Here is a 144,179-nt window from a genome sequence, read left to right as displayed (position 1 = left end):
ATTCTCCCATGGAGACGATCGTAGAGATGCTGGATGTAGTCCTGTGGAACGGCTTGCCGTGCCATTTCCACCTGGCGCCTCAGTTGGACCAGCGTTCGTGCTGGACGTGCAGACCGCGTGAGACGACGCTTCATCCAGTCTCAAACATGCTCAATGGAGGACAGATCCGGAGATCTTGCTGGCCAGGGTAGTTGACTTACACCTTCTAGAGCACGTTGGGTGGCACGGGATACATGCGGACGTGCATTGTCCTGTTGGAACAGCAAGTTCCCTTGCCGGTCTAGGAATGGTAGAACGATGGGTTCGATGACGGTTTGGATGTACCGTGCACTATTCAGTGTCCCCTCGACGATCACCAGTGGTGTACGGCCAGTGTAGGAGATCGCTCCCCACACCATGATGCCGGGTGTTGGCCCTATGTGCCTCGGTCGTATGCAGTCCTGATTGTGGCGCTCACCTGCACGGCGCCAAACACGCATACGACCATCATTGGCACCAAGGCAGAAGCGACTCTCATCGCTGAAGACGACACGTCTCCATTCGTCCCTCCATTCACGCCTGTCGCGACACCACTGGAGGCGGGCTGCACGATGTTGGGGCGTGAGCGGAAGACGGCCTAACGGTGTGCGGGACCGTAGCCCAGCTTCATGGAGACGGTTGCGAATGGTCCTCGCCGATACCCCAGGAGCAACAGTGTCCCTAATTTGCTGGGAAGTGGCGGTGCGGTCCCCTACGGCACTGCGTAGGATCCTACGGTCTTGGCGTGCATCCGTGCGTCGCTGCGGTCCGGTCCCAGGTCGACGGGCACGTGCACCTTCCGCCGACCACTGGCGACAACATCGATGTACTGTGGAGACCTCACGCCCCACGTGTTGAGCAATTCGGCGGTACGTCCACCCGGCCTCCCGCATGTCCACTGTACGCCCTCGCTCAAAGTCCGTCAACTGCACATACGGTTCACGTCCACGCTGTCGCGGCATGCTACCAGTGTTAAAGACTGCGATGGAGCTCCGTATGCCACGGCAAACTGGCTGACACTGACGGCGGCGGTGCACAAATGCTGCGCAGCTAGCGCCATTCGACGGCCAACACCGCGGTTCCCGGTGTGTCCGCTGTGCCGTGCGTGTGATCATTGCTTGTACAGCCCTCTCGCAGTGTCCGGAGCAAGTATGGTGGGTCTGACACACCGGCGTCAATGTGTTCTTTTTTTCATTTCCAGGAGTGTAGATTCGGAAACGGCAAACATATTTGTCATTATCGCCTTGAATTGTGATTTACCTATTGTTGTTGCGGCCTAACGTGATTACATAAAGTAAAAAGTGCAATTAAACTTTCAGAATACAGTTACATGTTATTGTGGCCTTAGTGATATACCAAGTGAGGAGCGAACACTACGTTCTAACCTATGCGCCTTGCGTTTACTTAACTGTTTGTTTTTTATGTTCGTGTTTGTCATTTAACTTCTCTTCATCAACAAATAAATCTAAATATTACGATCGAAATTTAATAATTATAAGCAATAATGCACAGAAATACATCGACAAGGATGTATCACAAATTCATGATTATTATTTCACGTCGTTCGGTTCATTTTTAAGTATGTTTCGTCTTCATTCCCACAGCTGCTCTTACCCCAATACCACACTTACTCCAAATACTGGAAAACTATAAAAGCGCGAAACTTGCGCACGGGTCCCCTGATGAATTAATAAAAGAGGAAGGTAATTTCGGCATAGTAGTAAATTAAAAACAGTTCGTTCATAGTATACAATAGAAATAGAAAATATATCCTGTCTGTGTATACATAATATGCCTTTATCTAACTGTAGCCCTTGAAAACGGACAAATTAACGCAAAGAAACAGAGTTCTTCGACCTCAGTTTTCATCCTTTATCACAAAATGCAGAAATAGTAGTATGATCCCAGATTACAACATGATTTCAAAACGTTAGAGTCAATATGGGCATACTGGTGATTTTTTGTAGTCTTCAACCACTTATCACTCTGCGAGAAACGAAGCGAACGGTGGAAGGAATAAGTTTTCTTTTATTTGCCTGTTTTATTTAATATTTTGCTTCTATTTGTCTGGAAACTGAGTCAGAATTTTTCGATTTTTGTCAGATTTCTACCTTTATTACCGTAAATAACAGGAATAAAGAGCCTAAAATCAGTTATTTCAGAAACCGGCTATTTTGAGTGATTTCAAGTCAGGTGAAACTGCCGTGGAAATAAACCGATGAAACTGCACCCAGTTGTTTCAGCTATAAACGCCATCCCTACTCAACAGGTTCCTTCTTCTTCATCTAGAAATACTTCCTGACAGTTACCCATCCTACTCGCTATAGCCCTGTCTCCAATAACCATAGAGCGAGGTCATCGGTCTCATTGGATTAGGGAAGGACGAGGAAGGAATTCGGCCATGCCCTTTCAAAGGAACCATCCCAGCATTTGCCTGGAGTGATTTAGGGAAATCACGGGAAACTTAAATCAGGATGGCCGGACGCGGAATTGAACCGTCGTCCTCCCGAATGCGAGTCCAGTGTGCTAGCCACTGCACCACCTCGCTCGGACAACTCCCAGCCTGCTGACCCAATTTTGCTCCTTCCTGCTCTCACCTCCACCTATACATCCCACTTCCCAATCCAACTGTACACTCCTCTCCTCCAACTTCCATAACGCAGCGTCCCATTTATACTTGCTCCTAAGTCTCGCATCCTTTTTCTTTTCACCTGTCCACTCAGCACACAGTGAGATCTATCCTTAAGGAACTTCCCAGGTGCGTCGTCGTCGTCGTCGTCTTCATCATTGTCATCATTATCATCATCATCATCATCATCTTGCTACTAGCAACGCCATCGCTATCTGTATTTTCGTAAATCGTCGAAAGAGATCATTTTACTGTATTTTAATATTATTATTTAATAGTTTTAACTATAGAAAAATTATAGGGCTATTTCAACATCCCTGACAAAAGAGCACCTACATAGATGCTGACAGTAATGAACAATAAAAGGGAAAGGCAACGACAGAATACTGAGCTCACGAGCAAGCACGCTAGCGTGTTTGTGTGTGTGCGTGCGCGCACGTGCTTGCTAATTGTCCAGCTCTCAACAACCGACCGACTTATGAACGTGCTCCGTTTATCTGTGTGATGCGCTAGGGATGGTTTACTTGTTACATTGATACTTGAGTTTGGGCGTGGTAAGATTGCGAATTTATAACTCAATATCTTATAGACAACATATAAATTTTGTTGTCTCCACAACAGAACAAGTGGGACACTTGAACGATTCTCCTCCATTCTCAGAAACAACTGGTGACATGCTTCAGTTTTAGAAACTAGTGAAAGGCCTTCCCTGAAAAATCAACGCTATAATGGGGTAGAAGGTGTCCAACATGCTATGAGTTGGATGGCTGTCCTCCTTGAAATAAGCAACAATTGACGCGAAAGCTTTTGGGAAACATAATTAACGAGAGCAATTGAAAAAGTACGGTAAAAATTTCTCTGCGAGAATAGGTTCATTCAGGGAATGAACGAGATACGCAGAGCTACTGAAGTACTGAATTAATACGTATTACTTTCCCACATAGTAATCATGGTTACCTAAGCATTTGTTCCATTGGTAAACCTATCTCTCGAAAACGGCGTAAAAGAAATCAAGGTCTAAGCCTAGAAGGTACTTAGCAATATCGACCAGAACGTCGGCGTCGTTTCTGAAGTGGCGACCGATGGTGAATGGTCCGAAGAGATGAAAATCACTTAGTGCTGGATCCAGGCTGTGTTGTGGGGGTGTTCCAATATAGTCCATCGGAAAAGCGAGTTAAAATCACGCTAGCCGACGTGGTACACAGTCCGTCGTTCCCTTATAACAAAACGTTACCTTGTGATAGCACTACTGCTCGTTTCCTCTGAATCGCTGTTTGAAATCGTCCCAGTGTGCCGTAGTAACTAACAGCATTCACTATCTCGCCATGGGTTAGGATATCAATCAGCAGCACACCCTGCGTGTCCCAAAATTGAGGCTATAACTTTCTCCCTCCTGTTTGAACTTCTTATGGCGGAAATGGGGAGGGGGTGGCGAACGGAATTTCCATGAGAATGATGACAGCTATGTCTCAGGTGCCGCACGATCCACCCATGATTCGTTCCCTGTAACAATACACGCTGAGATGAGAAAAGTCGTGAATGGGATACCATCTAATATCATGTTGGACCTCGTTTTGCCTGGCGTAGTTCAGCAACTCAACGTGGCATGGACTCAACAAGTCGTTGGAAACCCTCTGCAGAGGTACTGAGCCATGCTGCTTCTATGGCTGTCCGTAATTGCGAAAGCATTGCCAGTGCAGGTTTTTGTGCGCGAACTGACCTCTCAGTTACGTCCCATAAATTTTAGATGGGTGACCATGTCATTCGCTCAAACTGTCCAGAAATTTCTTCAGACCAGTCGCAAACAATTATCGTCTGGTGACATGGCGCATTGTCATCAATAAAAATTCCACCGTTATTTGGAAACGAAGTCCATGAACGGCTAAAAAACAGTTTCCAAGTAGCTGAACATAACCATTTCCAGTCATTGATCGGTTCAATTGGACGAGAGGACCCAGACCATTCCATGTAAGCACAGTCCACACCGTAACTGCACAATGCCTTGCTGAGAGCTTGGGTCCATGGTTTCGTGGGCTCTGGGCCACACTCGAACCCTGCCTCAGCTCTTACCAACTGACATCTGGACTCATCTGACTAGATTACGGTTTGCCGGTTGTCTAGGGTCCAACCGATATGGTCAAGAGCCCAGAAGGGGCTGCAGGCGATGTCATGCTGTCAACAAAGGCACTCGTGTCGGTCGTCTGCTGCCATAGCCCATTAACGCCAGATTTCGCCGCCCTGTCCTAGTGGGAAAGTGCCAGATTGATTTCCGCTGTTATTTCACGCAGTGTTGCTTGTCTGCTAGCACTGACAACCATATACAAACGTCGTTGGTCTCAGACATTAGTGAAGACAATCGGACATTGTGTTGACCATGGTGAGAGTCAATGCCTGAAATTTGTTACTTTCGGCACACTCTTCATACTGTGGATCACGGGATACTGAATCCCCTAACAATTTCCGAAATGGAATGCCCCAGGCGTCTAGCTGCAACTTCCATTCCCCGTTCAAACTCTGTTAATTCCCGTCGTGCGATCATAATCACGTCGGAAATCCTTTCACATGGATCACCTGAGTAAAGATGACAGTTCCGACATTGCACTGCCCTTTAATATTTTGTGTACGAGATACTACCGCTATCTATATATGTGCATATCGCTGTCCCATGACGTCTGGCTCCTCAGTGCAGTGCAGGATTGGAACACCGTCCGGCTTAAGCATTGGAGAGGCAACCCCACCCGCTTGGCTTCGTTCTCGTGTAAGAGTTGTCGTGATACCAAGCGTGCACACGTTTTTCGGGAGGCCATTTTGTTGTATGTGATATCCATCACACTGCCAACAGAGGTGTTAGGTTGGGGTGCAGTCTGCCTCACATGAATGCAGTGATAGGCTTGACTCAGTCTTTCAAGTCTTTCGATATGGCACACGTTGTCATCACAGGTGGACAATATTGGTCACCTTGGCCTTCGCACGTCTCATCAACCTTTATCATATTCCTGGGACTTGAACCACATCTGTTTCCGTTATATTATAATCACTCTTTAACTTTCCACTTGCTGACTATGAAATGCATCTAGAGACATTTTCCTTAAATAATAATCCACACTACATTTCGCACTTCAGTCGCCGACCGTGTATCACTTATTAAACCACTCTCACATTTACAAGTGCAAAAAGGGAAGCAAAAAGCGAAAAACCTTTAAAAAATTGCGAACTAAAACTAGAAATTCGTAGCAACTGATGTCGTTGGTTTTTATATGGGTAACGATAGAAAATCAACACAATTTTTTTAAAATTTAGTTTGTCATCCACATTTTTCAGAGTCCTCAAATTTTAATAACATTTAATTGTAACAGAATGATGAATATCAGAAAGGTTGTGCTACTTTAAAGGGAAATAATTAATAAAATGCGATAATTGTCTTATAAATCTTTGGCCGTTCCGATACTCGAATAGTTAAATGTGATTGCGACTCTTGGTACTCATTCAGTAGAGAACAACGCCAATGGACTTACTCGCTCATTAATGAGTTATCTTTCAGTCATAAGAGATGCACATTATGCTAACACGTGTAAAATAATAGTTTAACTACATTCAATATCTAAATCTCCATCTCTACAAAATGGTTCAAATGGCTCTGAGCACTATGGGACTTAACTTGTGAAGTCATCAGTAGTAGGGGGACAATCTATGTACCAGGACACGTTGCATTTTCCCCTAATTTATTCAAGATGGCGGCGATGACGTCATCCAAGATGGCGGCATGTAGACTTGGCAACATCGCATGACGTCATTCAAGATCGCGGATTTTGGCAGAAAATAGTCCAATTGTGCTACGTCCACTAACCTAACCTTCAGAAAAAATGGCGGGAAGTTTGAATTTAGTCGGTAAAATAGTCCAATTGTCCTACGTCCACTAACCAAACCTTAAGAAACAATGGCGGGAAGTTTGAATTCCGACAGGATAGTGCGTGCAAAGACCGTACTTGTCTTTATTATTATTACTGATTATCATTCATTAACATTCATTATCATTCATTGTCATTCATTATCATTTATTAACATTCATTATCATTCATTATTATAGGCCTACCTCCACTAGAAAATTGCGGCAAATTCAAATTCCAACACGATATGCTCTCGAAAACTGTACTTCTATGTGTTATTATCATTTGTTATTAATTCAAGATGTCCGATTTTCTCGGTGAGAAAGCCATTCTCCTTACATCCATAACAAGAATCTATCACAAGTTCAAATCCCCAACACCATAATTGATCACATGTACGAGCTTTCTCCGTCACTTATCTTTTTTTTTTTCACTGGTAACCTATCATAATCGTGTCAAATAATAAACTGCACTTATAGTAACGTAATTCACGTCCTTTGATTTTGCAGGGGGGGGGGGGGGGGGGAAGGGACTGAAAACTTTATTCCAAGCAGTACGGGCATCACTTGTTCTCCAAGCTACGGTTGCAGGTTCGAATCCTGCCTCGGGCATGGATGTGTGTGATGTCCTTAGGTTAGTTAGGTTTAAGTAGTTCTAGGGGACTTATGACCACAGCAGTTGAGTCCCATAGTGCTCCGAGCCATTTGAACTTGTTCTCCAACACAGTCAGCACACATATCTTTGATATCGCAGTGCAGTCACCACAACGTCCGTGCTCCAACTGAATTAGTTCAAATCCTCGCCCCCCCCCCCCCCCCCCCCCCCCCCCCTGGCCGGCACACGGAGACACTGCCGACGCCTGTTACTTCAGGCGGCCAGCCACTAGCGTGGGGGGCGAGCCCAGCGATTGCTCCCACATCGCAAAAATGTATTCGCTGGACACGTTGGAACTTGTCGAGTTTGACGTCACAGCAGCCCCTTCACCGCTCACCACGTGCATTCGTCGCCTCCACACGCTTCCCGCCAAAATTAACTCCCTCAGAGCTGAATCACACAACGGTCGGCCGTTTCCCTGCAACACTTCCCGCACCACGTTCAAACCTGCAGCCGGCCACAGTGGTCTAGCGGTTCTAGGCGCGCAGTCCGGGACCGCGCGACTGCTACGGTCGCAGGTTCGAATCCTGCCTCGGGCATGGATGTGTGTTATGTCCTTAGGTTAGTTAGGTTTAAGTAGTTCTAGGGGACTGATGACCACGGTAGTTAAGTCCCATAGTGCTCAGAGCCATATGAACCATTGTTTTTCAAACCTGCAGATACCAACCTCACACAGCTGTTCCCCATGTGTCCTTGTGCGATCGAGAACGCAGTGCTACACTATTGGCGGCAAAGTTTCCTCGACAGTGGAATCCGCCATGACTATATAACAGCACCCTTGGACCGCACTTATGCCCGCTAATTGACTCGCTCTCGCACGCGCGTAATAACTGTACAATCGCTGCGCCACCACCCCGCTTACGTCACACACCCTCCATACACGCGACGGACATAGCCTTCTGTAAATACCTGGAAAATGACTCTTTATTTCAGACATTACGGTCATGCATGTGTATTCCAGCTGACTTCTCCATGCTCACACAGCGAAACTCCAGAGCGCAGCTGAAGTACGCGCGGCCGGTTGAGTCTGCTCCCTGGCCGGCTAACGTCAAGCGGTTTACGGTGCCCACCCAGCACCCACGGCCCACGTGACAGGCAGGCCGCTGCGCCTGAGGGCCCCTGCCCGCGAGCACTTAACACCGGACACGATGTATCCTGTCGACCGCGTGCCATGCGCGTTTACTCGTCACGAGAGTGCTTACTAATTCACTCTCACCACCCTGCAATATTAAATAATTCCATTTACAATTTCATATACATATTCAAACGTGTTCAACTCCCCAATATCAAAAACTTTTCGAGGACCAGAACGCCACCTCCGCCTCCTCCTAGGAACCAGCGGCAAGTTTGAAATCTGCCAGTAAAAAAAGCTCACTTGCGCTTCCGCCACCAACATAAGAAAATTGTTTCAAACTAAGCCACCAGCACTCAACCTCTTCCTACACGTTACTGGTAAACGGACTCACCCTGCCCTACATCCACGAATTTACTTTATTTAGGAATGGAGTATATATATCACGCCAACATGTCCCACATCATACAGACCTGCAAAACACTCCTACATAACTCATTTATAATGTTCTAGACACACGTTTGCTAATTGTAAACAGTTAAAAATAACTCATAGCACAGCCTATAGACATGCGAACCGCTCGTAAATAATGCAAAATATTTACCTCCAAATAGCCAAACAACCGCTAATTTTCGCAAATAATTTCAGTGCATAGGCCGATGGAAGGAAGAACGAGTGTACTTTATTTATTTGCTACATATCTTTATCAAACTTTTGCTTCTCATAGGTTTCGATATGTAAGGCTGACATAAAGCAGTTTCTGAACTCCAGTAGTGCACTACACTTGGAAACACAAACACACCCATCAAGATATTCATTACAATCCTGACCTGTAACTCCTCTACAGATAAATTTGTCCAGTTATTTGTCTGCTCACTCACATTCTGATCAGATTGCCGTTATTGCGCAAAAACAACTCAGACTGCGCTGTGCCGCTCGGGGAAGTAAGGAAGCGCTGCACTCTATTTATTTGGAGCCCTTTTATTTAGTCGTGGAGTATATTTGTCACAAAACACCCGCACTGATCCCACTGTGGTCATCTCACACAGGCCACAAACACGTAAACAACTCCTAATTTCACCGCACAATACCAAACAGCTCTTAAATAATGCAGTACACAATACCAGCAGACGAGCTCTGTACTCTTAAACTCCCCAAATAAAGCACCACACAGTGCACAGACATGCTCGCGAAATAGTCCAACAGACGCGCCCAAACACCACCAGCTGCCAAACCGACCATAAAGTCTCCGCTCGACCTCTCCCAAACATGACCCCAACACAGTCGCATTCGAGCCTGTCACCGGAGAAATTGATACCCCCTATGTGCCTTAGATTACGCTCCAAGGCAGGCCGCGCGCGCGTGCGATCGGCTGGAAGGGGATTCCATAGTCTCCAGCCAAGTTCATCTTCCGAGCGCTCGCGACAGCCGACACATGTGAAAGTTGCATTGTTCTGCTCATGTATACCGCCGGCGTCTCAGGCCTGGATCTGCTGCCTTCACGTCTATTCTCAGAATAGCTCATAGCTCGCTGACAAACTCGATTCCCGCGGCCGGGAAAACATTTATTACTCGCATGCAAGCGAGATGGTGACGGAAAAACCAAATCACTCTGATCTGCGCTGCAAGTGCGTGTAGTTATTGAGAACATTATTTATTTTTTTTGAACAATTTATTTAACCATACAGTGTATCTATCATGCTACCACAAAACACCAATCCCAGATGGACCCTGGGCCATGTTATACAGCCCACAGACACGCACCCAATCATAATTTCATTACACACTATAGCAAACTGCTACTAAATAATACGCTCAGTACTCATAAAGTATCCTAATAACGCATAGCAGAGCCTGCAAATCCGCTCGCAAAATAACTCAGCAGACGTGTGCGGGTATCCCCCCACTGCGACAGAGCGAGGTGGCGCAGTGGTTAGCACACTGGACTCGCATTCGGGAGGACGACGCTTCAATCCCGTCTCCGGCCATCCTGATTTAGGTTTTCCGTGATTTCCCTAAATCTCTCAGTCAAATGCAGGGATGGTTCCTTTGAAAGGGCACGGCCGATTTCCTTCTCCGTCCTTCCCTAACCCGAGCTTGCGCTCCGTCTCTAAGGACCGGTGGTAGAGTAGGGTTAACGTTCGAATGTGGATCCGCCGCGAGTTATATGGAGAGCGGTGTTCAGATGCGGATCCACAATACGCCGCGGACGGGGTAGTGTTCTTCTTAACTGTATGCTATTAAATTAAGGCACTTTGAGATCTGTTACTATAGATCGATATGGTGTGCTAAGCTCCAAGACTTGGTTACATTTCGAGAAATGTGGTGCACTTGCATGGATTAGGACTAGGAGAGCTCTATTCAGTCAAGAGAGGTGGAGTGTAGCTGTATTCGTCTGCTCGGTTGAGGAATAATTGGGTAGCGATGTTGCGGGGTAGGTAGGTCAATGCCGAGGTGAGGATGGTCTTTTAACGTAAGAGGACTAGATAGCTCTGTGACCGCCATACGCAGAGAGATTGATCGAGTACTATGCTCGAGGTCTTAGAAATATGTATAGCGTTGTCTGGTATAATTTGATCGTCTTTATGTGTTCGAGAATTAAGTGTGAATGGACGTGTTGAGCAGTCATCTATGAATGGTCGCAATATACTTGCAAAGTAGAGGCTGTATGGTTTAGCTATGATACTGAAATTAAGAAAACAAGCTGTCACATGATTGGACAGTGTTGGACTTACTGTAAAATTTTTCGCGATATCAGCTGTGATGGATAATATTACAGTAGATCGGTGGTGTCTTATCCATCGCATCTGTGCATTGGGTATCACGTAATGATTGACTGACAATGCTTGCTTGAGTTGGGGGACAAATTTTGGTTGATGGACCGCAACTTCCGGGGTAGCTAGCACCGAAAACGGTGATCCCGTACTTGTGTACAAAAAGGACCAATCACTAGAAATGGAACGCAAAGTTATAAACTATTCGGTCACTGCGACATATGAGTTTAAATGTAGAGGTGGTCAATCACTTTCGAGGGAAGTCGCTATAACGCTATGCTATCGACTGTAAGACTATGATTTACAAGGTACAAGGTATAGTTTCCTGTGAGAGGCTGTGCATCAGTCCGTGTTAATGTCTGTTTAGAATCAGCCACTGACTTCGAAGTCGTGGCAGAAAGACGAAATGCTCGGCAGTGTGCAAAAGCGTGTTAGAAAACACTGTTCGAACAAGGGCGAGAGGTAGCTTCTCATTCGCTTAGAGTATGGGTGATCAAACTTTAAAGGGGTCTCTGCAGCGTGTGTATATTTAATATGATCTTGTTCATATAGGCATCTGCAGTTTGAGGTGTCGGACTTGGCGAGCTGTTAGGAATTCCTGGACGGTCGCACTTTGAGTTATTCGGGGGAGTATTGTGAATTCCGTTTGTCCGTGCTGGAGGTGGATCGCATTGGTACCTTCGTGACTTTTTCACTGTTTGATGGTAGAGGATAAAGATGATAGGGTGTTGAGGATCTGTTGTACTTGTACCTAGTTTGAGGCGTACAACATTGCGCGCATTTCCGGCGAATGGTCAAAACAAGGTCCTGTTCTAGTAACTGAGATCGTTCTGTTTATAGACAGGCTGCAGAAGGTAATAGATATGTCTTTCTCCGACTTAAATTGCAGAGATCAGATGAGTGAAGATGAATGCATACTCATCTATGCTTAGAAAGGGAGAATGCTTTTTTATTATTAAGTGAGTTTTGCCAGGAGTGAATATGGTTTTATATATGAGAATGTTTAAGATTTGTGAGTGGATATTGTCAGCGAAAGGTGAATGACGTCGGGTTCGCTGGCTGGGGGAGAGACTGTTTACATGTCTTGTTGGTGATGCAAGGGGGAGGGGGGGGGGAGGGGGATAGAGATCTGCGCTATTCAGGAATCCATTTGTGCACTGTATGTCGTTAGACAATAGCTGGAGAGCAGGTACAGGGAGAGCCCACATCAGCATTCTGGTCCTGGGGCTGAGTGGACGGCTGTTTAGATGGACAGGTATGTGGCTTTGACATGCCGCCGGCGGCGTTCGGACACTCGTTTTGTAAGGCGCTATGGGAATAGTTTGAGCATTTAGTACTTGTTTCGGTGGTTATTGGATTAAGAACTGTAATACTGAAGGTCACGTCCTCAGCGGAACCGCTGTGTAATTGAGTAAGTGTGTTTACGTAATGGAGGTATGTTTAGCGAATGGTGATGCTAAGTTGATGGCGCAATTTAGCTACCACTGTAAAAAAATAGCTGTCTGCTGCTGAAAGAAAGAAAGAAAGGGGTGACCTTGCCCCCAGACCTGATGAATGAGTTATTAGTTAAGAGCAAGTGATAGTTGAATGATGCTATGTGTTCGGATATAGGAGTCTCTAAACGGCGGGGCGAGATTTTTTTTATGTGGAAATTTACGTAATCTATAGATAGTGATATTCGACCGCCAGAGACAACAGTTAAGAGCGGAAAAATAGGTACAAATCGAGCGCTGGCAGAATGTTAAGGCAATGGTACTAATATTTAATTCAAGGTGGAGGTGGTAAATATGAACCAGGCTTTGAATATTGTCGTATGTGCTTGATGCTCTGTATAAAAGGTTGACTCTTTAATTGCGTTAGGTATTTCTGGGTGTGTGTAAAATTAATTTTACTGTTGAAAGTGCGAGAAAGATGAGTTGATTGGTGTTTAGACAGAGGCTACGTTTGTAATTCGAAAAGAGGGGATGAGAATGGTAAATTGATTGATGGACATGGTTTGTGGGGTGATATATGAGTGTCAAGATAGGGTTGAGGACGTTTGCGTATGTTGATTATGGGACAGGTGTGAGGTTAGGTGCGGTGGGAGGTGTAAATTAGATCTTATTTAAAAAAAAAAATGTTGTAAAGTAAGAATAATATTGAGAAGGTTTTAGATGGCTGGTACACGCAACGAGGCGAGAGCAGGGATGTGTAGTTATGTTTAATTAAAGGGCCGTGTAATGTCGTGTGAGGAGCAATGCGCAGTGTGCTACAGGGTCATAGGAGGTAAAGACATGTGCTGCTAAGATGTATCTAGCGTATGGAGGTTGCGCTTTGATAATTATGGTACGTTGATATAAAGTTGACTTTCACCCGCGTTCGGTGGCAGCGGCTCGGGGTTGTGATGGATAGCGGTCCTGGACGGACGTATGTGTGTGCTTTGACCGCTGATGAGCGCGTTGACCGCGCCGACTCACACTTGCGGAAGCCGAGCAGGGGCTGTGCGAGGCCTGAAATCAGACGGATGGGTGGCTTCACGATCCTGTGGGCAGGGTGCGGAGTGGGGGGTACCTGCACGTCTGCTGAGTTATTTTGCGAGCGGATTTGCAGGCTCTGCTATGCGTTATTAGGATACTTTACGAGTACTGAGCGCATTATTTAGTAGCAGTTTGCTATAGTGTGTAATGAAATTATGATTCGGTGCGTGTCTGTGGGCTGTGCAACATGGCCCAGGGTACATCTGGGATTGGTGTTTTGTGGTAGCGTGATAGATACACTGTATGGTTAAATAAATTGTTCGAAAAAAATAAATAATGTTCTCAATAACTACACGCGCCTGCAGCGCAGATCAGAGTGATTTGGTTTTTCCGTCACCATCTCGGTTGCATGCGAGTAGTAAATGTTTTCCCGGCCTCGTGAATCGAGTTTGTCAACGAGCTATGAGCTATTCTGAGAATAGACGTGAAGGCAGATCCAGGCCTGAGACGCCGGCGGTATACATGAGCAGAACAATGCAACTTTCACATGTGTCGGCTGTCGCGAGCGCTCGGAAGATGAACTTGGCTGGAGACTATGGAATCCCCTTCCAGCCGGTCGCACACGCGCGCGGCCTGCCTTGGAGCGTATCTAAGGCACATAGGGGGTACCAATTTCTCCGATGATAGGTGCGAATGCGACTGTGTTGGGGTCATGATTGGGGGAGGTCGAGCAGAGACTTTATGGTCGGTTTGGCAGCTGGTGGTGTTTGGGCTCGTCTGTTGGACTATTTTGCGAGCAGGTCTGTGCACTGTGTGGTGCTTTATTTGGGGAGTTTAAGAGTACAGAGCTTGTCTGCTGGTATTGTGTACTGCATTATTTAAGAGCTGTTTGGTATTGTGCGGTGAAATTAGGAGTTGTTTACGTGTTTGTGGCCTGTGTGAGATGACCACAGTGGGATCAGTGCGGGTGTTTTGTGACAAATATACTCCACGACTAAATAAAAGGGCTCCAAATAAATAGAGTGCAGCGCTTCCTTACTTCCCCGAGCGGCACAGCGCAGTCTGAGTTGTTTTTGCGCAATAACGGCAATCTGGTCAGAATGTGAGTGAGCAGACAAATAACTGGACAAATTTATCTGTAGAGGAGTTACGGGTCCGGATTGTAATGAATATCTTATCTTGATGGGTGTGTTTGTGTTTCCAAGTGTAGTGCACTACTGGAGTTCAGAAGCTGCCTTATGTCAGCCTTACATATCGAAACCTATGAGAAGCAAAAGTTTGATAAAGATATGTAGCAAATAAATAAAGTACACTCGTTCTTCCTTCCATCGGCCTATGCACTGAAATTATTTGCGAAAATTAGCGGTTGTTTGGCTATTTGGAGGTAAATATTTTGCATTATTTACGAGCGGTTCGCATGTCTATAGGCTGTGCTATGAGTTATTTTTAACTGTTTACAATTAGCAAACGTGTGTCTAGAACATTATAAATGAGTTATGTAGGAGTGTTTTGCAGGTCTGTATGATGTGGGACATGTTGGCGTGATATATATACTCCATTCCTAAATAAAGTAAATTCGTGGATGTAGGGCAGGGTGAGTCCGTTTACCAGAAACGTGTAGGAAGAGGTTGAGTGCTGGTGGCTTAGTTTAAAACAATTTTCTTAGGTTGGTGGCGGAAGCGCAAGTGAGTTTTTTTTACTGGCAGATTTCAAACTTGGCGCTGGTTCCTAGGAGGAGGCAGAGGTGGCATTCTGGTCCTCGAAAAGTTTTTGATATTCGGGAGTTGAACACGTTTGAATATGTATATGAAATTGTAAATGGAATTATTTAATATTGCAGGGTGGTGGGAGTGAATTAGCAAGCATTCTCGTGACGAGTAAACGCGCATGGCACGCGGTCGACAGGATACATCGTGTCCGGTGTTAAGTGCTCGCGGGCAGGGGCCCTCAGGCGCAGCGGCCTGCCTGTCACGTGGGCCGTGGGTGCTGGGTGGGCACCGTAAACCGCTTGACGTTAGCCGGCCAGGGAGCAGACTCAACCGGCCGCGCGTACTTCAGCTGCGCTCTGGAGTTTCGCTGTGTGAGCATGGAGAAGTCAGCTGGAATACACATGCATGACCGTAATGTCTGAAATAAAGAGTCATTTTCCAGGTATTTACAGAAGGCTATGTCCGTCGCGTGTATGGAGGGTGTGTGACGTAAGCGGGGTGGTGGCGCAGCGATTGTACAGTTATTACGCGCGTGCGAGAGCGAGTCAATTAGCGGGCATAAGTGCGGTCCAAGGGTGCTGTTATATAGTCATGGCGGATTCCACTGTCGAGGAAATTTTGCCGCCAAAAGTGTAGCACTGCGTTCTCGATCGCACAAGGACACATGGCGAACTGCTGTGTGAGATTGGTATCTGCAGGTTTGAACGTGGTGCGAGAAGTGTTGCAGGGAAACGGCCGACCGTTGTGTGATTCAGCTCCGAGGGAGTCAATTTTGGCAGGAAACGTGTGGAAGCGACGAATGCACGTGGTGAGCAGACAAGGGGCCGCTGTGACGTCAAACTCAACAAGTTCCACTGTGTCCAGCTAAAACATATTTACGAAGTGGGAGCGATCGCTGGGCTCGCCCCCGGCACTAGTGGCTGGCCGCCTCGCGTGACAGGCGTCGGCAGTGTCTCCGTGTGCTGGCCAGGGGGTGGCGAGGATTTGAACTAATTCAGTTGGTGCGCGGACGTCGTGGTGAGTGCACTGCAATATCAAGGATGTGTGCGCTGACTGTGTTGGAGAACAAGTGATGACCGTATTGCTTGAAATAATGTCTTCAGTCCCTTCCCCCGCTGCAAAATCAAAGGACGTGAATTACGTTACTATAAGTGCAGTTTATTATTTGTCGCGATTATGATAGGTTACCAGTGAAAAAAAAGATAAGTGACGGAGAAAGCTCGTACATGTGATCAATTATGGTGTTGGGGATTTGATCTTGTGATAGATTTTTGTTATGGATGTAAGGAGAATGGCTTTCTCACCGAGAAAATCGGACAGCTTGAATTAATAATAAATGATAATAATACATAGAAGTACATTTTTCGAGAGAATATCGTGTTGGAATTTGAATTTGCCGCAATTTTCTAGTGGAGGTAGGCCTATAATAATGAATGATAATGAATGATAATAAATGATAATGAATGACAATTAATGATAATGAATGTTAATGAATGATAATCAATAATAATAATAAAGACAAGTACGGTCTTTGTATGCATTATTCTGTTGGAATTCAAACTTCCCACCATTTTTTCTGAAGGTTAGGTTAGTGGGTGTAGCACAATTGGACTATTTTCCCGCCAAAATCCGCCATCTTGGATGACGTCACGCGATGTTGCCAAGTCTACATGCTGCCATCTGGGATGACGTTACCGCCGCCATCTTGAATAAATTTGGCAACAATGCAACGTGTCCTGGTACATAGGTTGTCCCCCTACTATCAGTCCCCTAGAACTTAGAGCTACTTATACCTAACTAACCTAAGGACATCACACACATCCATGCCAGAGGCAGCATTCGAACGTGCGACCGTAGCGGTAACGCGGTTCCAGACTGAATCCATCTCTACATATGATGTACCTGAAGCGGGATTTGGTTGCTATACATGGTAGAAGACAACGCCAGTGTTTTTACTTACTCGTTGGTAGTATATTCCAAATAACGAGGTGAATACGTGTCATTCATATATATGCTATCGTCGTATCGATTTTTAATGGCCTCCAAAGGTTATAGGTTCTGAAAAAGAAATAACATCAATTGATGCGGTGGCAGACGTTCTGTGGAAGAAGAACATTAGCTTGTAGTGATAGGAAACCTCTAACTAGGCGAGATTCCTTCATGAGAAACATCAATTAAGGAACCATTTTTCACACCTCACGAGGTGCTTTTACAGAAGGTCGCGTTATTACTTCTCCTCCTCCCAAACCAACAGCGTGTGCATCGTTACCATACAGAACATTATTCTGTCGTCTTCTGTCACTTTAAAAATGACCATTGAATATTTTCACAAAGTCAGCTAACACTTGAACACTCTGTTGTGAAATCAAGTGGAACTTAACGGAAATTTTGGCTTCAGTATTCAAAAACCCACCGACATCTCTAAAAAAAAAAACCAGCAAAAAACCACAAAATATGTGTATTTATACTAAGAATTCTTTTTCTGCACAAAACTGTTGGTAACGCTACCCACTTATGGGTGAGAAATACGCGTCTCCAACAGCTGTTCATTCACAAATAAATGACAAAATTTTAATTTAAAGAAAGAAAGGATGTGAAAAAAGTACGTGGTATCACTAAATGTATATGCTGCCACTTATTCTACGTAGCGTTTTAGTACATTCAGTCGTCGCGGAGAAACTACAAGGCGGGTATCTCTTTCACTCCTTTCTCCCAGTCCGTAGACACGTACCAGTTGCCCTCCCCTTCTGTTCCTTTCTCTGTTATCCAATTCCAATCCTCCATGAATATTAAATTTTCGTCTCCGTTAAATATCGCAGGTGCAATAAGCATAAGATACACAAGAATGATACTTAAAAATACTACAGATCTGTTTCATTTTCCTACTGAAAATTTCGTACTCTTAAACGTCTTTTCATAACATCGTCAAGCGCCAACATTGTTTTTCTCTTTTGTTAGATGGACATGTTTCGGTATCCATACTCTTCTTTTCTTTTGTTAATCAAACGTGTTTCGGCACTGCGTGCCATCCTCGGTAGTATTTTTTTTATTTCCATAAAATATGGTACATGTGTCGCTGAAGTTCTACATTATTATTTTAGAGCAAACACATTTTAATATGGTCGTATACATTTAAAGTCATTACTCGTTTTAAGGTACAGCACTTAAGACTTGATTTTAACAGTGGGATCTGCTATGAACATTTGATGCCCTCCCTAACATCATATAATCTACAAAGCTAGAAAGAGATGTTTTCATGTTACTGCAGAGTTTTTTCAATAACAGCAACTGTGGATATGCTGAACTCATGAATCTGGCCATATTGTACTTTTTTGGGGTATAATGTTTGATGCGTTCTTAAACAACGTTTTCACCACATCTTTAACCAATTGCCTTTGTGCTTGTTTACAGTCGTGCAAGTGCAAAATAAATACATGTTACTTTCGTAATAATGAATTTAATTGAAATCGATTATACAGAGCGAATCACCTAAAACTTGCACTACAAATATTGCATAAATGGAAAGTCCTATTGATATATGTTTCTCACAGCATGGATTGGTAATCAGGAGCTCGTATTGTTAGCCAATCAACAGATTTTAGTAATATTTAGAAATTGTACTTTTTGTGCAAACATACGCTTTTATAAATGAAACAATGTCTGTTGACATTAACAAAGTAAAAGTAGTATAAATTAGAATGTCAGTGGTATTTGTTGCAAAATTGTAGTACTAGTCGTTTACGAGATACCGAATATTGAAAAGTTCCCATACCGACACTACTACAATACCTGTGGTAGCGCACACTAAAGAAAAACACAAGTGCATACGCTAGTTATGTGGATTCCGATCAGTAACCCCGAAACAATTAACCACCATAGGTTGTGTTCAAAATGACCTCCAGGAGCGGCAATACACGCCTTTAGTCTGGTATGGAACGACGAAACGACTGCTGCACATTTGCCAGCATTTCAGTGGAGATGTCCGAGCACGCTGCAGTAATACATTGCTGCATATCATCGGGTGTAGTTGGTATGTCCTTGTAGACAGCGTCTTTCAGCTTTCACCACAGAAAAGATTCTACAGGCGTCGAATCCGGGGTATGGGCCGCAGTCCAACGATTTGGAAACAATTCGTGTAGACAAGCTGTAGCACTTCGTGCACAATGGGCTGCACAGCTATCATGTTGGTGCCACAGGTTCCTCCTAGCCCGCACAGGAACGTCTTCTAGCATTCGTGGAAGATGGTCTGTGAGGAAGCTGCGATACTTGTGCGCGTTCAGTGTTCCGTCTATGAGAAACAGGCCTATGAGCTGATTGTTCACTATCCAACACGACATGTTTACACTCCATGAACGCTGACGTTCCACCCGACGAAGCCAATGGGGATTATCAACACACCAATAGTGCAAGTTTCGGCAGTTTACGCACACGTGATTGGTAAATGTGGCTTCATCACTAACCAAGACACATGATAATATGAAGTATCCTGTCTTAATGTCTATGTACAGAAGTTAACACGGTTCTCACAATAGTTTCCATGCAACTCTTGATGGAGGGAAATGTGATAGGAATGAAACCTATGTCGATGGAGAATGCATAGGACACTTGCCTGACTCATGCCCTTTCTCATGCGATTGTGCAGGAACTAACGCTCGAATCAATTGCAACAGCAACAGGAACATTCAGTTTCACCTCTTCTGTTGTCACTTGTTTGCTGTGTTGTGTAGGTGTTACACTACCACTTCCACGTAACTGGTTGAAGAGATTGATTAGCAATTCCCAAGATGGCTGACGCCTATTGGGATATCTTGCCCCCATAAACCGTACAAGAACGAACTGTACCCTTCCTATACTTTCCATACACCATGAGCATATCTGCTCTTTCTGCATTGGTAAATCCCATCTTGCACTCACGACCTATTGCTTGGATTCTCACACACTAACTGACTATCAAGTCTCAATGCACTCAAGGAACACACAATCACACTGTAACAAACATACCGTCATACCTAGCAACTATGCAGGTTGAATGGCACAAACAAAAGTGGGTGTGGAAACGTTTCAAACTTTTTTCTCGTAAACGACTCTCAATAGAATCCTGCAACAAACACCACTGAGATTCTAATTTATCCAATTTTTAATCTGTTAACGTCAATAGGCATTGTTACATTTTAAAACGTTATGTTTGCAAAAAAAAAATACACTTTCTGAGTATTAATACAATCTGTTCATTGCATAACAGTACGAAACGCTGACTACCAATCCACTGTGCGAAAACTGCACATCAATAGCACTTTCAATTCCCGCAATATTTGCGGAGCAATTTCTGGGTGATCCATCCTGTATATCTACTGTTACCAGTGTGCAACTTTCGAAGTTGCGAGTATTGACCAATCAAAATCTTTGCTTCAACGCAAAATTTTTGACCATTAATTGTTCTCACACAACACTCCACTTACGTTTGTAAGTATGTGCCCAAAACTCTTTTTGTAATAAACAACACACGAGAGTTTGTAACACCGTAGCTTAGACACTACATACCTTTCGTTGATTCATTTTGCTTTCTGTTTATATATATATTTTGTTATGGTTTTAGGGCGCAAAACTGCTACGGTCATTAGCGCCCGGTCTGTTTATATCGTTGAGCTTTTGTAATTATTATTATTAATTCAATACTGTATAAAACATGAATAATCTTTTCTCAGTTGAAAACTTTGATGTATTTTAGATTGCAGGAAGTCTAATCTCTGTAACATGTATAATATGAGCAAATGATATGTTTTGTCTTCCTTATACAATCTCTTTGGTTATCTTTAAAATTGAATAATTTTTTAAATAATATTTTTGTAGAAATGTGAATATGTGCAAATGTTCGTTTGATTTAATATTTTTGGTTGCTTTTATGTAATTGCTGATCCTCATTTAGGGTTATTAGTTCTTTATATGTATAAAAGGTGTTGTGGTTCCCCTCGGGAACGGAACAGTGTAGCGCGCGCAAAATGTACTTGGCATGGATAGAAAGGTGGAACAAAGAGTCAGTCAGGAATCAGCTACTGAACCACCAGCAGCTCACGAAAAGGTTGTGTATTATATTGGTGCCGAGAGGGGCTTTTTTGTGCCGTTTTCCAATGTGCCAAAGCCTCGAATGGATGCAGTAACTAGCTGGAATTATGTTGGAATTGATATCTATCATCGCCACCAAGAAATGACTGAGTCCAGTAATTTTACCCGCAAATCCACCTACCAACATTCACTCGCCACCACATTGCGCAGTCACTGTAATGGAACAGAATAACTATAGTAGTGCACAGTGAAGGATCAGCTTATTGGATGTTATAGTGTGCTCAAATATAAGGTAAATTATATCTGAACTCTTGTACCTACCGTGATTTATCCTCAGTCACATATCCACTTAGGGTCCCTTCCATGCTACAGTGCTTACTGAGTGTCCTTTAGTGAAAGCATATTAAAGTTAATGTGTCAAAAGAGTGTGCTAAAACTAATATTGTTTGTAGAAAGGATATTACAAATATCTCAATTTCGTGTTTCACTGCAGTAAAAGTTCGTAACTGCAGCTGTTGAGAGTTACATGTTCATGCTTGCTAAGTGCTTGTTTCACTAGTGTAGTGAAAGTGCGTTTAGTTTGCTCTACTACCCCCTCCCCCCCCCCAATTGAAAGTTTTACAAATGCACAAAGTTACTTAATTATAGGAAGTTTCAATTACTCTTGCTACTCCTGTCAAGTTCTGTACAGTATTGGGTTCCTCTGGTGTATTGAAAGTGTTTATTAATAGTGTAACAGGACCCACAGTTTGTCTGTTGTGTTCAAGCTTAATAACGATTAATAGAAAGACCACTATCTATGAAAACAGTAACTTCTTTTATTCAAAGGTCAGTGAGAAAGTGTTTGTTAGTGAAATACATTTAACTTTCATTCTAAACAGAAAAGTATTTAGCTGAGAGAGACTTAACCTATGCCCAGTTCATAAATTTGCAGTGAACTACATTTACAATTTTTTTGGCAGATAGGAAAAAGTTTGAAAAGTAATACTGAACCTATGTCCAATTTATGATTCTATGGTGAATATTAATTCTAATATTGTGAGACCATCCTGTTTGACTAAGCACTGAAGACAATAGTGTGTGTCAGTATCTGTTGTACTTAGGCAAATAGTTTGTTCTGCTCTGACTATCACCTTAACGTTAACATATACTTGCGCTTGAGTTCATTGCACTCTGGGGTGGCAAAGTATAGGTTGTGTTTATCCATTAAAGTTATTCATGTCCAATTTCTTGAACAGGAATGTTACTCATTCTTATGCCTAATTAGGCTAGCGACCGTTTTTATTATTATTTGGACAGTGTAGATAGGTAAATTATGTTTGTTACTGTTTAAATATTTACGTAATTCTGACTTTCACTTCCGATAAGCCACCTCCGTTAGATATATCACGGTCAACTCAACAAAATTCCTTTCAGAGGGTAACACGGCACTATTACTTTATACCATAACAGGTTTAACAAAAATAATTTCATTATACGAACTACCTCCATCTTAGAGGTAATGGTATATCTGTAGCAGATGGTAGTGTTATAAGTTTCGTTTGGAGATGTGCAGATGCGACAAAACGTCGCCAACTGTAGACATATAGAGGTCTCCTACGCGGCGTCCTCTACAGGTGATGTCCATTTTGCAGCAGTTGACGGCACCAGGTAGTGACCTCATTGACTCAGCGAGACGTCAGAGTACTGTTACGTGAAAATCGTAGGGCAGTGAGGAGCATGACTTCAGTAATGAATACTTCAAGTAAATTTTAGGGATGCCAGCTTCAATAATTCTCTGCTATTTCTGCCACAGCACAGTATGAAAGCAATTACAATCATTGATTTCTTCTTCTGGTTGGTTGGTTAGTTGATTTCTGGGAGGGGATCAAACAGTGAGGTCATTGGTCCCATCGGATTAGTGAAGGATGAAGAAGGTAGGGGCCGTGCCCTTTGAAAGGAACTATCCTGGCGATTGCCTCAAGTGACTTACGAAAATCACGGAACACCTAAATCAGTATGGCCGGATGCAGGTTTGAACCGTCGTTCTCCAGAATGCGAGTCCAGTGTGCTAACCACAGCATCATCATCAAATAACTGCAGATTGCTGCCCATCCTGTCCACCAAATCATTTATGTATTCAGAGAACAACAGCGGTCCTGTCATTCTTCCCTGGTGCACTCCTGATGAGACACTTGTCTCTGATGAACACTCGCCGTCGAGGACAACATACTCGATTCTGTTACTTAAGAAGTCTTTGATCCACTCACATATCTGCGAACTCACTCCATATGCTCGTACCTTCGTTAACAGCCTGAAATAGGGCATCGAGTCAGATGCTTTTTGGAAATCTAGAAATATGGACTCAGGCTGTTGCACTTCATCTATAATTCGAAGTATATCATTCGAGAAAAGGCAAGCCGAGTTTCCGACGAGCGATGTTTTCTAAAACCATACTGATTCGTTGACGTAAAATTCTCAGTATCAAGACGGTTTATTATATTCGAAATGAGAATATGGTTCAAAATGGTTCAAATGGATCTGAGCACTGAGGTCATCAGTCCCCTAGAACTTAGAACTACTTAAACCTAACTAACCTAAGGACATCACACACATCCACGCCCGAGGCAGGATTCGAACCTGCGACCGTAGCGGTCGCGCGGCTCAAGACTGTAGCGCTTAGAACCGCTCGGCCACTCCCGCAGGCGAAATGAGAATATGTTCAAGGATTCTGCAGCAAACTAAAGTTAGGGATATTGGTCTGTAATTTTGTAGGTCCGTTCTTTTACCCTTCTTACAAAGAGGAGTCACCTGCGCTTTTTCCCAGTCGCCTGTAACTTTGTGTTGGGCGACAGATTCACAACTAATGCAAGCTGGGTAAGGGGCCAATGCCGTAGAGTACTCTTTGCAAAACCAAATTGGCATTCCATCCGGACCTGGTAATTTATTTGCTTTCAAATCTTTCTGCCGTTTCTCTGCGCAAGGGATGCTTATTTATATTAGTATGTCGTCCATACGGGACGTTCCGATCTGATGGTCAAATGACGGTATGTTTGTACGATTCTCCTTTGTGCACGATTTCTTGAACGTGAAATTTAAAACTTCAGCATTCGTTTTGGTATCTTCAACTGCCACACCAGGCTGGTTAATAAGGGACTGAATAAAAGCCTTAGACCCGCTTAGCGATGTGACACACGACCAGAATTTTCCCGGATTCTCTGCCAGATCTTTTGCTAAAGTGTGACGGTGGTAATTACATCTTTTAAAGCACATGGGACTGTTTCCCAAAGTGATTTGTGCACCAGGATCAAACCGACAGATGTTAATAACGGTAAGTAATGTCTTCAATTTGACCTTATTGTCTGACTAATCCGTTATACCTCGATACATTCATTGTTTACATATTCTAACAGAAAAAAATCGCAACAGCAAACAATAATTAATGTATATTTATGAAATTTTGGGAATACATGTGTCTTGGTAACATATTTGATTGATTAACATTGCAAGATCACAGTTTAATGTAAGCGTGAGATAAGGCACTGCAAATGTGAAATGCTGTTACATTAATAAACTGTTTAACGATCAGAATATTAAATGAAAGCATGCAAAATTGCATTCATTATGTTGGACACGTGCTGGAAATCAGTGTGTGGGATGGAGTCCCACACCTATATCACTTGGTCGGTCATTACTGGGACGCTTAATGGGGTTTGCGAATGACGTAGGAGTTGTCCAATGATGTGCCACGTGTGCTCGAATGGAGTCAGACCTTGGAATAAAGCAGGCCAAGGCAACATGTAGACACTCTGTAGAGCATGTTGGGTTACAACAGCGGTGTGGAATTTTGGAAATTTGTGGTCATCGGTCCCTAGGCTTACAAACTACTTAAGATAACTTAAGCTAACTTATATAAAGAACAACACATCCATGCCCGAGGGTGGACTCGAAACTCCGACGGGGGGTAGCCGAGCGAAGAGTGGCAAGGGGCCTAAGACCGCACGGCTACCCCGCGCGGCAAACAGCGGTATGTGGGCGAGCGTTACCGTGTTGGAAAATAAACCTGGGAGTGCTATTCATGACTGACAGCCAACAGGTGAAATCACCAGACTGACGTACAAAACTGCACTCAGTTGCGTGGGATAACTACGAGAGCGCTCCTGCTGTCATACGAAATCGCACCCTAGGCCATAACTCCAGGTGTAGGTGCAGTGGGTCTACCATACAGACAGGTTGGTTGCAGGCCCTCAACTGGCCGCCTCCTAACTATCACACGGCAATCACTGGCACAGAGGCAGCGCCTGCTTTCATCAGGAAACACAAAAGACCTCCAACCCATTCCGGAACGACCTTTGGCTTGACACCGCTGAAGTCGCAAATGGCGGTGGTTTGGTGTCACTAGAATGCACACTACAGAGTGTTTGGTTTGGAGCTGTCCAAGAAGTAACCGATTCTTAACCGTTCATTGTTTCATTGTAGTGCTAACTGCTGCTCAAATTGCTGCTGCAGACGCAGTGAAATGCGCCAAGTGGCAGGATCTTCTCGGCAATGTACATTCTCGTGACCATCGCCGTCAACAATCATGTATAGTGGCTACATTTCTGGCATTTATTTATGCTGTACCGCAGAAGGAACATACAGCTTCTCCTAGCCCTATTACATGACCTCGTTTACAGTCAGTGAGTGTTGATAATGTCGTCTTTGTCACCTTTCATTCTTGAACAACATCAACTCACCCACGTTCAATCTCAAACGTAACTCAAGATCAAGACCGCTACATCGTGTATTCAAAGCAAACCTGATTTTCATTCTCACAGAGGCGCTACTAGCTCCACTGTTATGCGACTGGCGCGAAATTTGAATAGGCATCATCTTTCAGATGTAGAAACACACCTACCAACTTTCGTTTGTGTCGCACAACTCCTCCTTGCTTTTGCGTTTTTTTTTCCGTCAGTGTATTTCATTTTTTTCTTCATTGCCACAACATGGCCTAGAAACAACCACTATATACTGTGCATCATTAGATGATGATTCGCTAGCCAATTTGAAATCGGTCATTTTGAAATAAAAATTGAACCATCAGAAAAGTGACAGATTGAAGTTACGCTGCCTAACAAAAACAAGTGAAACACCCTGAAGATATAGTCGGGTATCAGGGTAACACTGTAGATGCACACAGCATCTCTGGGTATGTAAATATTTAGAGCTGCAATTCTCTGTGAGAGGTATAACGGCCACCAGTGTGCACTAATGTTGTCCACGATTTGTGTTGTTACCAGGCGTGGTACAGTATATAAGCATTGTGAACAGCGTCAGACGTTCAGCAATCACTGAGAAGAAGATGGAGATGCAGTGTACTCAGATGATTCAGCGTTATCAGTACCTGACAGAGTGTCAAAGGAGCGTCATTGTGGGTTTCCATTTGGCCAGTCGGTTGACTCATGCAACATCCAAATCTGTGGGGCATTCCAGTATGACAGTAGTCCATTGTTAAACAGCATGGGAACATGAGGGTAGGCATACTCGTCGTCAAGGTTCCAGCCGACCACGCCTGACCACCACAGGGGAGCATCACCGTACTGTGCATAAAGCACAACGTAACCCCTTCACATCTTCATTCACCATCCGAGAACAACAACAAGTAATAGATTCCCTGAAACATTCTGTATAATTTCGCACCATTAACCAGAGACTAGCAGCAGGTGGACTAAGAAATAGCCCGCATCTCGTGGTCGTGCGGTAGCGTTCTCGCTTCCCACGCCCGGGTTCCCGGGTTCGATTCCCGGCGGGGTCAAGGATTTTCTCTGCCTCGTGATGGCTGGGTGTTGTGTGATGTCCTTAGGTTAGTTAGGTTTAAGTAGTTCTAAGTTCTAGGGGACTGATGACCATAGATGTTAAGTCCCATAGTGCTCAGAGCCATTTGAACCATTTGACTAAGAAATTACTTTCCATGTGTTGGTTGCCATTAACATCACAACACAAACGGTTGTGTTTTGAATGGTGCCATGACTGGGAATCATGGACTCCTGCTGAATGGTGTCGCATCGTATTCAGCGATGAATCACGATTTTGCACCACCCCAGATGTCCTCCTTTCGGCAAGTATGGCGGCGCCCTGTTGAGAGCTCTCATTCCTCCATTGCTTTGGAGGGGCACTGCGGTGGTACTCCTGACGTCCTGCTGTGGGAACCATTGGGTATGACTTAAGGTTAGGGTTGGTATGAGAGAACTCTGGTGGCACAGTGGTAAGTCATAAACATTCTGTGTCCTCCTGTGTTACCTCTCGTGCAACAGTACCATGGTGTCACTTTTTAACAGGACAATGCTCATCTGCATATGGCACTAGTTTCTATAAACTTTCTGGGTGATGTTAAGGTACTTGAGTGACCATAAAGATCCCCACATCTGTCTCCAGTAGAACAAGTGTAGAATCGTACTTCAACTCTGTCCCAAAATCAATATCCAGGGTATCAAGGACCAGTTACAAGACTTGTGGGCTATCGCACCTCAGGAGATGATACAAAAGGGTTATGACGCCTTCCGCAGCCATGACAGAGAGGGTTGCAACATGATACTGATAAGTGAGCTTACAGTGCCAAATTCTTTATAAATTTGAATCAATATTGTAATCACAAAAATAACAGCACATACCCTCTCTACCCGTGAAGTTTCATTTCGTTGCCTCCGCTCCACTTGGGTAACTCTACTTTTTTTGTCGGGCAGTGCATTTCTGAAAATGTTTTCTGAGCTATTCTTGTGAGGCAGTCAAGTATGCAACATACTACATGTTTAGAAGTTTACAGAGATGAGTCGGAACAACCTGAACAAATTTTCTGGAGTGCTCCATGCGCCTATTGTGATTAGAGGGTGTAAAATGTAAGTCATTTTTCACTTGGGCCTTGTCTCCAGCAATTCAAAGAAGACCTTTGTCTTGTCTACCGATGCATAACTTGTCATCTGAAAGCGAAGGTCGTGATAAGAACTTTTGTGGATAACTCCGAGTTCTGGCAGTAACTTAATGTAAGGAAACCCAATCGTGGTATTTCCAGGTGCACACAGGCATCCATTCATCTCGCGATCTTAGGGTACAGAAACAGAAGGGAATTTCAAATTTAACAGTGTTAGTGTACTGAGACGTAACCTACGTTCTGAAGCTGCTGAGCACAGTTGTGGAGATAAATGTCGCAGAGTTAGGAAGTATACCACGAATGCAGAAGAGTTCATACAATATGCAATAATGTAAGCACATCACAGATCCATATTTCTAAATAAAGCCTCACATACCATCACTAATTAAACGCTTTTCTGATAAAATTTCGTACACGAAATTTATTTATATCTTTCCGGAAAAAATGTCATTAATTTCTAAAATGCTTAGAAATGTATTCAGTTTCAAGTAATTTTACAAGGAGGTCAAATCTTCAAAAAATTAACAAGAGATTACATTACATCGTAAATTTTTAATTTACTGTGTAAGAAGTGATTCAGCGTTAGCGCGAAAGTCAGTATTCTCATTGAACATCACTAACACTTTTGGGGGCTTTTGAATTGGTTTTTGGCGCCCCTTAAACTGAAAAGCATAAGCAGTCTTTTGCCTATAATTAAGAGGATGCTCTAGCCGTCCATAAAAATATCGCAGAGAACTACCAGGATATTAGTGTAATTCCACTACTACACTTTAATATACTAATTCAGTAAGGTACGCTAGATGATGATGATGAAGTCCCATACTCCTTGACAGAGCGTAGGGAACAATACGGGAGACCTGCATCGCTGTATCAGGCAATGTCCTAGCGGAGGTGATTTGCCGTTGTCTTCCTCCGACCATAATGAGGATGAATGATGATGATGAAGACGACACAAAAACACCCACCTATCTGGAGGCAGGTGAAAATCCCTGACACCGCCGGGAATCGAACCCGGCACCCCGTGCTCGGGAAGCGAGAACGCTACCGTGAGACCATAAGCTGCGGACAGGCTACGTTAACAGACTGCAAAAAACTATAAATATTGAGATTTGAGATCGCCAATAGGTAAGCACTGTTGCAAGTATTTAAAACTCTCTTTCGCCACAGTTCAGTCTTACACCCGACTCAAACAACCAAGCAAGTCAGCTATTGCCGAGCATCGCCTCGAATGGCATGACTAAGGAGTGTATCGTAATGAAGAAGTCAGAAAAACAAATAAACAGCGATGGAGGTTTCAGTTTAAATAACACTTGGTGCCCGGATCTCAGTTTATGAGGGGATGTTGAAAAAGTTTTCGTCTGAGTGCATTGCTGTTGCATATATGCAACGTAGTGCGACTCCGAAGCTGTTATGTGAACACCGACATGTAGGCAAGGGATTTTTGTAGTATTCGTTTCTTTCCAATGTGCGTACATGAATGTGGCAACGTGAAATATGAAGACGTTATTACCAAACGTGTCCAGGCGGTATCAACGTGCTGTTATTCTTTTCTTGGCTACCGAAGGATAAACACCGATAGAGATCCATCGGAGAATGATGAATGTGTGTGGGACTGTACATCTGTCGAAATCCACCACTGTGGAAAACTAAGACAACTTGTGGTGCTGCTTCATGATAACGCACGTCGCCATACCATAAATGTCATAACGCAGAAGTTAATGCCAACTCAAGTGGGAGACACTCGAGCTCTCGCCCTATAGTCCTGATCTCCCCCCCCCCCCCCCCCCCCCCCAAGCGATTATCACGTCTTGCGTCTCTTACAAAAGGCTTTGAAGAGTCGACGACGCCTGTCATACGGGGACGTGCAACAGGTGATTATAGACTTCTCTACACAGCAGCACTTACCAAACGTTTATCTCCAACCTAGTACATCGGTCGTATGATTACCTCAGTGCTAACGGCGATTTTGCCTGATTAGCATACCGATTTTCCTCTGTACGGTTTCGAACGGAAACCTTCTGTTCACCATTTATATTAATATATGAAGATGGTATTGAAAGTATCTAACCAAAATTGTATCTTTTTTAGTTGTGAAAGTATCAATGATAAGATCGTTCTAAATTAATTTTTCAACAAACCTGCATCTGACTGTGTCTGTGAACTTGTTTCTTGCACTCCTCCATTTTGCCAGAAATGCAACATGTATTTCACTCAGCAATCAAGTTTAAGAGAATAATGCTGTTTGTGCAATGGCATTAAGATGATGCTGAAGAATTAACTTTTGGCCCTAATGTTTACGTAATGAAATTATATCTTGACATGAATAACTCCAGTTCTGAGATGGCATTAAATTAGTTATTTGAAATAACTTTGCTCTCGTAACGTTAGTTCGACCAAAATCGATTTCAAACCATGATTTGCACATATATATTGCACATAGGCCTCATTTTCTTTACATTCTTTCATTGGTGGCTAACTTTACTTTACTACTTATTTTCATATTCAATACAAGCAAAGGATGTGGATTATGATTCAGGCTATAAGATTTAAAGACAATGTTGATCTCAGTATATATATATATATATATATATATATATATATATATATATATATATATATATATATATTGTTAAAATTTTAAGTCATACACAAGTAGCACAAATCACTCTTTCAAAAATTTTACAAAACGCTTACTGTGTCGAACCTTGGACATAACCGAGCGAGGTGGCGCAGTGGTTAGCACACTGGACTCGCATTTGGGAGGACGACGGTTCAATCCCGTCTCCGGCCATCCTGATTTAGGTTTTCCGTGATTTCCCTAAATCGCTTCAGGCAAATGCCGGGATGGTTCCTTTGAAAGGGCACGGCCGATTTCCTTCCCCATCCTTCCCTCACCCGAGCTTGCGCTCCGTCTCTAATGACCTCGTTGTCGACGGGACGTTAAACACTAATATCCTCCTCCTCCTCCTTGGACATACGAAACCTAACTCTGAACATTATCTAGCAAAAACCAATTTGAAATCATTATATATCTTCTCTCATGTATGTGCTAAAGTTCTCTTACGGTAACTGCACAGCGAGCGCGACTCCTACCTTAAAGCTCTCTGCACACGTCTGCTTCCTCCGAGCACCTACCTGCGACTCCCCGGTTTTTTACTGCACGCGCCCGGCTCTCTTAACCATCTAAGATTATCCTACTCAAAGATATTATACTCGTCCCACCTTGCGGTTGGCAACTACCGACTTTATTTTCTGAAGCTAGCCTGATCAGTCCTCAGCACATACCTTTCAGTATCTGTTCTTTCGGACATGTCGGAAAGAACAGATACCATCAGTGATCCTGCAGCCAGTTATAACGAAATTACAATGAAATGAATACCCCTCGCTCCATACAGGCGTTCATGTAAGTCACTGTGGGCAGTTGAAAATGTGTGCCCTGACTGGGACTCGAGCCCGGGATCTCCTGCTTACATGGCAGACGCTCTATCGATCTGGGCCACTGAGGACACAGAGGATAGCGTAACTGCAGGGGCATATATATATACCGGCCATTTGACCACCTTCTTCTGTGCGAATGCACAAACAGTGCCCGAACTGTTACGGGAGTTGGAGTAAAGCCGCGAGTAATGAGTATAATGGACAGGGACACTATGAATATAAAGCAGCACAATAAGTTGCGAATGTGGGTCTTACGGGAGACGTGTCAGAGATAAGTCCCTGCAGTCGCGCTCTGCTCATTGTTCTCGGTGCCTCAGATGGATAGAGCGTCTCCCATGTAAGCAAGAAATCCCGATTTCGAGTCCCAGTCGGAGAGCACTTTTTCAACTGTCACCGTTGACTTACATCAACGCCTGTATGCAGCGAGGGGTATTTATTTCATTGTAATTTCCTTACATTAATGCCTCGCTAGCCATCGCGTCTGACAGAGCAGGAAAACGCAGAGAGAAAGTGCGAGCTATGAAAAGCAAAAGAGCATCAAAGAGCACAAGGAACGTTACGAGAACTTGGCTATACAGGGTGAACATTTATAAAATCGACAAACTTCAGGGTACGGGTGCCTAATTGGAAATGAAGCAAAAAAAGGTCCTGTGAAAATGTGTCCAGAAATGCATCGTTGCCACAGTAGATGGCACTGACGAATGAAAGCTCCTGTGAGCAAGTGCAGAGTGTTCCTTGTGTTTTGCACGCTGTGTTATTGACGCAGCGTGTTGAAAGCACCAGAATGGTCCGGTAATCATATCTGGAATAGGCCGAGATGGTGTTTGTGTACTACCAAGCAGTTGGAAACGGTCGAGAGGTGGCACGGCTATATCAAAACAGGTACCCTCACAGACACCAAACACACCACACAACATTTCAAGCGCTATTTGGGCGTTTGTGTGAGCGTCAGTCCTTTCAGATAGACGAATGTGCAGGGAGAAGTCGGACTGTGTGTACTCCAAATTTAGAAGACTGGATTCTACAGGATATTGACACGAACCCTAGTACAAGATCCAGGCAAGTTGCCAGCAAACATGGTGTAAGCCAGAGTATGATTATACGATCATGTGTATTCTGCATGACAACCGCTACTATCCCTATCACCTGAAACGAGATCAAGGATTATCAGCGGCGGATTTCCCTCTGCGGGAACGATTCTGTCGATGGTTTTTGCACCAGACGATCACAATTAAGGGTATTTTGTCGTCAGTCCTCTTTATCGACGAAGCAACCTTTACCAGAACTGGCTTCATCAGTCTGCTTAATTGTCATCTGTAGGCGTCAGACATGCACGGGGCCAGAGGAATTTTCATTCGTCAACACCATCTACTGTGGCAAAGATGCGTTTACGGACACATGTTCACAGGACTTTTTTTCCTTTAGTTTCCAGTCAGGAATCCGTCCCTACAGTTTGTCGGTTTCATTAATGTTCACCCTGTATGTAACTTCGCGAAACTAACAATAGTTCACAGTCTAGTTAGAGCTCAGGAAGGAAGTGCATATAACAGCAAAACTCGCAGCACCCTAGGAAGACAGTCGTCGAAATACTGTGCACAAATTGGAAACCAAAACTCGGCAGAACACCGGGAGGCACAACAATCTGACAAAAAATAGGAGAGGTCCCGCAACTATCTGTATGAAGGTGGCCTTGCAGAGACATTTTGAAAATGTTGACTGGAATACACTCTTTGAAACCTCAAGGTAGCTGAGATAAAATTCAAGGAGTTATCTGATCTCCCGACTGCCAGCCGGCTGCACGTGTTGGAACGCGCGGAACTCTGGAGGTGGTCGACATATCACAATCCAACACATCGCTGCACAACTGGGCGTCTCTTTTGATAGCGCTGGCATACTCGTCCACCAGTTGGGGTACTCATAGGTGTGTGGCCGCTGGGTTCCTCGCCGCCTAACAGAAGAACAAAAAGAGCAATGTCGGACCATCTGTTCGGTATTGCTTGTGCATTACGAATCTGATCGTGACAACTTTTTGTCGAACATCGTCACAGACGGTAAAACATCGGCTCATCACTTCGAATTGGAAATAAACGGCAATCGTTGGAGTGGTGCCACATCCCCTCCCCTCCGAAGAAAAAGTTTAAAGCCGTATCATTAGCCGGTAGTCATTGCGACTTGCTTTTGGGATGTGAAGAGGTTTTCCTGTTTAATGTCCTTCTTCATGGTGCAACGATCAACTCTGAAGTGTATTGTGCTATTCTCAGGAAACAGAAGAAACAACTTCAGCGTCATCGTTGCCACAAAAATGAAAACAAAGTCCATGACGGAGCAAGGTCTCACAAAAGTCAGCGCACCCGTGAGGAGCTCGCAGATCTTCACTGGACTTTTCTTCCTCTTCCGGCTTCCGACTGTTGGGCCCAATGAAGGATGCACTCCGCGGGAAGCAGTACGTGGATAATGCGGAAGTTATTGATGCGGCAAGACGTTTGCTCCGACGTCGACGAGGAGAGTGGTACCATTCTGGTATGCAGGTTCTCCTAGTAAGGCAGTGTGAGGCCGTGCGCATTGAACGGTGTTATGTTGAAGAATAGGGTTTTGTAGCCAAAAGAGTCGAGAATAATATGGTGCATTGGGATCTTGTATAAAACCGCCCTGCTTTCAGAAAAAAGAAAACGTCGGATTACTTGTTGAACGCACCTTGTAAAATATGGGCAAGTAGAGCGAACGAGCTTTCCGTCCTCGCGTCACCAGCGTCGGCGTGCAGAGCAGCAGCGGTATTGGGCTGACCGGGTCTGAGCTCCCCTCCCCTGCCTGCACTTCTGCTGTAGGCAGAGAGGCGGTCTGTCGCTGGATTCGGTGTTGCTCAGTGCCTGCCGGGCCAGCCGCCAGACACGGGAAGACATGCCTCCGCTGCCGCTACCCCTGCTGCTCGCCGCGCTCGCCCTGGCCGCATGGATCTGGGGGCTTCTGAGGCGCCCTCCGGGCTTCCCGCCAGGTGAGACACCACCTGCTAACACTCGTACATGGTCGCCCAAAAGCTACTCCTTAACAGTTGCTGACAAGTCGGCTTGTCGCCGCGTAAGATTTATGATGTGCATATTTATCCAAGAGGCGGAAAAATTCTAAAATATCAAAAAATGGTTAAATGGCTCTGAGCACTATGGGACTTAACTTCTGAGGTCATCAGTCCCCTAGAATTTAGAACTAATTAAATCTAACTAACCTAAGGAGATCACACACACCCATGCCAGAAGCAGGATTCGAACCTTGACCGTAGCGGTCGCGCGGCTCCAGACTGTAGCGCCTAGAACCGCTCGACCGCTTCGACCGGCTAAAATATCATATTTTGATATAACTGAATCGGTGAATGTGGTGTTTCGGCCTGCAAGAACTCAGTTTGACGGGAGGTGCACAAAACTAATAGTATCTCTAAAGACAGTAATCCACTCAATAATTTTTTCCAGGTAGAGCACTTCTATACCTAGAGGGTAACAATATTACATACTTCTAAAACTACTCGTCCGACCTTAGCGCGTAGAATATAAAAGCACAATCATAAAAATATAGCTAAGAAACGAACAATAATTAGTTCCTTACGTCACTTTATGTCTATATTTAGAAATACTATGCTATTTGGTTTCATATGTTGCTTCATTTATGAACAAATCTACGACATTCAAAATCGTTTCCTAATAAATGTCGAATAAGTGTCCGTCTAGTAAACAAGATCCTAGGTATAGTGCTGTACTGGCACACTCCTCTCTCCCTTGCAGTTGTGTTTCATCCACTCTTGTGAATAGTTACTCCTCCGTTTTCAAAGCCGTTGCGCGATATTTAGGTAATACGGGTCGAAAACCACACTGAGTTACAAAAGATGAGAGAGAAACCTGAATAAAGTTGTTTCGAAAGGGAAGATCTTTCCAACAAATTTTAGAAACCATTGGCAGGCATTCCAGTACAGTGAAGACTTTTATATACCGATTTAATCAAAACAGAGCAGTGTAAAAATCAATCACGAAGAAATTTTTGAGAAAATTTCTCGTGAACGGCGATGTGATGTGGTAACCGGTTTGAAACCGCTTTTTGTGGTCGAGACTGTTTGTTCTCCTTTTTGAAGCAATCACGAAGCGATCACCCTTCAGTTCTATCCGAGATGGAAAAACGACAGCTTCTTAGACAAGTCAAGAATAATCCGAAAGTAAGCGCACAGATGCTCCCAGGGAAGTCTGTTTCAGCGCAAAATATAAGAAATGTGCTTTATGATGCTGAACTGCCCGTAGTAAACCACACATCAGTGAAATCAACAAAAGAAAACGAGTTGCATTTGCAACATAAAACCTACAGGTTTGATTTCTGAAAGAAGGTTGTGTGTACCGACGAGAGTCGAATTAAGCTGCTTAAGGAAAATGGGCGAGTAACAGCATGGAGAAAAAAGAATTGTGAACCTGAAGAGAGAAGCAGGACACCCTCAGGTAAACATGGAGGAAGTTCAATACTTGTCTGGGGCTGCATGAGTGAAAATGGTGCCGTGATTTTTATTTTATTGATGGGATTATGAACCGAAAGGTTTACATAAACATCCTAAATACATCCATTTACAAGTGCAAATAATACACGTCTTTCTAAGAATTTTATTTTCACACAAGGTAATGGTACAAAATATACAGCTCTAGATGCAAGACTGTGGCTGTTGTTTAACACTCTCCACTGGATTCCTACACCACCATAATCCTTAGATATTAATCCACTAGAGAATCTGTGAAATTTACTCGATGACGAATCATTAGACATGAAATGTGACTTTAGATTCTGTTTACTACTCACAGTTCTTTCAGTTAAAAATCTCTTAATCAAAACACACGTTTGCGAAGACACTGTGACTCGTAGTACCTTGGTTCCCTGTCAGTAATGTAGTACATTAGTGACTGCCATTCGGACAGCGTTGTTGTTTAGGTCTGACCAGCTCTCCAGCTCTTCTAACGTGAGAACAAAACGCTGTTCCAGTCATGTGTTCTGTGCACCATCCAATATTGTTTGTAGGCTGTAGTAGTTGTGGTCTACAGTTCGAAGACAGGTTTTATGGAAATTTTCAAGCCAACTGTTCCTTTGTAAGCTCAATCTAAAAAGTATTGGCTGCAAACGGTATTCTTCCTGTCTAAGCTTTTTCGCGACACAGATCGACAAAGTGTGCCATCGATTTATTTTTACAGCAATTCAATACCTTTCTCATTAAGTACTCGATCTGCTCATCTGATCTTCGGCATTTTCCTGTAGCATCACATTTCAAACGCATCTATTATTTTCTTGTGGGAACTGCTTATCGCTCTCGATTCACTTCCGTACAAGGCTACAATCTACACATATACATTCAGAAAAGACTTCCTAACACTTACATTTATACTACATTGGAGACTAAGGTGTAATATCAGTATCAAGAGCAATATAAGTGTTAACGCAGAACCAATGTCAAGTAGTCTTTGCATTCCGTCGTGCTGTGAATAAGACGTAACGATTGCCTCTGATTGCAGTTATTGCTAAGCGAAAAGATTTGTGCACGTAAAACAGTGGGCAGGGCCGTTAGTTGGTTGCTTAGTTAGTGACATGTTCCATGGATCATTTTGCAAGACAGATCCTAACGGTGTGGAAGGAGTCGTTGTACATTCACATCGCAAATTAGTTTCTACATACGGTTACTTTCTGAACATTCGATTTTTTTCAAAAAGGAAAACAAATGATATACAGAAGTAAGTTAGTAATTCCTACCCAACACCTTCAACACTTTGCAGTAATAGAAATTTTTCTGTGGAATAGAAGGAGTTGTCAAGGATAAACGTTCTCAGTTTGTTATCAGAGTTTGCATCGCCCTCTGTTATACATTTTATATCACTGAGTCAATATCAAAAAGTTTTGTTGCAGCACTGTGCACCCCTTTTTGTTCTAAAGACGACCTTAATGTGTAGTAATGAATATCACTTTCCTTCTTTTATTCTAAATGTGTACCCCACTGTTCCTCTTGGACTGTAATGGATTATTTGCAACAAACTTCATGAGGGAATAAATATACTGCGAAGTAGTAGTCAGAATTCCCAACTCCTTAAAGAAATATCTACAAGATGATCAGTGGTGAGCAACACATGTTATTGTCACAGCACCTTTTTGCGCAATGAAGACTTACTTTCCTAAAGATGAGTTATTCCAGAACATTATTCCATATGACATTAATGAATGAAGATATGCATAATGTGTCAACTTACTGACTTGTCTCTCCCCTAGGTTTGCAACGATTCTAAGCGCTAATTCGGTTGAACTAAGTTGTTTTAGGAGTTCGAAAATGTGTTTTCTCCAATTTAAATTCTCATCATTATGAACCCCTAAGAATTTTGAAATTTGCATCCTATTTATTGTTTCCTTATCGTGTGTTATACTTATCACTGGTGTAGTACCTGTACATGTGCGGAACTGAATATGTTGAGTCTTTCTAAAATTGAAGGGGAGACCATTGAAAACAATTACGAAAGCAGTAAGGTTGCCCTCTCATGTGCCGGGAAGAAAGTTGTGTCTGGAACAATTTCAAATATGACCATTCACTGTGGCGAAACGGTGATGGAAAAATCGTTCTAATCAGTTGAACTAAGCACTTAATGTGTGCGGTACTTCTTACATATTGCTGCTAAATAAGTCACTGGTATTCTGTGGCAGATCGATGCATTTATAGGTTTGCCGTGTTCCAGCCCTCTTGATTTACCTGAAACTGTGTACTGGCGTACGGCTGGTTGGACTGATGAATGTCCTTGGTCGTATCTTCGTATATATCATTGTTTGTACGCGAGTCCACAGTCGTTTAATGGCCTTTGGGGACACACTAACGCCATTTGGTATCTCAGGCTGTGTTTGACCGTCTTCATTCGTGCTTCTGCATCCCAGTCCTGATGTACAAGAATGATCTTGTAGGAAACATCTTTCCAAATAAGTCTAAATCTCGATCGAGTTCTTGCAAAAGCAGGCCAACGACATGGCGGAACTGAATTAATTCATACTGTTCCAAATAAAATAAAAGTAATATAATGTACGTGGATTTTTTTGGGGCATCATATTTGTCGTTGCCCGTAAAAATTATTTATATCACAATTGCAATTTCGACTTTTGGCCCTTTTTAAAGTGGTAAGGAAAAAAGTTTTGCTTCAGCTCATGTCAGACTTTAAAATCCTCCTACAAGTATCATCCCATCGTCAGAACAGTGAAAAAGATTAGTTTTGAAGATGACATGACCTGAAACAAAATATTTTGCAGAACCACAAGAAAATGGCAGAGAAGTCGAAATTTCAGTTGTGAAATAAATAGTTTCTACAGTCAACGGTGAATATAGTGTCCTTTAAAAGTTTCGGCATGACTGTGAACCCGGACAATGAGAAGTGTATTATTACGCAGTAATTAGCGACATTGTGTAACTAGTATTTGAAGCAAACTGCAGGAAACGATGTCGGGTGGAAGATTACGTTGCACGTATTGGGAACGGGAAATAACAGATTAAATTATTTCTTGGATTTGTACTTCGAAGTCTACTTAATCTGCAGACTAGACTGCTTACCCAGAACGTCCTTATATCGACGTTTATTTCGGTATTTTGAACTATAAATAAAGAAAATTAGGAAGCATGAATTTGTTACATAGGTGAGGGAAGAGAAGACAAGTTATGATGGGACTAAGTACTTTGAGATATTACACTGACGTTCAATGATTTCTCGTGAATCAGGTTGGAAGAGAGACTTGAATTTTTCGTGAAAACTTTTCTAATAATCTTCGCAATCGAACACCTGTTTCAGAACATACGGATTAGCAATACTGCAAACAACTTGATTCCATGCTGATGTGAAGTGCTTTCCATCATGCAGGGTTGCTATAAGTGCATAATTGTGTACGCCCACTCCCGTATTCTTTTATTCGCTAGAACATGCAGTTTCGTACATGACATACAGTAGGAGTCAAAATTATATAATACATTATCGGAGAACAGCGATCTAATTGTGATAAAATTATTTAAAAGCGGTCTTGATATCGCAGCCGATGTTAAATTCTGACAGGTTTCGGCCTTCTAGTTACGGACCATCACCAGAGTTTGCACCATCTGGATGACGACGCTGGCGCCTGACCCACTGGGGATGCCTCAGTCACTGTGAGTCACTGAGGTAGTTGTCAACTATTCGATTTTTCTCGCAGTTCAGTCTTGAACCCAAATTATATGCGAGTAGTGGTTGTTGTCGAACATAATGCCTGCATGAACTACGAAAATGCTGCATCGGCAGTGAATAATCAACTTACAAATCATGGTCTCTACCGGATTCTTAAAGACCCACCTCCGTGATTCCTTCGGATAATAAGAGAGCAGAGGTTCATACTGACTGACGTATACAATATCAGATGACAACATTACCATGCAACTTTGATACAAGTTCTTGGATATAATTATTCAGTGTCTTTTTTTCTGGACTCATAATGACATTAATGAGCAGTCGAATTGTAGTTAAAAGGAGCACATCCCTTTTGCCACGAACACGGTAGCGTTTCGCCGCGTGCGGATTCTGAAGGCAACCGAAAAGTTTGGGTAGTAAGGTGATCCTTGGCTATCGAACGCTGTACATACCACACCGTGCTTGTCATAGCGATGTCGAAGACGAGCATCTGACGGCGCTTAATAGAAATGTAAACAGGTGACCTCGAAAACCAGGATAAGGACGGATAGCCGAAATTAAGGCGACCGCTCGAGATAAACGAGAAATCTGGGTTCGAGTCCCGGTACGGCAAAAATTTTCCTGTGTCACCATTAGGTATGATTTCCATGCCTATTTCAGCCGATGTTAATAATAATCACTATTGCGACAAATTTTGTTAACATCTACATCTTTTTGTCCGTGGCAGTGTACGTTAGTGTTAACACTAACATTCCCAGTGATATGGGTGTGCCGTCAGGGAGCATAAACACCCCAATGAGCCCGAGAGCCAGGGAAGCTAGTATTCACTATCACACTTCCCTTAGAGACAGAAATTGTCCCGTACTGATGAACGTGTTTACAGTTATGAAACGTAAACAAGGTTTATTCGAAAAAGTACTTCCATTCTATGCAGTCAATAGCTCACAGTGACAGGCTGATAAATTGAGATCTATTAACAGGAAGAGCCAACAGCCTTTCCGCAAGGGTAAAACCGGTTCCCGTTATATCACCGAAACTACCAAGCGCTGTCAGGGTAAGCAGTTGGCTGGGTGACCACTCGGGTCTGCCGAGCGCTGTTGGCAAGCAGGCTGCACTCAGCCTTTGTGAGACTAACTGAGGCGCTACTTGATTGAGCAGTAATGGCTCCAGTCACGAAAACTGACAGCGGCCGAGAGAGCGGTGTGCTGACTACGTGCCCCTACACATCCGCATCCAGTGACGACTATCGGCAGAGAATGACACAACAGTTGGTCGATACCGTTGAGCCTACTCGGGCGGAGGTTTGGTTTTTTATTAACGGAAAAAATGTCGTCACCCCATTTGTCGAGACAACAGATCATCAAGTACATATCGTAATGAATACTAAAAGCCTTGCAGAATATCAAATTAAAGTTTAGTGGTGCCAGAATATAATGGACATTGAATAACGAATCTTGCTGAAGATACAGATAGCCGTACCATAAGTGCAACCACCTGTTGAGAGGTCAGACAAATATGTGGATCCTGAAGAGAGGGAGCGGTCTTTTAGTCCAGTCAATTGATATTCAGAACAGTCGATTTCGTAACAAAACTGTGGAAGTTTTTTCTCAGCGATTCTTTAGCATGCTGAAGCCGAATTTCAAGTTTGCTGCCTTGCCGAACGACGGCATCGCAGTGAAAAACGCAAAAAACCGCCAAATTTTAGCTTTTTATTAGGCTTTTCGCGTGTATCTCGGAAACTATGCATTTTTCGAAAATGACTACTCCGCACAAAACGAGGTGGGAGTGGTCATTTGGATGTAGGACGCAGAAGGCGTTCTTCGTAATTTTCGCTTTGTTGCCTTCCTCCTTATGAGACAACTGATAGTTACAAACGTTTCTTGTTGGAAAATTTAATGTGCTTTCATGTGATGTAGGGGATTTGTTGACAACTTGTATATTCTTAGAGTTGCAGGCGGTGGGAGTGGGTGTTTTTGACGTCTCCGCAGAAGAGCCAAGAAATCACTGCTTTCCAGAGCGCTCCAGCACCGATACCGTCCGTCAAAATCAATCCTGACTAGAACATTTTGTCTACTTTAAATTTCGACTGAGTGGTCATCTTCGAAAAACGTATAGTTTTCGAGATGTAAGCGGAAAGCTGAAGAAAGTGCTATAATTTTGAGGTCTGCTGTGCGTTCAAAACTGATTCGTCCAAGCAAAGAGAGCTATAAATAAATGCTGGCCAAAGGAAAAGGATGTCAGAAGATCACCTAAATTGATATCATCTGATGCAGAATCCATTCTATCCATCCAAAACGCAGGAAAACGGTAGAAAACTATAGATAAAATTTTTGTTGTTTCTTCATTACTGGAGGAGCATTGCGTTAGTAAAAGGGTAAATGGCCTTTCAGGTCGTAGTGCAAAGCCCTTAATACTAAAAGGAGTTTTTGCTCAGTTTAATACAGTTACAAACTAATAAAATCTTTCCTGGCTTCCAGCCGCGTCAAGTGGTTAAAATCCCACGAGCTTTCGACCGAGCTCTCCTCGGACATAGTCAAATGGTAAATGACGATCACAGATTATTTATAAATCTTAATCCAGAGACTTTTTAAACTTCAATAAAAAATTAAAATGCCAATATGTTTTCAATGCTGATAACATAGTCAATAAATATGTTTTTTTCAACACTTTTCTCATTTTCTTTGAAAGCGGCTTCCCGTTAGGAGGTTTAAAATAGGGTAATGGCACTAAAATGCGACCTGAATGGCTGAAAAATTGGCAGTTATTACAAAACGTTATAAATTGTCACAATGGAGCTGCAGTAGCTAATTGCAAACAGCACTGTAAAGTTTTTTTAAAAATGTCATTAGAAGGAAAAAGCATGTGATATCCAAATAGAATAGTTAATTGGCAGGGTAATATTAAAACTGTACGGCCTGTCACGAAGGAAGTATCTCTCTAGCAGCACAAAGTAAAGTCAGCATGCAGTAAAATGCTTTTTACTGATGATTAAATAAAAACATAATTTCTCCAGGTAATCATATAACACTCTCAGAAAATTGTTTTCCAAGACTGCTATCTGAAATGCACCTCCTTGTTACTAACGAGGGTGAGATTGGATCAATAATTAAATTGATGAAAACTAGGGAATGGTCAGTTTCCCCCACGATTAAAGTACTCAAGTGAAACCACCTTAAAAAGAAAAATCCGTATACGTGCGAATAGGACTTGAGCACCGAGGCTTCAGTACAAACTTAATTATATATACATAGAGTTCATGCATCCCAGGAATCAAGAATTTCTAAGTTTTCTTGCCTGTTATCGATATCAATATTGGCAAGAAGTCAAAATATGAAACCCAAATGGGAGTATCTTTTTGTTGCTTTGTTATAGAAGCTTAAAGTTTTACACGGCCAAGAGACAATAGACCTTATGATGTGATATAAATTTCAACTTGATACGCCTACCCATTCCAGCAAAAAAGGGTTCAGTTGGACAAACAGACAGACAGATACATAGACGAACAGATGTACAACAAAGTGATTCTATAATGGTTCCGTGTTAACTAATTGACCTACGGAACCCTAAAATGTATCAAAGGATAATGAAGACATTTGGAGATCTATTTATGAGCCATCGCTGTTTGCTTACGTTACCGAAAACGCTGTGTATGTCTGTCAGACATTCAGTTTGGTTGTAGAAGTGCTTTAACAACTGAAACTGCTATGTTCTCTTTTCTCTGTGAGTTGCTAGATAGATTAAACAAAAAGTTGCGAACACTAGGCGTCTTCCACGATTTAACTAACGCGTTTTATTTATGTTATTCACAAAATATTACTGCAGAAGTTGGACCATTATGGAATGAGAGGAGTAGCTTGTTTGATACTAGGAGAACAGACAGCACAGGTGGATTATCCACAATAACAATAATGGCTTTGACGCGGAGTCTGATTGGGGTACAGTTAAGTGAAGGGTTCCTCAGGGGTCGGTGCTGGGATCACTACTGTATTTTACGTTTATAAATGATATGCCTTCTAGTGTGACAGTCGATTCTAAAATAAAGAGTTATTGTAAATGATGGGTCCGTTTTTAAAAATTCTTATGTATTCAAGTACAAATCCAAAATGAACAAGCTTTATACCAATGAAAAGGAGAAGTTTCAAAGTTTTTGGCGGTAGGCGGTGATGATTTCAGAAGCGGCCGCTAGAATTCGCGCGGCAATAGGGCCGTCATTCAGTTTCACTGTCAGTCTTGAGTGAGATGGCGACTGTGGAGCACAAGGTTTTCTGCGGCCTTGAGTTCGCGAAAAGTAAGTCGTAAATTGCAGTGCAGTGGGCATTTCGTACCAAATTCAGTACTCAACCACCAACTCACAAAAGCATTAGCCTTTGGTTTAAGCAATTTAAACAAACTAGGAGTGTGTGCAAAGGACGAAGCACAGGCCTACCGCGTGTGTCACAGGGCGATGTCCGACGGATTCAAGAAAGATTTGTGCACAGTCCTAGTAAGACTACCAATAGAGCCAGTCGAGAACTTGGAACACTCCAACCAGCGGTGTGGAAAGTTCTGAGATGGCGTTGATGTACAAGCCCTACCGATTACAGCTTGCACAGGCTCTCAACTACAATGACAAAGAGAAACGCCTCATATTTTGTGGTTATGTGCTAGGAAAGACGGAGGATGACGCATTTCTACGGCGTGTAATTTTAGTGGAAAAATCAACAGACACAATGTTAGCATATGGGGGTTGGGAAATCCACATTCACCATTGCAACACGAAAGAAACTCACCGAAGATCAATGTGTTCTGTGCCGTATTCCGTACAAAGGTTTATGGACCATTTTTCTTGGCGGAAAGAACTGTAACAGGACTCACGTACTTGGACATGTTGGAACCATGGCTGTTCCCACAAGTTATGGAAGATTCCCAGGACTTCATTTTCCAACAGTATGGAGCTCCGCCCCATTGGCACTGTGATGTATGAGGCTTTTTGAATGACTCCACTCCGCAGTGCTGGATCGGTCGCCGGGGACTTGAGGACCTGGCTCTGCACTTCTACCCACTGTGACCTCCTGATCTCATACCCTACAATTATTTTTTATGGGGTTATGTGAAGAAGGCTGTTTACATCCCGCCTCTACCAACCACTCCGAATGAGCTACGGGCTAGATGACTGCTGCTGTGCTCTCAGTAACAGCAGATATGCTCTCGCGTGTGTGGCTACCGCTTCGATGTTTGCTGTGCAGCCAATGGTGCCCTCATTGAACATTTATCACATTTATATTTATTAAATAATAATTAAAACTAATTAATTACAATTTATTATAAATTATTAAATTCATTAAATTGATATCAAACATTATGAAAAAAGCTTTGAAGTTGCCTCTTTTCTTTTGTATAAAGCTTGTTCATTTTGGATTTGTACTTGAATAAATACGAAGTTTTGAGTATGGGTCCATCATTTAGCGTAACCCTGTATTTCTGTTTGCTTCTGTCACTAGCTTGGTAGTGAAAGTCATTGAGTCCAACACAGGGACTGTATCAAATAGTGCAACTTGAGACATAAGTTCATGGATAATATAAACGAAGTTGATGCTAAATCACAGTAAGACTCAGTTTCTAACGCACAGTTCAACTGAAACTGAGATTTGGATTACACAAAATGGGCCTATGACTAGTGAGCCTGAACAATCCGAAATCCTACATGTTCAGATGGATGGCAATCTGTCATGGAACGACCATATCCATTGTCAGAAAACTGAATGAGAGAAATGTCTGCAATAAGTGATAGTCCAACACAGAAATTAGTGTACTTTGGTTATTGTCATTCCCTTATGACATACAGCGCTATATTCTGGAGTAACTCTCCAAATTTTTGGCTGAGAAGCGGACAGTTCGAGTTATGCGTGGTGTAAGTTTGCGAACCTCACGTCGACCCCCGACCAGGAGGCTGGGAATTCTGACATTAGCCTATAAATACATATATTTTCTTTCGTACCGTTTGTTGTTAGCAGCATGAACTTATTTCCAAGCATTAGCAGCTTTCAATCCGTTAATACTAACGAGAAAGTCAGTCTGCATGTGGATCGAATCTCCTTGACTCTCGTGACAAAGCGCACAGTATTATGCTGCTTCCATTTATCTAACCTATTACCAGAATTAAACAGTCTTAGCAGTAATTTACGCACTTTCAAGTCCAAACTGAGGAATTTCCATAGGAGTCACTCATTCTACTCTGCATGAGAGTTTCTGGAAAAAATTAATCATATTCCTGCGTTACATTGTTGATTATGCTAGCATCTACTCAGGAGCTTATCGTTTGCATAGGGTTCGTGTAAATTTGATCTGTTGTTAATTTCAGGCACTGATTCGCCTTATGACCATGCAAATTTACTACTTAATTTCGTCCTACAGAACTAGAAATGTAAACAAAAATTAAATAAAACCTTGATTGCAAAAGCATGGAGAAGGAAATCGACCATGTCCCTCTGAAAGGAAACATTCTGCCATTTGCCTTAACTGATTTATGGAAACTATGGAGAGCCTACATCTGTATGGCTTGGAGAGGATTCGAACCACTGTTCTCTACAATGTGAGTCCAGTGTCTTATCACTGCATCATCGCGCTCAGTGAGTGGGGGAAGAATTGTCGCAAGTAACAGACAACAAGCGGATACTTGTGAATCATTCCACACGACCATGGTGTACGTCTGCCAAATAAAGCAATGGAGTTAATAGATTCTCACTAGATTCAGAACAGGCCACTGACCCATTAATCAAACTCAAATTCGTAAAGAAGATCATGCAAAAACGCATAATGCTTGCAAGAATATCCTATCTGTAGATCTCATATTATCAGAATGAAGATTTTCACTGTGCAGCGGAGTGTGCGCTAATATGAGCACTTGCCCGTGAAAGGCAAAGGTCCCGAGTTCGATTCTCGATTCGGTACACAGTTTTAATGTGCCAGGAACTTTCATCTCCTGTTATGTTGGCTGGCAAGAGGGCAGACCTTAGCTATAGAATCTGACAATGTATTTGTTTGATGGTTTTAAAAATTGTTGCTATCGTACGTTTTCTGTGTTCGAAGAGATTTCAGGATTGCAGCCAATCGTCGTAAACTTCCACGATATTTCGATTGGACATCTGCCAGTCATCTTCAAATGCCCCATCAAAGACTGGCGAAGAAGGTCGTAGGTCGAAAGATAGACGGACAAGTGTAATGTGCTGCGAATACATAGAAAGATACATCCCTTATCATTTAGAAACAGAAACCAGATGGCAGTTATAAGAGTCGAGGGACATGAAAGGGAAGCAGTGGTTGGGAAGGGAGTGAGACAGGGCTGTAGCCTGTCCCCGATGTTGTTCAATCTGTATATTGAGCAAGCAGTAAAGGAAACAAAAGAAAAATTCGGAGTAGGTATTAAAATTCATGGAGAAGAAATAAAAACTTTGAGGTTCGCCGATGACATTGTAATTCTGTCAGAGACAGCAAAGGACTTGGAAGAGCAGTTGAATGGAATGGACAGTGTCTTGAAAGGAGGATATAAGATGAACATCAACAAAAGCAAAACGAGGATAATGGAATGTAGTCGAGTTAAGTCGGGTGATGCTGAGGGTATTAGATTAGGAAATGAGACACTTAAAGTAGTAAAGTAGTTTTGCTATTTGGGGAGCAAAATAACTGATGATGGACGAAGTAGAGAGGATATAAAATGTAGACTGGCAATGGCAAGGAAAGCGTTTCTGAAGAAGAGAAATTTGTTAACACCGAGTATAGATTTAAGTGTCAGGAAGTTATTTCTGAAAGTATTTGTATGGGGTGTAGCCATGTATGGAAGTGAAACATAGACGATAAATAGTTTGGACAAGAAGAGAATAGAAGCTTTTGAAATGTGGTGCTACAGAAGAATGCTGAAGATTAGATGGGTAGTTCACATAACTAATGACGAAGTATTGAATAGGATTGGGGAGAAGAGAAGTTTGTGGCACAACTTGACCAGAAGAAGGGATCGGTTTGGTAGGACATGTTCTGAGGCATCAAGGGATCACCAATTTAGTATTTGAGGGCAGCGTGAAGGGTAAAAATCATAGGGGGAGACCAAGAGATGAATACACTAAGCATATTCATAAGGATGTAGGTTGCAGTAGGTACTGGGAGATGAAGAAGCTTGCACAGGATAGAGTAGCATGGAGAGCTGCATCAAACCAGTCTCAGGACTGAAGACCACAACAACAGCAACATCAGGAATTCGTCAAATTGAGAGTTTTCAGGACAAACCAAGGTACGCATCATAAGCAGTTTTATTTGGTGAATCCTTTTTGGAATAAAGGTGCTTAATTTCACAGTCTAGCAGCGTCTTTGTACACTTGAATGCTGATTATGGTGGAAACTAACCTTTCCGTAATATCAAGAACTGATGTAAATATACTGGTATTAATTTATCATCGTTACATGGTTTACGAAAAGCAACATCTAAAGTTTTTTTCGTTATTTTAAATTTAGTTGCCTGAAGAATAGCAGCCATATTCGATTACCGACAAGGTAAACTGTTAAATATGTTTCTCCACTCCATTTCTGCCTCGTTCAGCAACAGTAATCCAAATTTCAAATAAAAGGCAGTCTCTATTGCAGGTACTTAGTTTTAAATTGAAGCATTTCACACTAGGGGTGCATCGTCATAATTCCGTAGTATATATTACATAAAGTTATGATCACGAAGCTCTCCAGCCCCCGCTAAGTAACTACTGATCGAAAGAATTTGCCTTAGACGGCGTAAACCACACTAGTCAAAAAGCAACCATTGAATGAATCGTAACTGCAATAGTCAAATACAAAACTGGAAGCCTAAAAAGCTAATTACATTTTTATAAAAATCTCTTATTATACAGATAACTACTAGCACGAATTTTCTGTACCTGTGGGCATGAAGAACCTAACTGGGAGTTATTAGACAGAACATGTTCTACTACTGTAGATATGTCGATGATATTTTTATCATTTTTAACGAACCGTATGAAAATGTAACTACAGAAGCGTAATAACCCTAAACTATATTTTACACAGGAACTAATGACGCCCAATCAATCACTGAACTACTTGGATTTATTACGATTTTCAACACTACCATCAGCTGTAATTTCATAATCAATATATTGCCAACAGGTGTCGATGACACATATTGTCATTTTCAGGCCCTAAAAGTAATATGAAAACAGCTATATGAGCAACAGTGGGCATCAAAAGCCAAATTGTACCTACAGTTAAAATAAGTAACACGTAGTTAGTCTGTTATTTAATAACAATCTGTACACGAACTTAATAAATGTATTGTTATTTATAGGGATATAATCATCATATTGTACTCTGCCGGTACTGATATGCACACGGTCGCCTATACTAAAACTCAATCAGTGTACAAACAGTGTAATGTGAAAGCAGAATTGAGTACCTATATACAATTAAAACCCATTATACAACCAATCATGTACGTGCTTAGAAATCTAAAACAATCGAAACTAGTATATATGGACATAATTTAAGATATGGGGTTAATAACATCACACAAATAAATAATCACTAATCTTGGACGTGATCGAGCATACAACATAGCTACAAACGTAATCATGTGATACGCGGTACATATACATTTGCAAATGGTCTATATCGTAATCAACAATAAAAATGAAAATGCATGTCCATATACAATATAAAAGCTAAAATAAAGCACCGAAAGACCTAAAAAATATAGACGATAGAACCAATCATGAGCCTATAAAAGTTTACATGAAGACAAGATAGGGAGACGAGTACCAGTTAATAGAAAAAGAACCAATCATCAAAACTGTGTGTGTGAAATCTTATGGGACTTAACTGCTAAGGTCATCAGTGCCTAAGCTTACACACTGTTGAACATAAATTATCCTAAGGACAAACACACACACCTATGCCCGAGGGAGGACACGAACCTCCGCCGGGACCAGCCACACAGTCCAAATCAAAACTGTCATTCTTTTGGGTCATGAGAGATAAGTGGATCATGTAAGCATAACCAAATTACTAAAGCATCAACTCTAATGGAACACAGTAACGTATGAACTCTACATACAATGAGATAACAAAATGTATGGGATACCTCCTAAATATCGCGTCCGATCTCCTTTTGCCCAGCGTAGTGAAGTGGACTCAACAAGTCGTTGGAAGTCTAATGCAGGAACATTGAGCCATGCTGCCCCTGTAGCTGACCATAATTACCGAAGTGTTGCCATTGCAGGATTCTGTGCACGAATTGACCTCTCGATTACGTCCCATAATTGTTCGATGGGATTCACGTCGGGCGATCGGGATGGCCAAACCATTTCTTCGAATTGTCCGAAATGTTCTTCAAACGAATGGCGAAATGGCGCACTGTCATCCATAAACATTTCTTTGTTGTTTGGGAACTTGCCGTCCATGAACGGCTGCGAATGATCTCTAAATAGCCGACGGAACGGAAGATCCAGGCCATTCCACGCAAACACAGCATACACCATTATGGAGCCACACCAGCTTGTACTGCACCGTGTTGACAACTGGGGTCCATGGCTTCGTAGGGCCTGCGCCACATTGGAATCCTGTCAGCTCTTACCAACTTTGAAATCGGGACTCAGCTGACCAAGCCACGGTTTTCCAGCTGTCTTGGGTCCAAACGTTATGATGACGAGCCCAGGAGAGGTGCTGAAGGCGATGTCGTGCAGTTAGCAAAGACACTCTCTTAGGTCGTCTGTTGCCATAACCCATTAACGTCAAATTTCGCCGCACTGTCCTAAGGGATGCGTTTGTTGTAGGTTCCGCATTGACTTCTGTAGTTATTTCATGCATTGTTGCTTGTCTGTTAGCACTGACATACACCTCTGCTCTCGGTCTTTGAGTGAAGGCCGTAGGTCACTGCATTGTCCGTGGTGAGAGATAATACCTGAAATTTTGTATTATTGGCACACTCTTAACGCGGTGGGCCTCGGAAAATTGATTTACGAAATGGAATGTCCCATGCTTACAGTTTCCACTAGCACTCAGCGTTCAAAGTCTGTTAATTCTCGTCTTGTGGCCACAATCACGTCAGACACCGTTTTATGTGAATCACCTAAGTACAAATGGCAGCTCCGTCAATGCATTGCCCTTTTATGTCTTGTGGAAGCAATACTATCTCCATCTATATATATATATATGCATATTGCTGTCCTAAGAATTTCGTCACCTCCGTATGTTTTAACTCTAGGTACAATTTTGTTTTTGAGATTACACAGTTACTTATGTAGCGTTTTCGTATTAGTTTTAGGTTTTAATCATGACGAAGTGTATCGTCGAAACCGGTTACCAATAAATTTATTATGAAACTACAAGTGACAGAAGCCTTGAGTATTGTAATCTTCCTATCGGCAGTGGTCCTCTCCTCCTATTTAACAGGGATGGAAATGCCGAAATTATTTAGGTTTAAACCTTCAATTAGTAGAAGGGCGCATTAAGTATGATATTTTTCAAAATACAAAAGTGATTCTGCCATCCATGCATCCTTGTGTGACCCTCCAGCTCATAAACACAGTTTCATTTTGTCTGATTGATCGAACTGCTAGCACTCTGGTAAGTCACGAATGTATTCATTTATTTGTTGAAAGACGACGTATGTGTAGGCAGTATAAATATATATCTACGCGCCATGTGCGTGAGGTAAAGAGAATAGCTTTCAAGTTTTTCACCTGTCTCTAGCCATCCAAGTCAGAATAGTTTTTAAGTGTATAGTTCACAGTCCGTCAAAATTGTTATTGTAAAAACCTTTTCTATTGCACTGAAATTAGATTCTAAGTGTGCGCAGTCCATCAGAATTATTGTAAAAGCTATGCTACTGGGGCTCTGGAATTTAATCGTAGTAATAAAGAAAGCATCTCTGCATAATTTTTTAGTGAAGATTTATAAAAGAAAAGTTTCCTACCAGTGTTATTGTTGTAGCGTGTAAGTTAAAAGTATTTCCACATCGGAATAGCAGACTCAATTTATACCTCAAGAATACTAAATTGTACCTCAAAAACTACATTGTACCTCAAGTGTTATATTGTACCTCAAGAACTATATTGTATTTGTCTGAGCTGAGTAAACCAAGAAAAAAATTAGTCACCATACGTCTTTGTTTTTATTTACAAAAAATCCTATCCCCTATTGTATTATATATGTATATGTCCATAATGGCTATGCATGCCCCAAATGACATTAGTTTTGTTGAAGATGAGTGCTATTAAGGAGGTGAAGCTTAAGATGGAAGACAACAAAATATATAGAACGTTTACATGGAATTACGCCTATCATGAAGCACAAATTGGGTTATGGGAGCAGGAGGCATGTGACCGTGTCCGCTTCCAAAGGTATATAGCAGACATGTCTAAAATTATACCTGCTGTGCTTGAAGAAAACCACAGACATAGCATGTGGTTAAAAAAACTGTACACTGTCAGAGCGGAAACAGGATTGAAAAAAAGAACACAGAGTGTGTGAGGTAAAATTTCGTTTATTTCTCAATGTAATTTTACATTTTCATAAGCAGACACAGTAACACTACTTTCACACATCTTCTTCTTCTTCTTGAGTCGTTGGAGAGAAGGACACCCGTAGAATTCCAGGTATTGAATAGCAGCAAACTTGAAGATGCAACACATCCATGACATCTTCTCCTTCCCCTTCACGTAGATTATGGTATCCGTGTGATCGAATAATTTAAGCACTGTCACCATATCTTTATAGGGTATGCCAGGATCATCCTAGTGAATTCCATGGTAGAAATGTGTTAACTACTTTGCACTTTTCCGTGTCTTAGCACACTTCACATACTTGAAAGACCTCGGTGATGCAATGTTTGCTTATAATGCCTCTGTCATTCCTGCATCTTCTGTGTACGTCATATCTTTAAATACGAGGGCTGTCCAGAAAGTAAGTTACGACCGGTCGCGAAATGAAAACGACTATGAAAATCCGATAAAGCTTTGCAAAGATGTGTTGGGCAGTGTCTCTAGTATGACTCTAGGTAGAATTATGTCGCTCTTTTCATTCCTGAGCTCTTAGTGAGCGCGTAAAGATGTTATAGAAAATAGTGTCTCCCGCCAAGTACGAGGGCCTGGTGAGAATTTTCCCCTAAAGCTATGCAACCAACATTACATAACTGTCGTGCGGTTTCTTCTTCAAGACAATTCTCAGCCTCATTCTACAGGGGCAATGAAGATGTTCCTGCATCGTTTCAAATGGAAATGTTTGGTTATCCACAATACAGCCCGTAATTGTCTCCCACTGAGTTTCATCTCTGCTCATACGAACCGCTGGCTATGAAGACAACATGTTGGTACAGACAACGAGCTTTAGGCCAGCGTAGAGAATTGGCGGAAAGCACTGCGGCTGCCTTCTATGATGAGGGTATTGGAAAGTTGGTACAATGCTACGACGAATGTCTGAGTCAGAATGGCGACTACGTAGAGAAATAGCTGAAAGGTGTAGCTAACTGTTACAAATGAAACACTTCTGATTTTCACTGTGATTTTCATTTCGCGATCAATCGTAACCTACTTTCTGGACAGCCCTCGTATTATCTGTCTACACTCGTTATCATAGAGACCTTTAAGTGAAGAAATAGGTCATTAAAAAAGTAATATCATCTTACTTGGCTATAAAACATACATTATTATCATTATTGATCTTTTCAGCTGTACACCCAATGCAACAAATTTTAAATGATGGTGACTCATCAGTGTGGCATCATGCATTCGAGTCATAGTGCTTAAAGCGTTGCTCACACTTTGGAAATAAGTCAGGTGGCAAATAAAATATATATCACGTAGTAATGGTAGAAGCTGTGTGGGGAACATGTGATAATCAAAAGCGTTCACGTGGCGACGACGCTTTATCAGTTTCAGATAAATATCCAAGAGACATTACACGCATTTCTTGATTTCACCAGCTCAAACACGCTATAAGCAGTAAAATTCTCTTTTCCCTTGAATCTGTAGTTCTCACGGTTAATTGTCGTAACATACTAAGGAAGTAAGAGCTATGGAATATTTTTTTCGAATTTGTAGCTACAGCTCTGTTGTTGAACAGACAGAGTCGCGCACTCACTATCCCCCTTTAATAGCGATAACTAAAGTGTGACCATACTTTGCACACTAAACTCCCTACCGCTCCTCAGAACTACGACATTACCTTATTCACAGACATCCAGCACACACTTGAAGTTGAATAACTGAATGACGATGGATTCATAGTGATTATACAGTAACATAAAGCTGGTGAGCTGAAAGAAACAAACAAAAGTCTATTGCACGCTTGTAATAAGGCATTCTTTGCGTTCAGGCTTATAGGAGGTTTCTACTTAACATGATACTCCTTTTTGAAACTTCAGCTCCCATACACATGCCAGTTGAAACAACAGATCCGTCTCGCCGTGATCCTCCTCCTGCTCCAAAGTGATAAAACAGGTACGGTGCTTAGCAACATGAACTTAAAAATGCGCTTAGACTACAGCAGTTTTGCGGTTTCTCCACCCACCTGCTCCGCCCGCGAAAATTAACTCTGAATGAGCGTCCTCTAGTATATTTCGCACTCACAGTGATTACTCAGTCAGAGGAAAATTGTGTATGGTGGAAGCTATGCTTGGAACGCACTGACACAACCTCGACTTGGCGGTCTGACTATAAAAAGATGCCACTGTGAGTTGGCTGGATTTACAAGTACCGAAAATACGAAAAGGTTTCGTGGAAGTGGTGAAATCGATAAACCGAAAAGACCCTAGAGCTTTCGTGAATTGTACTTACATCCTTTATTCATCGACAAATACGTAATAGCGGGAGGCTTTTTTGCAGTGCGAAAACGACACCCAGCTAGTCCAAGTGTGGATGTATCATATTTTTATATATACACCTGTCATTTATAGTCAGTAATGTTTTGCTGCTGCTTGAAAGTCAAGGTACCGTGACTTATGTTCCGACATACGTTTGTGGGAAGTAATCAAACTACTACTCACGTAAAAACAAAAAAGATTGAGTATGTCTAGTCGAAATAGAAGGATAGATTGGACATGGTGAATTGCGATTTCAACGCACTGTGAAGTATATCCAAACGTAAGTGGTGATAGATTCATTTCGTAAACCTCTCCATAATATAGCAATGCAAGTGTTCAACTGGACCTGCTATAGTGTAAAAACACGACGGGCAATACGGCTGTAACAATACGTCCCCTCATGGGCACCCCAAAGCGTACCCTCGTATTTTCCTTGTTGTTCTATCGATAATGGTGTTGATTACACTACACCAACCCGTGTCGGTGATGTCTTTCCAAGGATTATGTCCGCGGATGCGGTATTCATTATCACACATATTGCCAGATGCCTGTCCCTCATAACACATATTTGAGAGAATCTTGTCAGGATATAGCACCTTCCAGAAAAGCTGATTCGAAGACTTTGTTAAATAATTTCCTAGGACTGATGAGAATCGAGACATAAAGCTGGTGTGAGTGTAGGCATACCATAATTTTGTTGGACGCTGTACAGATATAAGAGATAACTGCACTGCACTGTTTGTCTAAAATCTGTATATATTGCAGTGTAATGTTACTGTGGCTTATGTTGTGGCATGACTAGAGAAGCTGATTATGTGTCCTATCGTGAGGGATGTATAGATTCAGCACATCGATAACCACGAAGGTATGAAAGAGATTTTTACGTGGAAAATTATGTGCTCTATAGATACTGAGATTGATTCTAGAAACACAGCCGTCAAGAGGAGACATTACCTGTACATCGATCGGTGGCAGACTGTAGCAGCAATCGTAATATTTAATTGTAGTTACAATGGTAAATATGTTCCTGGCGCCCAATATTCTTGTGAGTCTTGTGTGTATTTGATGATCTGTAGACAACTTTTGCGGGGTTTAACTGCCAGTGCAATATGGCGATCTGTAGAAAATAGTTTTTTGCTGCTGAAAGTCTCGTCTGCAGAAAAAAAACAGGCAGACAGTGCTCTCACACCGGCAGCAGTAGCAGTTTGATGGGTAAATTCAGTGATGGACAGGCCATTCCATTAGGATTGCTATGTGCTGTGCTATTCTGGGAAGCATTGCAACATCTCACGGCACTGTACAAGCACCTCAGCTATGTCTCATCATGCCAGCAATGGTACTTAGATGAACACGTCTTCTGACAAGAATTCCTCAGGTGTCAAGAATGAAAGGGATAACGTGCCTCATGCTTGCGGGTCCCGAACAGACACCTTTGCGTCACTGGGCAGCTGATTGCCCCGTTGCCACTTCACGGGGCCAGCCGATGCACCTGGACTCTGGCATCGGCGTCAGATGTCGTGTGGCCAGATGTGTATTTTACTAGCGATCTTTTGTTTAAACAGTATTCCACCTATTTCACCGACCAATAGAATGCTGAAAATTAAGAAGAACTACCGCATACATGTGAAGAATACCAATTTAATTAATCTGCATGATTTTTTTTATATTATCGTGGTGTTAGCGGTACAATAGTTGAGGGAAGGATGTGTGTGAGCGGGTGACGTGGAGCAGAACAACAGGTTAAGTGCACAACAATAGATTAATTTGCATAATTTTTATGTAAAACGCAGTGTAATAGTTTCAGGGGGTAGATGACAAAGAAGAATGCGCCAGAAATGGTGTTCAAAAGCATGTGAAATTTGAAAAGTGTACCAGAAAATGGTGGGAAAACGTAACTAATAACTTAATTTGTTATCAAAGGTGGTACAATAGTTTAAGGAAATGGAAGTGACATGGAAAACCACTTAACAGAACAATAGGTTAAGTACCGACAAATACCCAGACATTAGGTTAAGACACCCAGAGTACAGTGCCAAATATTAGGTTATGCAACATGTTTGCCCCATGTAATTGCTTCTTACAAGACCTACATGTTTCCAAACAGCAGAGAATAATGAGCAAGAGAAACCCAACCCCACAAACAGAATTTTTTTATAAATAAACAATATACCCTTGAATTTCCTGTCATGAGATCCTTCCTCTCCACCACCACCAGACCGCCATCTTTGATTACATCATGGGAGGGATGACATCACCCTCTGGTGGCAGTACTGTGTACTTGGTCAGTTGGGCTCTGGACCTTGGGGTGAACACACTTGGTGGTGGCACTGCCTCTAATTGCTTCAATAAAGACTGAAAATAAAGACTTATGTCCAGCACAGATCGAGTTCTTTTGCCCTCCAGTTGCTAGGACGAGGTCATAGTCGGATGACTTAGGTTAGTGGAGGTAGCCTAACTGCTCTTTCTTTCCTGCCATTTTCTCAGGTTATTAGAGGCAGCTGTGGTGTGTTGCATTGTCATTACGAAATTTGAACTTACCACCATTTTTGGGGAGGTGGGAGGGAAGGGGGTTTACTGTGGGTGAGAGGTTAATTAATTGATCACTTTATTTAAGTAGTTAATCAAAAATGATAAGAATGAGAGGAGCAATTCCAATAAATCAGACCTGAAAGTGAACCTGTAGCAGCGAGGGGGAGAGGGGAGTTGGGGGAGGTGGAGGTGGGGCACAATAGGATAGCTGCCTCTCAATCAAAAGGAAACAGGGGTGACATGGAAAACCACTTAACAGAACAATAGGTTATGTACATGTCCACCAAAGGATAATAATAGGTTAAGTACCTGTCCATCAGGAGAGAACAGTAAGTTTGACCCTGACTGCATACCTGCCCCTGATGTAGGTAACCCACACAAACTAAATTCACAGAAACATACATTGTTCCACTACTCCTGTCTGATCACTTGCATCCATTCATGTCCATCATGCACTCCGACAGACTTGTGCAATTACAGCAGGACAATGCCAATCACATGTCCAGATTTGCTACAGAGTGGCTCCAGGAACACTCTTCTGAGTTTAAACACTTCCGCTAGCCACCTAACTCCCCAGACATAAATATTATTGAGAGTATATGGGGTGCCTTGCTCTGTTTTGTTCAGAAAAACTCTCCACCCCATCGTTCTCTTACGGATTTATGGACAGCCCTGCAGGATTCAAGGCATCCGTTCCCTCCAGCACTACTTCAGATATTAGTCGAGTCCACGCCACGTCGTGTTGCGGCACTTCTGGCTGCTCACAGGGGCTCTAAAAGCTACACTACTGGCCATTAAAATTGCTACACTAAAAAGAAATGCAGATGATAAACGGGTATTCATTGGACAAATATATTATACTAGAACTGACATGCGATTACATTTTCACGCAATTTGGGTGCATAGATCCTGAGAAATAAGTACCCAGAATAACTACCTCTGGCCGTAATAAAGGCCTTGATACGCCTGGGCATTGAGTCAAACAGAGCTTGGATGGCGTGTACAGGTACTGCTGCCCATGCAGCTTCAACGCGATACCACAATTCATCAAGAGTAGTGACTGGCGTATTGTGACGAGCCAGTTGCTTGGCCACCATTGACCAGACGTTTTCAATTGGTGAGAGATCTGGAGAATGTGCTGGTCAGGGCAGCAGTCGAACATTTTCTGTATCCAGAAAGGCCCGTACAGGACCTGAAACATGCGGTCGTGCATTATCCTGCTGAAATGTAGGGTTTCGCAGGGATCGAATGAAGGGTAGAGCCACGGGTCGTAAGACATCAGAAATGTAACGTCCACTGTTCAAAGTGCTGTCAATGCGAACAAGAGGTGACCGAGACGTGTAACCAATGGCACCCCATACCATAATGTTGGGTGATACGCCAGTATGGCGATGACGAATACACGCTTCCAAAGTGCGTTCACCTCGATGTCGCCAAACACGGATGCGACCATCATGATGCTGTAAACAGAACCTGGATTCATCCGAAAAAATGACGTTTTGCCATTCATGCACCTAGGTTCGTCGTTGACTACACTATCGCTGGCGCTCCTGTCTGTGATGCAGCGTCAAGAGTAAGCGCTACCACGGTCTCCGAGCTGATAGTCCATGCTGCTGCAAACGTCGTCGAACTGTTCGTGTAGATGGTTGTTGTCTTGCAGACGTCCTCATCTGTTGACTTAGGGATCGAGACAAGGCTGCACGATCCGTCACAGCCATGCGGATAAGATGCCTGTCATCTCGACTGCTAGTGATAGGAGGCCTTTGGGATCCAGCACGGCGTTCCGTATTACGCTCCTGAACACACCGACTCCATATTCTGCTAACAATCATTGGATCTCGACCAACGCTACCAGCAATGTTGCGATACGATAAACCACAATCGCGGTAGGCTACAATCCGACCTTTATCAAAGTCGGAAACGTGATGGTACGCATTTCTTCTCCTTACACGAGGCATCACAACAACGCTTCACCAGGCAACGCCGGTCAACTACTGTTTGTGTATGAGAAATCGGTTGGAAACTTTCCACATGTCAACAGGTTGTAGGTGTCGCCACCGGCGCCAACCTTGTGTGAATGCTCTGAAAAGCTAATCATTTTGCATATCACACCATCTTCTTCCTGTCGGTTAAATTTCGCGTCTGTAGCACGTCATCTTCGGGTGTAGCAGTTTTAATGGCCAGTAGTGTATTAGGGAGGTGTAACAGTGTCTTTGGCTGTTCAGGGTATATACCCTCGATTGTTAGTGCTGCCACCTGCCGTCCGAGTGTGGTTATTGCATGTTGACGTCGAACATAGGCGTTAGTGACATCTGTGGTTTCATGTGTATTTTGGCTTGAATGTGCATGGGTACACGTACTTTCTACAAAATAACTGTAGTATTAGAAAGTATTAATTGATGAACGATTCAGCAAACATTTCACTGAGGCACTAACATTGCTTTCTATTGGACACCTTTATAGACGTATTACTGGGGCCTCCTTAGGTCCGACGTGGTTTCCACTGGTGGGCAACCACCAGGGCGTCCGCCAGCTGAACAAGAAACTTGGATCGCAGCACCAGGCGTTCACATACCTCGCCCAGAAGTACAAATCGCCCGTGGTGGGCCTTCGTCTAGGCGGCAACCTGACCGTCATCGTTTCCACCAGGAGCCTCATATGCGAGGTGCTCACGCGACCAGAATTTGAAGGACGGCCCCAGAACTTCTTCGCATATCTGCGCAACCTGGGGCTGAGAAAAGGTGAGTCGCACTGCTTTACATTTAATGTATCATTACCATAAGCAGTCACAAGTAAAGCGATCAGTGAGGTGGTCTGTTTCACTGTGATTACAAACAACAAACCGAGACTAAAGCTGGCGCCAACCAAAGAGCAACCTGGGATACGGAAATAACATAGCACTCTCTCCTAGTGGCGGCGATTTAAAAAACAAATCGGAAATGAAGTAGCTCAGTGGATACGCGCCTGCAGTGGCTCTAGATCCCAATCTATACTATTATATTTAATGACAAAAAAAACGACGTACAATGAAGGAATTATCCGAATTAGATGGAAATTCGTAGATCTGACTTACATGTACAGACAAACAAATGATTACAATTCCAGAAAATTTTTCCCCCGTCGGAGGTTCGAGTCCTCTCTCGGGCGTGAGTGTGTGTGTTGTCCATAGCGTAAGTTAGTTTAAGTTAAATTAAGTAGTTGGATTAAGTAGCGTGTTCCAGTCCCCCCCCACCCCCCCCCCCCCCCCCCCACCCCTTAAACCATGGACCTTACCGTTGGTGGGGAGGCTTGCGTGCCTCAGCGATACAGATAGCCGAACCGTAGGTGCAACCTCAACAGAGGGGTATCTGTTGAGAGGCCTGACAAACGTGTGGTTCCTGAAGAGGGGCAGCAGCGTTTTCAGTAGTTGCAGGGGCAACAGTCTGGATGATTGACTGATCTGGCGTCGTAACACTAAACAAAACGGGCTTGCTATGCTGGTACTGCGAACGGCTGAAAGCAAGGGGAAACTACAGCCGTAATTTTTCCCGAGGGCATGCAGCTTTACTGTATGATTACATGATGATGGCGTCCTCTTGGGTAAAATATTCCGGAGGTAAAGTAGTCCCCCATTCGGATGTCCGGGCGGGGACTACTCAAGAGGATGTCGTTATCAGGAGAAAGAAAACTGGCGTTCTACGGATCGGAGCGTGGAATGTCAGACCCCTTAATCGGGCAGGTAGGTTAGAAAATTTAAAAAGGGAAATGGACAGGTTAAAGTTAGATATAGTAGGAATTATTGAAGTTCGGTGGCAGGAGGAACAAGACTTATGGTCAGGTGAGTACAGGGTTATAAATACAAAATCAAATAGGGGTAATGCAGGAGTAGGTTTAATAATGAATAGGAAAATAGGAATGCGGGTAAGCTACTACAAACAGCATAGTGAACGCATTATTGTGGCCAAGATAGATACGAAGCCCACGCCTAGTACAGTAGTACAAGTTTATGTGCCAACTAGCTCTGAAGATGACGAAGAAATTGAAGAAATGTATGATGAAATAAAAGAAATTATTCAGATAGTGAAGGGAGACGAAAATTTAATAGTCATGGGTGACTGGAATTCGTCAGTAGGAAAAGGGAAAGAAGGAAACGTAGTAGGTGAATATGGATTGGGGGTAAGAAACGAAAGAGGAAGCCGCCTGGTAGAATATTGCACAGAGCACAACTTAATCATAGCTAACACTTGGTTCAAGAATCATAAAAGAAGATTGTATACATGGAAGAAGCCTGGAGATACTGACATGTTTCAGATAGATTATATAATGGTGAGACAGAGATTTAGGAACCAGGTTTTAAATTGTAAGACATTTCCAGGGGCAGATGTGGACTCTGACCACAATCTATTGGTTATGAACTGTAGATTAAAACTGAAGAAATTGCAAAAAGGTGGGAATTTAAGGATATGGGACCTGGATAAACTGAAAGAACCAGAGGTTGTAGAGAGTTTCAGGGAGAGCATAAGGGAACAATTGACAAGAATGGGGGAAAGAAATACAGCAGAAGAAGAATGGGTAGCTTTGAGGGATGAAGTAGTGAAGGCAGCAGAGGATCAATTAGGTAAAAAGACGAGGGCTAATAGAAATCCTTGGGTAACAGAAGAAATATTGAATTTAATTGATGAAAGGAGAAAATATAAAAATGCAGTAAATGAAGCAGACAAAAAGGAATACAAACGTCTCAAAAATGAGACTGTCAGGAAGTGCAAAATGGCTAAGCAGGGCTGGCTAGAGAACAAATGTAAGGGTGTAGAGGCTTATCTCACTAGGAGTAAGATAGATACTGCCTACAGGAAAATTAAAGAGACCTTTGGAGAAAAGAGAACCACTTGCATGAATATCAAGAGCTCAGATGGAAACCCAGTTCTAAGCAAAGAAGGGAAAGCAGAAAGTGGGAAGGAGTATATAGAGGGTCTATTACACGGGCGATGTACTTGAGGAGAATATTTTGGAAATGGAAGAGGATGTAGATCAGGATGAAATGGGAGATATGATACTACGTGAAGATTTTGACAAAGCAATGAAAGACCTGAGCCAAAACAAAGCCCCGGGAGTAGACAACATTCCATTAGAACTACTTGACAGCCTTGGGAGAGCCAGTCCTAACAAAACTCTACCATTTGGTGAGCAAGATGTACGAGACAGGCGAAATACCCTCAGACTTCAAGAAGAATATAATAATTCCAATTCCAAAGAAACCAGGTGTTGACAGATGTGAAAATTACTGAATTATCAGTTTAATAAGTCACGGCTGCAAAATACTAACGCGAATTCTTTACAGACGAATGGAAAAACTAGTAGAAGCCGACCTCGGGGAAGTTTGGATTCCGTAGAAATATCGGAACACGTGAGGCAATACTGACCCTACGACTTATCTTAGAAGCTAGATTAAGGAAAGGCATACCTACGTTTCTAGCATTTGTAGACTTAGAGAAAGCTTTTGACAATGTTAACTAGAATACTCTCTTTCAAATTCTGAAGGTGGCGGGGGTACAATACAGGGAGCGAAAAGCTATTTATAATTTGTACAGAAACCAGATGGCAGTTATAAGAGTCAAGGGACATCGAAGGGAAGCAGTGGTTGGGAAGGGAGTGAGACAAGGGTTGTAGCCTCTCCCCGATGTTATTCAATCTGTATATTGAGCAAGCAGTGGAAGAAATAAAAGAAAAATTCGGAGTAGGTATTAAAATCCATGGAGAAAAAATAAAAACCTTGAGGTTTGCTGATGAACTTGTAATTCTGTCAGAGACAGCAAAGGACTTGGAAGAGCAGTTGAACGGAATGGACGGGGTCTTGAAAGGAGGATATAAGATGAACATCAACATAAGCAAAACGAGGATAATGGAATGTAGTCGAATTAAGTCGGGTGATGCTGAGGGAATTAGATTAGGAAACGAGACACTTAAAGTAGTAAAGGGGTTTTGCTTTTGGGGAGCAAAATAAGTGATGATGGTCGAAGTAGAGAGGATATAAAATGTAGACTGGCAATGGCAAGGAAAGCACTTCTGAGGAAGAGAAATGTGTTAACATCGAGTATAGATTTAAGTGTCAGGAAGTCGTTTCTGAAAGTATTTGTATGGAGTGTAGCCATGTATGGAAGTGAAACATGGACGATAAATAGTTTGGACAAGAAGAGAATAGAAGCTTTCGAAATGTGGTGTTACAGAAGAATGCTGAAGATTAGATGGGTAGATCACATAACTAATGAGGAAGTATTGAATAGGATTGGGGAGAAGGGAAGTTTGTGGCACAACTTGACTAGAAGAAGGGATCGGTTGGTAGGACATATTCTGAGGCTTTAAGGGATCACCAGTTTACTATTGGAGGGCAGCGTGGAGGGTAAAAATCGTAGAGGGAGACCAAGAGATGAATACACTAAACAGATTCAGAAGGATGTAGGTTGCAGTAGGTACTGGGAGATGAAGAGGCTTGCACAGGATAGAGTAGCATGGAGAGCTGCATCAAACCAGTCTCAGGGCTGCAGACCACAACAACAAACAACAAGTAGCGTGTAGGCTTAGGGACCGATGACCTCAGCAGTTTGATCCCATAAGATCTTACCACAAATTTCCAATTTTTTTTCAGAAAATTTGGATGATTTATTTAACAGTAAGAGTTTCACAAGTTGACGAAGTTACTAATGTGTTGGTCCACCTCTGGTCCTTATGCAAGCAGTTATTCAGCTTGGCACTGACTGACAGATTTGTTGTTTCCAAACGTTCTCAGTTGGAGAGAGATCCGAAGACCTTGCTGGCCAAAGTAGGATTTGGCAAGCACGAAGACAAGTTAGAGAAACTCTCATCATGTGCAGGTGGGCACTACCTTGCTGAAATGTAAGCCGAAGATGGCTTGTCATGAACGGAGATTAGAATATCGTGACCTACCGCTGTGCTGTAAGGATGTACCGGATGAAAAAGACGTCCAGCTGTGAAAAGAAATGGCACCCCAGGTTATCACTCCTGGTTGTCTGACCATATGGCGACAGTTTATACTGGTTATCTTCATGCTTGCCAAACCGTACCTTGGACAGCCATGTGCACAGATCTTTCCCCAGTAGAGAATGTTTGGAGCTTTATGGGCACGGCCTTCCAAACAGCTCGGCATTTTGATGAGCTAACACGCCAGTTAGAATGTGGAACGATATCGCTCAGGAAGACATCGAAGGACCCTGTCAGTCAATGCCAAGCCGAAAAAGTGCTTGCATAAAGGCCAGAGGAGGACCAATGCGTTATTGATTTACTGAGTTTGTGAAGCTCTTTCCCTTGAACAAATCAAAATTTTTTTCTAAAGTTGTAATCATTTATTTGTCTGTATACGCACATCACATCCACTGATATCCGCCCAATTGAGATAATTCCTTCATGGTGCATAGTTTTTATTCTTATAGTGTATTTTTTCTATTTACCTATTTTTTCAAGTCTTGCAATGATTTATTAATATGAAAATACCAACTTACTCTGTAGCCACTGTACTATATCATTTTCAGGCAGTGCCCATTGGTTAGTGTTGTTCGCCACTGTGTATGCTAGCAGCGGTTTCCCGATTTACAGGGAATGACTTCTGCACACCAGTCTGGAAATAATTTGGACCGGCCTTCTCTTAATCCAGCTAACTGGGTGGTAATCTGGACCGACCATGCTGTTTTAAAAGGCGAGTGGCTTCCGCCGGATGGCCAGTATTTCCGAACGGCCTTTTAGCAAGTGTCTTGACAGGAAGCAGCACCTTACAGCAAGTACTAAAGCATCATCGGGAAATAGCCAACTGAAATATCTACAATTTTCTCTCGAGCCTGATTGTTGAAACAATTTCGTAGTGTTGTTTTGGAGCTCGAGAAATCACGTGTCAGGCAGAAACCCTAGTGAGCGTAGGACGGTAGCTGTGGTCGCTGCGGGCTCGAGCAGAGGTTTTAAAAGTGTTGCATTATGAAGCTAGGAGTAAGTGTATATATGCAGACTGAAACGACAAATGAAAATTTATGCAAAAGCCAGGATTCGAACCTGTGTTTCCTGCTCAATAGGCAGATGCGATAATCACTACATCACCCTGGCACAGTAGCTTTGCATAAGTGCTGGGACTACCCTAGCACGGGTAACTTCTCAATCCAAATTCCTATTCTTGCCTCAGCCCAGTGATATTTCCCCCTAAAATCGAACAACATTCCTACTGTATTGGAATATCACCTCTGCATCGAACGAAACGGAGGATTCTGTGTGAAACCCAAGCACAGGTGCTTTAATGAAATGAAACTATGTGGTTCGAGAGACCTGTTCAAGCGCCAAACATCTATGAAGTATATATGCAGATTGACGCTATGGTAGTCCGTGCGGCCGTGCAAAGCCATTGTGCCAGTGTGGCGTAGTGGTTAGCGCATCTGCCTAGTGAGCAGAAAACCAGGTTTGAATCCCGGCCTCGGTACAATTTTTCATTCGTCGCTTCAGTATGCGTATATACATCACAGATGTATGAGACTTTGAAAGGTCTGTGAAACCATATGTTTCCATTTGCTTGGAGTGAGGGATACTCAGCGATCAAAGAGTTGTTCTGCTATAGAAAACTGGAAGAATTGGAAAGTGTGCTTCCAGTGCATATGTTGAAAGGCTTCGTGGTGTGAGTTAATGAGTGAGCGGCAGGCTTATATCAGTACGTTGTGAAACCAGCTATGTGGAAGTACTATTTGACAACGACGAGACAGACTTGTCCAGGTTTTATAAAAAGCAATAAATTCCATTTGTTCCAATGGAAGCCTGAAGTGTGTGGGTTTTGTGTGTGTCCTCAGTTTCGACTTTAGACGGTGATATTTATAGAGGAGATGTCAGAAAGCAGTTGGTGACCGTGTAATGACTGGGGTGCCGGTTTAGCAATACAGTGGTCGGGGGTGAGAGTGTTTTGAAAGTACGCTGGTCTGCAAGTCTTAAGGACGAAAGTCACTTTCGCATGATGTGTCACTACCAGGTAACATAGCTTGATGGAACTTGAACCATACGTAGAAAGGACTGCTTGGTATAGTACAGTAGCTAACGAAAGAAATACTCAGCGAGATGAACACTTTTATTCACAGCCAACAATTACACCAGGAAGGATTCAGGATTCACAATCATAGCAGTGGAAGTTCCAAAAAATTACAAAATACTTTTTTTTTCCATGTGAAAGTCCATCATTTTTTCACTTCTATTGGCTGCGTTTGTTGCTATAGGTACACGTTTCTTCATAAGTAAGAGAGATTCTTCGATGAATTTTGCACAGCATACAAACCATACTTACAGGTGTATGAAACTATTAGAAATTATTTGATTTATGAAAAAAAATGCGCTGTTACATTTTAAACTTCATGTTCAGAAAAAACTCAAATTTTATAGTTAATTATCTCAATTTTACCACAGTTTTTAATATATTTGGAAAATTCTAGAGTTTCATACACCTGTAAGTATGGTTTGTATGCTGTGCAAAATTCATCGAAGAATCTCCCTTTCTTATGAAGAAAAGTGTACCTACAGCAACAAATGCAGCCAATGGTAAGTGAACAAAAGGTGAAATACAAATGTAAAAAAATTAATTATTTTCTTATATTATTGAACTTCCACCACTACAAGGGTAAATCCTGAATCCTTTCTGGTCATTCTGACAAAGTTTTATGAATTTATTTTTAAAAGTATAGACAGTGGAAACTGAAAATTCCTGTGGTGTCTCTCCTGCTCCAAGTCGTCCCGTTTTACGTCCTACCCCCTTAAAGGCGAGACATTATTCTTAATATGCTGTGTGAACACAACGGATCAAAATGTATGCTCTAGAACCTGCTCACCTGTTAGTCATAAGGTTAGTAAGGAGTTCCTTCACCTGATTGGTTGACAGCTGCTGGACAGTCGTCGGTGCATGATGTGGAAGTGCCGCAAAACGCCTCCGCACCGCAACTGACTCTTTAAGCCGGGGGAACGGGCATGCCAGTCCATTCGTCGAAAATCCTCTCCTTCTAAGAATTACTCCACCTCTGCAGTTCGATACGATCGCCCACTGTCACCCATAAAAGGAAAGGAAGTCGGTGCCGAATGCATCCCTGGAAATACGCTCATGGGGGGGGGGGGGGGGGGGGGGGGAGGTCACGATAACGCTGACCTGTAAGCTTACCGTTTTTAAAGATCTCGATGTCAGCACGCCCTTGAATTATTATGTCTCTCCAAGCCAAAACACCAGAACGATCATGTTCGATAATGTTCTTGGGTGAATTATGTGGTCCCACCTCTCACCAGACGAAGGTGCGCCCAGAATCTCTGCTCACAGTGAATCTCTTCTCATCCGAGAAGGGCACGTGACCAAACTTCCCGTTGATCTAGTTCCTATGCTCGTGGCACCGTCGCAGACCGTGCCGCTGTTATGCGGGTGTCAATTGAAAACGACATATTGGTCGTCGGGCACTGTAAACCACGAGACTGCGTGCCTTGCAGTCCTGTTAAATGTGATTGCAATTGCACCCGCTCTTTGAGTGAGTTCATTCTTCCCAGTTACATAATGCAGTGGTCATCTGCTCTTGTAATTTGTGGCTGATGAATTCCTCTCCATGGGGCAACAGTGCCTGTGGTCCGGAACGTTCCCTATGCACGTGAAACAATTCTGTGAGCAGTACCGAACTCCTGGGCTACACTCGTCATGCTTCGTCCTTCTTCCAGTTTCCAGATGTTTTCTCTCCGTGTGAAATCGTCCAGATCTTGCGCCAGGCCATGTTGTAATGAAGAGTACGGCCACAGTCCACCGTAACTGCTCGCTGATTTATATACACTATCTTTTCCGGTACCTGCAACTTGCCTCGTGTTCCGGGAACAGCCTAATTTGACGCTATGGCCAACGTGAGCTCTCTGCCACGATGAAATCTCTGACATCACACTCGCGTATTTGATATGGTATGTTACTTTATATGTTTCGTCCGTAAGTTCTGCGGAACCGTATAGCTGGTTTGCTGCAGAGCACTGATTGATGTTGTATGAGCAATGACAAGATTAGCCGTGTTTCGCTGGCAAAATCGATGCTGTTAGCCGATATCACACGTGTTAAAGTGAAGATAATTAATCTGGTCTGCCAATAAATGGTTCCTAGAAACTCCGTGGAACAATACGTTGCATAGGACGAAATGGATCTTTTCATCACCATTAAACTTGGTAAATCATTTCTGTAGTCAGAAGAGGCAAAGGCATACAAGAGGCAACAGGACCACGTGAAATAAAGCAATGAACTGATCAAACCAATCTTCAGGGTACTGAGAGACTGTATGAAGTCTGCGAAGTTTAAACTCCCATATCCAGCAGTAATGGCCATTAGGTTCCACATAAATTTTCCCTGATTAAAGATCCCTCTTTGCAATTAAATAAAGCCCAAGAACGATAATATAAGATTGCGATCTGTCTGCTCTTGAGACATGATTCAATGCAGACACATATACACTTTCTGAAATAATTTGCTATTGTTAACTGAGGAAATTTCGCAATACTGTTAGACAGCAGAAATGTGTGATGGCTAAATGTAAAATTTTCTCAGAGTCCTCTTAGCCAACATCAAGCCAAGACAAGCCAAGTTAACGCCCAATGTCGCAATCCGCGTTGCTGAGAAAGTACTCGAACACATCCCTTCGACGTCTACGAGAGCGCTCTTGTAATATGCCGACGCTGATCTGGACAGTAAAGCCTGCTGTGCGGGCTACACTGCCTTCCGCCCAGCACCATGTTTACACGAATGGGTGGCACCGGGATGACGACCTCCAGAGATTTTTGAGACAGTGTAAACACTTTCTGAGGCCATACGCTCCCTTTTCACTGGCCTGCTCGCCGCCACAGAGAAGAATATACGATTATAACTTTAAAGTACTAAATTCTTGTGTCATTAATGTTGTATCAGTACCGACCAGCGCGCCAACCGTCTTGCTCCACGACACTATATGCTCCGTCATCTCGACAGCAGTAGGAATCTCAATCCAGCACCCTACAAATTAGCGTCAGATGTGTTTAAGTCGGCTGCTGCTACCATACCAGAACGACGTCTACAGCATCATCACCGTTTGGACCTCCATCCCTACGCAATGCTGTGCAGTGAGTGAAGCATATTTCTGTTGATCTTTCTGACTGTGTTGTTGTTTGTGTCCATGTAGAATCGTAGGAACATTAATTTTGCGCTCAAAATGTCGTTTGCTAAATCTCAGGAACCTGCAGATTTCTCTTTATTTAGATGAAATGCCAGAGAAATGTATTTAGAGCCAGTGAGGTGCAACTTTTGTAACTTATCAGATCTTGAATTTCCACGCACTAAATCAGTACCAGCTACATGTGACAGTTGTAGAAAGTTTAGACTCTTGGCGCAGGACTGCTCACAGTAACTTTGGACTACCCATAAGGATTCATTTATTGTATTGCCGAGTGCACTGTAAGCGTAGTTTTCCCATATCTTTCTTGTGTAACAGCAGCAGTAGAATCCGAAAAGTGGTGTATGCGCATGCTGCTATTATGGTTGCAACTTTCACCACTTTGATAGAGCGAGTAAAAGCGTATGAGCAGGAAACTGAAGACCTACATAAGCAAATTGAAACCTGACAAGCTGCGGTACAGTAGTTGCAATTAGTCAGGAGAAGCGAAGATCGTATTAAGTGCACGCTCCACTCCTCTAGATCCGTCAACAGTAAATTAAATAACACCTTTTTCTGTAAAACCAATGAATAGATTACCGTATTCAATAAAGGTGTATTAGCTACTGCCGAATTGAGCAGTTGGCTGAATGAAACATGTTTGTATATGGCTCACTTATAGTTAATGGGTCAAGGTAAAGCATAGGTAAGTATCATGAGATATTTAGCAAGGCAAGAACGTTCCAAGAGCCGATTATGTTTTGTATCAGCACTACCTGAAGGAAAACAGTGCGAGGCTTTTTAGAGAAAAACTGAGTAGTTTATTGCAGAAGCCCAATGAGTAAATGGAATCTTTTTCGGATAGGATCTGGATGATTGATGCATAGACATATTATCTGATACAAATGACATAAGGTGATGCAGTTACCTTGTGTGAAGTTGAAAACATGACTCAGATTCTCCATCCTGACTCCTACCGGCTTTACTTCTGAACTAAGGTGTTACAGATGTGGATGTAAGAGTCATCTGCAGCAGCGATGTCACCAACGGGATTGTTATGACCGTGGTCGAGTTGATCATAAGGCACAAAAGAGTAAGAAAAGGAAACGAGGGAAACATCACCAAAAAATTAATCTTTTACACACAAACGGGAATGAATCACCTGTCAGAAGGCATTCCCAGTAGAAAGGAGCACTGCACACACATACGCAGAGACGGAATGCTGTTTGTTAGGCTTAGTACAGGACAAGGGACATAAGTTTTTAGTAGGCACAGGTACACACAGTAATATCTGTGGATGTCTTAGGCAAGAAGAGACTTGTTTCCATGAAACAGGTTATGTGTCGTAAATGACAACAACGTGAAGTCATTAGGAACAACACTACTTGACTTTAGCATTGCAGCTAAGCGTTTTCGAGGATACATATAAGTACTGAAGAATGTTGGTGGAAGTTGTTCTGCAATACTCGTACTAGACATTATTGATAAACATCATACAAAAATTGATCTTTCATGGTGTATAACTGAAATCACTGGACATTTTTTTCTCTAGAAACAACAACTGCAAGAGAAAGAATGTTTCAAGGGACACCTATCACGAAGATGTCGCCAACTAAACTGTGCACATGCAAGCTAAATATTGATTTCCATGTTAACATCCCACCAGGTATAGGAATGTTGATTTCGATTCCTGTAGATACTGATGCGTTACAAGAAGTTTTGTTTGTGGCAGAAAGACTACAAAGTAACGAAGAGTTAGATAAAATGCATTGTTTTGTGTGCAGATGTGTGGCAGAGATGAGTAACAGAAATAGAGAGTTTATGATTCCTGTTAGTCTAGGGATGAGGTCAGTCTTCCAAAGCGCTTGATAACTGCCTGTATAGATGTTGAAAATGAAAAAGATATTAATACATTATGTGAAAAATAGATCCACAAGCAAACAATGAGTGCACCTGCATTATGTAAGAAAGTGAACTATTTGCAGGGAAGTAATTGACAAGTGATGGAAGTTTTGTTAATACGGTTTGTAGATTTGTTTAGCACAAATGGTCCTTTACTGGCGGTGTCTGTTACACAACATCATATACCCATAGGTAACAATGCTCCAGTCTTTAGGAAACCATACAAGGTACAGTACACAAGTGTCTATAGCTATTGATGGAAGAATACGTTGACCAGCAACTGGCACAAGGAATAATAGAACGTAGCGTTATTTCATGGAGTTCAAATACTGTCATTTTCCAAAAGAAATTTCTGGATTATACTAAGAACTACAGATTCTGTTACGATTATAAATACTTGAATACCAAAGTTATCACTGACACATATCTTATTTCCAGTGTTATGGAGCCATTAGACAATCTGGGTCAATGCATATACTTTTCAACAATGGATCTAAGCAGTGGGTATAATCAACTGCAAGTAATTCCAGAACATAGGCTAAAAACTGTCTTTGCAACACCATTAGGTCATTGCCATTATTGCAGAATATCATGTGCACTTAAAAATACACCAGCAACATTTCAGAGACTACAGGATAGTGCTCAAAAAAAGTATGATGTACTTAGATGACATCATCACCTTTTACGATAGTTAGAAGAACATGTCAAGCATTTGGAAGAAGTATGCAACAGGCTACAGTCAGCATATTTGATGCTCAGTTTGTATAAATGAGATTTTGCACAAACAACAGATAAGTACATTGGCCCTATAGTTAGTGCAGAAGACTTAAAAACTAATACCTAATTAATTTTGGAGGTCTGTAACTTCATAACACAACAAACAACCAAACAGCTTCACTCATTCTTAGCTCTATACTGTCATTACAGGAAGTTCAATAAAGATTTTGAAAAATTTACTGTACCATTGAACCAGTTGTTGCAAAAGGTCTAAAATTCGAGTGGGCAACAGATTGCAAACAGCATTTGAGATGCTGAACAAAAGATTGACATCAGATCCAATACTGATATTCACAGATTTCGAAAAAGAATTCATCTTTTTCATGATACTAGTAATAGCACACTTGGGTGTAATCTCAGTCAGAATTCAGATTTCAAAGAATATCCTGTGGCCTATGCATGTAGACAACTCAACACGACAGAAAAGAATATGCTAGCAGTGATTTATGGTATTACACACTTTTGCTGTTGTGTGTATGGCCAAAAGTTCAAAGTGGTAGCAGATCACCCATCACTAAAATTGTTGTTAAGATTAAAGAATCTTTCTGGCAGATTAACGTGATGGGCACTCAACTCAGTGAATGTTACTATAAAGTAGTTCATAAACCAGGAAAGAACCACACAAATATGGGCATAATGAACAGAAAAATTAGAGTACTGTAAACAGTAGGTAAAAATGTAACTGAATGGCAGAAGCAAATGACATAAGATATCAAGCATTCAAACTGCAGTTCGTGATGCATGATGGTTGACTGTGCAGGTCAAGAAAATTCGTGGTAAATAGATTGTAGTTCCAATAGTGTCCAGGGATGAAGCTTTGCAACAAATACGCGACCACATGTTAGCAAGTCATGGCAGTCGCAAAAATGTGGATAGGAAAGTTGCTGAAAAACCTGTGGAAAACTAGGAAACGGTAAAAGGATGAGCACGTGAAAAGCTATGTACCATGTGCACAAAGATCTGATCTTAGCCACCAAAAAGTTTCATTGCAAAAACTACCAAGGCGAAAAACCATTTGAAATTATTGGACTGGATGTCTTATGACTATTTTATAGAATTCCTGCAGGGAATGTCTACACATTAACAATAATAGATCACTTTTTCGGATACACTGAAATGATAGCAATCCCATACAAAGAAATTAACACAGTAATACAAGCCATAATAAATCATTGGATCCTCAAGTCTGGAGTACTGGAGACCACAATAACAGACCAAGGGTACAAATTTCGTCTTAGATCTAATGCTTTGCATTTGCAAGAACAAATCTCTTCATGCACAAGCAAATGGATAAACAGAAATGGTTCACAGGACGATTTCCAAAATGTTGAACCACTACGCTGACAGCCAATATGATAATTGGGACAAATACCTAGGATTCACAAACTCAGCAAACAATTCTAAAGTTCACTCCAGTACCAATCTATCACCATACGAACTGGTATACAGCAGAAAAACGCCATCTTCTTTTGAAATGACAAAATCCATGCTTGAAGTTAACTGTGTGTCAGTGAATGAGTTTGCAAATGAATGTGGTCAAAAGTAAAAAGGGCCAATACAGAAGTTTTAGAGGGCCAGAAACAGACAGAGAAACATATAGGAAAACTACCATAATACAGAGGTGATCAGTGGTTATCATTAGCCAACTCATATAAACCAAAAGACAAAACCAAACAATGTTTAACTGTGTATTACAGCTTGTAACAATTCATTGAAATGATCTAACTGCAAATATTAATTTGTAGTTGCCAAGTGCAAGCTCTGTTGTTGACATTATTATAGTTAAACCACTAATGCTTTACAATACGTTCCATCAATTGCAACAGTCCCGAAAAAGGCGTCCAAAAACGTTAGGAAAACGGTATCTAATGACTATCGGGATCGTGCAGTATGCCTTAAGCACTCAGATCGCGAGATAAGTAATTTTGGTCAATTTTTTTATATTGGTTTAGAGTTTGTTGTAAATTCGTTATCTTTAAGTATTGCCATGTGTTTATTGATGTATAATGTATGACAGAGTCCAGAAACTGTATTGAGTAGGATACAGTTAATTTTCTTTTTCTTTACATGTACACACATTTTCTCAAAAGGGAAAGAACTGGTGAAACTTTAATTTGTCTTTGCTGCCATACCTCCACGGACATACAGCAAGGATATTGTAATCCTGATAACACTTCACTTAGTCAAGGGAGGAGTATCCAGTACAGTTTGGAAGCAGCTGCCCAATTCTGGATAGATTAGTTGTCATTGGCGAATATTAAGATAAAGCTTTCAAATATGGGAAATACGAAGTGACCTGTGCAGGTTATGGGAGATATTTATGATATTACATGAGGAAGTGCAGGAAGAGAATGTTTGAAGGAAATGGAAAACGAGTATCACGAGCTAAGACTCTCATATGAGAGAGAGGGAGAGGACACATCCAAACCAGTTGACGGAAATAGTAACATAGACGGTCATCACGAAGGAAAAGAGGATGGTTGTATGCAAGAGGGAAGTTACTGAAAACCGTATTTGGCGTAGCAGACAGTGAAGACGTATTAAACCTTGACGGTATACTAGAAGAAACTCAAAAACTACTAGGGAAGTTTACAACCTCCATCATTGGCAAAGTTGCAAGGATGTACAAGAGAAAGCATGATGATTTGTCCAGCCAGAGCTATACAGACTAACACACAGGCATCTGAGGTAGAATTATTATTAAGGAAAACAGCAATACCAAAGAGTCAATGGGAAGTGCTTGCCTCACAACCAAATTCCAGACAGTGTTATCACACTGGATTTAGTTAGTTTTCTCACTAGAAATTGGAAAATGGAAAAGCCATTGGCATGACCAAAATAGAACTACAAAACAGCAGGGTAATAATAAATGGCACAGCATGTGATGTAGCTAGAGAAAATTTCATCTTCCAGCTTCTACCATGGGCTCAACCAGGATCCAGTTCTCATAATGTACTTTATATTGGGCGGAAAAACCGCCAGAAGTGTAACTCGCCTATTCCTCAACAACACCATAAATTCCGACCTATTGCACTCACTAGATGAGCTGATAGCATCACAAACAGCATGAAGTTTGGCTGAACAAATGTTCCAAAATATTCTGAACTATACAGTTAAAGAACAGTATGTCATGACAATAAGCAGTTCCACCAACAGTGTTCTCACGATTCTACTAACGGTTTGTGCATTCTGCTTTTGCTTGAGACGTAAAGTTAATACTCCACTGGAATCATCAATCCACCAAATACTTGCCCAAAAATATAGTAACATAGTAAAATAGCGTAACATAAGGCAAAAAAATAAATTTGTGTTAAGAAATAGGACTCAACAGACAAAATATAAGATAGTGAATAGAAGAAAAAACTTTTTGAATAAATTTTTCAAACATTTAAGTAACATAAAATTGTGAAGAGTGTAATTATGAAATATGCATATCATGAGATCGCTTCAGAGCAAACTAAAAATAATTGGAACGAATTTTTGAAAGGAGATGGAAGCGTTACACTGCAGGAATGTACTAAGGACAAGTGCAAAATTTTCTCGAAGTCCCCTACATCCAGCACCAAGCCAGGGCAAGCCAGTCCAGTGCCCATGCAATCAGAATGGCAAGTAGCCAGAGACCTGACATTGAGAACAGCGTAGCAAACCTGGATGATATTGTCTCATTGCATGTGAGCGAGAGACCTGAATCGTTGACTCGACGACATGACCTCAGTGAGGAGAAGACTTCATGTTATTCTAACTGCACAGCTTGATTTCATAAGAGACAGCAAAAGTTTCACAAGGACACCTATCAGCGTGCTGATATGGCTGAAGCCCTAAAAGCAATTCTTGCGAAATAAACCATATTTGGTCATCGCCAACCAAGCAGAGCGCCATTGTCTCAGATGAACAGTAACAAATACCAGGCTCTCGTGCCTTCGAGCCTTCCAAGAAATTACGCTGCAATACACCAGCAATGAGGCTGAGCCTGTGATATGGTGCCACCATTCACCAAGATGACTTCCCACTTCGAAACGGCTGCTGCTTGTTTGATCTGCCGTAATTGGTCGCTGTGAGCTGCAGACGTTGCAACCACCAATGAGAAGACTTGGATACTTCTGCCTCTGGCTTTCTGGGCCAAACTGATGGTATTTGATGCCTCATCCACTTGTCCCAGTATTTGGGAGTAATCCCTGCTGCCCCAAACTAGTAGCTGTAAGCTGTCACTGACATCCCTGGCCTTCCTTGGTGGGAGGGTGACGCTGTTGTCCGTCTCCACACCGTGCAGAATTGCCGAGAGGTTATCCAACACACCCCTTCAATGTCAATGAGAGTGCTCTGCTAATACACAGTCGCTGTCATGGGCAGAAACACGTATTCTACGGTGTACACTGGCCGTCAGTGAGACCTGCCCCTGCCAGACACCAAGTTCAAGTAATGGATGTTGCTGGGGTGACGTCCTTCAAAGACTGATGAGACAGTGTAAGCACGTCCCAAGGCCATGTAATGCACTGCTGTTGGTTTGGACGTCACCACAGAGGAATACACGATTGTAGACGTTAAAGTAATAAATTCGTGTTTTGTTAATGTTGTACCATTAGTGCCCAGCATGTTGATCAACCTGCTTCACCACACTCCAAACTCTAGCATCCCAAACGAAAGGGTCTCCATCCAGGCCACTGCAATACTGAATTGAACCTTTGATCTCAAAGGCATAATCCAGATAGTAGAGCATCACTGAGCACTGTGGTCACAAAGGCTGAGGTCTGCACTTTTCAGGCATCAACATTCCTGGAATGCTGACATCATCGTATCCATACACATTCACCAGGACTGTTTCATTATTGCCCCAGGAATTCTGGCATAACCATATCCCCTAGACCATGATATAATCACTTCTGGAATTCTGACATCATTGTATTACTGCCCTGTCAAGGCAACTGCCCCAATCCCCAGCCACAGCATCTCCACGACCTGCAACCTCATCCCCCCGCTCCCCCATTCATTGATTGCAGAATTAATGTGCATGTAATGTTGTTTTGCTGCTGTTCTACTGTAGAGAAGCTGTGAGCTGACAAAGTCATTCTTGTGATTGTGCTATCACAAGAATGACTTAATAAGTATGACATTTATAAACACATATCCTAGCACTGTCATTTCTTCATTTTCTGTATGTAAGTCTAGATCTGATTTGTTGAATTGATGAGACACTTGTTTTGGGCAAGGAAGGCCTTAACAAGTCTATTTGTTGTAAATATCTATCAGATAAATGTAGTCATAGCTGTCTGCATCAAGAATTGAAGTGCATGATAATGGAGGAGTGTATGACTGTAGACAAAAGGTATATTGTTCAACAAATAACGGCATTTCAGCAGATTGGTAAGTCGATGGATTGCCTTAATGGGTCTACCAGCACAACATTCTTTATGTGCTGGAAATGTATACCCTTTTCAAAATGTCTGTGCACTCTTTCTCCACACAAGAAGCGGTAATGACAATACAACAGAAATACATTACGTAAAAAGACCCTCATGGCAATTAGAGTAAATATTCATCCATCTGTAATAATTATTATGAGGTGCATATGACATCATACTTTTGGTTCTTGTGCTATTATTACAGTGAAAGTAGATCTGCAACTGGAACAGGAAATGCAGGTAATCCACAAATGACAGGAGTAGAAACAGTCCACAGGTGTTTATAGTAATCAGAAGGAATGCTGTAAAATTGTCACTGGAAATAGATAAGTCCTACAAATATGTTTTTATTTATTTATCTTTCATTTTCAACCCAATCAATTAATAACAGCATAGACACACTTGCAATTTATAAAATGTCAACATTTGAACTGTCTCTAAATGTCTGAAAGACTTATTGATGAACACACTGATATAGGATGTGCTAACTGATAGATATGACTGACTGTCGTCACACAGTGAAATGCTTGTGATAATGTAATAATAATAACAACTTTGAATGTTATGCCCATGTGGCGCTAAGCATATGGCATGCACTGCATGCAGTGTGAATGTGCTAGCTTTCAGTCTGATATGCTTGTCAACCACATGTTGCAATATTCAGCACTCAGCACATGTCATCATCACTTCGAGGTAACAGATGCCACTGTGTCCTCAGGAAGCCACTTCACAGTATACACACACTGGCTAGGACACTTCAGTGTCTTAAAAAAATAGCTACTCGTGCATACTATGAGTAATTAGCTCTGTAACATCAACAATTGTACTAGCGATAAATAAATTGACAATGAGCATGATCGCTCTGCATTTAACATCAAATATAATTTTAACCATATGCATTTTAATCATGATGAGCCGATAGTATAGGAAGAGTATTCGTTTTCTTTAAAAAAATTAGCGAATAGTATATACTCACAGCAATTGATAAGTAGTTCACCCACTTGTGTGGGGATCATCAAAGTGTAAAGATGTAGAGACATACATCAAGGCTCCCTGCCATGAGACATTTTAAGCATTAGCACCGATTGTGATGAATAGGTTATGTAGGCGCAAAAACAAATATGCTTAACCAATAATTCTTTTATTTGTAGACGAGGTTGCAGTCAACAACCACCTTGCATGGAAATAATGCTCTTCAATCAAACCTACAGTTTAAACACCAGTGGCAGTTAGCATCTCAGTGTCAGCATGATATCAATCCAGGAATTCTACCCAGTGGTGGCATTTGAAAATCCTCCATTTAATGACATCAAGGTAATATTATCCAAGGTGACTGACATCGAATACGCTATGTGTCAACGGAGATTTCAAAGTTGTTCCATGGAAACAATCGCTGCCGTTAGTTTTATCCAGCCAATATCCAAGGAAGTTGCACTGCAATAGCCCCCAGAAGACTCAGAGAGCATGTACGTTGTATATCATATAACAGGATGTCAGTGATACAGTGTTAAGTTATTGAAGAACACAATGCTATTCAACAGAACTTGCAGTTGTTAAAATTAGGACAGCTGTAACGAGAGCAGTCTTTCTCGGAAACGTTTAAACCAGTAACACTATGGATGGAGGTAGGAAAGAAGAAGAAGAGGGAGGATGTGCTATTACCATTTCACCATCCATCACAGTGATTGTGCGTAAGTCAAAATGTGCAGGGTCACCAAAAGGAAATCATATATGTTTGGTAATCACCCTACACATTTAACCAAGAAAGCAATGCAAGTTCGGAATGATGAATTTGAAAGAACACCTGGTGTTCTTCTACTGCAGGGAATACAGTTCAGATGAACGAAATCGTATCAGTCGTCTCAGGCCTCCAAGAAAGATCTAGCATTTAGTACTTATGGAGACAGTTGTTACTGAACTCTACAGGCCAGTGCACAAGACATTCTCCAGCACACATGTAATAGTACAAGGACTGGGTGATTCATCACAGGCTGATCTCGTAGATATGTGAGAATACTCATTATCAAATAAAGGTTGCAAGTAAATTTTAATGCTCATTCAGTTGACACACATTCAAAATTCGTGTGGGCTCTGCCTGTGAAGGTAAAGCCAGAGAAGGATGTTACATAGCTGTTTGAACAACTGTTGCAGACTGGAAAAGCTCTGTGACCTGACAAACTTTGAACCGGTCATAGGGATGAATTTTACAATAGCATTTCAAATCGGTATTTATTATGTGTAATAAACTACTAGTCAACGTTCTCCCATTTGAAAGCTAGTATTTTTGAACAGTTGAATAGCACAATGAGAAACCAGATGTGGATACACTTTAATCTTCAAGGGTCATACATATGGCTAGACATTCTACCACAAATTATTGACGAGAATAATTGGTGTGTATTTCGAAATACAAAGCTGCATTTGAGAAGTATTACCTGCGAAACTGGTCACTAGAGATGTATACAGTTTCCACGCACTGACATGTTAATAAACAGCGATGTTGAAGAATTCGCAACGGAGTTTTTACATAGAGGAATTGTAGAAAAGTTCTGACAGCTGGGCGAACGCTTCAATTTGCTACATAATAGGACAAGCATACCTCATCTCACACAGTAACATGACAGGAGTGCTAGGAAATGTTTCAGCAGAGATGCATTGGTATTCTCAATAAAGTACGTGTTGAAGTTCATACCCCTGGATATCATCTGTGGACCTGGTACTAAGCCCAAAAAACATCTAGCTCATGGTAATAAAGTAATTAATACTCTAAATGATGCATGCAAGAGGCACATAATTCCGTATACCACAAATAAAGATCACTGAATTGCAGACCAAATATTATCTGATAAATCCAAGCAAATATGTTGAAGAATGGACATTGGTATAGGACAACATATTACTGCATTCTGTGACGTCGGCGCCATTTGTTAAGTTATGTTCAAAAATGGTTCAAATGGCTCTGAGCACTATGGCACTTAACTTCGGAGGTCATCAGTCCCCTAGAACTTAGAACTACTTAAACCTAACTAACCTAAGGACAACACACACATCCATGCCCGAGGCAGGATTCGAACCTGCGACCGTAGCGGTAGCGCGGTTCCAGAGTGTAGCGCCTAGAACCTCTCGGCCAGTACGGCCGGCTTACGTTGTGTATATATATAAAGAATTATACATGTATTTTATTTTTATTCTTAATTTATCACCATGAATTTTTCTTTTATTAGAGCATGACTCTTTCTCTCAGGGATATTATCTCTTCTCATCACTTTTACTTACGTGCATAAGCAAATATAAAACGGGTTCTTGAAGGGCCGTTGTTATTCATGTACCAACTTTAGATTTTGAACGTTATGACTAAAATATAGTTGCCGTTAACTGAATTGAATGTAATTTTGTTAATTTCTATTTATTGATTGCAAAGCGAGGCTCGAGAGAATTTGGATTGTTGCCTTGGAGCGGCCAAGATAAAACTTACTGAACTCATGGAATCTGTATAAATTAAAAAAAATGATTTTAACGTAAATCAATTATCTTTTGCAATTTAGAAAGGTTCTTATAACGAAGTCTCTCGCATTTACAGTTACTGTTAACACTGAAAAATAAATTAATAGTTCGGCGCGTAATGGCCGAACAGAGGCCGCATCGGAAGATGAGCTTCCCGCAACGCAAATTATTGAAAAAATGCTTATTAGAAATAATTAGCTACAGCGCGCATTTGAAGTGACAACTATTACAAAGAAATTCATTTTGTGATAGTAATAATTAGTTTATTTTAGGAGAATAACGAATAACTTACATAAAATATGTGTAGCCACTCAATGGCTGCCTTCTGTATCGAGAAACAAAACAGTGTGTGTACCATAAGTACGTCCTTCCTCCTCGGCTGTACAATCGCGTCTCTTTCGATCCTTTTTTATTTTCATAGACATTAAATAAAGATGCTACTCCTAAATTATCGCTGCATATCAGTTGTTTCAAGAACATTAAGTGCATCTTTTATACTAATTATATTCACAAAATACGTTAACTACGGTTTACAACCGATAAAAATGTCTATTTCTGTGACGTACCGTCACAATTCACAGTAAGTAAAACAATGTGTGCAAAACTTCAACTGAGTATAGGAATAAGTTTCAGACAAATTATGAATGCAGCTCATTGTATGCTGAAGAGTAAGAAAAAACTTATGCGATGTTCAACAAATTCCACTGAATCAGCAGCAGCGCCAGTAGCGAAAGGTATCGAGGTATTAAGGGGGGGGGGGGAAGACAAGTTAAAACGCCAAGGGTTCTGCCAGTACCTAAAACATCTAGTGGAATAATTTGTTTGTGATTTCTGCATTTGGTAGGTTTCTGGCCACTGGGTGGAGGAGCCGCTACTGCAGGAGGCTTAATAGACATAATATGACAGTGAAGGCCATGACTATTGGTCAGGGATCATATTTAAAACTGAACAGGAAAGGACTTACGCTGTTCATAAAGAAAAAAAGCTCATAGAGATACTACCAAACGGACCACTTAAAAACATAGACCTGCTTCAACTGATCAGAAAATTCAAGATTCCAAGATTTCGCGATTTGTTTGTGTGGGATACGTTGCCAAAGACTAAGTGAAAATCCAAAGAATGCGGCATTGTCAGTTTAGATGTTGCAGGAGAATATAGGACTCACTGGATTGCACACAGAATACCATCTACTGCTCTGATCCCTTCAGACTACCAGAAGACTCTTGTCATTACTTTACTGACACGAACCATGTGTTCTACAATTTTCGACGCTACCAAGGCTTCAATTCATATCTCTATCGACATCTACGTCTAATGGTCCTCATGACGATTGCATAAAAACAAGCAGCATGCACCCCACTGCATTAATTGAGGTTTATATGGGTGTTGTACACCCTAACTTTAGAAGAATGTTCGTCTGCATCGAAATCAAACTATTTTCCTTCAATAAATCTAAGCAAGCTGGAGTGGAGGATTGCATTGTTTGATCTGGAAATATGCAATAGCTTAGCTAATGTCACTGAGGCAAACAATAAACATGCATGTAGGAGTTGGTGAAGTTGTAATATCTCCTGGCTCCTACGATATTTACGATTTAAATGTGTTTATAAAACGATTTGTAAAAAGGTTTGAGTTATGTGCAAACATTAATACGTTTAAAACAGACATAAAAACAATGGAAGAGACAGTGGACATTAGCCATGAAGGTTCAGTAAGATCGCTATTAGATTTCTCAAGGGATCAAGTGCTGGAGAAAAAGTACCGATAGTATTTACTGGTTGAATGAACAAGTGGATATACTGCCAGTCAGTACGGTTTGTGTTGAGTGTAATATGACGATGAATTCATACCTTAATGACAGAATAATCCATACTGTATACGGATTAATTCCTATGGTAAGCCCAGGTTACAAAATTTTGGTTACTCATAACAATCCAATATACCTCCCAGTATTAATACATTAGACGATCTCAAGCTGATTATCATAAATCAGAACGCAAATCTAGTTGGGTTTGGCAGTGAGGAAATTATAATACATCTACTTCTGAAGTAGCATCGTGAGTATAAAGAGTGAATTCAGCGCACGTAACCGTCAGAATACCATTTTGCAACGAAAGCGTAATGTGAAAACACGTGAGAATTAAGAGTTTCTTAAATCGATAGGATTGAAACCTCGCAGTGAGGTCACTCGATATAACAACTCCAGCTGAATATGATGCGCGTATTATTAGTCAGAAATATTTTTTCCACAAACCTTTTGTGTCAGCGACGTTTAATAATAGTAACTAGATATGAATTACTCTACACCAAGATGGTTTAACAGTTCGAAACAAGAGCTTCATATATTTGGAAGTCGTAATTACACCTAAGAACATTCCAGCAGCAGAAGCGTTGACATTGCACCTTACATATAATGCACTTGACTTTCTGTTACAAGAAACATGATACGAACTTAATGGCGTGAAAATGGACAGCAGCAGAAATGCTGGAATCACATCTGCTCTCAAACATTATGTGTCTTCATCACCATCAGCTCTGAATGCATTACAAAACGCTGGACAGTTCATAGATGGATCGATTGATGGCCTTTTTATAGTGGGTTTCCCCGCTAAAAATGTTAATGGGCCTCATTGAGGATAGTAAACACGTCATTAAGAACATTAAACGAACATTCTAGTTCGAAGTGCTACTGGTAACAACTCGTATATTCTACGAGAAGGAGAAGAAGGACATGAAACTGTGCTGGATAAATTTGTGTGGAAAGTGCTTCATATATCTCTATCAGACGAAGAAAACTTGAAAGTTTTATGAGTACCAAATTGTGGAGTTTAGCTGCTATTAACTTTCCGTTCATTGTAGTTGTTTGAATACTCACTCCTTCCAGAATAACATCGCCAAGTGTGGGTGACTAAGACATCTGTTCGGCTAGAGACGCTTCACTTCATTATTCTAGCACTGCAGATAGGCAGGAAGGGATATCTGGGAAAGGATTAGAGCGTATTTGATAACAGTAAACTAATTAGTGATAGATTTTACTTAAACTCCCAGTTTTTTTCCCACGCAGTAACTTACAGTTTTACTGGGACGAAAACGTGTATGGCTTATTGTATGACATGTAAGCAAAGTTTTCCTCATCTTACTGCAAGTCTGATGAAGGTTTTGGATTCACACTCAGAACACGCTCAGTTTAAGGTTTCCAAACATCATCACAAATTCACGAGGGTTTTATGAAGAGTTACAGTAATTTGTATTGAAGGTGTTGCATTCATCACATTCTCCGATCCAGACAAGTATTAACAAGGTATTCTGCAATCAACACTCGCCCAGATCGTTTAGTTCAGTGTAGTGTGCTAAAGCTCAGAAAACAGAGGTGTGGTTGGCACGATTTTAACATGCAAAACGCTGGGTTGATGATGGATTGGTGTATGAACATATAGTGTCATGGCTCCGGACCAATTATCATAGCTTCAGCATAGTTTATGTCAAAGGTCATGAGAAGATGACCTGGTTCCAAGACAATTATAAAAATGCATCTATCCAGAATTTCAAAACACCCCAATATCCAGACCTCACTCAGCTGAAATGTGGACGAGTTTACGAACGTTTCAAAGAATGTCCAATTACTATTAAATTGATTGGCCAATAATTAAACAATTTTTCTGAAAAGCTTTGTATTTAATTATTCACTTCATATTGTTTCTCCTCCTCACTTATGGGCTTCAGATGAGTATTTAAAACATATTGTTTGTCCTCCTCCTAGCCTCCTTGCTCCTGGGCCAGCAGGCTCAAATTCGCGTGGTTCATCTGTGTTTCAAGCGGTCTTGGCCGAGAGCTGGAAGAAACTTGCTGAGTCATCCACATGCATCACATATCACAGTTTCTGCAACGCGCGTGTTTGCAACAAACTCCGCATTACCAGCAAGTATGTCGTCTTACAACATCACAGGCTCTTTCGAACTGGTCCCCATTTTCCAGATGTGTACACATGATCACAAAAAATGAATGACATAATTGTTTTACCAAGATCGCTTTCTACAAAGTCATGGAAATGCGTGAAATCTCTTTGTCACACCAGAATCGATGACACGCAAGTGGAAAAAATTTAACACAACATTTGTCAGAAGAACTGCACAGAAATTTCCACAAAAATACCCCGATGGAAGTGGTTCCTGGTCATCACACTAACAGATGAACAGAAAGGCAGGATAACCTTGCACATGCCCATGTGTTATGAAGGACAGGTGTCAGAAATTATTGATAGACTATTTCACAATATCAATTTGTGTGTAGGTTTTAAGACTAATTAAATTACTCGCTTCAGACTGTGGCACCTTGTGAATAGAAAAGCCTTGAAATTCACGGCCGCAGGTGTACATGAACTTAAGTGTGGAAACTGTCCAAAAGTTTATGTAAATCAAACAGCCAGGACTTTGAAATACTCTTCAAAGATCGCACTTCAGAATAATAAAACTCTATTTGGTGAGAATATTCTAACATCAAAGAACGCTGTTTGAACTATTTATATGCATTTGGAAGTACTGAAAAGTGAGTTTAAGAGGTATCTCCTGACAATACTGTAAGAAACAAAGATCTTTACACACCATGTGCAACAGCCTGACAACACATTAAGCCAGCATAACATTTTGTTAACAGTGTATTTGTTAGAACCTTTGAAAGCGTCTTTCAGTCGCCCACCTCACCGCAGAGTAGGTGTGATCAACAGCCCCACTCACCAACAAGAAGAGAAGTGGCAACGCATTGACTCAGCCACTGTCCTAGCCAGCATGCAGCTTGGCTTCCATACATACTGCAAACCCATGCCAAACAACGCCACCACGCTGAAACAAATGCATCTATTCAGAATTTCAAAACACCCCAATGTAACTTCAGTTGCCGCACATAGTTTCACTTTCATAATTTATTGTTTTACGCCTTTTATGGTTTCTTACTTTTAATGTTTTTAAAAAGTTTTGATGACACTTCATGCAGTTCTAGGTCCTCTACATAATTCCACTTACATAATTCTACTATCTTTTTGTTTTCTACTATTAATACATTCATTTTTGTAGGCCTATACTTTTAATATTTTGAAAATAAAATTTTTATACAACTTTATTTTTTATATTTTCAGATTAAGACTCTATGATTTTATACTGTCAAACTTTCACACTTTGAATATCTTAAGATACTAATTCAGATTTCGCTACTTTATTTACACTTTTTTAACCTATTATTTTATCCCCTTTTCTGTTTTACACATCCATACTGCTATTTTATACAAGGATTTCTACTTAACAGATGTCTCAAAATTTTAGTACAAAATCCTCTTTTGTTAAAACCCATAGCGTCCCTGCCAATATCCCTTCCTCCCCATTCCCTTGCCTTCTTTGCCCGCTCTCAGTCCACCTTGCCTCATTTTATATTTGATTCCCTATACATTTTACATAAACATTGTTTGATGCTATTAGTATTTTAATGACGATTTTTATGTAAATGCATGGTCTATTATTTTAGCATACCCCCTTCTATTAAACTCATCCCATCCTCACCATTCTCTCACTGCTTCCTTTCCTCTCCCCAGTCAGCCTCACTCCATTGCCCTTCCAATCCCCCCCCCCTCTCTCCTAACTATAACAAAAACCTATTTAAAACATAGACCACAGTTGCAAAACACAGTACTCTGGTATGCAGTTCTTGGCAGCAATACAGGCTGCTAATGCAATGACTTGCGTAAATTTTTCTGCTGTGCACTTCAGACTGCTGCAAAATTTGTCTGCTTTCATAACAATAACCATCTCCGATATTTGAGCCTCAACCGTAACTTTGACACAGATAACCAAGTTCAGTCCATCATTTGTCCGTTTCCATGCTGGTTTACCTTTCCACCCCTCGATCTGAGTTGTGACGAAAATTGGTTTTCCGAGCTGCTCACTTGGGTTTGCAGTCCATGAATCACTGGTCCTTCAAACTTATACACTCCTGGAAATTGAAATAAGAACACCGTGAATTCATTGTCCCAGGAAGGGGAAACTTTATTGACACATTCCTGGGGTCAGATACATCACATGATCACACTGACAGAACCACAGGCACATAGACACAGGCAACAGAGCATGCACAATGTCGGCACTAGTACAGTGTATATCCACCTTTCGCAGCAATGCAGGCTGCTATTCTCCCATGGAGACGATCGTAGAGATGCTGGATGTAGTCCTGTGGAACGGCTTGCCATGCCATTTCCACCTGGCGCCTCAGTTGGACCAGCGTTCGTGCTGGACGTGCAGACCGCGTGAGACGACGCTTCATCCAGTCCCAAACATGCTCAATGGGGGACAGATCCGGAGATCTTGCTGGCCAGGGTAGTTGACTTACACCTTCTAGAGCACGTTGGGTGGCACGGGATACATGCGGACGTGCATTGTCCTGTTGGAACAGCAAGTTCCCTTGCCGGTCTAGGAATGGTAGAACGATGGGTTCGATGACGGTTTGGATGTACCGTGCACTATTCAGTGTCCCCTCGACGATCACCAGTGGTGTACGGCCAGTGTAGGAGATCGCTCCCCACACCATGATGCCGGGTGTTGGCCCTGTGTGCCTCGGTCGTATGCAGTCCTGATTGTGGCGCTCACCTGCACGGCGCCAAACACGCATACGACCATCATTGGCACCAAGGCAGAAGCGACTCTCATCGCTGAAGACGACGCGTCTCCATTCGTCCCTCCATTCACACCTGTCGCGACACCACTGGAGGCGGGCTGCACGATGTTGGGGCATGAGCGGAAGACGGCCTAACGGTGTGCGGGACCGTAGCCCAGCTTCATGGAGACAGTTGCGAATGGTCCTCGCCGATACCCCAGGAGCAACAGTGTCCCTAATTTCCTGGGAAGTGGCGGTGCGGTCCCCTACGGCACTGCGTAGGATCCTACGGTCTTGGCGTGCATCCGTGCGTCGCTGCGGTCCGGTCCCAGGTCGACGGGCACGTGCACCTTCCGCCGACCACTGGCGACAACATCGATGTACTGTGGAGACCTCACGCCCCACGTGTTGAGCAATTCGGCGGTACGTCCACCCGGCCTCCCGCATGCCCACTGTACGCCCTCGCTCAAAGTCCGTCAACTGCACATACGGTTCACGTCCACGCTGTCGCGGCATGCTACCAGTGTTAAAGACTGCGATGGAGCTCCGTATGCCACGGCAAACTGGCTGACACTGACGGCGGCGGTGCACAAATGCTGCGCAGCTAGCGCCATTCGACGGCCAACACCGCGGTTCCTGGTGTGTCCGCTGTGCCGTGCGTGTGATCATTGCTTGTACAGCCCTCTCGCAGTGTCCGGAGCAAGTATGGTGGGTCTGACACACCGGTGTCAATGTGTTCTTTTTTCCATTTCCAGGAGTGTACTTATCGAGTCTAATGGTAACAAGGCCAATATTATCTAAAATTTTGCCCACTTCTGCTCTGATATCTTTCAGCTTAATCTCAATTAGTCACTGCCATTGCCTGCTCCACTCACTGAATTCCACTGGCAGCTGCCAAAGTCTCGAGTACAGCACGCCTCTGCATTGCCTCCTTCTTCCTTCTTACGATTCTTCCATGTCTCCTTTCCATATGCTTAACTACTACTACTACTACTACACATCAGTACGTACGAAACTGCTGCAAATTCTAAGCTCAGAGCCCCCACACAGAACTGCCTATAATGCTTTAAGGACCTAGAGCACAAAATTTCACTTGTGAAATTTCTAACTTCTCTTTTTTATTGTTTTATTGTAGCTGGCATTTTATTACTAGCATCACCTTGTGGTGATCATTTTGACATGCTTGGATTTGCCTTACTATTCTTTCTTTAATAATTACATATTATAAACGAATTCAAGAATGTCTATCTTTGATAAGTATTAAACTCTTGCCAGTTCCTGATTTACTTACTTAAGAACAGATGAGCTGCCAGCATATTTTCTACTATTAGGGTGAAACCTGCTGAGTATCTGCGTTAATCATCCTTATGTTGTTGATCATAGAGCCTTGCCAGAGTAATTCTCAGATGCCACCCTAGGTACAAAGCTCCTCCAAGGCAACCAACACTTAAATTCAAGTCTGAAATGTTTTCGTCAGACTGTGATTTTTGTTGCATATAAGTAAAGTTGCATGGTCTAATATCATTCTTTTTCCGAAAGATATTTCCGCTAAAAAAGCATGTTGTAATGTGCACAATACCAACAAGGGAGATGAATATTTCTTTACATGGTCACGTCTGGTTTCTCTTAGAAATTACTCGAGTTATGCAGTAGCTACAGGTACATATGAAGCAGCTAACATCTGTAAGCATTATAACTTCAAAAGCACTTCGATCCTCATCGCAATCTCAGACCTGCCAAAATTCGAGAGGGAGAACCCTAATTATTTGTTCATACTTATGGTCTGGGTGTAAATTAGAAGAAGCAAACAAGGAAATGTGAAGCATAAAGTAGTTGGGCCCCTCTACTTTTCCAAAGCGATTGGTGATTTCTATTCTTCAAAGGTGAGAAGCATCACACATCTGGATCAAGTGCATGTCCCACCCACTTTTCTCCTAATTCTCAAAACATCATAGGGAATTTTTGCTGTAGATGCCTCACTTCGTTTACTATGATATTTTAGAAAGACATCTGACTGCTTGAGGGAGGAAAGTGTGGAAATTTCTATTGAGGATAAAAGGTCTTAAAGTTGAAGAACGTCCACTTTCAATAACAATGCCCCTTCGTTGTCTACGCTGACTTTGAGTTTACTGGTTCCTGTGGCGTGCTGTAAATGTGATCCCAAAGCCTCTCCTACCACTTTCAAAGAACGACACATACCATGTGCAACCTCATATCAAGTAGTATGCTCAAATGATTCCAGTCCAAAGACATTTGAATCATACATTGTGGATAATCCTGCAAGATAGTTTCTCTCTGAGCTCGAAAAACTTTCGTTGAGTGTTGATGTTCTTTATGACAAAAACATTCCAATGACCATGAGAGAATGACACCTTATACAGTCAGACAGTTGAATTTTATGTTTGTGGGCTGCCATTGAATTTAACAGCTGAAGCACCACATTGTCATCTAATGGGAAAGTTCCGTAGTGCAGCTACAACGCATGCAGCTTCAAGTACCAATTGTCACCACACACACCCGTTTTTTCCGTAATTTGAGTAGGTATGTTGCTCACTTTATTGTTGAACACTTACGTAATTTTATGTTGAAGACAGCAGCGTCGTGGACGACAATGTACATTTTAATTCTCCAAATGAATCATGTCTACAATATCACTCTGCTTCCTGGTTTCCTTACGAAAGATGCGCACACCTCTTCAGTAACAGGCTGAAATAATAAGTTGGGAGAAAATGCGTGTCACCAGAACTGCATATCCCATTGACACAAAATTTCAGCTTGTGATGAAGGAGGAAGTCTTCTGATACAAATACCTGTATTCGATGGAGAGACTCCAGAAAAAAACATTACCCAGGATACCCACAGTCCCTATGAAACTCAAAGAAACGGCCATAATGGATCCAGAGGGCTGGGACGCGTAGAATTTTTGGCAGGAATTTACTTGTTCACACACGTTTCTGAAAAATTCCAGAGTGTATCCCTAGGAGCAGGGGCGGCTCCTGTATAGGTTTGCAGGTTTGCGCTACCCCCAAGGAATAATTTTGTGCAACTGTGTTTGCGTTCTGCGCTTTCTATACTAGTGGAGAAGTAGTGCTCTGTTTATCTCTTTTGAAATGCCCGGGCTCCAAACGCCGAACACAGCGGAGTTAGACGGAATGTGCCGACGGCGACAGCAGGTTGCACTGTGGCTGCAAACGCGGACTTGGGTGTGTCAGAGGGGGTGCGGGGGCAACGCTTGGCAACACTGTACTCGTATGCGGCCTTGTGTATACAAACACCTCACCCGGGCCACCCTGCCAGCAGCAGGAAGAGGGCCCGAATTCTTCCGAAGGGAAACGGAACTATCGGATCTTCGAACAAAACGGGATTCTCGCACCACCTTACCGGTTCAGGTGCAGCTGCGAGCGAAGTAACTATTTCCTGTGCGTTGTGTTAGTTATTTTAGCGTGTGCTACAGTGAATCTTGAGGCTCAAGTGACAAGTGAATAAGTGAAATAATGAATCAGGTAATTTCATTGCTCTTTGAACCCTTCAGTTGACAGAAGTTTGAAGAAAGAAATCAAGAAGCTAGGTAGGCCAACTCGTGCTTTAACAATTGCTCAAACTGTTAAAACAAAAAGTCGCCAATTCAATAGGAAATTTAACTCTGATTTGTACAACAAGCATGGATGGCTGTGTGGTTGTGACATGAAAAATGCCTTATTTTGTTTTCCTTGTTTATTATTTGGAGGAGATCTTTCATGGTCTAAACACAGAGTCTGTGACATTCAACACTTCCATGACAAAATTGGAGAACACGAACTTTCTTCAGTCCATGTAAATAACGTTTTGAATATGGCAGGTCTAGACAATGTAAATATAGCTACCCAATTAGACAGTGGGTACAGAAGGTCCGTGGCATTACACAACCAAAATATTACCGATAATAGGTACATATTGAATCTAATTCCAATCCTGGTATTTTTCGTTCCTTAATTAATTTTAGTGTAGCATTTGACTCTGTATTAAAATCGCATTTAGAGGAATCTACAGTTTTCAAAGAAACCTCAGAAACCATCCAGGATGAACTCTTCCAGTGCATGCTTCAAGTCTGCCAAGCGGAAATTAGAAAGGAGATTAAGGATGCTGAGTTTTTGGCCATAATAGCTGACGAAAGCAGCGATGTAGCCTGTGTTTTCCAGGTGGTTATAGTATATAGGTACATCGCAACGGAAAACCAGTTGAAAGATTTTGTAACTTTAGAACACAAGAAAAGCATGGTGCCCAGTCTTTGGCAACGTCCATCATCGAACAGATAAATAATCATTTGGGGAATTGTCGACATAAGCTAATAGCGCAAACATATGATGGTGCAGCAGTCATGAGTGGTTCGTCACATGGGGTGCAGGCTCTTGTTAAGGAAAAGTTTCCCAACGCTTGATACATTCATTGTTATGCCCACCAGTTGAATCTCATTATGCTTAAAGCCGCTTCCATTAATAAAAATTTGCGAATATTCTTCACTAAACTTCAGGGACTTTAACAGCTACTTTTCAGCACCTACTCAAAGAACAGCAGTTCTCGACGAAATAGTACGAAAACAACTGCCATGTTCAGTACCTACTCGTTGGAATTTTCAGTCAAGTAGCGTCAATACCGTTTTGGAATATAGGGAAGATATTATCACGAGTATGAATAATATGAGCCAGGGGAAAAAAACTGTTTAATGAGAACACGATCGTGCAAGCCTGTGGCTTAGTAACAATTTTGAAGGATGAAAAGTTCATTTTTTGGCTTTCATTTTTTCGTAAAATTATAATCCATGTGGATATTTTGTATAACCAGCTACAAAAAGGGATATTGACCCAACTAACGCACAAAGTCAGCTGACAGCTTTTGAGCGTGAAATTGCAAACATTAGGGAAGGAGTGATTGAAAATTCAACAGGTTTACACGAGTACCATAAAAGAAGGAGAACTGGAGATGGCTCAGCGATGTGTAATCTATTGCAGGAGGCAAAAAAAGTATGTGATGTCGTAAGTTAAGAGGCAAAAGAAAGATGCAAGTTCACTGGACAGCTAGTTACAGCCCCTCTCTTTCTAGCAGAGAAATTCGCTACTTACTCTTCCACTTTTCCAGAAACTTCTTCCAGAGCTGCTATTGAATGCTACTCTTTTTGGAAGCAAAGAAACTTCGAACGGAACTCTCTGTTACTTATGGAAGAGAGGAGTTCAAAAGCATGCGTGGAGCTTTGAGCTTTCTGGATTACATAACAGACAATAATCTTGGTGATACACTGAGCGAATCTGTGAAGCTCCTGAAATTACAATTACAATGACCACATCAGAAGCAGAACATTGTTTTTCTTCGCTGAACTGCATCAAAACCTTCTTGCGGAATACTATGGACCAAGAAAGACTATGAGCACTCGCGATGCTGTGTATTGGAGGAGAGCTCATTTTAGGAATTGCGGACTTCAGTCAAAGAGTGATTGAAAGATATGCAAATCTGAAGGAAAGAAGACTAGAGTTCCAGTACAAGTGATCTCCCCCACATTCAAAGTCAGAGATATAATCGAACGGCGTTAGCATCAGTCCTGCTGAAAAAGGTTAGTTAGGCATGCCTACCGCTGTTTGAGTACATAGAGGTGCAGTTGATTTTAATTCCTTTTATTCTGCAAAAGTAATACTTTTTTCTGTGTACATCTTTTGGTTTTATTATGAGTAGAAGCAGGAGTGACACAAGCGAGCTGCCTGTTTATATCAGGCATCACAAAAACATTGAGCAGTGTACTGATTTTCTCTCTTTTGTTGATGTTTTCCTTCGTGAGTAAAGTGCACCACCATCTTCTTTGGTCACGAGCCGCCACTGCCTGGGAGCATACACTCTGGATCCTGCCTTCTATTAAACTGCGCCAGGATTTTCGTGTGATGTACTGCTAAAAAAGAAACAGAGATCAACATCGAACTGTTGATTAAGGTTGATATGTCGCTTTTTTCAAATGGAGGATCCTCGAGGGACTTGGCCAGTGCATCCAGAGGTATGCCAAGGGAACAATCCACGAATGAATGAGGATCAGTACAGACCATATGAGGATTTAAAGTATTTATTTTACTTAGATGTAAACAATCTGTATGGGCTTCACATACTTTTTGAAGAGGTCTGATGGTCTTCCAGATATCAAATCGTCAGATTGAAAGATGAGATCGAACCTGTGGCTGCTGATGCTGGTAACGGATATGTCCAGGAGGAAGACCTGGAGTACCTCACCAATTTGCAAGATGTACACAGCGACTTAACATTGTGTCTGAAGTGCCTAGTTTCACGAAATGCTTCTGTCCCTAAGACAATGCTGCGGAATAAACAGAAATACATTCTACACTACAGAAACCTCCAGCAATGTCTCAGGATGGGGATGCATCTTGTTAGAATCACTTACATTACCTCCTTTGACCAGCATGCCTGGTTGAAGTAGTACGTTAATATTAATGCCGAACGGAGTGTTGTCGTATTGTGTGATTTTGAGAAACATTTTTATAAATTAGTGAATAATTCAGTCGTGAGATTCATTTAGTTCACTTTTAGGACTGGCGTTATGGAACCAAAGATTACTTTTCCAGGCCAAATTTTAAGTGGGCCACAACCTTCAATGAATGATTACTGCTCACTGTGGAGATGGCTAAGGTTTCAGTAGAGTTCACGAAGCCTATCTATATGAGTAATTGTATTCTAGACCTCTCCAAACTCCACATGTACATATTCCAGGACGAGTTTGCAAACTTTGCTGATGTCTAGTTATTTATAAGGATGTAGGCACTTTCACGAACTAAGCTAAAGGCCGTGATTCATATGCAGTAATTAGGTAAAATCCTGAACAATTCGACCTGTCTGGACGTACGGCTAATATTCCTTACAGTATAACGTCTTAGAATAAGAAAGTTATCGGACTGATAAACGATGAGATGAATGGCTTGCAGATTGTGCAGTTCGTGGGGCTCAGATCAAAAATGTACACTTACTGTATAGACGCGGATATCACCCAAAGATGGGTGTGCAAAGGGCTCTTACAATCAAATACTATAAGGAGAGTCTGCCGAGCGGTGTTCCACCTCTGCATATGGTCACCAAGTAATCTTTCAGCTGCTAGGCTATGCTATCATTAGGCATATCTGTCAATGAATATGTCCCATATTAACATATTCATTAGCAAGGCTGATGACTGGGTTGAAAATAATAGCACAAAAAAGTTTTTTTGGATATATTTATTTACATAGCGACAATTACACAGACTTCCTCCTGATGCCCCCCAGGATCAAGGCTTTCCATTTCTGATGCACAAACCTGTGAGTAGATATCTCTGACAGATATTTATAACAAATATACTTGATAAAGCAAGAGACCCATCAGGTCCCATCAGCTTTAACACATGAGACCTAGACGTATGAACAGAAAGCAAAGAAATGACAACAGTAGTTCAACGTTTTGCGTTTACAAATGTCTTATACATTCTGCAGTCTATAAACGATGTATTAATAAAGTAATTGAAATTCTTGCTGGCTATGCAATTTGTACAACATGAGAAGTGGTTATTATCAAACTAATAATTAAGCTGAGAGCACGAGGCTATTTCTCTTATTAATCCTGTGTGAGGCACTAGTGCAGGGCCCTATGGTTACTCTTTCAAACTGATGGAAGGAACAAAATATTAATAAGGATATGACATTGTCTTTTGACTTGTGATTATTAGCTCCCAATGAATATATCTGTTTTCACATATAACAATATGATTAACATTACATGAATTATGTGATATACAGGCCGCTATCATACAAAGCCTTACTCTTCTGGATAGTCATGAAATATAAAATCTGCAAAAACGCTTTGGTGAACAAAATACTGGCTTGCTAAACTCAATTATGAACAAATACAGCACGTGAGCAGAATTGAAGCTGCCCCATGTTAATCGTAACCTCGAATATTACTCTGTTATTCATTATTCCTTCCTAAGCATGGAATATTACTTTTCTGATATGGCCCACCAAATCATAAGTAAGAGATAGACATTACCTTGTATTCCAGAGTAGACGTGTGGAGAAATACTGAATAGAGTTCCCAGTATGACGTCGTGAATATGAGTTGTAAGCTGCTTTCAGATTTCGCTCTCCAATTTTCTCAGTAAGATTCAACGCAGTCACGCTCAAAAGCACACACCATCACAAATAAGTAATACAAACACCTAAACACCAGAACAGCTCAAATGGAACACACACGAAAAACAAGGTTTTGCTCTCCTTCAAACGTGCAAGCCGTGTGGAGCGTCTCAGCGCCCTCAGTTGTCATTGGCCGATGCCTTTCCCCTCTCAAAGCTCTTAGGCAAGATAAACTAGCATGACAGATGTGGGAGTGAATACACGGAAAATCAGCCACTGGGTGCAGATTATTCATGCGTAGTTAACGTGCAAGAACTTAGGAGGAAGGAAAGAATATTAGGGTTTAACGTTCTGTCGACATCGAGGACATTGGAGCACAATCTCAAAATGTTTCAATGATGTGGAAGGAAAATGACCATGCCGTTTCAAAGGAAATTGGCCATGCCCTATCAAAGGAAGTATCCCAGGATTTCCCTGGAGCTATGTAGGGAAATCATGGAAAACATAAAGATGGCTGAACACAGATTTGAACTGTTGTCCCCCAGAATGCAAGTGCAGTCCATTAACCACTGTACCATCTCGCTCGGTGTAAGAACATAGTATATCGAAGTTCGCAAATTATAACAGACAACTTTCAAGATTTACTTTTTATGTCAAAACGGAAATCATATGTGTAGCAGCTGTTTTAAAAAGTGCGCAAGAAAATAGATTTCTCCTTTGTGTGGATATGAAAACTATTCATGAGTCACTGAAAGTTCAGTTTCACTCAGACATTTTCTTTTAATATAGCTGACCAGAGCCAATTTTTTTCTTTCTGCATACAATGTACGACAAAAAAAAGAACAACGCATCACAAAGAAGTTATGCAAATTGGTCACAAACTAATATTCGTACAGTTATAGAACAAAATACAAAACGGTAAAATTTGCCACCCAGTGGATGAATATGTGACTTTGCAGTGCAATTTCACCGCACAGCTGACAAGGGTAGTGAACAGGTAAGATGTCGATACCAGGACATTAGGTTATTGCGAATTTCATTCCATGAACTCAGTTGGACAGTAACTGTGTCTCGCACACAAGCACGTGAATAATATATTCAGATGTCAGCATCTGTGATAGGATGCGTAGCTGAGTTCAAAGAAGCTGCTTAGAGCAACTGGAGAATCGCTCGACGTTTGAATAGGAGCGATACCACTATCTGACGATGTTGGCAGGAGTGGGTGAATCTTGGTCGAACACATTGTTGAGAAGAAAGCGGTCAACGTGCAGAGAAAACAGAACATGAGGACTGAGCAATCGCCAAAGAGGGCCTCAGAGCCCTTGATTCATCATTATCATCAATTCACGTGCAACTGGTGCAGCAGTGAGCACAACGGCATTTAATAGAGAGACTACCGTTGACCTCTGTACACCAAAAAGCCTGTTTCCAATGGTGTTGGGCACGTTTGCTCTCAAATCTGATTGGAGTAGAATTGTCTTCAGTGATGAGTCCCCCTTTGAACTGAGCCCCGATGACCAGTGAAGACGTGTTTGAAGACGCCCTGGACAGCTGTGGGATACCAACCTGACTGTCGCATACCATGAGGCCTGACAGCTAGGACTGATACTCTGGGGTGCCATTTCAGTTGGACCATAACCACGTTGGTTGTTATCCACGGCGCCCTTACAGCAGTGCGGTATGTCGACGATATCCCATGTCCCATTTTGTTAATCTTCATGGCAAACCATCCTGGGCTTACATTTCAGCAAGATAAAGCCCACCCGCACATGGCGAGAGGTTGTACAACTTGTCTCCGTGCTTCCCAAATCCTGTGTTGGTCAACAATGTCACTGGATCTTTCCCCAACTGAGAACGTTTGGAGCATTATGGCAGAGCCCTCCAACAAGCTTGTGATTTTGACTATCCAATGCGTAAATTGAACAGATTTTGGCATGATATCCCTTAAAAGGACATCAAACAACTCTATCAATCAATGTAAAGAATGTAAAGTGTAAGGCCAGATGACGTCCAACTACCCCCTCCCCCCCCCCCCCCCCCCCCCCGTCCACCCGTCCAAGCCTTTTTACCCTTTTGCCTTGATACCGAATTTCTGGTCTGACTGGCCGTCAAAAATTTTACTGTTGGTAATGTGTATCGGATGCTCAGGTGTATCAGTGGTGGACGGCAAGCTGTGGCAGGAGCAACGCGCCTTCGTGATGCGTCAGCTGCGCTCGCTGGGCTTCAGTGGGGCTGCCATGCAGGCTCAGGTGGGGAAGGAGGCGCGTGCCCTGCTGGACGTACTGAGCAACAGCCGTGGAAGGCCAACACAGCTCAAGAAGGTGTTGGCGCCCTCCGTGCTCAACGTCATACTCCAATTCTGTGCTGGTGAGTACACCTGTCCATTCATGTACTGCTAGGTAGTGTCTGCGAGGTGCTACCTAAAAGTTTCAAGAACGCACACTAATAATTAGAAAACATGCATCAAATTTTAATGTCCACTGTCACCTTCAAAATAGTCTCCATTCGCTTGTATGTAACACTTCCTGGTATTTTCCCCGTTTTGGAAGCAGTGCTGGAAGTGTGCTCGATGAATTGTACTCATCTGTTGCTATTCCATTGGAATCTGTTTTGTGTAATCAAAAAGTTGCCCTTTCAACTTCATTGTCATTTTCGGGAAGAGGAAGAAACGCAAGGGGCTAGGTCAGGTGAGTAGTGAAAATGGGAGACAGTTGCCATGTTGTATTTTGCCAGGAATTCCGTCACAGTGAGCGACGTGCATGCGTGAAGTAGCAACCAGTCTTTGTTCTCCCATTGCACGTTTGCATTTTACCTCTTCCCTTTAAAAAAAAAGCTCAAATGTGTGTGAAATCTTATGGGGCTTAACTGCTAAGGTCATCAGTCCCTAAGCTTACACACTATTTAACCTAAATTATCCTGAGGACAAACACAGACATCCATGTCAGAGGGAAGACTCGAACCTCCGCCGGGACCAGACGCACAGTCCATGACTGCAGCGCCTTGGACCGCTCGGCTAATCCCGCGCAGCCCTCTTCCCTCAATCATCTCAAAACATCTATGTGACTGTCTGACCATATGGAAAAAATTCCTTACGTACAATTCCACGGACGTAAAAAAAAGTTAAAAAGAAAGCATTAGCATCGACTTGGTGTTACTGCTAACTTGGCGCGACTTTTTGGGTTGTGGAAAGGATGGTATCTTCCACTGCTGTTTTGCTTCAGCGCCATGTTTGCACCTGGTGGCCAAAATTGTAACTAACGTTTCCACAGTAAATCGATTCCACATTAACTCATTAGCATATCTACCAAATTTTGCTGTCATTCGACAATTCCAGCTCACACTGGACCTCTGCGAGCAGCTGCACTTTACCTGTAACCGCCTGGTACTTTCGCGATCGTTTCTGGAGTCGGGTCTAATGACAGTTCGTCCGAGGGTGGGCTCCCGGCAATCTTTATTCACTTAAATCACTCAGATGTTCTTGCTTGGCTTAAAGCTTCCACACGAAAAGCCTCCTTTAGCTGCGGAGGGTTTCAGCTGCAGTTTTGCGGAGCTTAAAACAAAACTTATTGGAGATCCTTCTTTGTTCTTCCATGTCAGTCATTTCGAAATTCGCCGACACAGTAGAACGCACTGTAAATAAATCAGCAACAACGTACACTGCAATGTACTCACAATGACGTCACGTGGAAGAACGGCAATTGAAAGATATAAGTAGAGGCGCCTAGCGGCAGAAGATTTTGCTACTGATTGTATGGGCGCAATATTAAAACTATCAGAAATGTTGGGTAACATCTCAAAAATGGTTCAAATGGCTCTGAGCACTATGGGACTTAACATCTGAGGTCATCAGTCCTCTAGAACTTAGAACTACTTATACCTAACTAACCTAAGGACATCACACACATCCATGCTTGAGGCACGATTCGAACATCGGCCGTAGCGCTCGCGCGGTTCCAGACTGAAGCGCCTAGAACCGCTCGACCACACCGGCCGGCAGTAACATCTCATAAGTGCCGGTACTTCCTCTCCTTTTCACATAATTGAGCTAAATTCTTCTCTGTAGTAATTTACACGGATTTCGCAAACAACAGTCGTGTGAAACACATGTACGTCCGCGAGATCCAAGAGGCAACGGATACCACTGCCTAGGTTGATGACGTCATCCTTGACTTTCAGGAGCTCTTTTGATACTGCTACGTACTGTCTATGGGAAAAGGAAGTTTACTGATTACCATATCAGCATTGTTACTGGACTCAAGAATTTTAGCAAGATCTTGAGACATAAAAATAACTTTGGGCCATGACCGAAGCGAGTGTTACATGGCCACTGCAGTTCGCAGATAATGCTGTTGTACACGGAGAAGTCCTTCTTCGTAAAATTGTAGCGAAATGCTGGAAGACCTGCAGAGGACTGCCGCTTGGTGCAGGGATTGGCACTTGGTCTTCAGCATAAATCTTCCGACACGAAACACCGAGTGACGTAGGATAGTCATGCACTCTAGGCGTCACAGTAAACCCTCCTGCCACGCTGCACTGCATTGAAGCTTATAGGCACATGGCGCACACTTGTGTAACTCACAGGCAGGTATGAATGAAAGCGAGACTTTCCATGCTTTAGTGAAATATCATTAGTGTTATTATTATTAATCTTTATATTAGAATATTTTTTTATGGATAGTGAAATGCTAGCGTATAGCCTCCAAAGGACGTCAACCTCTTTCACCATCTCGCAAAAACACTACTTTTTCCTGGGGGGTGAGGCTCGCAAAGGCTGAGACCACACTGACCTGTAGGTTTTGTAAAGTTATGTTGCGACTTTTTCATTATTTTCAGTTTTTGTCTATGTTCATTCTCAATTCGCTTACTACCTTTGCATTTTTGTTTCTTGTTGATAGCTTTCATTCCGTTGAAACTGCGTGCCCGTAAGAAACAAATTACGACAAAGGCCTCCACTCTTGGATACTTCTCATTTATAATGCCCTTTTACCGTACAAAACTTTTCGGTTACGGTTAATGAAACTGCATGAAGTTCTCTTGGATTTTGAAAGTGACTTCGATAAAACTTGCTATTGACTTCCTTAAAGATTCTAAGGACATTGCCTGAAGTCAGTTCTTTCTTGAAACATTTACATGATCAGATAGTTTACCTTATAAATGCGCTAATTCGGGGTGTTTCCTTTAACTTTATAAACAACATAAAGCCGGCGGCAGTGGCCGAGCGGTTCTAGCCACTTCAGTCCGGAACCGCGCGACTGCTTGGTCGCATGTTTGAATCCTGCCACGGGCATGGATGTGTGTGATGTCCTTAGGTTCGTTAGGTTTTAGTAGTTATAAGTTCTAGGGGACTTCTGACCTCAGATGTGAAGTCCCATAGTGCTCAGAGCCATTTGAACCATAAACGACATATCCTGCGATCACCCCTAATTCTTTTCCCTGTGGTATCTTATTTCTGTTCCCATAATTTCTAATTGTTGGTGAAGACAAACATTGTCCCATTCCCAGCAGTGTTTGTTTTCACGGTTAATGTTTTGTCTAGTAGGATTTTCTTCATTATATATAGATACATATATACATCATTACAGTACCTTCGCTTTTGTGCCCGAATATTTCTCTCATTATTACCCTCATTATTATGCCCTAAATCACCACCAGAGGATGGTAGATTTAGAGCTGCAACAGCAAGAGTCTTCATTTTGCGTTTCGAAGGAATATTCAGTTGCTTAGATTTCAAATCCCTTTCATAATCCAAATCAGTAAAATATATTGAGCATACACGAGTATGTGCAACCGAAAACGAACCTACACGTTTACAAGCATTTATCTATTTTCGTTTCGTCCCAATGCTTTTGGGAACTGTGTGAAACTTAATTCCTGAATTACTTGTCTGCTGTTGTTTGTATAACTGGCGATCGCCCCGCAAACCATTGTTTTTCAGTTATAACGTGCACTGATAATTACGGGATAGCTCTGGGTTCAGTCGTTATCACCCTGGACTCGCATTCGAGAGGGCAGCACTCCAAATCCTCATCCAGTTATTCAGCTTTAGAGTTTCCACGGTTTCTCTAAATCACTGAATGCAAATATCAGGAATGGTTGCTTTGACAGGAAATGGCTGATTTCCCTCTCCATTCTTCCTCCAAACGAGCTTGTCCTCTGTTTCTAACGACCTCGTCGTCGACGGGAAACTAAATCAAAGTCTTCCTTCCTTTAAGCGTGAAGCGGTTTTTATTATGGTTTCCCGAGCTTCCTGTTGCTGGGAACAGACTTCGTTATTATGTTGGTTAAACATTCCTGACATGGGTTAGTCTGTGGGCGAACTGCAATGTATGGTAACTGAAGAAAATTCACAAGCATAGATAGCTGAAAAGCATTTTATTCGATGACCCGTTTAGGTCGAGCTATGCTGTTATCATCGGATCTTATGGTTTTGAACTTTTACAACGTGTTATTCATCAGTGTTACAAGTAGTCTCACAGTCCACAAAAATGATTCAAATGGCTCTGAGCACTATGGAACTTAACATCTGAGGTCATCAGTCCCCTAGAACTTAGAACTACTTAAACCTAATTAACCTAAGGACATCACACACATCCATGCCCGAGGCAGGATTCGAACCTGCGACCGTAGTGGTCGCGCGGTTCCAGACTGTAGCGCCTAGAACCGCTCGGCCGGCTAACATTCCACATGTAGACCCCATTATCATGAAGATCACTACACTTCGGAATGCAAATTTAAAAGCATTATGTACAAAAACAAACATTTCTATATTGTGCCGACTGCAAATATTCACTTTCATAACCAGATAGCAGCTGCCTGTCCTCAAGTGGTGTGCTTGAAGTACTGGTCTGGCCAGTGAGCTGTGCGGTCTTGGCCACATAATATATGACTGTTCTAGCATCTCTTAAACAGTCAGTGATAATTAAATACTGCGACAAATATTTTCAAATGGGGTATTGCAGTAATCGATAAACCTATAACCAGATGTCTATGATCGTAATTTGTTTAAAAATGATCTTGCACCTCCATAGTGTAACTTTTTTCGTAGCAAGGATGTTTGAAGAATTACCCCAACTCCTTCACAGTGGAATTCTTTGTAGCAAGAGTGTTCTTTGTTTAAAAAATGAGTCCCAGCATGTCGACAGAATAGCTGTTATGTAGAAAGAGTGTATTTTGTTTAAAAAAGTCCCATTCTCAAGGAAATACGCTAGATCCTCCATCCTGTTTATCCTTGTTCAAAACCCTGTCTGCAATGGTAACAATAAATAATGCTGGATACCCCACAGATGTGCTAGACATCCCTTCCCCGTTGTATAATATAATGGTAATAAAAAATGACTAGGTACACACACATGGAGGGACTCAAAAACATTACTAAATCTCTCTCTCTCTCTCTCATGTATTTATAGGGTGGTTATAATTAAACTTTCGCTACTTGAGAGGGCCCCCATGAAAAACGTGCGATTGTAGGACAACAAAACTTTACGGAAACGTTTTTAAGGACATACAGAAGAGAAATAACTAATAAACCATTGAAGGAAACACATTTCGATTTCCACATGAAAGGGTAATACTTGTTAGTTGTGTACCATGTTTACGCTCTAGGTTACAAGTGTTCAAATGTGTGTGAAATCCTATGGGACTCAACTGCTAAGGTCATCAGTCCCTAAGCTTACACACTACTTAACCTAAATTATCCTAAGAACAAACACACACAACCATGCTCCAGGGAGGACTCGAACCTCCGCCGGGACCAGCCGCACAGTCCATGACCGCAGCGCCCAGACCGCTCGGCTAATCCCACGCGGCTCTAGGTTACAAACGTTGCTCAATGGGCTGATCATTTGCATCCATGACTGACAAACTAAAGATCAGAGACTGTTCTATTGCTGCATAAAACATCTCAAGTGGGATGTTCCCCACCTCCTTCGCTATGGTCATCTTCAGTCTCTTGATGTTTTAGTGTCACATTGATAAACCCTGTCCTTCGACTAACCCCACGGCCAGAAATCACACAGGTCCGAATTTGGTGATCTCGGTCGCCACACAATTCACAAATCTCCTGTTAATTTGAACTTCTGAGTCATTTTCTTCAACCCCGGTGTGGAAAGGGAACCCATCCGTATTTCTTTTATGCATTGACATCCATTAAGAGTAGCAGCACTGTAGTAACCAAAACCCAACGCGGGAACGCCTTGGGCTGCGGATCGGAGCCGCTAGGGGGGGAAGCCGCCGGCGGTGGAGCACGCACCATCGGGTAAACACAAGGACGAGTCGGGTGACAGACCAACGACAACCGACAACAACCGACAACGACCGACTATGACCGACACAACAAGGAACAGATAAACAACGCAGGCTTGTAGAAACCACAACACCAAAACCAACAGTAAATCCACTCGGAACCAGAGCCAGGCAAATGTCAACAACGAGCAACGACCAGAACGCAGTGCCGCCGAGATAGAGACGCAATCCAGAGCGAGTACCAGACTGGCTGGACTAGGGTTTTTTTCCCCTTATTGTTCTTTTTAAACCCGTACAAACAGGCAGGTTGTCAGCAGCTTGTTACGCTGCTCTTCAGCCATAGAAGAAACAAAGAAGCAACAGAAAGAATACATTAAGTTACATAACGGTGGGGAATAAAACAGTAGACACATAAAGACAAACACGGAGCCGTTCACACTCGACGATAATCCACACTACAAACTGTTGGCACGACGCACAAACACTGAAGATGTCGATGGCACAGGTGAACGATAGAGCGCGACGGTGAACACTGAACACGACGGCACACATGAGACACTGATGGTGATGATCTCCGGCGCGCGAATGTCCACCTAGCGTGTGCGAGTCCGGGGACCTGCCAAGAGGGGAAGAAGGGCGAGGGGGGGGGGAGAGGGGAGAACAAAGATGCCAATGACTGAGGAGATGGGAGGAGGAGTAGAGGGACAGGGGAGGGGAAGCCCGAGGGAGGAGTTGGGAGAAATGGAGGAGGGAGGGAAGGGATAGAGAAGGGAGGGAGGGTGCACAAAGGAGCAAACACAGGAAGAGGGAGGGAGGATCAAAGTGGGTAGGAGGGGTAGATGGAGGGCAGGAGGGCATCATCAGGGAGGGGGAGCTGGCGGAAGTCACCTTGGGAGAGGGTAAGGAGGGTAGAGATGGAGACCGGGTGCGACGTGGGAATACAGGTGCGGCAGCGGGCGGAGGTGGGAGAGGATGGGGGAGACAAGTGGGTGAGGAGGATCGAGTTTTCAGGAGGTGTACAGGATCCGTATCCGTTCAAGGAAAAGGAGGAGGTGGGGGAACGGAATGAGGTCGTACAGAATCCGCATGGGGGAGGGGAGATGGATGTGATAGGCGAACCGGTCAAGATGGGATTGGAAAAGGTGTTGGGAGCGCTGCAGGGTGGGGGCAAGGGCAAGGAAGGCAGTGTCATCGGCAAACTGGAGAAGGTGGACGGGGGTAGACGGCGGCGGCATGTCCGCTGTGTACAAAAGGTACAGAAGGGGGGAGAGGACGGAGCCTTTGGGCACACCGGCAGAGGGGAAAGAGGTGTAGGAATCTTGTGTTATGGATGGTGACATAGGAAGGACGGCGGGAGAGAAAGGAGCCGATCAGACGGACGTAGTTAATGGGAAGGGCGAAGGTTTGGAGCTTGAAGAGGAGACCGGAATGCCATACGCGGTCATAAGCACGTTCGAGGTCCAGGGAGAGGAAGATTGCGGAGCGACGGGAATTAAGCTGTTCAGAAAGGAGATGAGTGAGGTGAAGGAGAAGGGCGTCGGAAGAGAAGGACGGCCAAAAGCCACACTGGGTTACGGGAAGGAGGCTGTGCTGGCGGAGATGCCGGTGGATGCGTCGGGTGAGGATAGATTCCAGGACCTTGCTGAAGACCGAGGTAAGGCTGATGGGATGGTAGGAGGAGACGGCGGACGGCGGCTTGCCAGGTTTAAGGAACATGAGGATACGGGAGGTTTTCCACAGGTCGGGGTAGTAACCGGTGGACAGGACTACATTGTAGAGCCTGGCCAGGGTGGAGAGGAAAGAGACAGGAGCTTCACGAAGGTGACGGTAGGTGACACGATCGTGACCAGGAGCGGTGTTGCATTTTGTGCGGAGTGTATCAATGCGATCCTGTGTAGTGATAGGGGCATTGAGTTCCGTGGGTGCAATGTTGCCCAAGTACTGGAAACCAGGAGCGAGGGGAGGGACAGAGGTGTCAGTTTGATCGCGGATATCCGGGAAGAGGGAGTAATCGAACTGGGGATCATCGGGGATGGAAAATACATTGGAGAGGTAGGAGGCAAAGTGATTGGCTTTACTAAGGGTGTCAGGGAAAGGGTGATCATCATGGAGAAGAGGATAACAGGGGGAGGGTTTAGTTCCGGTAAGGCGACGGAAGGCGCCCCAGAACTTGGACGAGTTGATTGGTAGGGTAGCATTTAAATGGGTGCATGTCTGTCGCCAGTCCCGGCGTTTCTTAGCCGCGAGCAAATTACGAATGTGTGTCTGGAGTTGCCGGTGGCGTCGTAGTGTGTCCGGGTCACGTGTGCAGAGGAAGGCACGGTAGAGACAATGGGATTCACGGAGGAGGAGGACGGCCCGTGGGGGTAAGGTAGGATGGTGGGGGTGGACGGCGACAGTAGGGACGTGGGCCTCCACGGCCTCAAACAAGGTCTGCTGGAGAAAGGAGGTGGCATGGGTGACATCGTCAGGGTGGTGGTAAGTGAAGGGGTGGCTATCGACCTGGGTGGAAAGGGTATCCCGGTAGGCATTCCAGTTGGCACGGGAATAGTCATGGACGTACTTAGGGGGAGGGTCATTACGAGGGTCGGGGCAGGGGCGAGGACCATCTGAAATGGTGAGGAGGACAGGGAGATGGTCGCAACCAATAGGCTCCAGGACATCCACCGTTATGCGGCCAAGGAGGTTGGGGGAGGCGAGGATAACATCAGGAGTGGAGTTGGATTCCGTACGGGTGTGCTGGGGGATGGGGATGAGGTCGCCTTGAAGGGAGGAGTGGAACCGATGCCACCGCCGTAACTGGGCGGCAGAACGACTACGGATGATGAGGCCGGCGGCGATCACGTAGGAGGAGACGGTACGGTCAATGTGGGAGAGGAAGTCGAAGGGAATAGGGGCGTTAGGGCGGACATAGATGGTGGCGCAGGTAACGGTAAGGCCAGGGAAGAAGAGACTAAGGATCAGGTGTTCGGTGGGGTCGGGAAGGAGAGGTTGAAGCCGAACGGGGATCTAGCGGTGGTGACCAATGGCAACTCCGCCACGCGCAATTGGGAGGGGATTATCGGAGCGGTGTAGGAGATAGGGTGAGGTGTGGATGGAGTGGTGGGGTTGGAGGAAGGTTTCATTGAGGAGGAAGGCATCCACGTGGTGGGTGGCAAGGGTGTGCAGGAAGAGGTTCTTGTTGGCGGGAAGGGAGCGGATATTGTTGAAAAGGATACGTTGCTGTCGCACCATGACAGGGATTTAGATGAGGGTGTCAAGACGGGAGAAAGTGAAATGGGCCTGGTTGTTGGAGTAGGTGGCGTACATCTTGAGTTGGAATATGGAACAGGCAGCGAGGGAGATCCGCTGGAGGGTGTGGGGGCGCTGAAAGGGATGAACATTTTGAAGGACGATGGTGAGGAACCTGATGATGTCCTCAGCGGTGGGAGGGGGACGAAGGGAATTGCCAGTAGGGGTGGGGGCGTCCAGGGGACGGACAGGGTTGGTGAGTTCAGGAGTGGTCGGAGGGGGTCGGGCTTTACACTTTTGGGAGTAGGTGGGATGGGGGAGATTGCAGGTATTGCAGGAGGGAGGGGATTGAAGGTTAGGGTACTGCCGGAGGAAGTGCGCTTGCCTACAATGCGGGCAGGTGGGGGCCTCGCAGCACTCAGCTGTTGGGTGTGCATTATAGCACAGACACCTCTGGCAGCGCAGGGATTGAGGAGAGGAACGGGAGGGGTCGACCTTGTAGCGCTGGTGGAAGAGGAGGGCACCCTCCTTCAGGAGACGGTCAATGGAGGGGGCGTCCTCGGAGAAAACCCGCATAAAGCGAGTGGGGCCGGCCGAGTTGAAAATGCGGCGGACCGCCCGCACCTCCAGCGTGGGATGTGCCTTGAGCTCCACCAACACCTCCTCCTCCATGATTGACGGACTGAGCCGAGTGATCACGGCAGTGAGGGTTGGCAGGCGACGCGGGGGTTGGGGTTGGCGGGTAGGAGATGGAGAAGGAGCAGGGGCGAGGGAGGCGTTGGGGCCAAAACGGGTGATGGGGAGGCGGGAGAGGATGTCAGTATGGAGGGTGGGGCTGGGGGAGGAGATGAGAACAGAATCCCGTCTGGGAGTGAGGAGAGAGATGGGGGCACCAGGGAAGTGTTGGCAGAGGAGGAGGGAGAGATTCCGGGCCTCGAGAAGGGCAGGATCGGGACGGGAGAGGAGGTATTTGTATAAAGAGGGGGGGGGAGGAGGAGGAGGAGGAGGAGGTGGAGGGAGCAGGGCCAGGTGGGGAGACATCCATGGCATCTTGGGGCGGGGGAAGGAGGACGGGGCAGGGCCTTTTTGGGAGCAGAGGAGGTGGTGGTGCCACTAGAGCGTTTAATGGTGGCAGAAGGGCGGGTGGTGATATGAGGGACGGGAGCTATAGGGAGGTGGTGGGAGGGGACAGGTCCCGGCGTGGACGCAGCAGTCAGCGCCGGAGATGGTGACGGCGACGGCGACGGTGAAGGCGACGGCGACGATGACGGTGGCGGCGGTGATGGCGAAGGCGACGGGGAGAGCTGGGCATGGACAGTGGCCCGACGGGCCACCACCCTAGCCGGAGCTGCAGTGACAGTCTGGGGGAGTGGGGGGAAAGGATCAGATCGAGAGGAGCGGGAGGAAGAAGCTGGAGAGGGGGCGACAAAGAGCGAGGGCGAAGGGAGAGTGAGAAGAGGTGGGATGGAAGGAGGGGGGTGGGACTGGGCACACCATGTTATAGTGGTGCAGGCGGCGGAAGGGGAAGTATAAACTATGGCGGTGGTGGTAGTGGTGGCGGTGGTGGTGGTGGTGGTGGTGGTGGTGGTGGTGCTGGTGAGGGCGGACATGACGACAGGGAGAAACAATAACGCACAGAACGAAAAGGAAAGAACACAAACTGGGGACAGACGAAGACAATGACGGAGGAAGACGAAGACGGCCGAAGACCAGGGTTGGACGGCGACGGCGACGGCGACGGCGACGGGGACGGCGACGGCGACGGCGACGGCGACGGGCAAGAACGCCGCAGCTGCTGCTGCTGCTGCTGCCGCAGATGGGGCCGGGGCCTGGGCTGCTGCTGCTGCTGCTGCTGTTGGCTGGACCGCTGCTGTTGCTGCTGCTGCTGCTGCTGCTGCTGCTGCATGAGGACTGGCTGGCTGATGCCGGCGGGACCGCTGCTGCAGGCCGGGACCGGGACCGCTGCTGCTGCTGCTGCTGCTGCTGCTGCTGGACCGCTGCGGTTCTGCTCGGCTGGGCAGGCAGGCTGGCTGGCTGGCTGGCTGGCTGGCTGGCTGGCTGGCTGGCTGGCTAGCACCTGGAACACCTAGCACTTCGATTAGTGCTGGAATGGCACAATCGAAGGGCGGTAACATTGCGGTGTACCGCCGGAGATCCCCTGGACTAGGGTAGAGTGGGTCCCTATATACGAAACCGGAGGGAGTGGCTATTGGCTGCGGTCTGCACGTGGTGTAGCGGTGGCGCCCTCGCTGCGCGAGAGCCGCTGCGCGGAATGGCCGCCGCGGAGGCGGAGCCCTCTATGGGCTGACCACGTCCATTTGCTCTGGCGCGTGTTCGACTTCCGCGTCGGTAGGTACTTGAAGCACTATAGCTGTTGTTTTAATAAAACAGCTCTGTGCTCTCCTTGTCCAGAGCCGACTTGACTGTCTCCAACTGTAATTCACACTGATGCTTGTGTTTCAACCATACGTTACTGCACCAATGGCAGTGTCTGATGGCAAGTCATTCTATTAAAACTACTTACAATGCAAATCCTGTAGCTCACAGTGTGGACGTCAATCCTGTAGCATTGATAAATAACTTTCTGTTTACATTGGCTCAAGTAGCAAAATTTAGTTATAACCTTGCTGAATGCCCAGGATCTCCTCTCACTCCGCTGGATCGCTTTCAGCCACATTTTTCACACAAACAACAAACTTCAAAAGTATCAGCACTGTGAGGTTAGTAACCTATTACCTCCTATAGGAACCCAGACCAGGCATTTACTGTCTGACACTTACCCTTTGAGCCAAGAAGTCACATGCAGTGTCAGCCTACCTCAATAATAAACTAATAAATAAGTTACAAACCATAAAGCTCGAAACAACATGTTAAAAAGAGTTTGGTGAAGAGCATGTAAGGAGGATATTTTCAGTACTACAAACATGGTATGACAATAGAACCAAATTGCTGAGTACATGGTAGACTAAGGTTTGACTATTGCACTGTGCAGGATACCGGTTCTCCCACGGTGACCAGCACCTGCAGACGCTACTTGACCTCTTTCACACGCGTTCGCGCGCCTTCGACATGGCTGGAGGTAAACTCAGTGCCATGCCATGGTTGCGCTTCATGCAGCCCGAGACATCGGGTTACAATGCAATCACAAAGTTCAATGAGATAGTGCGCGCCTATTTTTTAGTAAGTACACTACTACTCAAGTGTCACTAAACTTATATATGTGCATCCATTTTGGGTTTTTTAAGTTGAAAAAGGCTATTTTTTAAGTTATTCCTTTTGAGGACTTCACACATTTTACCACACAGTGTGTCAGTCAGTATATGCCTCCTCTGAATGACTGTAAACTGTACGTCTACAGCCTCCAGCTAAATTTATTTAGATATGAGAGTAGAAGGCAATAGAGGCTGCGATTTGAGAAAAGGGATAGAGTTGGTTACTTCGAATCCTTTAGTTTTCCCACTATCAGAACATCGTTGCTGGTAGGTGCAGCGATATGATTTTTTTTTTTGTGAAAGTGTTCTTCATATGACGAGAGAACTTGTGTTGCCAGCTTTCAATCACGAAGTGCAAAGGCTGCCGGTTGTACAAAAGCTATATATTTTTTGACAAAATTTTTGTATTTTCAACATCGCAGCACAGTCAGCAATCGTGATAATCTAATATATAAGAAACTATCAGTCTCGATTCCGGTAATGAAACCAACCTAGATGCACTGCCTAGGTGCACGGCGTCCATGGAGACGAGGCACACGCCAGAGCTTAAGTTAAGTCTTAGTGTTGACTTAGTACTTACGTACAGCATTTTTAAAATGTGATTACGCCTATTCAGGCTCTTTTAGTTTTATTTCTAGACCATGCCCACTTAGACAAATTATAGATTCAGGCATATCTTCTGAAGAAGGCTCAATTACTTGGGCTGAAACCTAGGTAAAGGTTAGTTTCATTACCGTAATCGAGGCTGATAGTTTCTTATATATTTTGACAAAATGTTCATACGCAAGCAGTGTCTGTATCTTTATACATACACACAACACACAAATTAATTTTCAACCCTCAAAAGGAACGACAAAGTCCACAAATCTTAAGTATGAAAATAATGAATGAACATGTTACATTTTATATATATTTCTAAACTCCTTATAAATTTGAGGTTACTGATAATTTTCAGTCTGTGCATTCATGTTTGTACAGGTGCTGTTCAGTAATAGAGAAATTCACCATTATGTTAACAAAGCTAAAGCAAAATTCCATATAACAAAAGCGACATGGGAACCACACACAAAATAAACACAACCATATCATTTCACAAATTGCCACTCTCTGATCAGTGTCTGCCTATCACAATTTTTAGTACAAAGTGATGTAACAGTCTACCAAACAAAAAATTTCACAATTTAAAATAGTTTTTTGACATGCCACATTCTGAGGTTGGGGTTGGGTTGCTTGGAGGGAGGAGACCAGACAGCGACGTCATTGGTGTCTCGGATTAGGGAAGGGGAATGATGGGGAAGGAAGTCGTCCGTGCCCTTTCAAAGGAGCCATCCCAGCATTTGCCTGGAGCGATTTAGAGAAATCACGGAAAACCTAAATCTGAATGGCCGGACGCGGGATTGAACCGTCGTCCTCCCGAATGCGAGTCCAGTGACAGATTCTGACATTAGCTTCTCAGAATTTTACTGTTACATTAATGTGTAATTCACTGAAGCGCCAAAGAAACTGGTATAGGCAGGCGTATTCAAATACAGAGATATGCAAACAGGCAGAATACGGCACTGCGGTCGGCAACGTCTGTATAAGACAAGTGTATGGCGCAGTTGTTAGATTGGTTGCCGCTGCTACAATGACAGGTTATCAAGATTTAAGTAAGTTTGAATATGCTGTTATAGTTGGTTCACGAGCGATAGGGCACAGCATCTCCGAGGTAACGATGAAGTGGGGATTTTCCCGTACGACTATTTCACGAGTGTACCGTGAATATCAAGCATCCGGTAAAACATCATATCTCCAACATCGCTGCGGCCGGAAATAGATCCTGCAAGAACGGGACCAACGACGACTGAAGAGAATCGTTCAACGTGACAGAAGTGCTACCCATCCATAAATTGCTGCAGATTTCAATTATGGGCCATCAACAAGTGTCAGCGTGCGAACCATTCAACGAAACATCATCGATATGGGCTTTTGGAGCCGAAAGCCCACTCATGTACCCTTGATGACTGCACGACACAAAGCTTTACACCTCACCTTTACCCGTCAACACCGACACTGGACTGTTGATGACTGGATACATTTTGCATGGTCGAACGAGTCTCGTTTCAAATTGTATCGAGCGGATGGACGTGAAAACTGTACTAGTCAGGCTGACAGTTTTGAAGTTTGCTGGATGGACACAACCTCATGAATCCATGGACTCTGCGTGTCAGCAACGAATTGTTCAAGCTGGTGGAGATTTTGTAATGGTGTGAGGCTTGTGCAGATGGAGTGATATGTGATACCTGATACTTCTAGATACGACTCTTATACGTGACACGTACGTATGCATTCAGTCTGATCACCTGCATCCGTTTATGTCCATTGTGCATTCCGACGGACTTGGACAATTCCAGCAGGACAATGCGACACCCTACATGACCAGAAGTGCTACAGAATGGCTCCAGGAACACTCTTCTGAGTATAACCACTTCTACTGGCCGCCAAGTTCCCCAGTCATTAACATTATTGAGCATATCTGGGATGCCTTGCAACGTGCTGTTCAGAAGAGATCTCCACTCCCTCATATTCTTACAGGTTTATGGACAGCCCTTGTAGGATTTATGGTGTCAATTCTCTCCAGCACTACTTCAGACATTAGTCAAGTCAATGCCACGTTGTGTTGCGGCGCTTCTGCGTGTTCGTGGGGGCCCTACACGATATTAGGCAGGTGTACCAGTTCTTTGGCTCTTCCATGTATAACAGTGATAGCATTAGCTGTTCAGAATGTTATAATTTTCCTTTACAATACGATTCTTCTATACAACATTATTATGTGCTTAATAAATGGTGACAGTAATTAAGTTACTTTAAGGGGACCGGCTCGTGAAAAATGACCAAAAATTTGATGAAAATATTTCCGCTCTATATAGAAAAGCATTTCATGTCGATTATAAAAATGTATAGTTTACAGACATTTTCATTTTCGGTTTGTTCGTGAATTTACTTTGAATATAATGTTGCATAGGTACAACGCCCCTCTGTCATTTTAAAGTGCATCAGAAGACATGACGTATTCCTCATTTCCTTACTTTTTCAGATTTTAGGTATGGATCGTAAACACTGGCGTAGTCTAAAAGGCTCACTGTTCCTTAAGTAAATACTGGTGTATAAAGAAGGCTGGGGCTTAGCTGTAAACAAACATTTTTTTATTTATTTGTTTACTTATCGCTTTTATAATTTGAAAAACGTATTTTTCTCGTAGTTACTGCTGAGTTGTTCTATTTCATTGCATGTGTTTTCTATGGCAGAAATGCTAAGAGTTAAGAAATTAGTCACCGAACAGATTTGTCGAGGCCACCAGTTCAAAGCAACGTCGAATAATACACATCGTTTGGTTCAGCAGTCATCTACAGTAATTGGGTGTAAAAGCATACAGTACACTCACAGTCATTTCTGGCTATTATGGAAGCAATTAAGGTTAACTAAAGGGATATGGCAAATACAAATCTTCTTAGCAGACATCTCCATGATCTCTCATAGATATCATCAAAAGCTACAACAGCTGCAAAGAGGAGCAAGCACTGAAAACTGTACTAGTCAGGCTGACAGTTTATAAGTTTGCTGGATGGATGCAATAATAACTTTTTTCAGTTATATGCAATTTCTAGAATTCATGTTCTGAAAAAATTAGGTAGCCAGACTGAAAGTAATTGAAACGGAGAAAGCTTCAGAAGCTGCTTCGGAGGAAGCTTGGATAAATAAAAGAATGATGAGAAAGTGTGTGGAGTATAAGAAACATGTGACCGACAGGAATATGCAGTTTGGATGTTCTTAACCTGCCATTTCACAACAGAGTTCTAACAAATTGTCTCATGGTGTAGAAAAATTTATACAAATTTGTCCATACATCAATAACAAACAAATGTAACAAAATACTCTATAACAGCAAAAAATAGAACAAATTGCAATATGGAGTGTCATGTTATTTTAAAATCGTAACAAGCTGCCCCATTTTACATAAAAATGTAACAAATTGCCTCATACACCAACATGTTATTTCAAAATTGTAACGAATTCCCCATATATCAAAATGTCACACCAAGAATATAATGAATTTCCTCATGTTGCATCAAAAGTGTAAGAACAAGCTCCACACATTACCATGCTGCAGCAAAACTGTAGTAAACTGGCCTATGTTACATAAAAATGTAACAAAATGGCCTATGTTACAGCATAAATGTCACAAATTGCTCCAAAAATATAACAACACGTTCAAATGTTACGTTAAAACTTTAATAGTTTGTACCCCACATTAGACCAAATTGTAACAAATTGCCCCATATATCTCTATTGTTACAGCAAAAGTGCAACAAATTTTCCCGCCACCACATCACAGTAATAGTAAAACAAATTACCCCGTGTATCGAAATGTTACAGCAAAATCGTAAAAACTTCCCTCATACATCACCATATTACAGCAAAGTTGTAACAAATTGCATGGTACACCACATGTTACAACATCACAAGCCACTCTCCCTTTACTATGATTATGCATTTCATTCACCTTAACTGCATGATGACACAATCCAGTGGTAGAATCCATGGTATTACAGTGGTGTTATGTCAGTTATGAACAAGAAAAAACCGATCACAGTGCATCATATCTCTAGCCTTTACAATGAACGCCACTATGACATCATTGATTCCCCCATTGTGGATACTGGCATCATGTGATCAAGATCAAGGATCCATGTCTGATGTTGTGATGCTGTAATAGTAAAGAAGGTGTGATTTGTGATGTCATGGACTGGGTACTGATCTGGCAATGTGATGTTATATATCTGCCTAAGCGCTTATTCTTATTGGAACAAATCTCCACTTAGGGCATCAGTAAGTTTCAACTTGGTGACTGATCCGATTTTATTACAGGAATAACTCACAACTTGACAGAAGTAGTATCAACTTCCATAGTAGACATGCAGCAGTTTGTTACAATTTTGTCTAACAATGGCGATGTGTGAGCAATTTTTGCTGTAATATTGCAGTGTATTGGGTAATTTGTTACAATGTTTACTATAACAGGAATAATTTGTTACAGTTTTTTCTGAAAAATGGGCAGTTTTTTACAGTTTCGATGTATGAGGCAATTCGTTACAATTTCATTAGATGTGTATTTGTAACTGAATAAGTACCTGACAACCCCCAAGTAGCTGACATCCCCAGTACGTCACTATGAGACCTCCAGTAGCAGCCATCCCTAGTAGCTGACACCTCTGACAGCAACTGCAGCCACACACTGTCAGCTAGTGGTGTTGCAGTACATTTAGAAATTTTCATTGAAGAAGCCTGAAAAGTGACCATTATTGACACATCCTGTACACTGTTATCACTGGCCAACCCCATAAAATTACCATCATTGCCTCATCCTGGAAAAAGATGGTGTAATTTATTATACTTGTTACTCTTTTGTTATACCTTAGCAGTGGATAGGACAATCTGCTACAATTTTGCTGTAACATCGATTACGTTTCAAGCAGTTATAATTTGCAGCAATAAACTGTGTATGAGGTGTTTTGCGACAATCTTGTATAGCAATGGTAAAGTATGAGTCACATTCTTACAGTTTTGCTATAACATAGTGATATTTAGGACAATTTCTTACAATTTTCCTGTAAACTGTAGATGTATGGGATTAAACGTTTTCATCTCCACTGTGTGACAAAAGTTTTGTATTACAAGACAGCGATAATCCTAGTCTGGGGTCACTACGATATTTGGTTGACTTCTCTATCAGTTTTAGCTGAAGTGAGGCGAGTTTTTGTCAATAAAACTATTGTCTTTAGGAGTAATAGAACAGTTTCTTAGCAAGACTGTCCATCCTCCACCTATTCAAGCTATAACTGAAGCTAAAATTGTGCTTAGAGAAACGAAATGCTTAAATAAAAGAGTACAACGAAAACCAGTAAAAAGTTGCAAATTTCACTTTTTTACTTACTCGATGACTAGTTTCAGGCCAAGAACAATCATCAAATTATGTTAAAATGATGCGATAACTTGGCAACGGATGGGATAATGTGTGACGATCTTGCTGTAACAGCGATTATGGTTGCGTTTGTTATAATTTATTGCAATAAACTATGTATGACACATTGTTGTCAATCTTGCATAAAATCTTGAATAAATCTTGTATTGATTAACAGAAGTTGCTGACCCACAGCTATTCCAGCGTATTTGAAGTTCGCAAGCAAAAGCGATATCTGTTGCTGGTAGGGGCAATCGCCATTTCATGAATCAATAAGACCTGTTAACTGGTGGCAAGCAGTCAGATCGTACAGCACGCTAATTACAATACATGTCATCAGCAGTAGTGCCTAAGCGAGTTCCGTAATGTTACAGAACAGCTTTTAAATTTGTTTTGGTTCCTTTACTGTGCACTGGAAAGATCGAATTAATCTCATTGACCAAGCTGCAAATCATATCAATAGTTCCAATAAACGAAATGCAGTAATTTGATAAGTAAGAGATAGAGTTTAGCTGTGTAAACATTTAATTTGAGGGTCCATGTTGTACAGATATCCAACTGTGATAACCGCCTCTGTACCTTGACCTGTGAGTGTCATCACTAGTGCCTGTACACAATCATAGTGTTGTTTTTAAAATCCTGTAGCACAATTAAGTTACGATAATAGTTCCACCTCTGTGTTGTACTCGAATTTGAACATATTCTGAGAAGTAATACACTTTTATTCTGGTGCTAAGTTCAAATTTTTGTTCAAAGCCAGAGGTCTGTAATTGGACTTTGTTATTACAATAACCACTCTTCATGCATTTTTGTGCTCTAGATCTTCACTTATTTTGAAAAATAATTTTATTTTTGTCCGAAGATCGGATTTTTGTTTCCAATCGGAGATCAGTGGTGCAAAGAGATATCAAAGTTTCACCTCTCTGTGTGGGAATTTGTCCATCATTGTCTTTGGTCAGGTTTACACCTCGTATCTGATGCATCACGAACTTATATTTGCATATTACGCGGAAATATATAGTTCATGTATTACAAGGCAATAAAGATCTCATCAAATCACCTTCTACCTTAATAAAATGGTGCTTGGTCAGTTCATTTGTGTTTGGATATGTTGTGTGTTTTTAATCTCGTATCTGGAGCAATACAACTAGGTTTTAGTATTATTTATTAGTCGATAATAGAAATAAAGTCCGCAAAAGTTTTAGTGAGATAGATCCTATCAGCAAATGTCACTGCCTTCCTACGAAGCTCTGGTTTTTTTTTTTTTTTCATAACCTTGGGTAGGCTTAGATCAAATGCAATAAACATCAGTATCAGCCAGTGGATATCAGCGATTGTATTTATATATTGTAGAACTTGATGTACAATATTATGTTCTCCCCCACTCCTAAAGATGGCTTGGTGATGTGACACACTAGTGAAAAACTTCTAACAATTTTTGACTTACGTTTTTGACATGGAAATACTGTAAATTTACGTATTTTAATGAACATTTCAACTGTGAAGTCAACATTGTGACACATGAATTAAACTTTGTGCGTTTTGTTACCTTCTTCCCCTCAAAGTGGTACTTGGTAAGATTTGTTTAGTTTGTACCTCCAATTATGCCTAGGATGAAATGTTAACTGCCTATGTAGCATACTAAAAGTGTTTTGTGTAGGTATTCAATAAATTGGATGTGGAATTAGCATTGTGACAATTGATTTGAGAGTTCATTGTAGTGGTTTAGGTGTCACACATTGACTGCATTCTTCCAGTAGCTGGCAGTAATACAGCTGCCTATTTGTTTCTTTGTGCATTTCTCTGCTTATCAGAGTGTTTTAACCTACATTTGCTCTATGCAGTTATAGGTTTGGTCAGCCTCATTTAGACCTAAAAATAAAATGCCCAACTCCTTACTTGATTTTTACCACATTTCTTATTGAACAATTTACACACTGATGTGGCACTAATGCAACTAATTTGAGAGTCCACAATCATGTTAAAGGTATCAATTATAATGAATATTTTATATATGGAAATAACATTGACATAAACATTATTTTACTGATGAATTTTATGCATTTTTGCAGAGATTTTAGATGTGCAATTAATGTTGCGCCATGTGATAACCATTGTGTGTTTTATGGAACAATTAAGATGAGGAAATATTTAATTCAAGGGTCCATTGTGCTTTACACCATGTGTGGTACAAGAATGGAGCTATTGACATTGAACAAGTGCTGTTTAACCCACAAACTAGATCACTAGCGCCAGTTTAAGCCGGTACTGACAAAAGTTTTAGGTATTTTTGATAAATTTGATTTCTTAATTTTTTAATTTTTTTTCAATATCCCACTATCACATCTGAGTTAGTTCCGTCACACTGTGTCTTTGAATTCCCCACCACTCCCATCTTGATGACATGTGTTTAAGGTCATAGATGACATTCTTGCCCTTGGCATATAGGCAACCCACTCTAGCACTTGCACTTTTCAAGGTGCAAAGTGGGACAGGTAATAGGTAGCTATAGTACTAGCAGAATGGCAACTTGTTTTAGAGTACTGTTCTCTCCATCCAAGTTCTAGCTAGCAATGAAGGGAGATAAATGTGCTTTCTTCTCTATCACGTTTTTATGTGTTCTGAGATCTTACTTCTTGTAGAGCTACGTTCTTTTCCGGCAGAAGATATGAAGCTGGTACTTAGGGAAAGAGGCTCCCATTTCGAAATATTTGGGAAGATTAGTAGTTCTGGTACCTTCCTTATACCAACGTAACCTTCCTGGAAACCTTGGTCTGATCACAGGGATTTTACATATTTCTGAAAAGGTGGCTTGAAATGGAGGCAAATTTTAATTCTGCTTGTGGGATGATATTTTCCAGACAAAAATATGAAGGATATGAAGGCACAGTATGTATGTGTACATCGGGAAATGCAACAGTCAAAACTCCATGATTTGCTCGATATACAGATATATTTCGTTCTATCATCATAGGGAGCTTTCTTTCATCGTTTATTCAAACTCTTGTTCAAACAACATTCAAATCCTAGCCAGCTGGGGGCAGATGGGAGTAGGGAAAAACGTTTACAAATGCGAATATCTGGAGGGGGTTTCTGGTTGTGTTGTTCAATTAGTAACAAAGAAAAACTTCCTGATAAGCTCACTTGCAACAAAGTACAACAAAGAAAAAAAGGGGCATACTAGCAGTCATTCCTCCCATACTCTATCTTGGAATGCAAGAGTTAAAAGTGATATATGCCGCACATTTAATTGTGATTAGCAGAGAATACTTGCAGATTGAAGTCTTACAATTAACCAAGCGAAAACGACAATGGAATCAGTGAGACAGGACATTATCTCGAATGGACAAAAGTGGAGTAAGATAACGATCGTGGCCTCGTTGCTCAGTTATCCAAACATTCGCTTGAAGTGATTAAGAGAAACAACGGAAAAGTTAAACAATAGGTTTTGAACCCCACCTCTACCAAATTTGAATCCGGTATCGCAACCAGTGCGCCAGCTCACTCCTATCGACATGTTGAAAACAGATTCCCACCATTATTTCGCGTGAAGTTCTGGTAGTCAGGAGACGACTGTTTATCGATTAGAAAACGTTTACAAAGAAATTACGAAACACAGATATTTTGTTGACAAAGCCAAACACTTCTACACAATTGCAACAATTTTTCCGAACGACATTTTCTCTCCTACATTTATTCGTATGAATATCGTGTCCTGGAAGATAATAATTTGTTCTTTATGTTATAATAAAATTCCTGTAATTTTTCAGAAAATTATTAACAACCATAAGGCAACATATACGCCAGGAAAGAAGAGAGATCTCATAGACGCATTTTTGTACGAAATGGGAAAAGCAAAAAAGGAACAAAATAACTACACAACATTTAAAGGTAAGTGATATCTGTCCTGCAAAATGAGATTTACAACGTACTCTAACTACAAAGTGTTCGATGAGAAGAAGTAATCTGCCCACTTCCGGGACAAGGTGAGGCGCGCTGGCTCCACATGAATCCACACGGTAGATTACCGACAAGGGTCTGTGTGCCGGACAGCCTTGAAGTGGCTTTTAAGGCGGCTTCTCACATCCAACTAGGCGAACACTGGTTTGGTATCTACATCCCGCCTCAGTTACACGATTCACAAATTCCATCCGAAGCTGTGCGGGGTGGGCGAGGGGGTGAGGGGGGCGGGGGCAAGAGGTGGCATCAGGAAGCGCATCCAACCACCCACTGCCACTAAGATGACCAAATTAGATATATCATGCTGCTGATCCCATGGAGAAACAGAATAGGGCCAGAAGGAAGGAGAATGAGGAGAAAGTATTGTTTCAGCTTACGTCACCATGCTGGAGCACACTGCAACCGAACTTTCTGTCTGCTTCCATAGGCATCTGAAAGGCGGGGATGTGTTAAGCAAGACAGATCCTTGTCACTTCCTGGAATCTTAAGTACAGACTTTTAATTCATTACAAATTTAGAGAAAGTAAGAATTCATTTTTGCTGTGAAGGACAAATACTGTGTCTTCAGCAATCGCTACTTAATTTCAGTTTGTTTGATAGTCACACTAGTGAAGTGAAATTTTCCTGGGCCCGAGAAGACAGTTTCGGCGACATCCCGTAGTCAAGGTGGCTGCGAACCTTAACAGAACGTAATCTAAATAGTGTTGCCGTACTTTTCTTTTTAGCTTCCCGATACAACCTATTTGAGCTGCCAAAAAAGCACCGGCCAGTACCCTGTTGCACATTGTCCAACCACAGTTCCCAAGACATTCCTTTTCTCCCTCACCACAGAATTTAAACATGACTACAGGACACCTGGCTGTGACAGACATGCGTACCTACTGCGTTAGTTCCTCATCACAGTAAATAGTGCTGGCTTTCTTTCTTTCTTTTTTTTTTTTTTTTTTTTTTTTTGAGTCATCAGACTGGTTTGACGCAGTGGCCAGCCACGAATTCCTCTCGTGCGCCAACCTTTTTAACTCAGAGTAGCAGTTGCAACCTTTGCCTTTAATTATTTTCAGAATGTATTCCAATATTTGTCTTCCTCTCCAATTATTACCTTCTACCACTCCCACTTGTACCATGGAAGTTATTGTCTGTTGGCGTAAGGGAAGTCCTGTCATCCTATCCCTTCTTTCTGTAAGTGGTTTTCACGTAGTGTTTTCCTTGCCGATTCTCCAGGTAACCTCCTCTTTCGTAACCTTATCATTCCATCTAATTTTCAACATCACTCTGTAGCACCACATCTCAAATGCATCGATTCTTTTTTTTTCGGTTTCCCACAGTCCATGATTCACTACCATGCAATGGTATCCCCCTACGGACATTCTCAGATGTTTATTCCTCAAATTAAAGCCGATGATTGATACTAGTAGACTTCTCTTGTCCAGGAACGCCTTTCTTTTCAGCGCTAGTCTGCTTTTTATGTCCTCCTTGGTCCGACCATGGGTTATTTTGCTGTCTAGGTAGTAGAATTCCTTACCTTGTCTACTTCGTGATCATCAAATCTGATGTAAAGTTTCTTGCTGTTCGAATTTCAGCTACTTCTCACTACTTTCGTCTTTCTTCGATTTACCTCTCAATACATATTCTGTACTCGTCAGACTCTTCATTGCATTCAGCAGATCGTGTAAATCTTCTTTTCTTTCACAGAGGATGGTAATGTCATCAGCGAATCTTATCATTAATATCCTTTCGACATAAATTTTATCCCATTCTAGAACCTTGCTTCTTCGATATATGAGGTGAACAATAGTAGCGAAAGACTACATCCCTCTCTTACGACCCTTTTAATCCGATCACTTCCTTCTTGTTAGTCGGCCGTTGTGGCCGAGCGGTTCTAGGGGCTTCAGTGCGGAACCACGCTGCTGCTACGGCCGCAGGTTCAAATCCTGCCTCGGGCATGGATGTGTGTGCTGTCCTTAGGTTAGTTAGGTTTGTTTAGTTCTAAGTCTAGGGGACTGATGACCTCAGATGTTAAGTCCCATTGTGCTCAGAGCCATTTGAACCATTTTGAACCTTGTTGTTCTTGCAGTCTTATTGTTCCCGTGTGGTTCTTATACATATTGTGTATCCCTACAGCTTACCCGTATTTTCCTCAGATTTCTAAGATCTTGCACTATTTTACATCTTCGAACGCTTTTTGCAGGTCAACAAATTCTATGAACGTCTCTTGGTTTTTCTTCAGTCTTGCTTACGTTTTCAATCGCAGAGCCCGAAATGCCTCTCTGGTGTCTTTACCTTTGCTAAACCCAAACTGATCGTCAGCTGACAGGTCCTCAATTTTCTTTTCCATCCTTGTGTATATTATTCTTGTCAGCAACTTGAATGCAAGAGCTGTTGAACTGATTGTGCGATAATTCTTGCACTTGTCGGCTCCTGCAGTCTTCGGAATTGTGTGGATGATGTTTTTCGGAAAGTCTGATGATATATCGCCAGACTCATAGATTCTACACACCAATGTGAATAATCATTTTGTTGCCACTTCCCCTAATGATTTTAGAAATTCTGATGGAATAGTGTCCCTTTTGCCTTACTTGATTTTAAGTCTTCCAGAGCTCATTTAAATCCCCTTTCTAACACTGGATTCCCTATTTTTACCCTCTCAACTCCTGTTTCTTCTTCTGTCACATCATCAAACGAGTCCTCCCTCTCCAAGAGACCTTCAATGTATTCTTTCCATCTATCCGCTCTCTCCTCTGCATTTAAGAGTAGAATTCCCATTGCACTCTTAATTCTACCGCTCTTGCTTTTGATTTCGCCGATGGTTGTTTTTACTTTTCTATATGCTATGTCAGTCCTCCTGACAGTCATTTATTTTTCAATTTCTTCACATTTTTCTTTTAGCCTTTCGCCTTAGCTTCCCTGCGCTTCCTATTTATTTCGCTTCTAAATGACTTGTACTTCTCTATTCCTGAATTTCCGAGACATTTTCGTCCTTCCTTCTTTCTACGATGCAGTGAAGTGTTTCTTCTTTTACCAGTGGTTTCATCGCCCTATGTATATGATGTCATATTGGCAGGGTGTCTGATAGTCTCTCGATGTGCGCAGTCGACGGTCGTCTCTGACACTACCAAACAGCGCCCATGGTTTAGCTGAAACATGAAGAGGAAGGAGTTATTCCAGAATGATATAATTTCGAGTGGCAGGTGGAGGAACAGAAGAGATGCCGCTAGCACTTGCACCTGGACACAGGCCAAAGAGGGAGCAACGTGTCGGTGGGAGGAGGAGTGGGGGAGAATATGCTGAGTGTCGATGGTGGACAGAGCTACTGCCTGACACACAGCAAAGTAAAATTTGAAACTGAACTAAAAACGTTTCTCTTAGATAACTCCTCTTATTCCGCAGAAGACTATCTACTACCGTGGTGTGTAAATGGTGATGGGCAGGAATTACTGACTACCATATGTCTGTCTTTAATTTTTTTTAAAAACGTAAAAACTAAAAAATGATCAGAATGGACGCATATTTACGAGAAAAATTGATGTCAATATATAATGATTCGTTCCGTATTATTAAGTTTTATAATGAAAATGATACATAGGATATGAAACTAAGTAATTGAGTATTAGTATATCACACTGCTTGGCACAGACTTGTATACTTTGAAAATCTCAAAATGAAATTCACAAAGAAGTTCAAGCAGATGATCAAAGTAAACATAGATTCCTTTGTCCTGCGTTTGGTTATTACTGAAAAACTGACAGAATTACTGGCGAGAAATATTCTGGGAAAAGAAACAAATAGGCTACTGTTGGAAATGTAGGACTCCATCTCACAGGGGTTAAGCAATTATTACTAAAAAAGTTACTTACATAAATGTTAAAGCAGATGTCCATTTCATGGGGTCTTAAGCGTTTGAGACCGTTCCTTTAGTCAAATTTATAGCATTCTACAATGCTGGAAGATGTTTCAAAAATTAAATCTCTTTTACTCTGTAAATTTCTATTATTGGCCACACGTTGAATGACGCATCATAGGTAAGATTTCAAAGCATGAATACGTGTAAATTACGATGAGACTGATGCACTGACAATTTAATAAAACAAGAACTCTATTCTGCATGGAAATATACCTCTATGCAGTTCCATTTCTCTGGCATTTCAAGAATCGTTCACTTCGTTGACATACGCAGTAGGCAATAGGATGCCTTGCTTCTTTTTCATTGCACACGTTTATGGCCTAACAAAAGAACACGTACGTAAGATTCTCGCAAAGCGCTCCAAGTGGACAGTAAGCTGCACTTCTGAATACGATATTGGATGAGTGCGAATAGTATTGTTGACATTGATATGTAACACGGTTTTTACAATAGCGGTCGTACGCAGTACCGTGAAAATCGGTAATATCTAAAGAATGACATCCGTCTGTCTTTCTGTGGTTTCGTAAGGACCCTGGGAGATTTGAAACGGTTCATAACAGGCCAGTTTATTTACGATGATCATGTAGCCTACATATATTTATTGAAGAAAGTCGTTTTCTCTTAAGAACAACAAAATAGTGAGTGAACAGCATAAGACTTGACCTTGTTCAGAAAGATGTCGTGTATCTACTCAAAAACGAGAAGTTTTGTTCACTAGACTGCCAGTCAAGTTAGAGAATGTGGAAAGTAGGAAAACTGTATGGAATACAATGTCTTCTTTATTTAAAGTATCAAGCAAGCCACCACAACTGTAGCTGAGGGGAAAACCAAACATACGTGATAATAATACGTCAAAGCTAATAAAACTGTTTCTTTATTTAAAGTATCAAGCAAGCCACCACAACTGTAGCTGAGGGGAAAACCAAACATACGTGATAATAATACGTCAAAGCTAATAAAACTGTTTCCCAACACAGAAGAAATCAATTTCACATGCGGCAAGATTCTTCAACGCAATCGCTTTTGAAGCAAATGTAATTACATTTACAAAAATATTCGCGTATCAGAAAGTCAAGTGAAGTACAAGAATATGCGAATCATTAGACGCCGTACAAAATCGGTACGTGTCAAGGGAAGTACCTTTGACAGTAAGAACATACAACAACTAAAATATATGTTTCTCATGCGTAAAATACGTGTTTATATTCTTCTGCTTTTAGCTGACTGAGATGCAATTATACACATAATATTTCTTCACGATTAAGTTGTAGCTTAAGTCACCGAAACAATGAGATACTGCTCTTTTTACTCTTATTTCACGACCAAAGTCTCTTGATAATTTAACAACGCTTAGAATGCAAAAAGTAGTAACTATTTCTTTAACTAAGCAGAAAATAATGAGAAACAGACATTAATCTCACGGCTGGCTTTCTTGCCGTTAGAGGCGCTAGTGTGGTTCTATCCGACTGTAGAAATTATCACATTAGTGAGTGTCGCGACTGTAAAGTGTTACAGTGTGATAGTACTGCATGTAATCCTCGACTACGAACTTTCCCACAGTTTTTATGTCGCTCTTCGTTATCTGATTCATCGATTGGCAAGACACAGCAGAACGAGGAGCACCTCAGGAGATGTCCAGTGCATCTCTGGACTATTATACAACCCGGAAGAATCAGCAACAGCTAAGATCCCAGCCGTGATAGCCTTTGTTGTATGACAGCACAACCGTCTCAAACAGTGATGAATTGAAGGGGTGCTCCAAGAAGGGGAAATACCTCCTGGAAGATAAAAATTCCCTCTGAGAAATTCATAGCTAATTGTATAAAACATTAAAAGTCAAAATAATGAATGAACTTAAATTATCGTCTGGGCTCCTGTAGCGTAACAACTAAAAGCTAGCGTTGTTTTCTCAAAATTCAACTGCACAGGCAGGATGCCGCTGTCTACGAAATTTGGAACTAAAAATGGACAAAGCGTCGTAACTCTGCACGTACTGATTCGCGCAAAAAGGCTCCATCTAAATACAAAGGCTGCCGCCTGCTACACGCTCGACAGTACTAAGTTTTCATAGTTATAATGAATTTCAGTTTCTTGTATGCAGCTGTTTTAACAGTAAGTCAGACTGTGGAAGAGTGACATGATTAATCCTCATATAAAAAGAGTGTTAGTGCCGAAAAACTGTTTCGATCCTAATAAAAGAAGGCGTACTGCAGAAGACATAGCTGAGTGTGCGTCTATGGAAAGAAATGCTAGAGAATGTAAAGGTGAATTGCTTACTGAATCTTCAGTTATTCTTCCTCAGTTTTCGAACAAAAGTTTTACTACTACTTACCAGTGGCGGATACAGAAAAACCTCAAGGAGGGGAGGCTAAAGATATCTTGAGCTACCTTTCCTTTTACCGTAATAAAAATAATCAAGTGACATACAAAGTTTAAGAATCTTGTATTTAAATTGATTATACACATATACAAGATAATGCCATCTTACCATATAAAGAAGTTACAATTTTGACCACTATCGGTGTGCAAATTGTGTTATATGTATTTAAAAATAGTGTCGAAAATCTGCAAGAAGCACGATGAGTATTCATTTCTGTACCTTTCACTCAGTTTAGAAAAGCTACTGGAAGTAACGGAAAGCTATAAAAGCACGCCATTTCAGAGATGCGTGCTAAAGCCTTTGCACTTTAAAACTGTAAATTACAGAGATTAAACGCTCCAAATTTTAATCGCGAAATAATATCTTCCTAAGTTCGAGTGTGTATTTCCTTAGTATTGAAGAACACCCCCACACAACAAAATAGGAATCTCTAACTCGTAAGATAGTAAAAAAAAGCTACATTAATCTTGAAAACAGGGTTAATTGCAGAGTGAAAGGTCCACATACGCTAATGAGCCAAAACATTATGACCACTGCCCACTGCGAGGTTGTATGCTGCCTGGTCGCGTAGAGGGCACATGACGCGACAAGACAAGTATGTGAGCGGAGGAGAGACGAATGGGGAATCATTCTGCCGACAATAAATAGCGAAAATGCGAAAACCCGCCGACTTAAGCGACTTTAACAAAAGCCAGGTGTTGTCGCCCAGTGCCTGGGAGCGAGCATCTCGGAAACGGCGAAGCTGTGCGCGTGTTGCTGTGGTGAGTGTCTATGTAAAGTGGTTGAAGAATGCTGAAACCACGAGTAGGCTACAAGAAGTTTGACGTCCAGACCTCATCATCCGTACTCCATCACAGAACATAGGGATCAGAGATTGACCGCTCTCTAAAACAGGACGGGAGGTGATCTGTGGCAGATCTGATGACAGAAAATTGTGCTGGTGCAAGCACAAGTGTTTTGGAGTACACCGTTCAGTGAACAGTGTTGAACATGGTGTTCCGCAGCACAGGACCCCTACGTGTTCCTATGTTTACCCAGTAATATAGTCAGTTATAATTACAATGTGCACAGGATTATCAACATTGAACTGTGGATCAATGAAATCGTGTCGCCTGGTCGGATGAGTCCCATTTATTTTTAAACCAGGTCGATGGTCGAGTCCAGATACGCCTTCATCCAGGCGAACGGTTGCTCGAAACATGCAGCGCACCACGGACGCAGGCCTTTGAGAGCAGTATTATGTTATGCGGACATTCATCTGGGCTTCCATGGGAGCTGCGGTAGTAATCGAAGGCACCATGACAGCTGTGAACTAAGTGAACATTATTAGTGACCACCTTAACCCCATATCCTTAATGTCTTCCTCAACAGCAATGGGATCTTCCAGCAGGATAACTATCTGTGTCAAAAAGCAATAATCATGCTGATATGGTTTCAGGAGCATGATAGTGAACTCACGTTGATGTCTTTGTCATCTAATTCGACTTATCTGAATCCAATGAAACCCAAATGGAATGCCATCGGGCGCCAGCTCGACGCCCACAAACCAACAGCCCGTAAATTACATGAAGTGTGTGACCTGCTCGTAGGCATCTGGAGCCACAAACATCTGGAAACCTATCAAGTATAGAAACCTATAAAGTTAAAACGTCCCCTTAGAAAAATTATACATGAATGTGCTTAAACTGACACACAATATTTTTAGTGCAACGGAATCTGACTTTCAATAATCCCTACAAAAGAATGGCCCTGACTAACACTAACCTATAACTTTCACAAATCACTTACCTCACAAAAATCTTCGTTACTCAAGCTACTGCAATACAGCGAGCGCCACTACTGCCAGCTAAATAAAAGATTCAAACTACTGAAGTCACTAACTACTGATTGGCGTAGTTAGTAAATGAAAGATTTTGATAGAGAACAAACAATGTATTTACCTTAATAGTGTCAAAAGTCATTATATATATATATATATATATATATATATATATATATATATATATATATATATATATATCAGTTCATGATATCCAGTCTTACAAATTTACTGTCTCTGTCGAGATCGTCCGCTCTCAAAACTCCGCCATCTCACTCCCCACACCCACCACCGCTGACGGCTCACCTGCAACTGCCCAACGGCACGTGCTGTTAACAGCCAAATGCCCAACACTACAATAGCCAACAACAATGCAAACCAGCCACAGACTGCACAGCCAGTGATTTTCATACAGAGCGCTATGTGGCGTTACCAATATAAAAACCTAAACAGCCTACTTGCATAGCCCCCATGCTCCCCACAAAAAATTTTACAAATTGTTTTGGGCAGTGGCCAATACAGATTTGAAGAAATTTTTTATAATTACAATAACAAAGAAATAAAATGCACACACTTATTGATACAATGTTGATCAAACGGTAAAATTTTCTCACAGTCCATAAAGACAGTCCTGATCATTCATCACAGTAAAATTGTAGCGTTTTTCTCAAAGTCGGAGCAGTAAAAGAAAATGCACACGGAAGTAGTGGATTTCCATGCAGTCTCGAAGAAGTAGTGTTGTCCTTCATACGGAAAGACAGTGCTGACTCTTGTCGAGCAGACAGGTAATGGGCCACAACAGAGCAAACCCACAGCAGAATCAGTCGAAGTTTTGAAGAATATTGGTAGGTAGGTCATCACAGAGCAGGCCCACTGCAGTCCTGGTAGAGATTATGGTGTTGGTGGGCCACCAGAAGTGTAGACCCACTGCAGTCCTTGTAGAAATAATGTTATTGGTGGATCATCGAAGGTGCAGACCCACTTCAGTCCTTGTAGAGACGGCCAGCAGCCATGTGTTGCGACTGTGCAGGTGCACAATCACCATCGAAGAGTCTTGTACTATATAGCAAGTCCATAAACCACCACTTATGCACTCACAAAGTTTTTGGAATTATCCTTAGAACCAGCAATGCTGTTAACCAGTCTCTTGCTGAATTATCAACACACATGCAAACACTAACAGTTCCTACTTCTCACATATTGTCCACATACTATGACCAACAGAAACATATGCAGTGAAATGTAACTTACAAGTTACTTAATTTGATGAACTGGTGTCAATTACAGTTTTATAACATAAGAATACAATAACAAAGGTACAAAATACATCATTAAAGAACATAACAATACAGATAACATTTGTAGTAAAACAGGCTTTACAAAAGAATGGAAATAAACATGTACATCAGTGTAACTCTTCAGGCTTTCCCGGCGATCTAATGACATCTTGGGTTGTCGGGTGTTCTGCCGGATATCAGCGTCGTACTTGCACGATATTTCGGTCATGTAGCTCGTAAACTTCATCAGGTGCGACCTGAGACTGCTCCTCGAGTGGACCTGGTCCAGTATTTATGCCTATGGCCTTCCCCCTCCACCAACGGCTGCAGGCGCTTCCTCTGTGGTCCGCGCCCATTCCCTGCGACCTGCTTGAGCGTTGCTGCTCCGTTTTCCGTCCGCTGCGGTTCTAGGTGTTCCCTCTGCGGTCCGCGCCCACCAAACCTGCTCCTGGGGGTTTCATCTACGGTCTGGGGTACTAAGCGTTCCCCCTGCGGTCCGCGCCCGCTCACCACGAGCTGTTGGAGCGTTGCCGCTCCGTTTTCCGTCCGCTGCGGCTCTGGATGTTCCCTCTGCGGTCGGCGCCCACCAGTCCCACTTCTGGGTGTTCCATCTTCGGTCTGGTGCGCCTGACAGTCCGTCAGGCCCTCCTTACACTTAAGACAACAATGCACATAAGGGAAATGTATATTCACATCTTAATGTCTATCTAATTAAAGTGGTGCACTACAACTTATTCTACAAAAGAAATTACCACGTACTTGAAAAGAAAATTCTGTATGCAATTCATGTGAAGGGAAATTTCATTTTGTGCTCCTTCGTTTTGTTTTTTTTTTGTTTTTTTTTAAGTAAATCATAAATTTATTATTTCCTGGATCTGTAGGCATAAAATATTTATATTAGTACATCTATAAAATTTTATTTTAACCAATGCTGCAGTGCAGCTAGAAACTAGATATTAAACAAAATAGGCAAAGCAAGGCGTGAAACGTCATTCACTAGCCATATGGCATTTCATAATGCTGTAAACAATCTTTCAACTAGCAAGATAATAGACGTGAAATGTTTCTCATCATTTCATTTCAGTAAATATCATAAATTAAGAACTCTACAGTGTAATCATGTTTTCAAGTTTGAGTGTGTCGTATTTGCGATGCTTTCTACAAAGAACTGTCAATATCGAGGTTTATGGCCTCTTTTTTCTCCACTTAATGGCTTCTTCTCCAGGCGACGCACAGCTGGGCGTCAACGACGCATTACGTCGAGGTCACTTAGCTTTCTTACCGAAATTTACAACAGAAGTTTCCGCTACAGTGACAGTTTGATACAAATAAAATTTCACAAGTCGAGAAATTACAGTAGAAATGTGTAGAAACAAAATCCTATACATATAACAGTGTCCAAAAAATTTTCGCCGGCATTGTGATACATTCACGCATTTACACACATTTCATAACTCTTAAAGTACGATTCTTGGTTTCCAACATCCTTTTTTTCAAATCAAATCAGTGTGCCTAACCACTACTCATTAATCCTTACCTTATTACCTATATACATATTCGTCAACACTTCAATATTTCATCATAATAAATACATAGCATAATCAATTTCCTCATATAGCATCAGCTTATTGATCATAAATATACCTCAACAGCATAATACACATTGTCATCGTAATAGTACCATCATAAAACCTCAGCCAAATCTCAAAAATGTCGTAGCTTTCTGCAATAATTCCAAACCCTAAAAAATAATCTCTGCTCATTTCAATAGTGTCATCTACCTCAAATGTACTTTAAAAATCATGATCTCATAACAAATACATCATTCACAACTCTCATAGTATCACAATGGTTCTGAAAAAATATGAAGAGTTCACAAAGTACATACAAAATACTGTTTCATAAGTGTGAAGTTATCCAACTCCGTAATTGCGTAAACATCTGTCACTGATGTAAAAAAATGTTTGTGTCTCTGTTAAATAATCAGGTAGCTCTGTAATTCTGTGTTGGAGAAATATGGTACCGATGTGTAAAGTTGTATAAGCAAATACCATATTAGCTAGGGCTCCTTGTGCTTGCCACACACATGGTACACAAAGTAAGCGTGTACCCCCTGCCTCAGGTGTTACAGACTACAGCAATGAAATGAAATGTATCACGGAAAACCTTTGTATCATTGTAATTCAAAAATCTATAAAAATAAATGTTTTAAGTACAAAATTAATCACTCAAACACGTGTCCTTTAGCGCTAAATGTGCGTATTGCTATGAGATAATTCTGTTGAAGTGTCGTAGTTATCGTCCTCCGAAAGCTAAGTTCTGCAGAAGTCAATGTACTTACCTCATGATAAACAAAAGTGAAATGCTATGCGTATAGATATCGTAGTTATTATGTACATTACCGTGATCAAGAAAGTACTCTACTGTAACGTATTTTTGCGCTACGAAAAAGGCTGTCACATTGTAGCTATACCACAAAAGTTATTACTAAAACGTGTTTTACTTTTCAGAAGAATTCAAAAAAACAGATACACTGCCAAAGCAACAATGTAAATTGTGTCACACATTAGTAGCGCCGTGATATAATCGTGTAGCTGTCAAAGAAACCAAATGCTAAGTCATCTTTAATCCCACAGAAAGTACTTCAAATAAAGAGTGTATTTTCAAGTAAACCAAAATGTTGCATTAAAATCTAATTAGCAGTACCTGTATATGTTCTAAGTATGTAAGCCTTATAGTCGTTACGTAATCGTGCAACCAACAAGCAAGAATGTAAACACACAATAACACTGTGTCGTCTGTTCAACATAACAATGCATTCGTAATTACTGTCTAAATATGTTCCCTAGGTTCTAGACTGGATACTTTATTTTAAAACATAGTTGCATGTTAACAGTTTCTAAGTGTGACAAAGAGTACTAGAAACGTGAAGTGAAAAGTTTTATGGCAAAGACAAAGTTAAAAAGCATATTATCTTTCAATAAACGGTTTTACATGTGAAATGTGGTGTAAACCTTTACTCTTCCTAGTACGCAGAGTTTCAACTTCAACGCAATTATCACGTGGTAAACGTCGGATTCTGTATGGCCCATTGTAAATCAGAAAGAATTTGTGACTCAAGTGTTTCTTCTTATATGACAATGAATGAGCTTTAATGAGAACTTTCTGACCAATATATAATTTCTTTGCATTTGCTTTGTCGTGTAGTTTTCTCCTTTTGTCTGCTCAGAATTTATATTTTTAATAGCCAAATCAGTTATGTCTTTGTGTCGAAGTTTAAGTATATTCGGAAAAGGTACCAGCTCTCTGATTCTGTTCGGTGGTTCTTCATTCTTCAGTACAAGAATAGGTGGCAAAGCAGTGGAGTCATGAGGCATTTCATTCAACATGTTTTGAAATAAATGTAAATATCTGTCCCAATGCTGATGCTTTCTGTGACAATAAAGGCTGCAAAGCTTATTGATTTCTTTCATAATCCATTCAGATGGGTTACAATGTGGTTAGTGCAATGAAATTAAAACGGGTTTGATTTTATGGTTCCGAAGCATGTGTGACCAAACACCAGATCTGAATTGCGGTCCGTTATCTGAAATGACTTTACTAACGTGTCCAACTTCACGTAAGAAATTTTTAGCAAAGGCGTTGGATACAGACCGTCCAGTGGCTTTACGTAACGGAGTGAAAGAAACAAATTTTGAAGTAAGTTCAACAGCGACTAGAACGTACGAAAATCCATTCGATGTTCTGACCCAAGAGATCGACAGCAGCAAATTCTTTTAATTTAGAAGGAATGATAGGAAACAACGGAGCACGATGTGAGATAGTAGATGGTTTCGCCTTTTGACAAAGTTTAAAAATAGACAAGACTCTTCGAATTCTCTTTTCCATATTGTTAAAATAACAAATCGTTCGAAGAATTAGATAACATTTTCGTGGACCAAAATGTGCGTAGCTGAAATGAATGTACCAAATGAGCTTATTAACAAAATCGTCTGGAATGCAAAGTACCCATAGCTTGTCAGCATCAGTGCAGCGTTTGAAGAGTATGTTGTTTCTAACCAGATAATAATGCCGAATCTGAGTGTGCGTCTTTTCATGCCATTTACTTTTGATGTCTTTCCAAATCGGATCTTTATCTTGTTCATGAGCAATGTCCTTTAAAGATGTGGTGATGAAGTTTTCAAATGCGACTTTCTGAATGTAAAGAATACTGAAATTTTTCTCGAGATTGCCTTCTTTGTTACTTTTCTGAAGCCCAGCCGGTGCGCGTGACAGTGCGTCCGCAACAATGTTCTCCTTGCCGGGAACGTAGACTATTACGAAGTGGAATTCTTGCAGAAACAATGCCCAACGTTTTAACCTGTCATGATTTAATTTTGAAGACATAAGAAATTGTAATGCACGATGATCACTGTATACTTTTACGTGCTTGCCAGAAAGAAATAAACGGAATTTGTTAAATGCCCAAACGATAGCTAAAGCTTCTAATTCGGTAACGGAATAATTTTTTTCAGATTTTGTTAGCATTCGGCTAGCAAAAGCAATGGTTTTCTGAACAGTAGTGTCATTTTCTATGGCTTCTTGAAATAAATGGGCATCAAGACCGACTTTAGAAGAATCCGTGCTAAGGCAGAAATATTGTGACAGATCTGGATGAGTTAGTGTTGGCGCATTAAGTAGCGATTCTTTCAAAGAATTGAATTCCAACTGTGCTTGTTCGTCCCAGTTCCAAAAAGTATTTTTTCCAGTGAGAGAACAAAGTTTTGGTGTAACTAGAATTTGCATATTCAGAAAACGACGGTAAAAATTTACGAGACCTAGAAAACTGCGGACTTGTTTTTTTGTGGATGAAACTGGAATGACTGATTGCTTCTAACTTTTCAGGATCCGGATGAATGCCTTCAGAAGAAATAATATGTCCCAAAAACCTCACCTTTGACCTACCGAATTCAGACTTTTCGAAGTTAACTGTAATTCCAGATTCTGCAAAAACACGTAACAAACTGTTGAGGATGCGATTATGTTGTTCCCATGAGGCTTCTGCTATTAGAATATCATCCACATATAAGGTGATGTGACGTTTTAAGAAATCAGGTAATATGGAATTTAGCCCGCGAATGAACGCTGCCAAACAAATGTTCAAACCAAAAGGAAGTTTCCGAAATTGATAACAAACGCCGAAACAAAGAAAAGCTGTGTATTTTCTACATTCTGGATGAAGTTCGATGAGATAAAAACTGGATCTGAGGTCAATAGAAGACAACACTTTTACACCATTAAAATTTTGAAGAAGTTCTTCCATCGTTTGCGGCTTGTCTGTTTCAGGAATGATGATAGTATTGATTTGTCTCGAATCTAAGACAAGCCTGATCGATCCATTTTTCTTCTCAACAACATGTGATGGATTGTTGTATGAGCTTACTGCAGGCTCAATAATGCCCTCGTCAAGCATAGATTGTTTTTCTGTTCTAACATGGTCCCTATAAAGTGCTGGAATTACGTATGGTCTAACACAAAATTTAGTATGTTCACGAACACTAAATTGGTATTGAAGTCACTTGATTGTTCCTGTTTTGTGATTAAATACTGTGGAATGTGCTTGTAAAATCTCAAAAAGGTCCTGCCTATCAGTGTCATTACAATTCTCAATTGTTTGAATTTCATTCTGAATTAACTCATTAGTATCAAATATGCCGTCGACATCATCCCTGTCAGTACTTGCAGAGTGATTGTTAGTGTCTATTTCCGTAGAAAATTCCGAACTGTTGTCTAACAGAAAGTAAAGCCGATTAATTTCCTCGTCATGGTTTGAGAGCCAAATTTCAAAGCTATTGACTTACCTTCTTTCTCTAAACTTATTTCAGCATCGTGAAAGTTTAAGATTGCTTAGTATTTATTCAAAAAGGCTACTCCCAATATAATTTCCGTCGACAATAATGGAACAATAAGAAAGTTCATAGAGAAGCTGTGGCTTTGACAAAAGAATTCTAAGTTGGCTTGTTTGCGTACATCTACACTTTTTCCAAAAATTGCACCTTGTAATTTAATCTTACGTAAAAGAAGTGTGGGGCAATCGTTCAATTTGTTGCATTTGCTAAAAGCTGTTTCATTAATTACTGAACTGGGACTGCCAGAGTCAAGTTGTTGTTGTTGTTGTGGTCTTCAGTCCAGAGACTGGTTTGATGCAGCTCTCCATGCTACTCTATCCTGTGCAAGCTTCATCTCCCAGTACCTACTGCAGCCTACATCCTTCTGAATCTGCTTAGTGTATTCATCTCTTCGTCTCCCTCTACGATTTTTACCCTCCACGCTGCCCTCCAATACTAAATTGGTGATCCCTCGATGTCTCAGAACATGTCGTACCAACCGATCCCTTCTTATAGTCAAGTTATGCCACAAGCTCCTCTTCTCCCCAATTCTATTCAATACCTCCTCATTAGTTATGTGATCTACCCATCTAATCTTCAGCATTCTTCTGTAGCACCACATTTCGAAAGCTTCTATTCTCTTCTTGTCGAAACTATTTATTGTCCACGTTTCACTTCCATACATGGCTACACTCCATACAAATACTTCCAGAAACGACTTCCTGGCATTTAAATCTATACTCGATGTTAACAAATTTTTCTTCTTCAGAAACGCTTTCCTTGCCATTGCGAGTCTACATTTTATATCCTCTCTACTTCGACCATCATCAGTTATTTTCCTCCCCAAATAGCAAAACACATCTACTACTTTAAGTGTCTCATTTCCTAATCTAATTCCCTCAGTATCACCCGACTTAATTCGACTACATTCCATTATCCTCGTTTTGCTGTTGTTGATGTTCATCTTATACCCTCCTATCAAGACACTGTCCATTCCGTTCAACTGCTCTTCCAAGTCCTTTGCTGTCTCTGACAGAACTACAATGTCATCGGCGAACCTCAAGGTTTTTATTTCTGCTCCATGGATTTTAATACCTACTCCGAATTTTTCTTTTATTTCCTCCGCTGCTTGCTCAATATACAGATTGAATAACATCGGGGATAGGCTACAACCCTGTCTCACTCCCTTCCCAACCACTGCTTCCCTTTCAATCCCCTCGACTCTCATAACTGCCATCGGTTTCTGTACAAATTGTAAATAGCCTTTCGCTCCCTGTATTTTACCCCTGCCACCTTCAGAATTTGAAAGAGAGTATTCCAATCAACATTGTCAAAGGCTTTCTCCAAGTCTGCAAATGCTAGAAACGTAGGTTTTCCTTTCCTTAATCTTTCTTCTAAGGTAAGTCGTAGGGTTAGCATTGCCTCACGTGTTCCAGCATTTCTATGGAATCCAAACTGATCTTCCCTGAGGTCGGCTTCTATCAGATTTTCCATTCGTCTGTAAAGAATTCGCGTTAGTATTTGGCAGCCGTGACTTATTAAACTGATAGTTCGGTAATTTTCACATCTGTCAACACCTGCTTCCTTTGGGATTGGAATTATTATCTTCTTCTTGAAGTCTGAGGGTATTTCGTCTGTCTCATACATCTTGCTCACCAGATGGTAGAGTTTTGTCAGGACTGGCTCTCCCAAGGCTGTCAGTTGTCTACTCCAGGGGCCTTGTTTCGACTCAGGTCTTTCAGTGCTTTGTCAAACTCTTCACGCAGTATCGTATCTCCCATTTCATCTTCATCTACCTCCTTTTCCATTTCCGTAATATTGTCCTCAAGTACGTCGCCCTTGTACAGACCTGTATATACTCCTTCCACCTTTCTGCTTTCCCTTCTTTGCTTAGAACTGGGTTTCCATCAAAGCTCTTGATATTCATGCATGTGGTTCTCCTTTCTCCAAAGGTCTCTCTAATTTTCCTGTAAGCAGTATCTATCTTACCCCTAGTGAAATAAGCCTCTACATCCTTACATCTGTCCTCTAGCCATACCTGCTTAGCCATTTTGCGCTTCCTGTCGATCTTATTTTTGAGTCGCTTGTATTCCTTTTTGCCTGCTTCATTTACTGCATTTTTATATTTTCTCCTTTCATCAATTAAATTCAATATTTCTTCTGTTACCCAAGGGTTTCTACTAGCCCTCGTCAAGTACTGCCATAAATTTTACGTCATTTACTGTAATGTGAATCACAGGATGTTATGTTTTACGTCGTGTTCCTGGAGTAAGATGTCCCTAATGTCTACCATTTTTACGTAATTACTAGCTACGGCAGCTGCGTCGTCAGTTTCATAAGTACGTTTTGTGGCTGCCAGCGGTATGGGTCATTGCCTATTGTCTCTTTGTTGGCGTGCGTCGTTATTGGGATTAGGAGACCTAACTTCCACAAATTCACCTTGTCGAGAGGGCACTGCCCTGTTTGAATCCCGCCAGTTCTGATGCAATTCAGGTCTGTCGTTTTGTCAGTAGTTTCCATAGTTTCTTTCTTGTCGGTCACGTGGTGGAGAATTTCTCCCTGAATCTTAACTGCGCGCTGGACCATTCCATCTGAAGTTATTCTGTCTCCCTTGATAATAATTATTTTGGTACCCATATTGTCTGTTTCTCTGATTGACTCTGTGATAGTCATTACCACAGAGAGGTGATCTTTCCCTGTAATTATTACTACTCTGCCAACGGTTGTCATAAGGGTGGTGTCTGTTTTGGTCACGATTTACGTTGCAAGAATAGCCTTGTCATGTCCATTTATTATTTCTGTGATCGCGGAATTGTGACGGATGTGACCTGTAATTGTTGTGCTCCTGTTTTCGCGTTCCGTGATTGTCAGTGTCAATTTCCAGTTCTTGTAACAGTCCCTGAAAAGCTTCAATGTCGTCTTTGCAACGTCCTGCCAAAATAGTATGTCGTAAATGTTCAGGCAATTTGATTAAGCAAATGTGGATGAGTTGTGAGGGGCTGTAAGGGTTTGACAGGTACTGATTCTTGTGCAACATGTCTTCAAAATATTTCACAAGACTGGACAATTCAGATTGTTCGAAATGTTTCATCATTATGATGCTATGTTTTACTCGGTCTTGTGTGGCTTGAGACCAATATGTTGAGAGGAAGGCATGATAAAATTCTCCTTCACTGTGGCAATCGTGAATGACCGATCGCATTCTTACAGCTGGTTCATTCTCTAAGTAGCCACACATAAATTCTAATCTGTGCTCTAATGACCAGTTGGGAGGAAAACAATGAGAAAATTGATGAAGCTACACTTGTGGATGAATGTCGTAGTCAGAATTCTTAAATGTTTTGAATTTACGTGTAGTAATGAACAGCTTATAGTCAAAATCATCGTGTCAGCGAGTCGCATATTGGTCAATGTTACGTCGTGTCGGCGGTTCCATCTCAAAATTCGGTGCACCTTGCCAATTTCTTTCATAATTTCCGAAATGCCCTGTGTTATTATTTTGTGGCTTTTCCGTGTTTCTAAGTCCCTCTTCCCGTGTTGGAGCGCGAGTGTCCTCTGAAATATGTAATTTTTATATTACTTGTGCCAACTGATCTTGTACTTCTCGGATTTCTCTTTTGTGTTGCGTATTAATTTGATTCTGATTTTGTTTGAATTTCTTAATTTGTTCATACTCTTCTGTGTCAGTGAAGGCGACAGGTCCTGTGTCATTCAGATCATCATCCGCCTTTGTAGATAAATTAGTAAACTGGTTCGAAAGTTCGGCTACTTTCTCCGATAGTGAACTTATTTCCTCAGTGTGTTTTTCTGAACCAAGTTTCATTTGTGTTGAAATCGTCCATTTGTGTTGAAATCGTATCTAATGTGTCCCTCAAGTTTTCCAGAGTTTTTGCAAGTTGCGTAACCGAATCGGTAGATGCAACTGAGTCAGTTGTAGCTTGCAAGATCTCATGATTTTCATGGACAATAGTTTGCAGTTCTTTTATGGCTGCTTCGTGATTCTGTAATATATTTTCATGCCGCAAAAAAAAATAGGTTGGAAATGCTCACAAATTTGTGTTTTTACGTCATTACAGACTTTTTGACATTTCGATTCGATGTTATGTAATTCAGTAGTTAAATCTTCACGTGTTTGTTCAAGCGTGGTGTCTAACTTTTGAAGATTTTATTCCATTGCGTCTAAGCGTTGCTGTGTTTGTCTCTGGTGTTGTTCCATTGTGTCTAACTTTCGAAGATTTTGTTCCATTGTGTCTAACTTTTGAAGATTTTGTTCCATTGTGTCTAACTTTTGAAGATTTTGTTCCATCGTGTCTAACTTTGGTAGCCTTTGTCCCATTTGTTGCATTAACTGTAATAACAATGCACTGGTGTCTGAAAAATGTTCCTCAGTGCTATTTGGCACTGCATTTTAACCGGTAATATTCGCATTTTGAAAAGTAGAAAATATGTCTTGACTTATTTGAGAAAACGGTGAGGACGCAAAACCTCAATCTACGGTATTTGCAAGATTGTGTCCTGTCATTTCGGATTCCTGAGGCGAGCTGTTGCCGACCGATCGATCGATGATGCTTCCCTGTTCACTAATTGTTTCACTGCCTACACCATTATTTGCAGCCCGCTCCATTTCCCTACGCACAGCTACCAAATTACTACTTTGAACATTAGTTAATTCATTACTCGGTGGCGCTAACACACAGCTTTCGTCTTCACTGTCATTTCTCAGTTTACTTTGGAGCCTAGTATTACGTTTTTCACACACCATTATTGTCACAATATTTCACACGACAGCACAGAAAAGCACAATTTGAAGAGCAAAATAAGAAAACACATTAAAATAGCATTGAAAATAATATCTCGTTAATTGCTAGTGCAGCTGCGAAATACTTGGTGCAAATCTACCTGCATGCCACAACTGTTTTACTGTACAACAATGAAATACTGCAACTAAAAAGGAGATTCTCTCTACAATTACGCGCTAGCAATAAACAAAAGCTACACTAATTATACAAACTACAAGAAAAAATCAGAAGATTTCAGTGGGGTATCCTCAGCTAAGGGTCGACATATAAAACATCCCCTTAGAAAAATTATACATGACTGTGCTTAAGCTGACACACAATATTTTTAGCGCAACGGAATCTGACTTTCAATAATCCCTACAAAAGAATGGCCCTGACTAACATTAACCTATACCTTTCACAAATCACTTACCTCACAAAAATCTTCGTTACTCAAGCTACTGCAATACAGCGAGCGCCACTACTGCCAGCTAAATAAAAGATTCAAACTACTGAAGGCACTAACTACTGACAGGCATAGATAGCAAATGAAAGATTTTGATAGAGAACAAACAATGTATTTACCTTAATAGTGTTCAAAAGTCATTATATATATATATATATATATAACTGCCCAACGCTACGCGCTGTTAACAGCCAACTGCCCAACACTACAATAGCCAACAACAATGCAAACCAGCCACAGACTGCACACAGCACAGCCAGTGATTTTCATATAGAGCGCTACGTGGCGTCACCAATATTAAAACCTAAACAGCCTACTTACGAAGTTCTTGTAGAATCCAAGGCACGCAGAATCACTGCTGAATTTCATTCTAGAAATGGACCAACGTTCTTTTAAGTAGGTGGTCATAATGTTTTGGTTCATCAGTATATGTTAGCAAATGTACTGGGGTTGAGAAACCTACAGAAATTTTCATTGATGACGTCATGATCAGATATACCGTAAAGAACGATCCATTCATTTGTAAATGTAGGCCTACTTTGTTGCGTGCATTAGTGTTGTTTTATTGATTACCATTATTTTATTCTACAAGATAAATAATTAATTTTGGCTACACCTGCTTATTGCTCACACATGATTTAAACAAATATCAGAAATTAAGGAAATCTTTACATATAGTACCACTGTAAGTTTTTTAGTATGCTATGAATAAAATCTGAAGGCTGTAAACTTTCCCCCCTCCCTCCCCCGTCAAGAGTAATATCCCCCCCCCCTGCCCTCCCTCTCCCCTGGAGGAAAGCAGCTGTATTCATCACTGGTCTCGAGCGTTTCGTGGGTAACGTTTCAAAATAGATCAGAGCATGTTGCAGTGCGTTGGCTGAAGCAACACTGAGCGCTACCCAGAAGCAGATTTTGATTTCGCAGATTTGCAAAGAAGATGTTCACTTTCGACTAGTCTCCCTTTACTTTTTTTTACCGTCCCGATTTTATTTTGCAGTAAAATTATTTAGCTTATTTTCATAAGTGTTGTTGTTGTTTCACTCCCTGCTTCCCTTGAATCCAAACTCACACAAATTAATGGGTATGCATAGGCGAAAAAGAGATTTTCGCTGTCCGTTTGTAGTGTTTTTCTTTGTTTTCTAGAGAGCCAGCTTCTCATGCTGTGCTACGATATGTTTACTGCTGGTGCGGAAACGACAAGCAACTCTCTTAGATTTGCATTCCTTATGATGTTACGACATCCTGATGTCCAGGAACGAGTGCACAAAGAGATAAAAGAAGCAGTTGGTGCTGACAGACTCCCAACTCTCGAGGACAAAGACAGGTACTTACATCAATTTTACACTGGTGAACTTATGGGAGACAATTGTTAAAACTTGACAGCTAGATGATGTTTGTAATTTAGTGATACAGCTAACTAACTAATCTTAATTTTTGCAAACAGTTTACCAGACACTAATGTTAACGCTGATTCAAAGACAAAAAAAGGAACGATGCCCTGCGGAGGAATTACCCAAATGTGACAGAAATCAGTAGATGTGAGTATATGTTCGCCGGCCGGAGTGGCCGAGCGGTTCTAGGCGCTACAGTCTGGAACCGCGTGACCGCTATGGTCGCAGGTTCGAACCCTGCATGGATGCGTGTGATGTCCTTAAGTTAGTTAGGTTTAAGTAGTTCTAAGTGCTAGAAGACTGATGACCTCAGAAGTTAAGTCCCATAGTACTCAGAGCCACTTGAACCATTTTGAGTACATATACAGATCAACAAATGACAATTTAAAAAAAAAAAAAAAAAAAGAAATAGATCACAAATTGAGCAAGTCAATATCCCGTTGGTCCACCCCTGCCCCTTATGTCCTCCTGATGAATATTATTCCGAATTCTGTCCAATTGACAGGTTAGATCGCCAAAAACACGAGATGGTTGGAGGGCCCTGCCAACAAAGCCCCAACTATTCTCAATTGGGGGGATATCTGTGGACCTTGTTGGCCAAGGTAGGGATTGGCAAGCCTGAAGACAAGCAGTAGAAACTCTCGTCGTGTGCGGACAGGCATTATTCTGCTGAAATGTAAGCCAGGATCACATTCCGTGAAGGGCAACAAAATGAGATGTGTAATATCCTCGCTGTGCTGTAAAGGTGCAGTGGGTGACAACCAGAGGGGTCCTGCTATGAGAAGAAACGGCACGCCCAGACCCTCACTCGTGGTTGTCGTACCTCGGTGGCCGACAGTCAGGTTAGCATCCCACCGCTGTCTGGGGCTTCTCCAGACACTTCTTTGCTGGTCATCCCGGCTCAGTTCGAAGCGGGACTCGTCCCTGAAGACAATTCTACATCTACATTTATACTCCGCAAGCTACCCAACGGTGTGTGGCGGAGGGCACTTTACGTGCCACTGTCATTACCTTCCTTTTCTGTTGCAGTCGTGTATGGTTCGCGGGAAGAACGACTGCCGGAAAGCCTCCGTGCGCGCTCGAATCTCTCTAATTTTACATTCGTGATCGCCTCGGGAGGTATAAGAGGGGTGGAAGCAACACATTCGATACCTCATCCAGAAACGCACCCTCTCGAAACCTGGCGAGCAAGCTACACTGCGATGCAGAGCGCCTCTCTTGCAGAGTCTGCCATTTGAGTTTGCTAAACATCTCCGTAACCCTATCACGCTTACCAAATAACCCTGTGACGAAACGCGCCACTCTTCTTTGGATCTTCTCTATCTCCTCCGTCAACCCGATCTGGTACGGATCCCACACTGATGAACAGTACTCAAGTATAGGTCGAACGACTGTTTGTAAGCCACCTCCTTTGTTGATGGACTACATTTTCTAAGGAGTCTCCCAATGAAACTCAACCTGGTACCCGCTTTACCAACAATTAATTTTATATGATCATTCCACTTCAAATCGTTCCCCCCGCATACTCCCAGATATTTTACAGAAGTAACTGCTACCAGTGTTTGTTCCGCTATCATATAATCATACAATAAAGCATCCTTCATTCTAAGTATTCGCAATACATTACATTTGTCTATGTTAAGGGTCAGTTGCCACTTCCTGCACCAAGTGCCTATCCGCTGCAGGTCTTCCTGCATTTCGCTACAATCTTTTAATGCTGCAACTTCTCTGTATACTACAGCATCATCCACGAAAAGCCGCATGGAACTTCCGACACTGTCTACTGGGTCATTTAGATATATTGTGAAAAGCAATGCTCCCATAACACTCCCCTGTGGCACGCCAGAGGTTACTTTAACGTCTGTAGACGTCTCTCCATTGAGAATAACATGCTGTGTTCTGTTTGCTAAAAACTCTTCAATCCAGCCGCAAGCTGGTCTGATATTCCGTAGGCTCTTACTTTGTTTATCAGGCGACAGTGCGGAACTGTATCGAACGCCTTCCGGAAGTCAAGGAAAATAGCATCTACCCGGGAGCCTG

The 144,179-nt window shown here is 42.1% G+C and overlaps 1 protein-coding gene across 1 annotated transcript; it reads left to right on the top strand.

The window, feature by feature from the left end:
- Positions 1-34,484: 34,484 nt before the first annotated feature.
- On the top strand, positions 34,485-142,121 carry LOC126482004 (methyl farnesoate epoxidase-like). The gene is made up of 6 exons (XM_050105970.1): positions 34,485-34,578; positions 59,621-59,875; positions 97,764-97,982; positions 110,080-110,267; positions 120,071-120,191; positions 141,892-142,121. Exons 1-6 carry the CDS (start codon positions 34,485-34,487, stop codon positions 142,119-142,121), a joined length of 1,107 nt encoding a protein of 368 aa, XP_049961927.1.
- The last annotated feature ends 2,058 nt before the right edge of the window (positions 142,122-144,179 follow it).

Source organism: Schistocerca serialis, chromosome 5, assembly GCF_023864345.2.
Source record: "Schistocerca serialis cubense isolate TAMUIC-IGC-003099 chromosome 5, iqSchSeri2.2, whole genome shotgun sequence".
In the NCBI taxonomy this organism is placed as follows: domain Eukaryota; kingdom Metazoa; phylum Arthropoda; class Insecta; order Orthoptera; family Acrididae; genus Schistocerca; species Schistocerca serialis.
This window is presented reverse-complemented; position numbering and strand designations above follow the sequence as displayed.

Excerpts from the sequence above, each read along its gene's own strand:
- LOC126482004 (XM_050105970.1), top strand. The coding sequence starts at position 34,485 with ATGCCTCCGCTGCCGCTACCCCTGCTGCTCGCCGCGCTCGCCCTGGCC. Across the intron at positions 97,983-110,079 it reads CATACTCCAATTCTGTGCTG|GATACCGGTTCTCCCACGGT; the intron begins GTGAGTACACCT and ends TGCACTGTGCAG. Across the intron at positions 120,192-141,891 it reads TAACTACACAACATTTAAAG|AGAGCCAGCTTCTCATGCTG; the intron begins GTAAGTGATATC and ends TTTGTTTTCTAG.